This window comes from Sceloporus occidentalis, unplaced genomic scaffold, assembly GCF_023333645.1.
Source record: "Sceloporus occidentalis isolate IW3139 unplaced genomic scaffold, rSceOcc1.0.p SCAF_3, whole genome shotgun sequence".
In the NCBI taxonomy this organism is placed as follows: Eukaryota; Metazoa; Chordata; class Lepidosauria; order Squamata; family Phrynosomatidae; genus Sceloporus; species Sceloporus occidentalis.
In genome coordinates this window covers 237,757,066-237,867,513 of record NW_028316983.1, presented here as the reverse complement: position 1 = coordinate 237,867,513, position 110,448 = coordinate 237,757,066, and the positions used below count along the sequence as shown (strand labels likewise).

Below are 110,448 nucleotides of genomic sequence, written 5' to 3'. Positions count from 1 at the left end.
CAGTCCTAGACCTAAGTCCAATTTAATATCAGTGGAGTGAAAATGCCACAAGCTACATCTTTTTGTCCATGGCAGGGCATAACAGCTGTTTAATTAAAGGTGTAGTCTGTTGCATGACCTCTTGCATGAACTGGTCATGCAATCCCTTTGTACAAATGTTTGTGCAAAACAAAACAAAACAAAACAAAACCCAAAAACAAATGCAATCCAATCCAACCCATATTGGATGCTGCTCTTGCACTATCCAATTTCAAAAAGTGCAGCTGCTTGTGGAATATCAGACCTTACAACTGTTCTGATTTGGCAGGGATTGTCCCAATAAATCCCCTGCTGTCCCATGTTTTCAGCTGCTTTTAAAATGTCCTTGTTTTTTTGCTCCTCCTCCGACTTTCCCCTTTTGTCCTTTAATAGAGGGAAGGGGCAGAATCTTGGTTCTCCCTGCAAAGCAAACTGCTGTAGCCTCTCCTAATTTGTGAATTCTTCTTCATTATTAATTTGTGCTATCTTGACCACAGACTGATGTTGCTTGGTCGCATGAGTCCTGGTTTTCATCTGTGAAATGTTTGGAGGTATGATCATCTTATGCATATGCTCTTCAGTATTCTCAAAGATTAATGGACAGGGTTTATCATTATACAAGCTATACCACTATGTAAGCTATACTAAGCTATACTGGCTCTTCTGTGTGCTTGATATTTGTGTCTTTAATGAGTCAATGTTAACCTGACTGCACTGCAATGTCCTTGATCCCTTTGTAAAAGCAAGTACTTATACTGGCTGCCTTCTAGTCTCATGATATAGAGGACACTATTTTTCACATATGAATATATTTGAATGTATTTGGGTAGTTCGGGGTGAGAATCAGGCAGCACTCCAGATTTTTTTAGACTGCAGTTCCCACCAGTGCTATAACAAATGGAGAGAGGTATGCTGGGAGTTGCAGTTCAGTATCTGGAGAATCGCATAATTCCCATCCCTGGAGTAGAGTAGTGTCCGGGAATGCTGCCAACACACACTCACACAGCTGATAAGAGCCTGCTGGGCAAAAGGTAAATATGCCGAGCTGCCAAGAAGCAGTTCCTCCAGCAACAATGCCAAATGAAGTCCGAAGAGAGTAAGCCACAAGCCAGTCCAAAGTTCAGGATTACAGAGAGCAATACTACCAGTCCAGTCTCAAGTCAAGGATACCAGAGGGTTGGTCAGTGAGTCCGGTCCGAGGTCAAGGATTCAAAGGCAGTCAAAGGTCTAGGAGGCAAGGAGTCAGATCCAGCAGCGTTCGCTAATGAGAACAATAGACTCTGACAAAGAGAGCTCAGCGTCAGTCAGGTGTCTTAGATCTAGCTCGCTTATCATAGCTGCTGAGTGGCTAATGAACATTTCTCAGCAAGCTTCTTGGAACGCCAAAGGCACGCCCTCTGATCGCCTCTGGCTAAAGTTAAGAACCTCAATGCTCTGCTGCTCGATGTCTCCCAAGTCTGGAACTTCTACTGGGGCAAGGCTGGGCTGCTGTGCCCCAGGCTCCACTGGAGGAGATCCCACAGAGCTAGGGTCTGGCTGAGTCAAATCCACTGGGGCTGGGAGAGCAGAGCTGGGACCTGGCACAGCCTCAGGTTCCTCCTGTATGTGAGGAGCCAGGTCATCCTCCAAGTCCTACTTGTGGCTGGCCATGACTAGTAGATAGATACCATTTATAGCTATGGATCTGTTAAACTTCCTCCCTTTGCCTATGGTTAACTCACCTCTAGCTTCTAGCTACTCATGGATTTCATATGTCATAATTTTAATGATTTTAGCAATATGTCTCACCTCAGATGCTGGATATTCAACATTGCCCCACTCTGATTGGTACCAGGTCATTATAATTTAGATTAGCCAAAATGTTATATCTTTGTTGTAATCAGAATGGATATCTATTCAGTCTATTTCAGCGTAATTGAAATTACCCATTGTTACAACACTTTAATCTTTGGATACCTTCTTGATGCCATTCTTTATCTCAACATTCTCCCAATGCTGTGCCAGCAGTGCTGTTTTGTGGGTTCTCATTACAGGTCTGAACCCAGCACCTTAAAATGATAAGGCTGATTGACTTCACAGGGGTAAGGGAGAGAAAACCTTTTACTGTGACCAAAGCCTCCAAGGTCTCAAGAGTTCTGTTGGTCAGTCCTACCTCCTTCTTTGACCAATGTCATTAGGAGGGAATTTATTAAATGCATTGTCTGCTGAGCCTGAGATTTTCTTCAGTGCTTTCACTTGTATTCAAATGTTAAACCCTTAAAGGTATTTTTCTTTCTTTTTAAAAAATGCACATTAGTTATGCTGAGCATTCCCTAGACTAAAAGATGATGCCTGGCAGTGCTAACACATTTTTTTTAAAATGTTCTGATTCTGCCAGACTCCTTACAATTGTAGATTTGCTTTAACTGAGGTGTTTGCTATGGAAGAAGCCAATCTGCTAACTCAGAATATATCATTTGCCGAATGCTTACATATAATAACAAGGATGTAGTGTGTAACCATCCTTCAGATGTTTATTTTGGAAGGAGGGAGAAAGCGAACAAGCCAGCCAACCAACTAGCCTTCCTCATGCATTATACAGTATGTAAGCATTTCAGATCTCTCAAATTATCTTTATATTAGGACTATAGAGTACTTGAACTAGAGTAAGTTGATATTATGTTTTCCTGTGGTTGGTTTTTTTGAAACATTCTTCAGCATTAGAACATATGGGTGTTTTCTACCCCCCCCCCCCCAGATGACATATTAACTATCTATCCCAATAGATTGGAATAAATTCAGTTACCAGAAGTAAGCTTTTCCCCCCACCAGTAGCAAAACCCTCTCATAATTAAGAACTACAAAGCAATACACATTGACTAGCATGTGAAATATATAATTGTAGAATGGCATGATCATAATTTTAATTTCCCTTTTATTTTCTTGAATATAGAACATTACAGAAAACACATCCTTACACTGAATAAAAACATTCATTAGGTAAAGCCAAGAAAAGGTGGACATGAAAGTAATCAACTAACATCATTTTTATTCCGGATGACTCACTGATTTCAAGTCACAGAGATGATTGTACTTTTCAGTTTACTTTACAATAATTTTCTCTAAGAGTGAGAAAGCTATAGAAATGATTGTCAGTGAAAAGTAAAACTCCACATAAACTATCCAGGAGCCCTGTCTTCAAATGTGATGTGCAACTAATACAAGGATCTATATGGTGCAATGGTTTCTTAGGATTTTGTGCTTGTTAGTTTAGGCTGACAGAGGGATGCCAAGACATAAGCTGTCAGTATTAACCCTGTTGCAAATAGATATTTATATATGTGCAGAAGAATTCTAAATCCAAAAGTGTGCAAGCAAAGGAAGATGCCCCACTAAAACAAAATAGTTGTCCGAGAGTGCAGATTTCTAGACATACCAATATTAGTTGGCCTCATTTGGATGTGATTCTTTACAAACAATGCCCCAACTATTTCCTTTTGTGTAAAAAGCAAATAACATACGTATCCTGGGAAGTTCTCCTACTCATACCATAATAGTACAACTGTAAGATGTGCAAGAAAGTGCATGTGCAAATTTTACTTTTTCTGAGAGAGCTTGGCACAAAAAGAAATTACAAAACAACAGTAAAGTTGCAACATGTTGCAGAGAAGTAATCCAATAGCACCCACAAGTGTAGTGGCTTTTTAAATAAAGGAAACACCACACAGGTGTACAATATTTGGTGCCTGGCTCCATGGAACTCCCTGCTGAAATGGCAGCTTGGAAACAACTGTACATGAAGACTTTATGGACCATGGTCTGCATCCCAGCTTCTGGTAAATGTGTGTAGATAGGTTCTAGGTAAGATAGTCAGAACAAACCTTCTTACCTTATGAATCAGAGACATGCATCTTGTGGCCCTCAGGATGTGGCTGCACAGCAACTCTTATCAACCCAAACCAATATAATGAATGGTGAAGGATGATTGGAGGTGCAATCCAAAAACATCAGGAAGGCTATACAATGTCCAATCCATTATTAACTGAGAAGAGTGGGAAGAAATACTCTGAGATAATTAAAAGTGTGTGGATTCAGCACATGATCAGGAGAAAACAACAATACAATCATAAAATGTTGGAACAGAAGAGTTTGTCATTCATTACGTGAGGCAAATCCACTGAAGAGATAAGGTGCATGGCTGTGTGTCTTAACAATTAGCTTATGGGATCCAAAGTGGGGCCTTTCAGACAGTTTGTAGGCCAAACATAATGAATGTTCTGTCTTTAGACACAAATGATCCTTGTTTTCTCCAAATGATCCTCTAACTTTCAGGAATCACTTTGTATGTGTGTATGAGAAATCTGTGTGTGGTGAGTGGGGATGGGTGCTGCAGGAATGAGATTGTTAGGATTTGAGCTGGAAAAGTTTACATTTTAGACTACATTTTCCAGAATCCAACACTCATTAGGGCTACTGGCCATGTTGGCTGGGGGTGTCTAGAACTGTAGTCCAAAAGGTAACTATTCCAGGCTCTGTGGTTTAATAAATGAAAAGTAGCTTGCAATCTTCTGGGTGTTAGTCACTTCAAAAGGGATTAACGTTATTTCTTCATTTCAACATTTGCTCTACTGCTATTTCTAAAGAAATGCAAGGGGGTTAGGGTTACAGTTTGTCAGGTAGGATGAACCGTACAAAGATCAGCCTTGCTGGATACAACCCAGGATCCAAAGGCTTTATTTGAATCTTTCTAGGGTTCTTTAGGGCCCTCCATGCAACTCTTGCATTTCCCAAACTGCTGCCCCATGTCTCCTAACATTGGTAGATCTTGTGGACAGCCATCCAATGAAATACAAGGAGTTGCAGACAGAAGGAGGAAGCATTGGCACATCATTTAGGTCAATCTCTTTCAACCCGATGTCCTCTGGGTATGTTGAGAGTTACCCAACACATCAGGAGGGCTCAGGGTTAGGGAAGAGATGATTTAGATACATCACTGGCCTCTTTGAATCCTATCTGCAGGTTTCAAGTCTTGCAAGTCAGATCTTTGTGCTACAGTGGCTCCACTGTTTTCTCTACAGGATATTTGCACATTTTTATACAGCACTTGCAACAGAACATTAAGAGAGGATTATATTCTAAGTTTGTATAGGTAAAGTTTTTATACCAAATACTATGAAAATAACCTTAATTGTTAAATATAGTAAAACACATACAAACCACAGGTGGGCCATAGCATCTTAACACACACACATATTTTCTCATTAGCCATATAAGTTTGAGGAACACAACAATAAAAAGAGAGAGACTTCACAAAATGTAATCTTGGCTCTCCCAGTTTCACAGTTTAGTATGTATCAGTAATCGATTCTTTACAAATGCCTTTACTTCATCCTTGTCATATCAAATATATAACTATCCCATTAATAGTCCTGACGTTAACATTTAACAAAATACTCTGCTTTCTTTAAATCCAGTCTGTATGAAATTGTATCCCTTTAGACATGAAAAAATATTGCACATTTCAGAGCTCCCAAAAGGAAGCATCTTGCTTCTCAAGTGATGCAGCCCCAGATTGGAGGTGAGCACTCTAGAACTGCCAGCAATGGCAGGGAAAAGTGCTCCATGTGCGCAAGGAGCTGCACATGGCACAGCCAACAACAAGAGTCCCATGCATGCATGGGGCTCTACATCACAGTTTTTTTAAACCTTTGGCAGAAAATACAGCACATTTTGTTAAGCTTTCCCCATTAAACAAGATACTTTTAAATAGGTTTCTAAATCATTATAAGGAATAGTGCAATTGAAAGGTCTGTTTCTTGGGTGGTCCAAGATAATATACATAAAAATAGTTACATAATTATGGGCTACATCAGAGTCTAACTCCAACAGGTAGAAATGCACAGGGAAAATGGGTAGGGACACATGCATTTTGTTGGGCTAAATCCCAACCCAGGAGGTAAGTGAACATCTGTTTGCTTACAAAGTTGGCATTTTTTGTTTAGGAGAAAAGAATATAAGAAGTGGTGAGCTGAACCCATCCTTCTTTCTTCTCCTTCCCCAAAAAGATAATTGGCAATACTGAAAACTAGTGCTTAGAAAACAGGGGAAAAATATTTGGAGTTCACCCCCTAAGAATCCCACAGACAATATGGCCCTTGAAGCTAAGAACCATAGTACAAAATGGTAACTTCTCTAAGCTTTGATAACCTGCATGCAAACCCTCTACTCTCGATATGTATCAGCTCAGAGGGCTTTCTCTATTTCAGCCCCTCAGCTCTGGAACTCCCTCCCCAATGAGCTCCGTACTTCCACCTCCCTCGATGCTTTCAAGAAGAACTTGAAGACTTTTTTGTTCCGCCAGGCTTTCCCCCCGTGAGCCTTGTGGTCATTCTTTTCCCCGTGGCAATGTTTTTGTGTATTCCATTCTACACAGCCACTTGTATAGGGTGTTGTTAGTTTTTTTTTTTAACTGTTCTTAATTATTAACTTTGTATTATTTCATGCTAATGTTTCAATTGTCTTACTCTTTGATGTACACCGCTGTGATCGCTGGAATAGCGGTATAGAAATAAAATTTTATTATTATTATTATTATTATTACTCTTTGGGTTTTCAACCAGGACAAATGTGTATACATAGTCCCCTATCTGTGCATGTATTTCTCCCCAACTGCATTAGTCAACAGGTGTTTCCTGTTGTTTGTTCTAACCAAGTTAAGTTCTTCTTAACCAAGAAATCTTGAGAGCAGCACTTCTCTGAAAAGAGTAATATTTCAATCTCAAAGCTCTTGAGATAAAACCACTCTCTCATGATTTTTGGAAAGGGCCATGAGATTCAGTCCAGTTTCAAAATAAGTTATGATGCCTACTGTGTATCTGGCCATAGGTCTTTAACAGCACAGTCCTGTGCATGTCTACTTGGAGGTTATTCCCATTGGGTTTAATGGGGCATATCTACGTATGTGTGTGTAACTTTACAGTCTCGGTCACAAAGAGAGTCACACTTTACATGTGCTAAGAGAAGACCTAGTCCACAAAAGTATAAAGCTATGTGAACACAAAGAGGTTAACAGTTCTGTAAACCTATCAAAATGGAGAAAGGGGGAAAAAGCGTTTTGAAAAATATACATGTCAGACCTAACAAAACCTCATGTGTATATACATATAAAAAAGTGCAGTCGGAAATTTAAAATCCCAAAGTAGCAAAACAATAAAATACAACAAACAAAAAGAGAATAAGGTGCCCTCAAATTTTAATGAACCCCTACATTTGCAAGAATGAGGGGGTGCAGCCCCCCTGTGAAAGTGAAAAAACCCTAATATAGATAGGCCCAGTATTTTTTCCCCTGAAAGAACACTTTTCTAGGCATCTGTAAGTCCTCCAACCTGACTCTATGGTCAAGGTTCACCAGAAGTTGACCACAGAACTGAGCTGGAGGACCTATAGATGCCTAGAGAAAACATATTTTTTTTGTGGCAGGGGCAAACACAGTTCTCCTCAAACAATCAAATCCACAAATGCTTAACCTGCAAATGGGTTGAGGGATGGCTGTAGTGATTGTTTTTTCTTCTTTAAAAAGGCTTTGAAATGAACACAGAAGTGCAATTTGAAACAGAATGTAATGTACTCTATGCAGGTGTCATTAATTTAGCTGAACAGTTCTTAACCTTTGGCCTTCCAGATGTTTTGGACTTCATTTCTCAGCCAGTATGGCAAATGCTCAGGAACTCTGGGAACTGAAGTTCAAAACATCTGAAGGATCAAAGCCTGAGAACCATTGACTTAGGTAGGATAACTATCTGAGATGCCAAAAAACTCTCTTTTTTATGAACTGAGAGAATGCTCAATACACACAAAGATCTGGAAATTTTATCTCATAGACTGGAATCGACTGGTAATGAGCATGTCCAGCGGTGATCGACACTGTCCCAGAAGGGCTAGGAGGTGGTCTATAAGAGGCAACATAAAAAAGAGAGAGTATTATTTTTAAGGTTTACATACTCACATACATACTGGTGTTTTTAGTTATTTTGATTTTAAACACTTGTCTTGCAGCACTCATTTTCAGGCTATCTTCTGAAAGTTTAGAACAACAGAGCAGCATTTAGAAAAGTAACTTTTGGATTCCCTTGCAAAGCTTCAGAAGTTTCATGGTACTGTGCAGGAATACCTTGGTGGCTGAATCAATATTTAAAAAGCTATCAAGAAGATAAAAGACAAGAAAGCAACTGCCCTTATTAAGGTTTAGACTCGCTGACTCATGGGGCCCCTTTCGACTCTATAATTCTTTGATTCTTCCCTTAATGGAAATGATTCTGATAGTTCCTTTATGAGAAGGAATGGCTACTAAACCAATTTAACTACAATGGGAGTGTGCAAGATAGAGACATCCATGAAAGAAAAGTAATTAAGAATCACAGACATCTGTTATTAACAGCTTACAACACTCAAACCATATTTACTTGGAAGCCTATCCTAGGAAAGGAACCAAAATGGATTCAGCCTTTTAAAACTGCAGAAGAAAAACAAGTTAATTAGAAACCTGGAATCATCTGTTATGCATAGCACATTTTTGTAGCCTCAAATAAATGTATTCACACTGCCTTACCGAACGGTGCGCTCCAATATTTGTGTCAGCCTGTCATGAAGCAAGTTTGCCTAGAGAGAGTGTAGAGATTCAGTATTTTAGAGAGAAGCTGAATACCCACTGTACCTTTCCAAGAAACTGGACTAGAAAGCTGTCAGCATTGCTTGTTATTGGGATTTAACAGCATGAATAGCTCACCTGTAAGAATGGGGCACCATGCCCCATGAACCAGTTTTCCAGGATGGATTATGGCCAAGTGCGCCTCCTCAGAACAAGACCAATTATCTTTTCCTGGTTTTTAAATACCCTTTCTCCCTTGTTCTATGTACTGACGCTTTCCCAAACAAAGTAGAGAAATCACCACATACTGATATTTTCCCAGGCATTCTAAGATGGAAACATTCTTAATGATTCCTTCAGTGTGAGCAGACCTTGCTCAGCTTACCAGAGAAGTTGCAACTATTGAAACCCACATTATTATTATTACTATTACCACACATCTGCTTGATGAACCACCCAGTAACTACGTTATATATCTCTGAAGCATATAAACACTTGTAAAGAGTGAAAGTGAGAGTTAACTATACTCCTTGCCTGTTCTTCATGAAATTCAAAACCCCTATATATGTGGTGTCACTTCACATGATTTATAATTTATGTGTTGGGGAGGCAGAATTTATTTTCTGAAGACTACATCTTTGGGGAAAACAGCTGGATATCCTTTTTAGTTCTCAGACCAAAGCAAGTATCTTTGAGTCCAAAATACTAATGGCTAGCTAAGGCATTCAATTTTGTGGAAGGTCTTAGGAAATAAAATGCTTTATATGGATCAAAGCTTTGCACAGATTCTTTTTGGGAAGACCTCAGAAGCCCAGCACACGTCAATATGGTGCTCAGTAAAGAACATTAATTTGAAGTCCCTGAACTAAACCATTTAGAAAAGGCAGAAATGTATCCATTAAGAATGGAAATTTGTTTGTAAGTGGGGCCTTCTCTGCCCTTGGCTCCTGCTTTCTCCCCTTTTCCTTTACTTAAAGTCTCTCACCTCAATTGTATCCTACTTCAGGCAACTTCATACATTCCCTATAAGTCTTAGGCTACTGACACACTGCAGAATTAACGCACTTTGACAAAGCTTTAACTGTCATGGCTCCATCCTATGGAATAATGGGATTTGTACTTTATTGTGGCACCAGAGCTATCTGATGGCTCACAAAACTACAAATCCCAAAATTCCAGAGCACTGAGCCATTGCCGTTGAAGTGGTGTCAAACTGCATTAATTTTGCAGTTTAGATGCAAGCTTACCCAGCTACATATTACATTTGTGTCCATGTTAGTGAGATTTCCAAAAATGGTTTGAACCGTAAATGAAAATGTGGGCTAGAGACAGAAGCGTCTTTGCATTAAGGTTGAACCTCCGACTTTAATCAAGCTGAGGTCTAGTAAAAGTGCCTATGTATAGTTAAGTTGAGTGCTTTGAAAAACAAGATGGCTTCACATGAACAAGTAGGTTTCTGACCACTGCCTAAGTACTCACCTTAGTTTCACACTGTGCAGCAATTTCTTCAAAAGGAGCCTTCTGGAATTTTTCAATCACAAGACGCCTCTTTTCCTTCTCTTGTTCCTCAAGCCCATTGTTGTCTTTTGAAAAAATAAATAAAAATATTGAAGTCACTTTTGTCAAGCAGCTGACAGCTGATGAAGACACAGAGGTGTGACCCTAAACCCAAATAAAGAGTTGCAGAACAAAAAAGTCTAGGGGAAAAAAGGAGCAATGATCATAAAATAGCAATGGTTTTATTGGAAACAAACTAGAAGAGTTGGATAAAAAATGAAAGGGATAGGTAAAATATATTCAATCCTGCAAACAGACAAAAATGCTGTGGTCTGTGTGCAAAGCCCAAAGATAAAATCAAAAGCTTCTGAGCCTTATTCATCTGTGGGACATCCAGGTTACTGTCCATCTTGGACAACTAACTACTTACTTTCACTGGGTGTATCCACATATATTGATATATCTCCCATGCTGTAACAACAGCCTATTCCGACCACTGACGAAGACTCCTTGTCGAAACGTGTTTGGTCCTATTTTATCAATTTATCGCTTGTAATGGGCTTTCTATGTTATCCCTCGTATTTGTGTCCTTGGAGGTGTTAAAAACCTCAGTTGTATTTGTATTTTATATGTATGACATCTCCAATATTTGAGTTATTCATTGGGATTTATAGTTCTTTAGCCTAGTACATATTGGCTACACCGGTTCTTTTACTCATTTGCCTCAGAAGCTTTTGATTTTATCTTTGAGCTTTGCACACAGACCACAGCATTTTTGTCTGTTTGCAGGATTGAATATATTTTACCTATCCCTTTCATTTTTTATCCACCTCTTCTAGTTTGTTTCCAATAAAACTATTGCTATTTTATGATCATTGCTCCTTTTTTTCCCTAGACTTTTTTGTTCTGCAAGCATCTGACAGCATCAGTAGAACAATTAGTAGAACAAAAACAAAGCAAAGAGAAAAGTCAATAATTCATTAAAGTGGAAATGACCATGTTTAAATGCCATGAAAAGCAGTGGGGCATTTGCAATGTAGCTTATTGTGATGTGTGTACCCTCTTCTCCTAACAAGCCATGGTATAACCAATCACAATATATCACCGTCTAAAAATATAAGAATCACAATTAAAATGAGGCTGGTTAGATAGTTTCAGTTTATTCATGAAAACCAAATACAGGTTATAGTCATCAGTTAAAATGAGGCGCTTTACTCTATTTGGAAACTTAAAAGAGAGAATAAGAAATAATGAAAGAATGTCAACACTATAGCTTTAGTCGTCATTCCTTATGCCAAGAAAATCCCCAGAATGGTAGATCTGTAACATAAAGGACAGAGTGATAAATCTCCATGCCACCAAACTTTCCAAGGATTCTTTGGAGGAAAATACAACTGTTCAACTGGTGCTACAGATCTGGAGCCCGTTCAGACAACATAATCACAGTGTTGTCAATCCAGTTACAGTGGGCCCTTGTTATCCACTGGGTTTTGGTTACAGGACTCCCTGCCCCCTCCATGAATAACAAAATTCATGGATGCTTGAGGCTCATTAAATATAATGGCACAGCAAAATGGTGTCCCTTATATAAAATGGAAAATCAAGGTTTGCTATTTGGGATTTATACTTTTCTGGAATATTTTCAAGCCATGGATGCTTGAATCCATGGATAAAAATCCATGGATAAGGAGAGCTGACTGTACTCTCATTAACTGAATAATTAGTTAACTAGTTAATTAATCAATCTAATGGCTCCATCCTATGGAAACCTGGAGTGTATAATTTGGAGAGGCATTAGGTGCTCTGGCTGAAAATTATAAATACCCCTCCCTAAACTACGTATAAATCTCAGGAATCCTTAGGATGGAACCACAACAATTAAAATGGAATATAGTGCTATAACTGGGTGGTGTGAATGGCCCTGGTCATCACAGAATTCTTTTTTTGAATCCAAGCTATTCCAAGTTTACTTATAATTAATCCCTTTCTCCCAACTACTCAGCATAATTAGGTTACATTATGAGTATAACTTATAATGGGATAACTCCACTCATTTTGTGGTGTAGCTATAACTTTTTAGTTACTTTTATAGTTATGGTCTCACTAACTGATAGGAGATGAGTACAGACCACTCTTATCTGTGGTTTCACTTTCTATGGTTTCAGTTACCTGAGGTCAGTCACTGCCTCCAAAATATGTTTATTACAATATCCTTATTGTCAGGGTCCACCTGTGTAAGTCACTGCAGGATGGGATTTCTGGCTCCTGGAGTCCTTTTGCCAAAGTCTTTGCAGGACCAGGATCAGGCCCAAACTGCCAGACTCCTGGAAGGATCAGGACTAAGGCAACAGGCACAGCCAGCTCTACTAGTGCAGAGCAACTAGAGGTATAGCCATTTAAGGGTTGCATTGGCCTCTCCATCCTTGACACAGCAACATGGTCTTCTGTGTTGCCTGTATTTTGCTTTGTTAGTTTTGCTGTGTTTAGACCTGGTCTGCTTCTTGACTTTGCCTCTTGCCTTTGGTCCATTGAACTCTTGGAACTCTGCCTTGCTGTCCTTATACCTGGGCTATTTTCTGACTTACCATCTGCCTCTCGCCCATTGGACTCTCTAAAGTGTTGCATTCATAGCCCTGGCCCCAACAGTCTGCCATGGAATCCAGGCTACTCACACCTTGGACCCTGACACTTATCTATGGCATTGCTCTCCATGGTTTTAGTTACCTGTGGTCTGAGAATATTACTGGTATAGTGTTCAGTACTATCGTGATTTCAGACATCCACTGCCAGTCTTGGAACATAACACTGTGTCAATAAGTTGGGGATACTGTCAATAAGTTGGGGATACTGTATCCCAAAGTCTTATCTGTAGATTTTATTTTTCTAGGGAAGACAATATTACTGGAATATAGGCAAACAATCGATCTTACCTATGACCTGCTTCAGTGTTTCAAAGGTGATCTCTTCAGTACTATTTGTCTAAAAGACACAATGATGAAGAGCTTGATGCAAATACAGTTAAAAGCTAGCCTCAATTCATTCGAAGCAGCTCAAATAAATTTTCTTCCTTAAAATTACTGTTCAGATCACTTATTGTGAGATTTTACTATTGTGAAGGACAATGTCATAGATACCTTTACCATGCCAAGAGGTTGTAAGCATATGTGTTTTGAATGCTATGCAATTAGAACAAAGGATAAAAAAAACCACACAAAAACCCCAAACACAAAAAACCCTCCCAAATTTTCTCATCCTTATTAAGAAAAGAGGTTGACATCCACCACTATGAGATTTTTCATGTTTCTGGACTTTTGATGGGAATTTTGTTTGCAAACAATATAACTCTCCCCCCCCCCCACACCATATGATTTTTGCCATGAACCCAATTTTTATCTAAAATATGCAAAAATTGTCATAATCTCACCAAGCAAGGAGAAAATGTTTGAAAACTTTCCTCAAAAACAAAAACAAAATCAGCATGATTTATACCCCTACAGAGCACACTATTCCACTTTGAACCCCAAATCCAATTGCTATGAAGGATAAGAGAGGTGACCAGTCTGACAGGTGAGAGTGCTACACAGTTTCAGAGGTACAACCTGTGCAGGGTTCCCAGGTGTTTTGTGGGGAGCTTTGGAAAGAGATTTCCATAGAAATCAGGATTCCAAATAATTTTTGGAAAGGAAAATACACACTTCACCTCAAGCATTCATTATCTTTTCAAAGCTTTGCAAAGATAATGAATGCCTAAGGTGACGTGTATTTTCTTCCAACAAGTTTTGGAAGATGTGAACACCATTGCTTTTGTCAAGATCATTGAACTGACTGAAATGTCTTTTGGTTTTTAATCTGAACATTAACTTCCTTTCTAAGGGGTCCTGATGCTCTTTGGAAATTTAGGTTGAACTTTTGCTTTCTTGCTCATGTTAATTGCCATCAAGTTGACTCTGAATTATGGGGACCCTATAAATGAAAGATCTCCAAGTCACCCTGTTATCAACAGTCCCTTGATCGAGACTATCCACCTCTATATGACATCTTCCTCTTTTCCTACTGTTTTCCACCTTAACAAGCAATATTTCTAATGAGATATGTCTCCTCATGATATATTACAACAATCTCCTTATGATATGTTACAGCTTAGTGATCTTGGCTTCTTGGAAGATTTCGTGCTTCACTTACTCTTGGGCCCATATACTTTTCTTTTTGGGAGTCCAGAGTATCCGTAGAACTCCTCTCTAGCTGTTGTTTGTTGTCGTGTGCCCTAAAGTCATTTCCAACTCATGGCAAACCTAAGGTGACCCTATCATGGGTTTTTTTTGGCAAGTTTCCAGCATCACATATCAAATGAGTTTATTATTTTCCTATCCGATTTCTTTGCCATCCAACGTTCACAAACATACATAGAGATCAAAAAATAGGATGAAATGGACAATTCTGACTTTAGTATTCAATGATATGAACAGTCCACCATCCTAAAATATATTCAGTACTCCCTTATGACATCCATTGGTAAGGAAAACAGATAGTGATGGGAAGAAGGTTGTCCACCATTTTGACCTAATTAAAAATTGTAGGTCTGTAGGTCTGTTTTTTATATTGAAACCCCTATGAGGATACAAATATTAATTAAATGGTCAAAAATGGGGGGGGGGGGGCTACCTTCTTCCCACCACTATCACTTTTGTTTACCAACAGAAATCACAATGGAGTACTGAATGTCTTTTAGGATGATACACTGTTATTTCACATGAGCACCAATAAGGCAACTGACCATTGTGTAGAACAAGTGGTTGTGTGGACTATATTAAAAGTAAGACCCAGAAATATCAACAATGTGCAGTGTGGGGTTACATATACCGGGATTCTTGAATTGACACTTGTGGTAGGGAAGAAAAGCTTATTAAAAGTGGAACGATTGGAAACCATTACAAAACATAATGCAAACATGACACTCTTGCTTCCACTACTGAGAAATCTACATACCTTTTCTTCCTGATTACAGCCAGGCAGAATGTCTACCTGAATTGACAAAGTGTCCACAATACTCTTCCTCCTGGACAGTCTGTCTTCATCTGGACAAAAAGAGCAACAAGAACTCCATCACACACACTCACACTTCTTTTTTGAAGGAAGTCAAATAAAATTTTCATTACTTATCATTGTTTTCCTTTCCATTTTATTTTTAAATATTACTTCTCAGAAATAACTACTACACAACAACTATTAACTACCAGTGCACAAGGATTCTTTGGTACAGCCTTGATTTAATTCTTCCAAATGATTTAGAAGAGAAAATAGTCAAGTATTTAAGTATATCATTTTATCATTAAGTCATTAAGTGTATTCTTTATTCTTTATCATTTGTCGATACAATAAGCAGTGATGTTGAATAGAGACATGTTGTTAGACATCCCTGTCCCCCCACAACTTGCCAAAGATGACCTAATGAACTTATTAGATTTGAACCAGGATTACAGTTGTCAATGTGAATGGCAATTCCACTGGAAAAGGGCCAACACAGGCCCATCTAGCATACACCAAGTGCTCTGATAAGAGTAATACATTTACTTATGCAAAAGATTTACATCTTGCCGTTCAGCACCAAAGTTATGGGTTTGTAACTTAAAGTTACAGATCTGTAACTGCTCTGTGTTCAGCTGTGCTCCATGTTCATGATTGTGGCACTATTGTCATGGTTGCAAATCTACCTTAACAACCAGCAATGGAGGTTTGTTCTGTTGGCGATCGAGACCCAGAAAGATATTTCCAGCCCTTCCACCAGCAATCTATGGTGTGATGGGGAGTTGCAACAGAGGTCTTGCTTCTGATTGTTGTACCAGAAATCACCGATGAGAGGGATCTAAATACATAATTCTGCTGTGTTCCAATCACTAGTGGAACAGAGCTCCCCTGCTTGATGCAACTGCTGGCTGTAGTAGGTATACTGTGTAATGTAGGTACAAGAATAGTATCTTCATTCTGCCCATTGGCAAACCAGAATACTGGTGAGATACATTTCAACCCGTTAATTCCAGTTCAAAAACACTCACCAAGCTGTTACATCAATAGCTTCACAACTCACAACAATACAAAGATTAGGAAAAATTAAGAAGAAAAGAACACTAGCACTACCTGTCTAGCTATCTATGCACAAAATGCTTACCAGGATGCCTATGAATCCTAACCACAACAGGGAAATGCTATAAAGAGGAGAAGCAGCTATGGTTCAAATTTACCTTTTGATTTGCGCCTGCATTTATGAGGCTTTTTGCCAGATGGGAACAGAGCTAAATATCAAGAGATACACAAGAGTGGAAACAAAACATTTAGGGTGACATACTAATCAGGAAATCAGAAAGAAAGGATAGCATGAAAGTCATAAACATTTTGCCAGGATTAGGAGAACTGGATGACTGAAGAAGGGTATTTGATGTCGGTTTTTTTGCCACCTATTTGACTGCATTTGGAATGCATGATATTGTGTGGCAAAGCCAAGGGGTAGATGAGAAAAGGAGGGTTTCCCCCCTGCAAGATAGGACCCCTTCCCCCCCCCCCAAAAAAAAAAACCTAGAGTGGCTAGTAGCTGCAAAGAAAGCCTTTGTTAGATACAGGCGGCCTTTTGTATCTGTGCGGGTTCTGTTCCAGACCTATGTCCCCATGGATACCCAAAACCTCAGGACCTCAAATGTTGTTGGTCTTAATGGTGGCATGCCATTTATGTAGCCATAACAGCATAGCTACAAGCATGCACCACCATTAAGGTGAATGGGATGGAGTTATCTCTGGATGCTTAAATTCACGGATGGCAAGGTATTGGGGTGGGTGGACTGGACTGTACCAGAATTAAAAGCATTTGAGTGCTACTTCTAGGGTATAATCATCATTCATTTTGAACAGGGTTTCCAAAAACTCTACTTTCCCCCCTTCTCACCCTATACCAACAGCCATTGTTCTGGGCTTTGAGGGAGAGAGCGTCAGTCAGTCATAGCACCATCCTGCCTTGATTCCACTGACTGAGGAAAAGCCCACCCTCCTTCCGAAGTGCCACTGCTATGGCTTTTGAGGGACAGAACAGCAGCCAGCATTTGATGGACTTAACCTTGTCTCTGCACTGCCATCCCCTTTTCCTCGTGTTTCATGTCTTTTAGACTGTAAGCCTGAGGGAAGGGAATTGTCAAATTAAACTTTTGTAAACCACTGTGGGAGCTTTTTTGGCTGAAGGGTGGGATACAAATGCTTCATGCTCCATGGTTTCAGTTCAGGCGAATTACAGTCTGAAAATATTACTGGTACAAGTTGAGTCTCCCTTATCCAAAATGCTTGGGACTAGAAGTATTTTGGATTTTGAATTTTTTCAAATTTTGGAATATTTGCGTAGACATAATGAGATATCTTGGAGATGGGACCCAAGACTAAAAATGAAATTCATTTAAGTGTACACCTCATACACATAGCCTGAAGGTAATTTTATACAAAATATACTTTTTTAAAAAATAACTGTGCATGAAACAATATTTGTGAAAGCAATAGTGTCACTATCTCAGTAACCCATGTGGATAGTTTTTAAAACGTATGTGAGCAGATTCAATATGTATGGGGTCTCCACAAGCTCTGAAATTGGGTACTCCTCTGTGTTAGAATTCTCAGATGTTAATTATTTTTGTATGGTTCGCAATCCCAAAAATAATAATCAAATAATTTGACCAATTTTTAAACAAATGAACAAACAAACATGTGAGCCACCAGGTGCTTACCTGTCACGAGAGGTACATATGGGACTGAGAGTCGTTCCACACAGTAGCCACTGCCACCCAGTGATTCTGCCATTTGGTTGCTCAGGAAAAACAAGTTTGTTTCATCTTTCCCCAGGGACTTGGGTAGGCTTCAAAACACAATTCATCATTATTAATTTCTAATCATCATGTCTATAAGCATAATAAAATAATAGCACAAGAGGGAATACAAATTACTGTAAATGACTTAAAAGTAGGAACTGCTATTAAATTTTGTTCCTTCTATTCAACTGATTGCAAATCAGCATTGTTTTTATTTTTTTAAATACTTAAGATACCATGTTGTTATTCTCTTCCCATGAGAATAAATGCATTTTTGTTCTCAGTTTACTTGCAAAATGGGGTGGGGAATGCATGGCCTTCCAGGTGTTACTAGACTTCAACTTTTGACCATTTTCATCATTAGGTATTCCAGCCAAGGCTGATGGGAACTGTAATCCAGCAACATTTGAAGCGTTCTACATTCTCTTCCATTGCTTTAATGTTGACAGCTACTTAGTAACTTGAGAGCCATTGTGGTCTAGTGACTGGAGTGTTGGGCTGGGACTCAGGGAAACCAGGCTTCAAATCCATCCTGGGCCATGGATACCAACTGTCTGAGCTCGGGCAAGTCACATTCTCTCAGCCTCAGAGGAAAGCAATGGCAAAACCCCTCTGAACAAATCTTGCCAAGAAAGCCCTGTGATACTGGCTAAGGCTGATAAAAGATGCAGTACAGCAATATCTGAAGAGATCTACATTCCCTTCCCTTTACTGTTTGCAGCTACTTCTTATCTAACTGATGACTAATATACTAAGTCCAGCTAAGGTATAAATTGTGCAACCCTCCAGTTGTTGAACTGTAATTCCCAGTAATCCCTCTGCTGCCCGGGGTAGATGAGAGTTGCAGTTCAGTGTCTTGAAAGCCTGACATTACCAACATTACCAAACATAAAAAGCAGAAGCAGCTGCTCTTTACCTGGTTGAATGGTGGGGCCTTTCATACTACATAGTTACAGCACTAGTATTCTACTTTGTCATGGTGGCATTGTACGGAATTCTAGAGTTTACAGTCTGATAAGGCACTTTTACTATCTGGCTGATAAACCCAGCATTCAGGAGGATGGGACCATGGGAGAAAAAGTGGAACCATCACACTATAAATGTACAGTGCAAAAGAACCCCATTTGTCCAGAGGAGGCTGACCAAAATGCTGAAAGGTCTGGAAACTATTCCCTGTGAAGAGAAGCTTAGGGAGTTGGGTATGTTTAGCCTGGGGAAGAGAAGCTCAAGGCTATATGATAGCAGTGTTTAAATATTTGAAGGGGTGTCATACTGAGGATGAAGCAAGCTTGTTTTCTCTAGGACATGGATCAATGGATTCAAGCTACAGGAAAAGATATTCCACCTAAAAATTAGGAGGAACTTCCTGACAGTACGAGCTGTTCAACAGTGGAACAAACTCCCTCATAGAGTGGTGGAGTCTCCTTCTTTGGAGGTTTTTAAACAGAGGTTGGATAACCATCTGTGGGGTGTTTTTTTTTAATTGTGAGTTCCTGCATGATAGGAAGTTGGACTGGATGGCCATCATGGTCTCTTCCAACTCCATAATTCTATTATTCTATTGTTCCTCTAGTCTAGGACCTATCCTGTCCTCTGACTGGCAGGTGTCCATCAAGTTCTCAGCCAGAGACAGGTCTTGCCAGTCACTTGACTCTTTTAAATGGAGAAACCATTTAAATCTATATACTGGGAGTAAAGAGGATATAAATAAACAGAAGAAACAGAATAATAAACCAAAAATTTATATTTATTCATGTAAAAGATTTATCCCTCCTTTTATGATAAGCCCTTCTACCTGAATCTGAAACTGCCTTTCTTCTGTGGACCCTCCCACCATTGATCCATATGGCAGTATTATTTACAGTATTATTTTACATACTTGCATTTCTTCTCTCTGAAAATGGTTTCTGGTAAAAAATAGGGTGCTTCTACATTTCTGGTTTCAATGACCTATAAAACAAGACAAGGTGTGTTCAGAATACAGCAAAATTATCTCTTGCAATGATTTCTATTTTGTATTAGAATGAGTATTTCAGTGCAAGTACATAAATGTGGGACAATCATGAATAATCTTTCAGGGCGAAGAGCAGCTTTCCTTTTCATGTTCAGATGGAATGTCTATAGTGATTCACAGAAATAAGTCTGCAAGTATGTTTATTGTGGCAGATAACCTTCTTCACTTGCACACTCCTTCAAACCTGAGATTGCCCGAAAGATCCACCTACTTCCTCACTGTCTGGAGTCTCTATAGGTTCATTGTATCAAAGCATGCTATAGTGACATCCTGTATCTGCATTGCAGAATTAATACAGATTGACACCGCTTTAACTGCCACGGCTCAATGCTATGGAATTCTGGGACTTGTAGTTTTGTGAGCTACTTAGCCTTCTCTGTCAGAGAACTCTGGCGCCACAAAAAACTGCAAACCTCAGGAGCCATGGCAATTAAAGTAGTGTCAGCTATTTCTTAGTTTTACCAGTTCACTCTGTCAAATACCTACTGTCAAATTTTCCATCTCTTTCCAGGAATAATTCTACAGGTCAGTGTATATTGGTGGGCATGTGCTACTAGAACACTAGAAGGTGAGACCCACAGAATTTCATATGATGCCTGGGCTTAAAGTTATATTGTTCTTGAACCCAACAGTAACCAATTCCCCCCTCCAAAAAATAAAACAATTCTGAACAAAGTACAAAAAGTTAAAGGTAAATATCAAACTAAGTATTAGCCTAGGTAACTCTGCATTCTGAGGGTATATCCACACTGCAGAATTAAAGCAGTTTGACACCACTTTAACTGTCATGAGTGTATCCCACAGAATCATAGGATATATAGTTTGGTGAGACATTCAGCTTGGTCTGTTAGAAAGACAGCTAAGAGAGACAGCTGGCACCTAAGAAAGTAAAAGTCAGATAAAGGACTAAAGTTACTAATTTTTTTCTCTTTTGTTCCAAAAAAGCCATAGATATTTGATCCAAACTGAAGTCCCCATGTTCACTTTGAATTCTGATTTAAAGCAGAATCTATTGGTAATGAATAGATGAACATACACATAGCAGTTTTCTAGCCTTCTTAAACTTATCTTCCCCCAGTGATTCCAGTGAACAGGGCCCATCAAATTTGTACACAATTTTCATTTAGCTTAGACTAAGCTGTAGATCTCCTCTTGCACCAGCTAGGGATGGGAAAACCTGTCAGTTTTTCTTTCTTTCAAATATGAATATTGTGATGATTGAGAAATAAAATTCTCAACCATCCCTACCACTAATACAAGATAGATGTTTGATATTCCAAAGCAATACTGTACCTTGCTAACATGTTGGCAAAAAGCAGGAACAGCAATCATCTGGCTTAGAAAATTGAGGTAGGCAGCTACTACTGCCATGATGGTACAACGATGAAACATGGGCAAGCTGTCTTCATTAAGGATAGCAATGTCCTTCAATTAAACAAAAAGTTCAACCATCAGTTATGGTGTTTTCTATCTGTATGGAAACATTGAGGCCTGAATCCAATGTAATGATAGCATAGTGAAAATCAGTTATCACTATTTTGTGGATTTTATTGTGCAAGTGGTTATTCAAAAGAGCTGCAAAAGAGGTTGTGTAACCTTGCAACCATTGTGAAAGATTGCCTACATCCTTGATCTGACTCTGAAAATGCACAACCATTAATGAAAATAGAGGGTAAAGGACAGATGTTTCCATTCATATCCACAAAAAACATTAGATATTTAAATGGTAATGTCAACCAAATTATTGGGGGTGGGGGGCTGTGTTTGGGAAGTTGAACAGGACTTAACAACAACATGTCTAGCTCATAATGCATCTGCAACAGATTTTTCAGGACAAAATTCATTTACAAATGACGTTTCAGGACAAAACCAATTCAATATGCCAGAATCTCCTGAAAAGGTACATGTGGATCCACTGGGAAATCTCTGAGTCATTCGCAATACACACAAGGTTTCTTACTTCCAACTGTTTAACAAGAGCAATACCAATACCCCACCAACTATTGGAAGGAAGAAAACATGAGACAAACCACGAGTGGATTTTTATTCAACAGGACTACACACTCACTTCTGATAACACAAATAGATTTTCAGAAACAGAATGTGCTCAGACCTGATCTTTTTTCCCCTGAACTATATGTGTGGCTGCCCCAACTCCCTGTTTTGCACCTGATGGTGGATCTCATACCTCTGTATTCAGTTTTGCAGTATGGATACAATCCCTGAGGCCTGTGCATAAGCAATATACTCACAGTTTGGAGGCAATGCACTACAAAGCAACACATTGTATTTTATTCAGCACTAATTCCTTTTCAGAAATAGCAATCTCTTATGGCACATCCTGTCAGTAATGATTCTCACTGAATTCCTTCTCCCAGCAATGAAAATAAAGACCATACATGCAACCTATTTCCTCTGTTCCCCCTGCACATTTTTCTCTTTCTAAAATGTTTTCTCCCTTTCTCTTTATGTGAAACAAACAAAGGAAGTGCAAGTTATGTGGGGATCCACATGACTTATCCAATCAGTGACAGATAAGCCTGATCCTTTAAGCCTCCCCAAAGTAATTTTCCCAGAATTCTCCATGGAATTATAGTATTAGAATACATTCTAATACTGTAACTATGAAACAATCTCATGTAAGAGCACTCTAACACTAAAACCCTATAGAGCACCCTAGGGAAATTATACTATTGGTGCTTTCAGAGTGATTGTAGCTGATGTGATAAGCGACATGTGTCCCTGTGTGACTTACATTGTTTATTTAAGAAGAGAAAGAAAATATAAAACAAACAAAGAAAGCTGGTTTGGGAGAATAACTGAAGCAAGGGCAGACATGGAACACATAACTGAACATGTTAAAACATGCAACAGAATGCATTATTCCTATGCAGCCAGCAAAAATGTTAATATCTGGCTTGGTAAAGAATGCAATTCATTCCTTTCCCCCTGCTAATAAGCCAATTTCTGACAAGACCTCAACCCTAGATACATCAAGGTCCAACGAACACATCCAAAGTCCTACCTGCAATGCAATAGCAACTCTGATCAGGTCTATGACTACTTCTTCATTGGCTAATTCAATGGTGATGAGAGCCAGAGTGGTGTATAGTAGTTCAAAATTCTTTTGGATGTTGTCTTCCTCCTTACAACCCAAGTAGACATGTCTATACAGTTGCTGTCCATGCTACAGAGAAAAGGAAGAATAAAAAATATTATTATTTATTAAATGTGTATTGTCATGTATTAAATTTATTATTTATTACTTATTATTATTCCTTTTTATTTATTTAATTTCTTGCCATTTTGTAAATAATTTAAAAAATCACCCTGGAAATTTTACAAATGAATAAATAGAGGTTAATAAGGATAAAATATCAATGACAGATCTTGAAGAAGTCCAGAGGTATGAACCTACTTCTTCAGAGAGAGTCCAACCCCAAACAGAAGAACCACTGGACATCACAACATCATTCAGGAGAACCACACCTTAACATCAGTCCTGTCTTTTTTTCCATTGAAATTGTGGATCATTTTTAAAAACACACACACACACAAGGTAATTGGTTAAGGCTTTACACTGAAACAATTTATTTGGCTCAAGAAAGGAGACATTATGTCTGCTGACGTAAAAATAACAGGCTTTTACTAAATCTATATTGTATATACACATATCACTTTCTAGATAACTACAGAGTAATAATCTACCACAAATCAAATGTTACAGTTTTCATTACATCATGGCATTAAGAACACTGTGCTCTTTCTGTCTTTGCTTTCACACAGTCATCATCTGAAATGCAGAAGGCTTCTGTCTTAGAAGCAAAGAGGTATTAATACAGCATTATTACCTTTTTGATGAAATTCACATCTTGCCTTGAAATTTTGTCTCGTTTTATCTTTAGATCTGAAACATCAGGTATTATTCTAGGGAAAAATAAATTAGTCTGTCAGTTTTGTAAAATAGCATTAATAATTATGATTTATAAAACAAGATGCTTCTCAGGAGGTGGGAGTGGGAAGCCCACTGTTAAACATATTCAACCTATTTAGACATTTCTGAAGTAATTTCCATTTTAATTATAATGCATACCTAGTTTTAAAAAGGAAGCACAAATTACAATTCAGTACAAGCATACCATTACATTTGGACAAACCTGTTTTGCACAAAACAAAATATAATTACAATCTTAATTAAACCAAGAGCAACTTGGAAGAGATACTTAACATTCAGCACAATGCAGCTGGGGAACAAAATCATCCAGCAAGTTCAATTGTTGCAAGCTTGTATTTTGGTCTTCTCTAACAAAATGAAACATGGCAAAGTTGCAGATAACTGTCTCCAGTTTGTACCATGAATTGACCCCAGCCAAGAAACCATCTGTTAAACTAGAATTGTCTGCCATGCATAATTAGGTGTCAGTTTTCAGTAGGTAATGTAGAAGTGGAAGTGTTCTGAACTAGAGTTAAATACAGTCTCATGACAGCCTTCCCTTACTATCCACCTTCCCATACTATCTGGCCAACATATTGTTGTGATATATTACTGTTGTGATATATTGGGGTAGCTTGGTCTTTTAATGGGCAACTAAGATTAATTTGTTTTACAAAAGATCCACCCCAAGTCTTGAAAACTTTGAGAACTGGTTTGTTGCTGAGGGATTCACGCAGTGGCCTGAATTTTTGGGATCTCCTTTAGAGTGTGGCTATGGGCTCTCTGATGATGAACCCACATTAAGATCCCAAATCTTCTCCCATGCATCCAGTTTGGACCAAAACTAGAAATCTGCATCAGAAATCAGAAGCTCTCCACCTTTACAAACATGAGTTTCTAGTCCCATCTAGGCCAGGACTCTCCCCATCGACTGGCAGAAGCTTTCCAGGGTCTCCAGCTAGCAGTCTTTCCTAACCATCGCTACAGACTGCACCTGGAATATTTTTTTTAACATACACCCTTTATGAGGGTGGATAGGAGAGAAGCAAAGAAGCAGAGATGAAAAAAGAAAAGAAGATGCCCAAATCCACAACAGGATAAATTCTGACCCTGTTAAGGGTACTCCTATTTGGGAATCCTGTGCCTTACAAGTCTCGTGTTGTCTTCCTAGATTTTTTTTTTCTATCCACAGGTACCACCCAAATCCCAGAAAGTTCTTCAGGCCAGAAATAAGTGACATCTTCCTCCATACCCTATTATTTCTCCAAAAAGCACCTTAAATCATTGCTCTGTTGAGGCCTCCATAAGTCTCAGTTAAGAGCAATGAGATCTAGCGTCATTTTATTTTGCTTTGTTTCTCCAATAAGAGAAGAACTTTCTTCTGTCCACTTAAGATTTTATTTTGCTTTTCATATTTCCTTTAATTGGTGTAGCACCAAAGTGGGTGTCATAGGCCAGAAAATGGCAACCAGATATTTAGAGCTTGACTTTATCTTTTCTCAGGGCTTGATGTAAAAAAAAGGCATAGAAAGAGCAACAATAGGAGGTGCTTGGGCAGAGATTGTTCATGCTACCTATTCCAGCATTTGCCACAGGGATCCATATATTACATTGATATAATCTCTATACAGTGGACCCTTGTTATACGTTGGGGTTTGGCTCCAAACTCAAGTCCCATTAAATATAATGACATAGCAAAATGGTGTCCCTTATAAAAAATGGAAAATCAAGGCTTGATATTTGAAATTTATACTTTTTTTGAACATTTTCAAACCATGGATGCTTGAATCCATGTATAAGAAGGGCCGACTGTATTACACTGAATCAGAATTTCTTTAGGCCTCAGCAGAGGCCCCATCAAATGCAAAAGATTAACCTTATTCCTCTGAGTTTTGCTCTGTTGTCATGTCGATCGATAAGGTTATGCAGTATTTCAAGGACCAGTTGTCTTAGTTCAGAGTCATCCATGAGTGAAGGAGACAGCAAGGGATCAAGGAAAGGAGCAGGCAGAGCAGCAGAAATGGACTTGGAACTGTATCCCGTAGTCACCTGATTGGCAGAGAAAGTAAACAGTAACTACCATAGCAATACATGCTTCTACCAAATTTCACAACCAAAAGCTTGTTATACAACTGGACAAAAAAAATCAAATAGGATCTACATAGTTTTCTAAATTATTAGATTTTTATGATGGGGGGGGGGGCATGGATTTCTTTCTGGTCACTGCATTCTCTCAGTATTGATAAAAAAATACTTTGTGCAGAAAGCAATATTTTGTACAACCCTTTGGCCTGAATCTAGATCAAGAGAAGTAATAGTACCACTGTATTCTGCTTTGGTCAGGCCCCACCTAGAATATTGTGTTCAGTTCTGGGCGCCACAATTCAAAAAGGACATTGAGAAACTGGAGCGTGTCCAAAGGAGGGCGACAAAAATGGTGAAGGGACTGGAGACCATGCCCTATGAGGAACGACTTAGGGAGCTGGGGATGTTTAGCCTGGAGAAAAGAAGGTTAAGAGGTGATATGATAGCCCTGTTTAAATATTTGAAAGGATGTCATATTGAGGAGGGAGCAAGCTTGTTTTCTGCTGCTCCAGAGAACAGGACCCGGAACAATGGATGCAAGCTACAGGAAAAGAGATTCCACCTGAACATTAGGAGGAACTTCCTGACAGTAAGGGCTGTTCGGCAGTGGAATGCACTTCCTCGGAAGGTGATAGAGTCTCCTTCCTTGGAGGTCTTTAAACAGAGGCTGGATGGCCATCTGTCAGGGATGCTTTGATTTGGATTTCCTGCATGGCAGGGGGTTGGACTGGATGGCCCTAGTGGTCTCTTCCAACTCTAAGATTCTATGATTCTATGATTCTATGATTCTATGAATCCTATTGGCATTCCTAACCAGAGTAAACTCATTGAACCATCTTCTTATGGGAAACAGCACCAACCTTTTCTTGTACTTATCATTTGAAGAAATGGCTGTTCTGTCAACTACCATATACATTTTCTCTAACAAAAATCTCTGTTCTTTCTTTTACTAAATGTCTTACCATCAGTAATGATCTCAGCAGCATAATCTGAATTCTCCTGGTTCCCAAATCCCTAAAAGCAAGCAAATAAAAACAAAATCCTGCATTAATGTGGATCGATAACGTCCTCATTAAGTGATTCTACTGAAGAAAGGATTGATATTCACTATTTTTAAATAAAATAATCAGCATATTTACCCAACAGTACTAACTGGAATTCATTAGGAGGTTAAACTGGAATACAATTGATGCAAGATTGTATTTAAAACTTAAAAAGAAGATTAGCCACTTTCCCCTTAGAGAAAGGAGGTTCATGCACTTTTAATTAAACAAAGCAGAATGTCTCAAGCCTAAAATCCTGCTCTTGTGCTGGGAGTATTAACAATGAATTTCAGAGCATATTTTTGAGAATGAACCAGCTTGTCTTATGTTGCTAATTGACTGAATGAACCAGATTTCACTATCAGTTAAAAGTGCTGGTCGCACCACAGCTATAAAATTTTAGTAAAGTAAATGTTTGATGCATGATAGGAACAAAATAAAGGAAGGTAAATTTAGGATAATGGATGAAGAGAACTAGGTGAGCACCTGTGTTCAAATGCCTCAAGTGAAACCAGTAGAGACCATCTTGAGAGGATGGTATATTTTCTGGAGGATAGCCAAGGGGGCAAAATGACTTTCTTGTTGTTGAGGGCCTTCAAGTCATTTCCAATTTAGGACTACAGTAAGGCAAACCTATCATGGGTTTTTCTTGGTAAGATTTGTTCAGAAGAGGTTTGCTATTGCCTTCCCCTGAAGCTGAGAGCATGTGACTTGTCCAATGTCACCCTGTGGGCTTCATGGGAATCAAACCCTATTCTCCCAGAGTCATAGTCCAACACTCAAACCGCAATGCCATGATGGCTATTAAAAATGACCTTAGGAGTCTATATCATTCAAATCCCTGGTAGAGAAGATCAAAACCTCTCCAAGCTTACAATACTATCAAATTGGTGTGTGTGTGTGTGTATGTGTGTGTGTGTGTGCGCGCACGTGCACTTTCATTTTACATCCTTAGGACATAAGCAATCCCATAAACTATCAGCCTAACATTTTCTATATTTTTCCTTAGTGTCTCCCTGTCTAAACACTGATTAGCACAGCATGAAGATAAACAGCTCTGAATTATTCATCTGCTTTTCCAGAAGTGCGTACATCTGTGCTACTATTCTAGGAAAGATGGGGCATTTCTCTTAAATCAATAGAATCAAGCAAGCCCAGAATAGACAACCCTTGCAGCATTTGCCAGAATTTTCTTCTTAAAGAAAGCTGAAGCTCTTCCAGTCAACTGCTGAAGATTGCTAGGCTCCATTTCATATGTGGACAATTCTCTCGTGGATTGTTGCAGAGGAAAATTAATGAGATGAGTGATCAGAAGGCTTACCGTAAGAGCACTGTATTGGACGGGACCTGATGGGTCACCAAGTTCAACCATAAAAAGTAGAGAAATTTTGTTTTTAACCTGTCATGACAAGGATGCTCTTGTTCTTTAATTAAAATGTCCCTCAGGAGGAACTTTAAAAAAAAATTTGAACACCTGACTGCAAATAGCATCTAGGTTGCTGAGCTGTAAAATGTGGGTGATAGAAATAATGGGTCTTTTATTTTAGTTTTGCAAGTACTGTCAGCCCTTCGTATCCACAGTATCCACAGATTCAACCATTCATGGCTTGAATATGTGTGTGAGTATAAATTCCAAAAAGCTAATCTTGATTTAATCATTTTATATAAGAGACATCATTTTACTATGCCATGTATTTAATGAGACTTGAGCATCCATGGATTTTGGTATCCACAGGAGAATTTATTTTATTATTTATTTATTTACAGTATTTATACCCCGCCTTTCAGCCCTAAAGGCTCTCAGAGAACCGGAACCAAACCCCAGCAGATATCAAGAGCCCACTGTAAGTCTACAAAAGTCACTAGGCTATCAGCCTTTTTTGGGCTTGCGTCATTGGTATGACAAAGGTGTGCATAATTTGATTGGCAATTTAAAAAAACCAAAAACAATTGAAATTTTGGCTCCATTTTAAATGGTAATGTGAATGTCAACAGGGTTAAATTTCCATGGACAGCTTTGATCATGGCAAATATAGTGTGAACTCTGATTCGGTATCACATTGATCATGCGATCCAAGTCAATTCAGCTCAAAAAGTCTGAATGACCCCGCATGATCTCATCCTTTTTTCTTCCTATTTTATTAGAAACAAAATGAACACTGGTAATGTTATGTGGAACAAACTGAACTCACCCAAGCTGGCTGATGTCCAGATTATGAGAAGTTGCCCCTAAAACAGGTACCTTCCCCATAATGAACATCATAATTTCAGACCGATGGTAGTCTGGCAGGTTGCTTCCAAAGAATCCTAGACAGAACGGGAGACATGAGGAAAAGAAATAAATGAATAATTCTTCTTCACATCTCTTTCCCCCCAAACCCAAAACAAAATAGTTTAATAGATATGTATTTGGCCAACTTAAAAACAAAAACTATGCAAAATTTGCCCAGTAAAAAAAAAAAAATCTAACTATTAATACCATTACTTCAAAGATCAGCCTTGTTCTATTTTCATCTCTGAAGAAACATTTTCCATTTCCATTTATTGGTAAACTAGTCAGCCACCTCTAAAGATTTCAGTGATTTTCAATTAAATGACTATTTTTGTTGGTTGTTGTCGTGTGCCTTCAATTTGTTTCTGACTTATGGTGACCATGCACTTCCAATTGCATCTGAGGAAGTAGACTTAAGTCTACAAAAGCTCATGCTGCCAACTTCTTCCATACAGTTAGTCTCAAAGGTGCTACAAGATCTCTACATACTGATTCTACATACTGATTCTACAGAGTAACACGGCTATATTTTTTAATTCTACCAACACAGAAATAAGTTTGAGTTATATGCCGGCCATTTACACATCTGCTGTTTAGATTCAGCATATATCAGAAATAACCTATAGCATTTAAAATGGTGTCAAACTGCATTATCCCTACAGTGTAGATGCACCCTAACCATCCCAACAGAAGTGTAAAGGGACCTTAAAGGCTGTACATTTGATTATACAGAAAAGGATACATAATTAATGCTGTAAGCCACCCCGATTGCCTGAGTGCAGATGGGGCAAGATATAAATAAATTTATTATTATTATTATTATTATTATTATTATTATTATTATCATTATTACATCACTCACCAATTGTTTGAATAATAGCATTCTGGACAATTCTCTCATCATTTTCCTTGGTGCTTGCATTAAAGCTAGCACTGCTTACAGAGCTACGCCGGTCACTTAATTCAAAATCAACACTGAAACGTAGGTGCTTCAGCAAGGTGTTGAAGACTTCTAAGACAGTTGGACCTGTGAGGAGATCAAAAGAAGGACTTGAACATTTTGAGTTTTAAAGAAATAACGATCTAAGGCAGAGAAAAGAAATATAATCTCATGTGAACTGCCAACAGTCAGGGGACTACTAGAGATCCTGTGATTTCTAATTTAATTCTCTTGTGGCAATGTTGAAAGCTGAAGGAATAATACAGAAGGGTGAAATAGTGTCCAAGGGGCCCCATGGCAGTGGGTCAATGAATCTGCTCTGGGCTTTAGTCCAATATTTTGAAAAGCCATGCAATTGCTGAACCTATTTTGCCGTTTATTGCAATCCAAAAATATTTCTAATAGAAAGAAAAAGTGGTTATGTTGATTTTCAATAAGATTTGTGGTTGAGTCCCTTCAACTTCTTTCCAGCTTATGGTGCCCCTAATATGGTGTTTTCTGGGGCAGAGAGTGTGTGACTCACCCATGGTCACACAGAGGGTTTCCACTGCCAAACAGGGAACTGAACCCTGATCTCCTGAGCTGTAGTCCAACAGTCAAACCACTACCCCACACTGGCCTATTTTGGGTTGAAATTATCAGAGGAACATAGAAAAACTATTTAAAAAAAAACCATTGAGTCAGAGCATTTTGATAATGATTGGTAATGTCTTCTAAGGGTTTTGGAAAATCATAAAACTGGAATAGAACAAAGGGCCATCCAATCCAACTCCCTGCCAGTGCAGGAATCCACAGTTAAAGCAGATTTGGAAGGTGCTCATCCAATCATTTTAAGAAATACAACAAAGGAAGTTTACCACCTTTCAATGCAGCATATTCTACTGTTCAATAGCTCTTAATTTCAAGAAGTCCTTCCTAATGTTTAGTCGGAATCTCCTTTCTTGTACTCTGAATCCACTGGTTTGTGTTCCAAGGTCTGGAGCAGCAGAAAACAAGCTCACTCCATGAGAGTCCATCAGATATTTATAGATGGCTATCATATCACTTCTCATGTGTGATATGATGCACTGTGCGAATACACTGTGGAAATAGTGTAGTTTGACACCCCTTTAACTGGCATGTTGCCATCCTACAGACTCCTGGAATTTTCACTTTTATAAAGCAGCATCAAACTTTAGCAGAGAAGGCTAAAGAACTTGTAAAACTACAAATCCCAGGATTCCATAGGATGGACCAACAGTACTTACAGTGGTGTTCAAATGAATTATTTCGAAAGTGTAGATGCACCCTTAGTCTTCTCCAGAATAATATTTCAAAGCTCCATCAATATTCCCAAATATGGTCAGCACCTCGGATAATTATATTAAATTTCAAACCAAAGTCCAGAGTGGCTTCACCATCTCACTGACATAGAAGCTTCCAGGCACCACTGGTGTGTATGAAAATATAGGTGGGATCCATGCTAACAATGGCAAAAGAGCCTGAGTATCCTTTTCCAATATTAAATTGCTTTGCTATATTTGGATTATCACATTACTTTAAATACAGAAGGTAATTTCGAATAATTTCAAATTACAGGTAGGGAGATAGCCATTTAATAATGAAATTTGATTTTAAACAAAAAACGGAAGCACTGCAGATAAAACAGAAATGAAGATCCCTAGAACCCTGGAAAGAGAAGATAGAAGGATAGGTGAGAAGTGTGTAAGAAGGATATAAGGGTAGCAGGGATTAGAAAGCTTCTGAATGGGAAGTGATAGAAAAAAGTATTCAAGATGAGGAAGTGATAGAAGGTGATAGATGGTATGGAAACAGAGTGGATAGGAGATAATTTGTAGATGAATGGGGTTTAGATTACATATTGATAAATAATTGACATGAGTTATGTGATAATTATATGGACAATTGTAGTGACTGTATGGAAGTTTATATATTTGAACTGTGTTTTGAAAAAAGATTTTTTTAAAAAAAATAATTTTGTCTGGAGGGTAAAAAGAAAGCAAATTCTAAATTTCAGACAGTCAAATTGAGCATTACTTCCCTGCTTATTTGGGACATCATGTGGCATTATTTTCATCAATTCAGTGCACCAGCCCTATCACCAGCATGTCTGTACTTTGATGTGGAGATAGAACACATGAATCTTCCTTGGCTTGAACTGGAACAATATCTTTTAAAAAAAAATCACTACTCATCACCTCAGCTTCCAGGCACAATACAAGGTGTTGGTTATAACCTATAAAGCCCTAAATGGCTTGGGCCCAGGGTACTTGGAGGACCGCCTCTCCCCATATAGTCTGCCCCGCACACTCAGGTCGTCTGGGAAGAATTTGTTGAGGATCCCGATAACGAGATATGTATCAACCTCACAAAGGGCCTTTTCTATCTCAGCCCCTGGGATCTGGAACACCCTGAGGAACTCCACTCCGCCACCTCCCTGGATCTCTTTAAAAAGAGACTCAAGACCTTCCTGTTTCAGCAAGCCTTCCCCGATGCTCCTTGATGATATATGACTCCCCCCTATAAGTACAGCATTCTCGAGCACATTTAGCTGGCTTGGATTTGATGTATGGTTTTAATCTGTATTCTGAAATGTTTTTATTGAAGTTTTATTTATGTATTGCAATTTTTCTCCTGTATTTTGTATTTGATATTGCAATTTTTACCTGTATTTACCTGTACCTATGATCGACACGGAATAGCGGTTTATAAATAAAACTTCTTCTTCTTCTTCTTCTTCTTATTATTATTATTATTATTATCAATTCAGATTTATTCGTAATATCACCCATCTGTTATATGAAAACTATTTTCTCTATTTATGTACTCCTATCCCCCAACTATGGTGTATATTTATAGCAGGGAGAGAAAATTACAGTCCTCAAAGCCCATTTTTGTAGCCCTCAATTCTCCCAGACTCCTCAGATTATCTTCTTTCTGCCCAAAAGGAAGGAAAGAGCAAAAGGAAAAGAGATAGATAGATAGAGAGAGAGAGAGAGAGAGAGAGAATGAGAGAGAAAGAAAGAAAGAAAGAAAGAAAGAAAGAAAGAAAGGGAGGTGTTGCCTCTCTGGGAAGCCTCCAACAATGGAAGTTCACATTTTTAACAGGTTATAGAACCCCTTGAACTGTTTTAATATCAAAAATACTTAAGTTTTCTTTTCAAAGCTAGCAGAGGATTTCTGGCCACTTTTGGGTTTTCCCTCCATGAGATGACAGGAGGGTCTCAAGAGGCAGAAAATCAACCAAACCCACACCAGTTCTCCCCGTTCCTTAGACTCCACAGCACAGTGGGGAAAGTGATGTCCGGCAGGTGCATGCATCCCTTGAGGCTGTCTTTGTGGCCCCTAGTGCTCTCATTTATCTTCTTTAATGATGTGTATATTAAATATAAGAACAGAATCATTCATAAACTCCCCATGTGGCTCTCACCTCACGAGGCTATTTATAGGAAAGAAATGATTCGGCGAGAAAAATGGTTTAAATATGATGAGTTGTTAAAGAAAGAACAAGGTAAGTTAATATTAAAAACAAAGGCAGAACTAGAACAAATAGGTTTTGATATGGGATGGTATGCCTATAGAAGAATTTATGAGAGGACTATGAAAGATCTAAAGGTGTATGGAGAAGTAGAAGAAAAAACAAAAATAGAGAGACTATTAACGAAGGATCAGGATAAAACTAATTGGAAAATTATATAAGAAATTATTGGAATGGGAAATGGAGGGAGAAGTGGTAAAGGATACAATGATTAAATGGGCTAATTTTATTGGTTATAACATACAATTCGATCAATGGGAACATGTGTGGTCAAAAAGTCTGAAGTATAGTGCATCTCAAAATATAAAAGAAAATTGGTATAAAATGTTTTACCGATGGTATTTAACTCCAGAAAGATTAGCCAAAATTTATAAAAATAGAAGTAATAAATGTTGGAAATGAGGCAAAACAGAAGGTACATTTATACACTGCTGGTGGAACTGCAAAGCTATTAAAAAATTTTGGAAACAAATCAGAGATTTAATTGAGGAAATATTACAAATTAAGTTAGAATTAAAACCTGAAAGCTTTCTATTAGGAATATTTGATATTAAAAATGAAAGGAAATGTGGGAAACAATTATTTTATATGACAACAGTAGCAAGAATTTTAATTGCACAGAATTGGAAAACAAAAGCCATTCCGGAAATAGAACAATGGATGTCAAAACTTATGGAAATAATAGTATTGGATAAAATGACACAAACAATAAGAGATGAAAGAATGGGGAATATAACAAAAAGAGTCAAAGATGAATGGATATTGGTATTCGAGTATATGAGGAAGCAATATGAAGAAGCTTTATTGGATATTGATTGAACTAATAGAATATGAGAGGTTAATTTTGATCTGATTTCTGTTTTAAAGTAAAAGGTGATTACGTGTATGCTGAAGAAAGCATAGCATTCGTGATGGAGGAAATGAAGTATGTACGGTAAATAATGTATAGTTAATGATAGTTAAATAATGAATTAAGAGATACATAAAGAAGTAAGGATAATCAAGAGGAAGGAAGTCAAAGGGATGAATGTAGGTAAGAGTTAAGATTGTGTCTAAGGGGGGGTATGGATGTTAGAGTAAGGCAGGGGTAGGCAACCTTTTTGAGCCGGGGGCTGGGTTGCTGTCCCTCAGACAACTGGGGGGCCGAAGCCAAAAAATAAATAATTAAATGATTTTTTAAATAAAAAATTAAATATATAAATAAACCAGGACAAATGTAGGACAAAATTTTCAAATGGAAGGCACTTTAAAAAAAAAATGGAGGACACGTGAAAAAATTTGCAGATTTTTTAAAAAATGTTAATATAAATGCATGTTTCTGAGGCTTCTATAGACAATTGCCCCCCAAAGGCCCCGGCGGCAATCGGCGACAGGACCGGGCTGGGGCCAGTCCCAAGGCCTCGCCAGGCTGCATCCGGCCCGCGGGCCGCAGGTTGCCTACCCCTGGAGTAAGGGGTGTGTGAATAAATGTGTTGGGGGATGGGAATGGGTGTGTTTGGTGTTATGTTTTGTTTTGTTTCTTTTTCTGTGTATGTGCATGTATAAAAATTTTTTAAAAAATTAAAAAAAAATAAAATTTAAAAATTTAAAATGATGTGTATATTGCCCTCCAAGATGCCTGGAGGAAAGCAGTGAGTGTTTACACAGTAGGCAGTAGCTTGTGTGTATTAAGCAATACTTCACACATATGAAGAAATGAACAATAGTTCATAAAATAATGCTTGTTATTCTTTAAGGGGCTACAAAACTCTGTTGTTTCTGCTGTAACAGACCAAGATGGCTACCCCTCTGGATGATGCTAATAATTTTATTAATTTCTAGCCTGCCTTTTTTCTAGTAATGGAACTTAAAAAGGCTTTGGGATATTGTTTGCCATCTTTAGGACAACTCTCTGAATGAGAGGTCTCTAAGACAATCATCAACTGCTCTGCTCAAGTCTTGCAAACTTAGGGCTATGGCTTCCTTGCTTAAATTAATCTATCTGTAATGTGGTCTTCCTCTTTTTCTATTCCTTTCCACTTTACCAAGCATTTTTGGCTTTTCCAATGGACCACATCATCTCATGGTATGTCCAAAGTATGCCAGCCTCAGTATAGTCATCTTGGCTTCTATGGAGAGTTCAGACTTGATTTGTTCTAAAAACCAGTACAGATTAAAGAGATATCAATGTATGCTAGAGGTGTAAACCTTGGGGTGTATATGACAAATCATCTGATTTTCCCAGAAAAATCTGGAATGCATAGCAGTCACAATGCATAAGCTGATTTCAGTTCCTACATGGACATATGGGGATGTCAACAGTGGGACAGATGCCCTAAGTAGTCCAGGGCACACTTGCTCCATTCTGTGTGATAGATGATGCTGGGGGGAAAATGACACCCTGCCCTTCCCAGAAATTTTTAACCGGATGATACTCACCTATGGAACCCTTTGCAGCAATAGCAACCGCTTGCAAAAGGGCCTGAATGATACCTGCTCGGACTCTGGGGAAATCTCGTTTGCGAGCATCCAGATGTGCCAAAATTTCCTGTATCACGTGATGAGAATACTGTGCCTAGAAATAAAAATTCCTATTAGGTCCCATTATCAATTGCAAGCTACTATGAAGAAAGCACCTGATTCTTAATCACAAATTATGGCCTGATACAGACAGGCCAAAATAAAGCTGCTTCAAGTCACTTTGCAACTAAGGACTGGAGTGCAGCTTTGGTGCAGCTTCCAGACTCTTAGGACACATGCATCATTGAAACACCATACCTCCAAAGTGACCTGAAGCAGCTTTATTTTGGCCTGTCTGTATAGGGCCATTTCAGACATCCTTTTCTCTTTTCCTCTCTGACCTACCCCCCCTCAAAAGGTTGATGTTCAAAAAATATACTTCTGCTACACACAGTGATCCCTCTCCTTTGCATCCTGCCATTCTGTTCAGGGTTTCTGCAACATGCAGCAAGATCAATCTATTTCTTCGTATGCTTAATTAAATAGCAAGGACTGAACAGCTAGAAATGCTTGACATAAGTGTAGGCTATAGGCTTCAGAAGAATGGACCAGCATGATTTTACAAAAATGAGGAGGTTTCATGAGGAGCTGGCATGCAGACCATGAGCTCCCTAAGTGACATTAATATGTTAAAAGTGACTGGAGGATCACAGGGAAAGAGGCAATCCATCCTATATTCTGGACTCTGGGCACTGGGGGCTTTAAAGATTGAAAACCAAAACCTTTGTGCCAAGAGGCAGATTGGGAGACACTGTAAATCCTTCTGAGTAGGCGTAACATGCTTGCAGCATCCCACTCCATTTAAGAGAGAGACTGCTATATTTTTGCAGCAGCTGAAGTTTTTGATCACATATCAAGGGCAGGTCCACAGTGGCTCATATATATATTAATTTAAAATTCCAGTTGTATAGTTAGTTATGGAACTTCCCAACCTGGGCAGCCTGGTTGGTCCCCTCCTTGCTGTCTTTCCGCCAGCAGGTAAAAACCTTTTTATATAAGGAAGCTTTTGGTTTTTACTGTATGTGGCAAATGAAGCTTTTAATGAGAGGTATAGTTGTTTTTTGAAAATATCATTATGTTTTCAGTATCTTTTACTGCTGTTTGTAACTTGATTTTGATAACATGGCATCTCTCCGAAACAGCAGTTGCCCAAGACAATCTACTACCTGAAGTAGAGAATAAGTTATCTCCTCAACCAATGGGCTTGACTGGCAACTCAATCCTATATTTTCTAGAATGACGTTGTGAAACATTTTCTACCATTCCTGGAAAAAGAAGGATATTTTAGGGGGTGCAGGGCAGCCCTCTGATCCCACATATTTCAGTCTTCCATCTCAGCTTCACTGGTACCTGGAGCAACTTCCTCATTCTTCCTAACAATAGGGTTGCCCTTGGTTCCAGTATAGGAAAAACGGATGTAGTAACTGTGCCTTTGTCCAATCAGAAACAAATCTAATTACACCAGGAAAGAATTTCATTCAAACTTCCATCCTTAAACAATATTGATTGGCCATAGGCACATATGCATCAAATATACCTTTTTAAATGAAATGAAATGAAATGAAATTTTATTTATATACCGCCATTCCTATGATCACGGCGGTTTACAACAGGTAAAATACAATACAATACAATTTGCGAGCAGCATAAAAAACATATACTACAATACAGCAGTAATCCATCCTATACAATCAATAAAAAAGCAATCTAAAAGTACATTAAATAATATACAGCAACGAGAAAAAGACAGGACGTGTCCCAATCAATCCCTAATGAAAAAAAATAACTAAGCCCCTCTCTATCTCCCTCCCCCTAAAGAATCCCCAACAGCAGGACCAGGTGACAGTCCTTGACACTCCACCCTGATGGTATAAACGGCGGGCAGAGTCCCCTAGGCCGCCCCAGCCCGGGTGGAGGAGGGCAACGGCAGCGTCCTCTTCGGGGTAAGCCGGCGGGCCGGCTTTTTTAGGGGCCGCTCCCACCGGCCCCACCCCCTGGAGAAACGCCGCGGCGGCGACGGCAAAGTCCCTTGGGCCGCCCCTGCCCAGGTGGAGGAGGGCAACGGCAGCGTTGACTTTTGGGGGGATAGGGTGAGGCTGTTTTAAAAAGTTAGAAAGCAAAATCTACCTGTATAGAATACATGATGATTTTGAAAATGGAGACGGCAAATTCATTGGGATCCCATAGTCTGTGATGGTCTAAATGTCTAACAAAATAAAGTAGAAGATAATAAATTAAATTATACTTTAATTAACCCGCATTCAGCTTTTTTCAAATAAAGGGAACCTAATCTGGTAAGTTTTTCTTGATTAAGAAATTTTTTAGTAGTATGACAGTGAGACATACATTAGAACATGGAAAAGGTACTTTTTTGAGCAAATTTCAGACTGCCTCAGCCAGAATAGTTGCTGGGGATTCTAAAAGTAGTATAAAAGTATAACTTTTCAAAGCTATCTTATAACCCAATCCTATCTGACACAGTTCTGGCACAGCTATTGACATGACTGAGGATCAGCTCTAAGTATTGGTTCAAGCCAACACCTGACACACTTATACAAAACATTGCACATATTTAGGACCTCCTGCGATAATAAGACTGTCCCAAAAGATTTGTGAACCAGTCCCAAATAAGAGACTGTGTAGGGCCTAGTGTGTGTGTATGTGCCTTCAAGTCACCTTTAAACTTATGGCAACTCCATGAATTTCACAAGATTTTCTTAGGCAAGGAAGCCTAAGAGGTGGTTTTGCTAGTTCCTTTCTCTGAAGTATAGCCTATAGCATCTGGTTTTCCTTGTGGGTCTCCCATCCAAGTACTGACCAGAGCTGACCATGCATAGTCTCCAAGATCATACAGAATCTGGTCCCTTTAATGTTTTTAAGCCTGGTAGCATCTATTACTGTTTTCTTAAATTAACAAGCACACATTTATCCTTACGCAAAAACTGGTCGGACAGCGTGGTTCATGTTGCCATAGGTTGCTCGAGCCAACAACTCTCTGAAACAGTTCTCAGCCAGCACAGATGGATTCTCCTCTTTTTCTCGTATTGATGGTGATGAAGGGGGGCAGCCACGACTGAAACAAAGGTTTATTAATAGATTCATACACCATCACCATATATAAAGGTGGGTAAGGCATTGCTCTCAGTGCTCCACAAGTAACCACTGAAGCACCCAGAAATCCCAGAAGAGATTTTTTGAGTGAAATTTCAGCCAAAACATTCTTTAAAATTATCTAAACTGATACAAAACAGTGGCAATTTGGGACTCCTTGTTCTCCTTACTGCCTCTACAACCACGAGGAGATGACTGAGAAGATAGTTTTATTTATATCTAGCTCAGTAATAAGCCCCACTAAATGCAACTAAATTAACTCTCAGCTGAATGTGAAAAGCTTTCCAGCATGAAAATATTGTCCATTTGTAATGCGTAATGTGTACAGAGAGAGCAAATAATGTTCAAGTGACTTTATCTTCAAAATTAATGCAAATTAAAATGCCATTTTGGGTTTTTTATATTTTAAACAAATTGATTTTAAATTTCAATTTTGTAATGACAGAGATCAGAATATTTGGCACTCTTTCAGGGCTTGTGGCTTTCCAAACAAATAATAATTACAAGCCCCCAACGTTGAAAAGAAAGTTTAAAATACTATGCCTTTCCAATACCCAGAGAAGCTTTCAACACTCTGCTATTACCCAAAATTACAATATTTAATCTGTGAACCTTCAAAGTAAGGTCAATCATTTAGGAAGCATGTAGGCAGCCAGCCATTTAGAGGTTATATAATGGGGGATGCAGGTTAAAGCGCTTCTCCCTCATCAACAAGGGAAGGCAAGCCTAAGTATGTATAACTACATGATCTGACTCAGACTCGATACTGCAGGCAGAAGCAAAGTTTCATAACAAGGCTTTTTGTTTTAACAGGGCTGTGATCTTCAGCAGAAGATCATTGATTGAAGGGTTGCTTCACCCTCTCTGCCAAATATTTTCAGTGTCCACAATCTCAAGCTCCACTCCCTCAACTACATTTCCTCCCACAGAAGAAAATACAAAGGCATCTCTCTCTTTTCTATTGTGAGGATACAAATTAAAACCTAGAGGGTGCATTGGGAAGGACAGCCTTATAACCCAGTCTTCCCTCTCAAGCTAGAGAATGTCGATTTCACCAGAAGAGAAAGTACAGTTTGAAAATGTTACTTTTCAAAAGACTGCAACTTTTAAAATCTCCCAGCCAGGATGAGTGGTAGCTACGCTGAGTGCGGAACTCTTGGAGCTGTATCCCAAAAAAATAGTTCTTTTAATCTTTGGTACTGGGTTAGGATCATGGAGTTGGAAGAGACCATGAGGGCCATCCCGTCTAACTTCCTGCCATGCAGGAATACACCATCCAAGCACTCTTAGATGGCTATCCAGCTTCTGTTTAAAAACCTCCAAAGGAGGAGACTCTATCACACTCCAAGGCAGCATCTTCCACAGTTGAGCTGGTCTTACTGTCAGGAAATTCTTCCTAAAGTTTAAGTGGACTCTCTTTTCCTGTAGTTTGAAGCCAGTGTGTCTTGGTCACTGAAGCAGCAGAAAACAAGCTTGCTCCATTCTCAGTATGACATTCTTTCAAATATTTAAACATGGCTATCATGTCACCTTTTAAAACTTCTATTCCCCAGGCCAAATGTATCCAACTCTCTAAGCTTCATAAAACTACAAATAGCAGGATTCTGCACAATGTAACCATGGCAGTTAAAGTGGCGTCAAACTGCATGATTTATATAGTGCAGATGCACCCTCTGTGGCAGGGCATATGTTTTGCAAACCCAAAGTTCCAGGTTCAATACCTGACATCATCAGGTAAATGTGAAAAAGACTCCAGACGCAAATCCAAAGAATATCCAACACCAGTAATTTCCTACACTGGACATTTCAGTTATGTGCCACATTGTTAATACTTCTTGAGAATGAGGGTGCTTATTTATGACAAGTACATTTAATCACACCAGAGCAATACAACACTGTATAGCATCCTTCTCTTTTAAACTGGGAGTGTGTTCTTATCCATACACTACAGGGTTGCAGATACTGTTTTCTCCTACATGAGACCATCTGTCTGAACCATCTGCTTTCCACCCACTCCTCAAGCAGCCTCACTCAGCACTGCCTCCATATGCAAAGAGTCACAATATCCAAAAGGAAAATCAGATGAGAAACTTATTGCCTGCACTGTATGAGGACAACAGATCAACAATCTATAAATGCTGTTTTCAAGCTTTGCATCATATATGCATCCAAAGTGTAGACTGTGCACCACATTGGTATGCATTAGTCTTTTGAGTGGAATATTGTCACCCAAGGTAATGTTGCTGCATTATTCTTTAAAGAATCATTTGTTTTAAAAATGAATGTACCACTCTATTACAGAAATTTAAGAGGTTCATAGTGTGAATTATTACAGAATGATCAATCAATTGCTGGTTTACATGTGCATACAGACACTGTTATGCAGTATTTAGTATGCTGATTTGGGACTAAGTGAGAAACCACCTTTTCTTCCTTCTCTGCAAGGCAATGGCATATATTATGTTGATCTTGAGTTTTCACCTTTGCAAGGATTTTTCTCTCTTAAACTGAGTACATTGCTGGTTGTGACTAGGGTTGCCAGATCTCAGGGCCTGGCCCCAAGCCTCTAGTTTTTTCATGCAACACCTGGTCAAAAACAAGGGTACAAATTCTCCAGTATTTCTGGGCTCAGCAGTAAGCAGGAAGAAAAGTCTGTGTGCACCTCAGCTATTAGGACAGCAGCTTTCTACTGTTTGCAAGGCATATCAGTAATTTACAGTATATAATTGCTCTGGAAACTATGGCCTATGAGAAGCAGCTTAGGGAGTTGGGTATGTTTACCTTGGGGAAGTGAAGGTTAAGAGGTGATACGACAACCAAGTTAAATATTTGAAAGGATACCATAATGAAGATGAAGCAAGCTTGTTTTCTGCTGCTCCAGAGACTAGGACATGGAACAATGGATTCAAGCTACAGGAAAAGGGAGCCCATCTAAATATTAGGAAGAAATTTCTGATGGTTAGAGTGGTTCAGCAGTGGAATATGCTGCGTTGGAGAGTAGCCTCTCCATGGAATCTATACATTTATTTAGTTAGTTACCTCTTCCTCTCCTAGTCATTGTGATGTCAGGGCTCATCTTCCACTCTGCTCTCTGTCAACTACTAATTAGAAGCAAGTAGGTTAGAATAAATATTTCTTATCCCATCTCCTTGTGTAGATGAAAAGGTATAATCCCTTCATTCACCTTGATCAGGTTTAGGCCAGGAGAACTCAGAACCTGAGATCATCTTGAACCAGCAACCTAACTTGTAGCACCTATGGGAATTGTAATCCAATTTATTTGAAGGCTGGTACAGACAATAGAGAGCATCACTGGTAGCAAGGAAAAGCAATGGCAGCAGCTGAAATAAAACCGGTTTATGAATTTAAATCACAATTAAATCCTTAAATAAATTAAATCAACTCCATAATTACATCACTAAACAGTTCATGGGAGTGAGGGAAATGATTGCATGAGCTTGCATGTACGTACTTGTCAACATCTTCAGTTCTGTGCATATTAAACAGTAGGGAAGGAACTATTTTGTCCATGTGCTGCGGCTCCCATATGGTTGCTTGGAGTTCGTCATTAACGGTCTTGCGGACTACTCCCTGAATGCCCCTGATTCCCGCAATGCGGATCCTGTAGAAGATGAACAAAGCAAGCTTCATGAAAATGGCAGTGCCAGGATATTTTAGACATTGTGTATTCTGCTCAAATATTACTTACCTGAATGGTTATTCCCTGAATCCCGTAAGCATTATAGGTCTTCTGACAGTATTACTGAAAGGAACAAGTTTTCTAGGCACTTACTATACATTGTGAACATATCCTTCAACTATTCTGATTTGTCACTATGGCCCCATACAGACAGGCCAAAATAAAGCTGCTTTGGGTCACTTTGGAGGTATACTGTTTAAATGATGTGTGTGTCATAAGAGTCCAGAAGCCACGCCAACTCCATGATCCAGTCCTAAGGACTGGAGTGCAGCTTCCGGACTCTTAGGACGCATACATCATTTAAACAGCATACCTCCAAAGTGACCCAAAGCAGCTTTATTTTGGCCTGTCTGTATGGGGCCAGTCTTAATTAATCCTGTGTCATCCCACTTTTTCATCAGATTTTAAAATATCTCAGATTCTCTCTATTTCCCCTTTGTTTTCAGCTTACTCCAACTGCTGCACATTGCCATCAAAGTGCAAAAGTAATTTATATTCAGAGTGTTAGGGAGAGGAGGGGGAACTATCCCGCCCTTCCCAGTAGGCTCAGGAAAAAGCAAAGTGCTGCAGCCTTTGCTAGCTTGTCTGCTTGTCCTTGTTAATAACTTTTGCCATCTTGACCACCCTCTGATGGTGCCTGGCAATACATTTCTTGGTTTTCATCTCTAAAATGTTAGAGAATAAGTTGCAGAATGGGGCAGTACTACTCAGAGGGAGGTTTCTGGAGGAGAAGCACTGTTAATTTTCATTTGGGAGGTTTTGTGAGAAAAATCTCATGCAAACTAGTTCACTCAAGTACCAGACTTTTAGATCATCTACTTCTTTATTTGAAGGCAGTGCCCCATCTTCCAAAGTGCAATACGTGATGACTATGAGAGACCCTCTTTGGTTGCAACATGACACATCCACAGAGTTTGGAAAGTTACTTCTCACTGCTCATTATAATGCTTTAAAAAGTAATTAGTTCCATTAGAATGGTGGAAATGTAGCACACTGCAATGCTTCCTCAACTGCTCATTACTTTTTCATTGGCCTTCATTACTTAAAAAAAAATCCTTTAAAAAGTCTCATCAGCCAAAAAAAGAAAAAAGAAAAAAGAAAAGAAAAGAAAAAGAAAAAAAATACAGGAAAATGCATTACCCATAATGAGACTTTCTTGATGTTTATTGTTGTCATTTTGATGACAGATCAGTGGTTCTCAAACTTTGATCCTCCAGATGTTTTGGACTTCATCTCCCAGAATTCCTGACTGTTGACCACATTGGCTAGGACTTCTGGGAAGTGAAATCCAAAACATTTGGAGGGTAAGTTGTTATGGTCCCTGGCCTTTCAGATCCTAATGTATTCAGAGCTTTCTTGTTTATGAATCTATTATGTGTCACATTTTCTTTGGCTGTTAAACTATTTTTCCCTTATTCATTATGAATATAGAAATAGCAAGTACATTTCTATACCGCTTATCGGTGCACTTAAGCACTCCCTAAGTGGTTTACAAAGTGTAAGCTAATTGCCCCCAACAATCTGGGTACTCATTTTAGCCACCTCCTCGGAAGGATGCAAGCCTGAGTTGAGCTTGAGCCCTTTTGCTGGTATTGAACTCGCAACCTTAGAGTGGCTGCAGTACAGGCATTTAACTACTGTGCCACCAGGGCGCTTATCCTAAATGTATATCCTGCACAATGGCTAAATACTGATTTAAAAAAATCCTGGCCTGAAATAATTTGTATTGACAGTTGTGGGATATGCATCTAATAATCAATAAACTGAACAAATATTGGAATTTCCCTTCTCCTATATTCACCAGAATTTCTGGATGAAGTATATATAAACCCTCAGAGTTTTATTCTATATCCACACATTTATATGTACAGTACAATTAATACTTCTTTTCACCAGAGGGAGCTAAAGACTCAAGAATATGTTATTTGAATGCTAAAACACAAAATATTCCAGTTTTATTGTCAATCATTTCATAGCTCCTTGTTGTTGTTGTTGCTGTTGTGTGCCTTCAAATCATTTCTGACTTTTTAGCAATTTTTTTGTCCAATTCCATTTCCACAGTCTAACAATGCATTTTAAATAGCAACAACCTCAATATGCATCCCGTCCACCAAAAGAGTCTGGAATAACACTTTTTTAAAAAATCCAGAATAGTCTAATTCAGGCTTCACATGACATGTCAAAAGTGACTTCAAGATTTAGGTACATCAGCCACTTGTACACAAACACATGTGTATTTGTGACATTTTTAAGAGAGTTTGGGAATATGCAGGATTCTTGAGGGTGAAACAGTCATTATTAATTATAGTTCATTTGTGAATTTTCTCTGTGAAGGATGTCAGCACATTCAGCTATTATTAAAGCTGCCGGTATCACTAACAGTGCCTGCTTTCTGAAGCTACGTTCAAGATTCTGATTCCAGAGATTAAAAACACCGACATATGACCCGTAGCAGTTTATTTTGGGAAAAGAGATTGCCACGAATGGTTATGAGGAGGCACAGTGAGATGATTTGCTGAGAAAGAAATTGAAAAGGCGTAGGCTTCGACTGCTGAGGGAGGGAGCCAAGCACTTCAAGGCTAGAAGATTCTATGCCATAATCCAAAAAATCTCTAACACAAGACCAAGAAAGAGATGCTACTGAATGCAGCACAGTTACCCTAATTATTTTCTTTACGAATACGAATCTATATATTAAACTTTTAGTAGAACACTACTTTTTATCTGCTTGTTAATAAAAGATCCATCTCAGATAGAAAGGTCTATAGATATTTTAGGTTTTTATTTAATTTGAGGGAACAGGGCTGCAAGTAGAAGTGCCCACCATGTGATGTTAGCTTTCAAAAGCTCCGACATGATTGAATCTGGCCTGGAGCCTTTCTGGATTTGATCTGAGAAATTAATGTATTTATTTCGGTTTGAGTCACACAGAAGCCCAACGAGGAGAGTCTGAGAGATCCAGGGAGAGAGAAAATGCCTCTGTCGGGACATGCTTTCCACCTTCCCTAAAGAAAGTACAGAAATAAAATTCCCAAACTTGGGCAGATATACTGAATCAAACCCACAAGATTGCCTAACATGCCTCTAACTATTGACCAAAACTGCTTAGTTCTTTTTTTGCAAGGAAGAATTTACTCCATTATAAATTCAAAATACTCCATTGCCTATGTATGGCTTCTTTCTTTTTCTGGGCAATGAGGGCTTTGCGGTGTCTTTTAATAAGATAATATGATTGATGCAAAGTTCTCCAGTTATCCCTTATATACTTTCAATACATTATCCACAAGCATTATTTTTTGTCTCAACATAATCCTTATCAAATCAAGCTATCCTACCCTTATGGCTAAGATTTCCAGACATAATCTAATTTTTATTTAATGCTTTAAAACAGGGTGAGTGACCTATGGTAACAGAAGAAATTACCTTTTTCTATAAAGTCTAAGGTCTACAATGCATAAGTTGCAGAAAGAAATATCATAAATATCCTGAAGTAATAAAGATATAATCATAGAATCATAGAATCGTAGAGTTGGAAGAGACCACAAGGGCCATCCAGTCCAACCCCCTGCCTTGCAGGAAATCCAAATCAAAGCATCCCCGACAGATGGCCATCCAGCCTCTGTTTAAAGACCTCCAAGGAAGGAGACTCTATCACCCTCCGAGGGAGTGCATTCCACTGTTGAACAGCCCTTACTCTCAGGAAGTTCGTCCTAATGTTGAGGTGGAATCTCTTTTCCTGTAGCTTGCATCCATTGTTCTGGGTTCTGTTCTTTGGAGCAGCAGAAAATAAACTTACTCCCTCCTCAACATGACATCCCTTCAAATATTTAAACAGGGCTATCATATCACCTCTTAACCTTCTTTTCTCCAGGCTAAACATCCCCAGCTCCCTAAGTCGTTCCTCATAGGACATGGTTTCCAGACCCTTCACCATTTTAGTCGCCCTCCTTTGGACACGCTCCAGTTTCTCAATGTCTTTTCTGAATTGTGGCGCTCAGAACTGGACACAATATTCCAGGTGGGGCCTGACCAAAGCAGAATACAGTGGCACTATTACTTCTCTTGATCTAGACACTATACTTTTCAGAGTATGGACAATAACATTTCAGAGTATAGGAGGGGCTCTGTTTTGAACACTTTCATATAAACAATGCAACAACCAATGCTCTTCTTGTAGAAATTACATTATGAAAGAGACAGATTTTTACTCATTTCATTTCTATAGTGCTGTTATTTCCCCCCCCCCCCCCTCAATTGGTAGGGTTTTTATCTCAGGCTGAATCCACACCTGCAAAATAATTTGTCCTTAACTCAAATCTCATTCTCTCTGAACACACAATGTTCTGCCAGTTTCAAAGTGAAATAATTTATTTTAGATGTCTGAGGGCTTTAATGCATTTAAACACACACACAAACACACACACACACAATTTTTACTTCACAGTTTCTAGGAAAAACCAGCTTTCCAAAATGTATGCCTTGTACCTAAATGGGAACTGGGCTGCAATTGGAGGTAGTGGTAGGAACGTGGCACAGGTGGGTGGTTACCTAGGTCCAGCAAGTGTGATGTCACAATTTTTTTATGTTCAGTGTTATGTATGGGTGGGAGGTAGACAAAGTTTATGGTGGGAAGGGTCCCAAATGTGTTTACCTTGGCATCCATGTCAATAACAGTGTTGATATTTTTTTTAAAAAAAAAAATCAATGTACAGTAGTCCCTCCACATTCGCTGGGATTAGGGGTGAAGGAGCCCCATGAATGTGGGAAAACCATAAATATTTTTTTAAAAAAAACACTATTCTTTTTATTTATCTCTCTAGGAATCTCCAGGTCCTCCAGTGCAACTCCATGGTCAACATCTGCCAGAGGCTGGTCATAGAATCATGCTGGAGAACCTACAAATACCTAGAGAAGTGTTTTCTCTAGGTTCTCCAGCACAACTCTATGGTCACCTTCTAGCAGAGTTGTGCTGGAGGACCTAGAGATTCCTAGAGAGAACTTATTAATCAAAACCACAAATAATCAACTCCACAAACGTCAAAGTCATAAATGTGGAGGGCCAACTATATGTCTGTCTGTAGATATCTCCATATTCAAATATCCAAAAGGATGCTTCCATTTCAGAAGTCCTGCGAGTCTTTGGCTATTACATTCAAGTGAATCAGTAATTGTTGTAAAGGCTTATAGCTCATTTCCCATTATGTGGATCTGAAACCTAACGGCTTTTCCAAAGGCTGTCATGAGTGCAGTTGGTCATAAGTAGAAGCTCCAAGTCAAAGAAATTCATAAAGACATTCAAAATATACCCTCATACTTGCTTGTATAAGAAGGCTACAATGTATATGGTACAAAGGTACACATGTAAGCCTTTCCTGCGTTACACATTCCATACATGTATTTGAAATGAACTCTGTAACCATTTTTGACATAAATCCAATCTCAACACACTGACACATATGCAGCACATCCTGACATGAATAGTACATTCATACAGAATCTTACTCTGGGTTGAGGACTCGAGTTATTTGAAACAAACAGAGAAAAATATAGAGTTGGGCCATAGAGAAGAGTTTGAAAGAAACCTACGTATCTGACAACTTACTCAGTTTGTATTTCAGGATCCTCATGGTAAGAATGACACATGGCACTAAATCGAGAAACAAAGAAGTCATAGCGCCTGTAGTACGAAGGTGTATCTTCTTCAATGTTTGCAAATTTAACGAACTAGGGATATTGAGAAAGAGGAAACATGAGGTTGGCGTATCTTCTGCTATAACTAATGTACATTTGACGGCAACATATCAACAATAACAACACTTCAAGAAGATAGCATTACATTATCTAGCTTCTGGGCTTAAAATGTTGTTCTCTTGTCCATCTACAGTAATAGTCAGTGTAGACTTCATTGGGCTTATACAACAAAGACCACAATTTGGCACCAACATCACCACCCAGAACCACTCAGTCACAGTGGACAAATTGGACTTAGTTCATTCCTTGCAACATTTCATGGATGAAAACCAGGACGTGTGTAGCCAAGCAACATCAGAGTATTGTCAAGATGAGGAAAAACACACAAGCTAGGACATGCTGCAGCAGTTTGCCTTTCCCTGAGCTGCTGTAAAAGGAAAGATTCTGCTCTCCTCTCCCCCTGTTACATGTGCAAACTATGTTTGCACTTTGAACCCAATGTGCATTTGGACAAAGAGAGGAAATGGGAGGAGAGAGAAACTGGGATATTTTAACAGCACTGAAAAAGTGGAGTGACAGAAAATTAATCAGGACTCTTCCTGCCAAATCCAGACAGTTGGGGGTTATGCTAACCATGCTGTCTTTACTTAATCTACCACATAAGGTTGCTGGGCAGAGAAGAAGGGAAAGACTTCCTGTAGAAGTGTCCTGTAGGAGGACAGAATTTGAAATGAATATCCCCATGCTTCAATGCAGAACCCCAGAGTGTTGTGGCATTTGAATGACTAAATTCTCTCAGAAAAAATACACAGTTAAAGTCATGTTAAAAGACGTAAAAGAAAATGCTGCATAGTTTTTTAATGATACCAGAATGTCATTCGCCAACACAACATAAAAAAAGAATAAAAAGGCTGTGCATGTTATAAAGAAATATCATCAAGCTTAAATGCCATCAAAAGGCTGAGTAAAATAGAAAGGATTTTCAACCAGGCTAGAAAACAAGTGACAAAAAATGTTTGGGGAACATAATGTGGATGACAGCTTGGTAAATATAATCCTGATAGCTTGGTAAACATAAATTCAGAAGGCTCTACGAAACCTTCTTAGTGAATTATGGAGATGTCTAACAGGACACCAGCAAGAGTGATCTGATGTGCATTGTGTTCTACTGGTGCACATTGGCACTCCCTAGCTGGTGTCCTGATGCACAATGGGACCATCAGTTGTATTTTGGTTCTATTGTGCACTGGTCCCAATGCACATCAGTCCTTTTGCTACATAGCTAAGTATATTCAAATGTAGACAAGGTATCACACAGATTGTGATAAAGGATTCTGGCCATAGTCAACACTATTAAAATTAAAAGAGTACTTTATTTTCCTACTTCTCAAAAAGTAAATAAACTACAGTGAACCTTTGGCAACCCCTGGGATTTGGTCTGAGAACCTTCCCCCTGTGGATCCAAAATTAGTGAATGCTCAAGTCCCATTATATGCATGATGTAGTAAAATGTTGTCCCTTATATAAAATAACAAAATCAGGGTTTACTTTTGGGATTGCTTAAAAATATTTTCAAGACATGGATGGTCCAATCTGTGGATGCAGAATCCATGGATTATAGTGGATCGACTGTAATTACATTGTGATTCCCAAAGTCTGAATGTTACAAACCACTGGCCTGCAGCACAAACCATACTTTCTTCCTGTTCACTTCATTGTCATTTCAACACACTCAACAGGCTTAAGGTAGAAATAACAGGCAGACCTTCAGCCGTCTTCCTCCAAAATTCAGTGAGATCATAACCCCCTATAGCTATATAAACTTACTTTTAGAAGTCAATTACACTGCAGATAGACAGAATCTACCATGAACTTACAATGGTAACATAACATAACATACGGTAATTATATCTTTATCATTAAAAGAAATAAGTACAAGTTATTAGCTGTCTGTTATTACTTAGTTTCAAAACAAGTTCTTATATGAACTAAAATAATCACCAAAGGACTGCATGCTAAAATAGTTTATTTTCCAAAGAGCAATTCAAAACAAACAGCATACCTATCTTTTGGGAAGCTGTGGCTATTATTTGACAATTCAGTCTTTGCCAGCTTAGATTAGTTCTTAAGTCAATGATGTTTACTCACTGAGTTGGTTCCAAGAACTTGCAGCTTTGGTTCCCCTGACTCCAGCAGCTTAGCCACCATGTGAAGGAAACTTTCGACAAATGGTTTAATGCTCTGGGAATGGCAAGCCATCAGAAGTTGGTCCAGGGCCTCCATGGCAATAAAAACATACCTAAGAGAACAAACAGAGCATAAGTAACACACAGTATTATTTGATGAGCTTATATGGTCAGGCAGTGTTGAGAAAGACTAATGAAGTTGCTGAATTTTGTAAATAAATAATTCAGAATATAGATTTGACAGGCTTGCATTTTGAACCTGGTACCAACCTCTTATTCTACATCATTTCAGTAGGAAGGGCACTCTTTTGTCTCCTTTTCTAGGGTTTGAAACACTGGCAAAGTAATGTAGCTCCTAGGACTCTATCCCAGGTTCTGAATATGGCTAAGACTGTGCTGTCATGCACACCATGAGTGCATCTATTCTACACTGCAGAAATAATGCAGTCTGACACCACTTTAACTGCCATGGTTCTGTCCTGCAGAATCCTGGGATTTCTGGTTTGGTGAGGCACCAGCAGTCTTTTGCAGAGAAGGAAAGATCTTGTAAAACTACAAATCCTAGGATTCCATAGGATGAAGCTACAACACTTAAAGTGATGTCAAACTGCATTATTTCTACAGTGCAGATGCACCCATAGTTTAAAAGAACTAAGTGAGACTTGCTTTTACTTAAAAATATGTAGAAAGATCAGGCATTCAGCCCCTACCCATTTTATAACTATATGCACAGATGATACACAAGGTACAATACCCACACAGATTTTGCTTATAAGAGGAAGTAGGAGGAGATGGCTACTTACAGTAGCTCCAATCCAACTAGGAGGAATCACATTTAAATCCAATGGGTTACAATGGCTGAGATACTGTACAGCACCATCTAGTGTAACAGTTCTGCAGAACTACACTATAGTTGTCCAGTCAACACTTCCCCAACTGCAAGGGGAGCTCAACTGCAGTTGAGCTACACTACAGCTGCCCGATGGCCATTCTGTGACTGGTGAAGCATGGGGTGAGGGTGGATTGGAGAAACATCTGGCTATATCCCCATAGCTACACTTAGAATTCAGTTAGATCAGCCAGGGTCCCCTGGGATGTCAGCAGATGATGTAATCATACCACAACTGGTGATGAGGACATAGCCAGACACTTCTCTGATCCCTTCCCATCCTCCACTAGCCATGGAATGGTCATGTGAATGGGGTTGCAGCATCTCCACAGTGATTCCAGAAGGCTTTGGTAGTTGTGACGTTTAGAAGAGAATACTAACTTCAACCATAACCCTTTTTGACTTTTGTTAATTCTTTAGAACTCCCTCTGTTGCCACTGTCTCAACATTTGAACTTATGGAATGCTTTTGTTTTCTGATTTGACCCATTTGCTCCCGAATATATATTGCATTCATGAATTTTTAACTTCTCATTGGATTATGATTTCAATAAATTTTAATTTTTTAAAAATTAAATTAAAAAATTAAAAAACATTGAGGTGTAAGCCAACCATAAATTACAAGATCTGGAACCCTCCGTTGTGATGCCAGGAGGCTGTTCGTACACACATCCTGCAGTGCAGCACAGCGCAGCTACCGCTGCAGCAAATTACTTACTTTGAAGTCACAATGAAGTGCCCAGCCCAAAACTGGGTGCTTCCTTCATGTTTGATCAGTTGATTGTAATAAATCTACTGGGTGCTTCCTTTTAGCCTTAGAAGAGGCAACTTGCTGCAGCTGCAGCTGTGCCAAGCAGAACAGGGGGACATGTATGTGAACAGCACCCCACATCACAATGGGGGGCCTCAGGTAATGGTGGGAGACTGATGCAGCTCTGGAGCCAGAATACTATTCTGGCCCATGCAGACCTAGTTTAGGATTAAAACACAATTGTTTGAGTTTCACATGTTTCCAAATTTTACAAATGAAGTTCTTGGCTCAAATGATTATGCAAGAAATACATATAAATATTGAAAACATATTTTAGGATAAAATAAATAAATTTAGCATACCAGTTTTGAGGGGAAAAATAATTTAGAATCCTAAATTTTATTAGAAAAAAAGTTTAAGCATGGGTCACTACTAAGTTAGAAAGATGCTTTGTACTGTTTTGGAGCATCGCCAGTATTTGCAGCTAAATATGTATTTTAATGCAAATACATATCAGTGTTCCACTTAACAAACCCTCGAAGTATTTGCCCTGTGATGTATAGATTCACAGAGTAAAAAACAAGATTGAAAAAAGGGGGCATGGCAAAAAACAAAACAAAAACCAACTCTTACCCATAACGATGTCTGACAACGTCTCGGCTCAGTCGGTCTGCTAAGTAAGCACCAATGCGATCTAGCTTCTCAGGTGCAGAAACTGCATAAAAAGTCAGCTTCTCCATATCAGCTTTGACGAGGCCATCCTAACCATAAAATAATTATAAATCACTATTTCCCTGCTAATTGACATAGAATAACCATTATTATGATTTATACTTCTATTACTTGTAATTGCTGTGTGCCTTCAAGTTGTTTCTGATGTATGGCAACTCTAAGGCGGGTTACAAACCGCCAAAAAATACGTATGGAATACGTATTAGGATTAGGAAGGGGCGGTGCTTCCGCACCCCCCCTAACCCTAGTATGTATTCCACACGTACAACATGGCGGCGCCCCTTCCACATGGGGGCCGCCATGTTTACGTATCGGACGCTGTGCGTCCGCACGTGTTGCGGCGTCTATGACGTCGCGAGTCTGCCCCTGGCGCCTCGCAACGTCATAGAGGCGCCGCTTAAAGAAGCTCCATTTTGGAGCTTCTTTTTCGGTCCATGCGGGAGCCGCACGGTGTGGCTGCTGCGGCTCCCGCACGGAGCAAACGGCGGCGGCGACAGACCGCCTCAAAGCGGCGGTTTATAACCCACCTAAGTCACAAGCCTATCATGGGGTTTTCTTGGCAAGATTTGTTCAGAGGGGGTTTGATTTTGCCTTTACCTTCCCCTGAGGCTGAGAGAATGTGACTTGTCTAAGGCCACCCAGTGGGTTTCATGTCAAGTGGGGAATGCTACCCTGGTCTCCAGAGTCGTAGTCCAGCACTCAGATCATTATGCCACGCTGGCTCTCTTCAGAGTCTTAGCAAACTAGAAGCCCTAAGATTTCATAAGATGGAACCATGGCAGTTAAAGTGCAATAGTAGCACTATAATTCTGCATTGTAAATGGGACCCAGGTGTTCTCAGAATGGTGGTAATAATGTAGACAAGGGCTTGACAACTGTGGAGGACTGGGGCTATTTTCCATCCCAGTGCCTTTCCCCCCTCAAGTGTGATTGTATGTTTGCTTCCAACACAACCAGAAATGACATCATATCACCATCAGTTCTGTTTTCTGTCATCACCGATGCTTCACTCAGCAGCTGTAGCTCTCATCTCTGGAAAGGCAGGGGAAAGTACAAATTAATCTGGCCAAGTGGAGCATCCGCTGGCGATGGAGCCTTCTGAAACAGCTTGGACTTTCCCTCCCTTCTCAGCTAAGAGGGCAGCCAAGTGAAGCACAAGTAGGCAGTGGCAGCCAAATCTGCTTAGACTTCCCCCTCCTTTTTTTAAAAAAGGAAAAACTCAGTGGATACTATACATGTAACTAAACTCCTGTCCTCCCATCCCTCATTTGCTATATATATGCAAATACAGTCATCCCTGTTTATCCATGGATTCAAGCATCCACAGCTTGAAAATATTCAGAAAACATATAAATTCCAAAACAGCAAATCTTGATGTTAACATTTTGCAGAAGGGACACAATTTTACTATGCCATTGTATTTAATGGGACTTGAGAATCCATGGATTTTGGTATCCATGGAGGGTCCTGGAACCAAACCTCAGTGGATACCAAGATCTCACAGTAGTAGTAGTAGCTGCAGCAGTTGTAGTAATATCCCATTGTATTTAATGGGATTTCAGCATCCATGGATGTTGGTATCCACGGTGGGGTACTGGAATCAAATCCCAGCAGATACCAAAAGCCCACTATACAGATATTCCAAAATCCAAAATCTGAAACACCTCTGGTCCCAAGCATTTTTGATAAGGGATGTTCAACCTATAAGTAAGTTAGAGTCTCTTTTGGATTCAAACAAAGTCTCTTTCGGGTGTGTGGGTATGTGGACAAACAGTGCGGTTTTCTCTGAAATTCCACAATTTATTACAATATCTAAAAAGTACTCTGACATGAAACAACTGTATGGGCAGCACACCATATTCCTCTGCACGTCTTGCTTTTCTAATGTTTCCTGATCACTAGAATAAGAATTATCTCTGCCCAGCTGTATACCATGCTCCTTTTGAAACATGGATACAAATAAAAATAAAAACGCAATGCTAAGGGGCAACATATGTTGTCCTGAACTCATGGAAGCAGAGTGAGCTGTAAGTACATTCTAAATGACAGCTGTTTGTTTCTGTTTTGTTTTTAAGGCGAGCATGATATACACATATTTAACATGCACATTTCACAGGGTCTTTCAAAATCTTTCATAGAGACTTAAAACAATGAAGTCAAAAAAGTATTCTTTCAAAACAAACAAACAAAAAATCTGAAATCCCCACAGGGCAACATTAAAGCATGCAAAGCCAGTGTATGGAAATTATTGCTGCTAAAAATCTACTTCAGGCATCTAAAAATTCCAAAACAGTCATTAAGAAGACAAGAACAGAAATTAATAAGAATTACAACATCCCACTGGGAAACACTGAAATACACTTAAGGGTTGTTGATCTATTAGCCATTGAAGTGAACACTACAAAGTCAAAAAGATAATAATTAATAGTGCTGGGAAACTCTGGTTAATTTGTGCCCTATTTGGAGGTGATGCAGATGTGGGCTCCAGCAATTTTTAGGCAGATGTGACAGTTGATTTTGTTCTGCAGAAGCCAATGGGTTGGAATCAGTACCAAGTCACACTTTTGTGTCACTGAAGTCAAGGGGACACATTTATTTAACTTGATAGAATCACAGAACCATAGAGTTGGAAGGGGCCTCATAGACCATTATTCTATACCCCCTGTTCAGTGTATGATCTCCAGTTAGAACATCCTTAGCAGGTAGGTGTCCCAGCCATTTTCTGAAGATGTCAAGAAAAGGGGACCCATCCGTTCAACCCATGCAAAACATGGATGCAGTGTTTTGCCTAGAATGATGCTTGAAGGGAGCAGGGAAAAGGCTTTCTTTCTCCTCTCTGTGACAGTCCTTGAGGTACAACTAGTCCCATTGACTTAAATGGGACCAAAGCATGATCAATTTAGTCTTTATCCAATCTACTGGGGCTACCCAGTGTTCAATCAAAGTAAAAGAAGGATGGATGGGCATGATCTACTGAGTCCATGAGGAGATAATTAAGGTAAAATTGTCAATAATGCTGATGAATATTTCCAGAAATTGTTCCTTGTATCACTATTGAATAGCCAGAAGGTCTGGTGAGGCTTTTTAGAGCTAATCAGAAGCAGTGGTAGAACATGGGAAATTGGTGAGAAGTTACTCTAAATGGGTGAGATCCAGTGTGGTGTAGTGGTTTGAGTGTTGGATTGTGACTCTGAAGACCAGGGTTTGACTCCCAGATTGGCCATGAAACCGTCATATGCTTTCAGCTTCAGGGGGAGGCAATGGCAAATCATGAACAAATCATGCTAAGAAAACCCCATGAAAAGTTCACCTTAGGGCTGCCACAAGTCAAAAATGTCTTGAAGGCCACAACAACAACAACAACAACAACAAACTCTAAATGGGCTAGGAATCATTTACTTGCTTTTATTCACTGAACTTCTATCCTGCCTGTCTCCAGGGAGTCCCAGAGCTCTTACAGTAATTTAAAACACGATTAAGATATAATTTTATTTTATAACAGTTAAAAATGTTAAAAGCATTGTTAAAACAGTCTAAACACATATAAATTACTGATGATCACTGCATTTGGCCTTTAGTATGCATGGATTCTGTATCCAGTTCACATTACTTACTTTGGGGTCCTCAGGAAAGATGTTATCCACCAGACGTTTGTAGCGAGGACGTAAAGCAGCACAACAGCAGCAGACACCTGTTTTAAAGACATACCGTGAAAAGAAATACAAGAGCCAGAACCAGATATGATCAAGCATGGACTAAAATAGTAGGAAATGCATTAAAATAAACATGAATTCTTAATTAACACATTAAACAGAGTGTTATTCATTCAATACATGCAATTTATAATAAAGGAGATTCCAACTAAACATTAGGAAGAAATGCTTGACATCTCAGAAGATTTTAATGCAGGGCATAGGTGGCTGTTTTAGCACTGGTTACCTTCATTTGTAGGGCGTTACTTTCAAGAGATTTAGTATTGTTGTCTTTTTTTCTTGGTCCTTCTCCTATAACTTTAAAACCAGCTTAACCCACAAAAATGAAGTGGTTCAAATTTTCCCTGGTGCAAAGAGAAAGAAACAGGAAAAACTCTATTTCCTGCATTTTATTTCTCTGGAATGTGTGTCTTTTCTAACCAGAATCCACTTGGGACAAAATCAACAAGCACCTTCAACAGCCTAGCGTGAAATCCACCTGCAAATAGATTTAACTTTCTAACCTAAGCCATTTCTAGGAGATCAGAGCTATCTCAAATTGGTTCCTTGTAAGGGTGTCACTTGCCAGGTTATATCTTGTAGATCAGATTCCTGCTCCCTTGCTACTGCTTGAAAATAGATCTATTCCTTTTTGTATTTCAGTCTGCTTGCCAAAAATCTGAAATTTTGCACAAAGGAAAACTCAGAACCAGCAACCTCCAGCAATTATGCAAATTAAGCAAGATTTGCATCATCTGCTTCTCATTTCTTATCATCTGCTTATCATTCATCATCTGTGTTGCATAATATAGTCTAATGTTTCTAATTGAAGGATAGAATTGTAAGGACACTGAAGCACCATCCCTGACTATTGGGAATTTTGTGCTCCCTCCTCTCATCTTTCCCCTGCTGAGTTCAGTGCAAACTACTTTTGCATTTTCAGTTCAGTTTGCAGCAACTGACGTAAGCAGTGAACAAAGGGGGGAAGTGGGAGGAAGAGAGAGAAACGGGGATCTTTTAAAGCAATTGAAAAGGTGGGACAATAGTGGATTAATTTGGGATTTTCCCTGTCAGACTAGAACAGTTTAGATGGTGTGCAAAAGAGGTGTCTAGCTAGGTCAGCTGCAACCCATCATAAAGATGAGGGACTGGTCTGAGGGCCTTTGGTTTTTAGAGATGGTCTTTCTGGTATGCATGCATATTGTAAGATGTAAACTCAGTAGATTCTACACCAAATAGAGTACTCTGTAGAATTCCCCCTTCTCATTTGCCTGGAGATTCCTGAAGCTCTGTAGGGAGCAACAGAGCGTATGCATGATATTTGGAAGGTCTCAGATCAGTCCCTAGCAGTTCCAGTTAAAAAGATTTCAAATATGAGATGATGAGAAATCATACCTCCTTCCTGAGAGTATTGCTGTCAGCCCTAGGAAAGCTATATTGGCATAGATCGGTGGTACTCAAACCTTTTACCCTTGGGATCCCCCCTCCCCCAGCCTTTACATCTACATGCATATGTCACACCTCCCTCCTCGACATAGGATATGATTAAAATTATTTTGTTTATTTAGTGTGGATGTTTTCCATGCATATTCATATTTTAACATTTTATAAGTAAAGGACATTGTTCAAGTAAATTCAGCATGTAACACAATGTATGTGTAAATTGTACTTCTAAAAAAGGAGAACGAGGAAGAGGAAGGATGAGGGTGTCCCAATCTTGCCCCCCTCCCGAAAGCAACCCTTCCCCCCTCGGGAGGATCTTACTCCACCGATTAAGAACCACTGAGATAGATGGTAAATAACCTAGCATAAATGGGCCTTTTTGATATCTATATTTATTTGTTGTTGTAGGTCTTGTATACCTTCAAGTTGTTTGGGATTATGAATACCTTAATATTAACCTATCACAGAGTTTCTCTTGGCAATATTTGTTTACTGAGGGGTTTGTCATTCCTTTCCTCTGAGGCTTACAAGAGTATCTCCAGGCATATATTGAAATTAGTCTAGAATTGAATAAGCTCTGAAAGAGTCAATACCACCCTCACCACCTAATGGTAGCAGTTCTTCAGGGCTCTTCTCTATTGCAACTCACTGAAAAACCTCTGTTCCATGGCCACTGGCAATATAACTGGCAACCAGGTACTTACATATGTACATGCCATCCTCTTAAAAGATTTTCTTGCAGAAAACGGAACAGAAATAGCAGAGGCAAAATGCAATACGATGCATCAAATGAGTATTTCAGATCTAAAGGGCACCTCATACTGGATAATTCACTGAAATTCTTTTCTTACCACAAGTTTCTGCTTCTTTCATTTTGCAGCCAGCAATGGATTAAACGGGTAATAAAAAGGCTGCATAGTGCAAGAGAAAACTATCAACACTGGCAGCTAATGAAACGATGACTTCTCATAAGCTACACATAATGGTTCTAATTAAGACAGCCAGAGCTCTAAGCTAGGTTATGTCAAGATTAAAGGCCCACATAGCAAAATGCACTACTGGGATACCATAATGTCCATCAGCTAGGAAAAGCTCAGCATGCAGCACAATTGTACCATAAAAATCATGTATCATCGATGATGACAACTAAAGCTCTCATTGTTCTTTCTTTCATAAACCTTTAAAAATGCACAGAAGCAGGATCTTTTTTCAACTTCCTAATTTTTCTATGTTTTAAAAAAATCATTTTAAAATCATTTTTATAAGTGATCATATCATTTCTCTTTGACCAAATGAAAATGCAGTCAGTGGGGACTTATTCTGTGCATCAGCCATATGTGCTTGATTTGCATTGAAAAAAAGCACAGAAGTGCACAGAATCTTTGAAGCCTATTTGTAATGCAGGACTTACTCTGCACAAAATTTGCACATGGTTCTTTTGTCCAGAAAACAGCATTTTCTCTGCAGGAAACACCTTTTTTCTTTACAGAAAATATTTCTTCATGGAAATATTATTTTCTTTTCAGAAAACATTTCTGCATAGAAATATTATTTTCTTCTCAGAAAATCTGTTTTCTGTGCAAAACAACCATATGTAAAGGTTGTACAGAATACGTAAGTCCTGAATAGCAAATAGGCTTTGAAGGCTTTCTTACAGAGGGGAGGTAACTGCTAAAATTACGCACTGCTTCCTTCAAGAATTAACTTAATATATATCCACACTGCAGACATAAAGTAGTTTGATACCACTTTAACTGCTGTAACTTTATCCTACTAACTCCTAGGATTTGTAGTTTGGTGAGGCACCTAAGCCCTCTGACAGACCAGGCTGGATATCTCACTGAACTAGAAATCCCAGTATTCCACAGGATGGAGCCACAACAGTTAAAGTGGTCTCAAACTGCTTTATTTCTGCAGTGCAGATACAACCTTAGTGAAGAATGACATCCTTATGAGCCAAATGATCCCCATTACTGGCCTAAAGGCTTGTGTGGTCTCCTTGTCTTTCCTAGACTTTCTCAGTATAAAAACCAATAATAGGGAAGCCTCACGGGCCTCTTCCTGACGTGTGGATGACTAGTATTTGCAATGTTGGCCAAGTGTTCAAACAATCAATTGTAAAGGAGAAAGGCCAACAACTTTATCAAACAATGAATCGTAAAGATATCTTGGCCAACAACTCACAGAAGCCCCACACAGCATGGCCAGTGCTAAAGCATTGTGAGAGCTCTTCTCCAAAGCACGTAAAGAGCCAAAAGTTTTTTCTCCCTTGCTTTAGATTGTTCTGTTTGTACTTGAGGCTGGAAATGTCAGGTGCAAAATATTCCTTCCTGAAAAAATTGAAGCTTCTGATCATGATTTCTTTGGGGTCTGTTGCTTCTGGTTGCCGAAGCACATTAGTTTAAAGAAGTGCTCAAGATGAAAGTTTAGCAATCTTCTGAAATGTCAGCTTTCTAAAGATTGTTATATTTAGAATATATCTTATATTTTTATATAAATGGCAGTGCCATATTGTTGAACTGAGCATTCTCAGAACTGGCGCTTTCAAAGGTAAGGCATATGTTCACAACTCTGCCTTTTATGTTTTATGCCTTTGCGTTTTAATTGGAAATTTTTTAAAGATGGAAAAGAGCAGATCGGGCTGAGGTAATGTACTCTGAATGGCAAACTACATCGTACAGAAGAAAAAGCATTTTGAAGATCATGTATTTATTGTTTTCAGTTGCATTATAGTGGTACCTCCACATTCGCTGGGGTTAGGGCCAAAGGACCCTATGAATGTGGAAATGTAGCCAAGGGTCCGTTTAGGGGAATTTTATTATTATTGTTATTAGCTCGAATATTGCAAGAGGGGGGCTGGCTACAAGAGCCCACTGAGATCGTCTCCCGATATGTATACGGAGTAGACCAGGGGATCCCACCAAATAGAGCTGAGACAGACTTTTAGAATTAATAACCAATTTATTTATAAGGGGAAAAGCACATACGATTCACTAGCATACACACACACATACAAGGCTCAGGAAAAGCATAGGTTAGCATGGAATAGGATTTTAGGCATCACTGGGGTGATACGTACCAGAATGTAGACTCCCTCCAGGAATCCAAATGGAATATGATGAGGATGGCATGAGGCTCAGCCATGGAATGACTGGCCAGGAATCAGGGGCCAGGAGCCAGGTCAGGGTTCAAGGGGACAGAGCTTTCCCCCTGAAGTCCAGACTGGCCCAGTGAACAAGCAAATCTGGGAGTATTTATAGGCAAAATCTTGCTTCTGGCAAAGGTGCTTGATGGTGAGAACAAAGGTTTTGAATTACTTGCTTTTCACCTGGATGTCCCTGTCTGATTGTCTTAGTGGTCTTAAGCTGCTCGGACAACAGACCTGGGGAGGGGGCAAGAGCCTCAGGCAAGGCAAACATTTGCTCTTCCTGGTCATATGATAATCCTCTTATGCGACTCTCTAGATATGATGATGTGGGTGCCCCTCAGGGGTGTATGTACATGTCCTCATGCCTTGCTGGCAATGGTGGACAGGCTATTAGAGTTCATCTAGGGGTCATTAAGGGTTATCATTTATACCAAAATATATATGGAGCAGCATGGGTAACAGAAATACCGCAAATTTTAAAAAGCACATTATTCTTTAGGGAACACCTCTTTAGGAATCTCCAGGTCCTCCAATGCAACTCTATGGTCAACATCTACCAGTAGTTGATCATAGAATCATGCTGGAGGACCTACGAACGCCTAGAGAATTGTTTTCTCTAGGAACTTCTAGGTTGTCCAGCACAACTATAAGGGAAATGCTGTCCTCTAGAGGCTGTTGTACAGCAATTCCCATCCATCTTAGCCAACAGAGTCAATGGGGATGATGAGATTTGTAATGCAACATTTGAACACCCAAGTGTCATCCTTTCCTTTTGTAGACCTTTGATATTTTTGTGTGCATTCAAGTCATTATCAAATTATGGTGACCCTAAGGTGAGCCTGTCATGGGTTTTTCTTGGCAATATCTGTTCAGAGGGGATTATTTTTGCCTTCGTCTGAGACTCAGAGAGTGTGACCTGTCCATGGTCACCCAGTGGGATTGAATGGATGAACAGGGATTCAAACCTTGGTCTCCAGGAGTCAAAGCTCAAACCACTACATAATGCTGGCTCTCACATTCACTAATTATTAACCAAGAATATAAGGCCCAAGAGTCAGGAGTTAATCTTTTTTTGGTAAGTAATACTCTGAACAAAAAAACAATAATGAGTGGATTAATTGCATTTCATTTAAAATTAATTGAGATGGGTTAATTAATTAAATTGAATATAATAATTACATCTACATAAACGTGAATGGGAACAAAAAAAAATAGTTCCTGAGAAAAATGAAAACATAATTTGGGTTCCCAGCATGGCATAATGGTTTGAAGTGCTGGACCAGAACTCTGGGAGACCAGAGTTCAAATTTCTGCTCAGTCATGAAAACTCACTGGGTGACCTTGGGTAAGGCCCAGGAATGCATTTACTTCCTTAACTGAGGTATAAATAGATTTTAGACTAGGGCGATCCAGGTTCAAATCCTGACTCAGCCACTGCCTTTGAACCAATCAGCAGTGTAAAAGCCTGATCTGCTTCACAGTTGTGAAGGATGAATCAGGGGAAGAACCATGTATGTGACCTTGATTTCCTTAGGAGGGCCAGACAACAAATGTACTCAACCTTTGGATTTTGGATGATAACTGTACTTTGCTATATGGCCAACACGACTACCCTGGATATGATTTCTCGACCCCAAATGGTGTTATTTTGAGAGGACTATGCTTTACCAAAGATCCCTAACCTCATACCCAATTGTGCAGCAATTATGAACATGAAACTCTTTTTTAACAGACATTCCGGCTCATCCCTAGAAGTTAATGGAGCAAGAGCCCAGGTCACATTTACTAGTCTATACTCACATTGGCACAATATCTCTCAGTAGTCATTTCCTCTTGGACTCTCAGGATGCTCAGTAAGAAGCAAATTGTGTCTGGAACAGCATGCTTGCCCCTGTGTTGATGCTGGTCAGAGGCTAAAAACTGAAAGCTCCCAAAATGTTCATGCTTACTTGCACGTTTCTCTCTCTCTCTCCCTCGTTCTCAATCTCTTCCTCTCTCTGTGCCACACACAATGAGTATTCACAGTGAGTGAAATGGTATTTCAGAAGTGAATCATAATGGAAGATATTGTACTACCAAAAGGAAGAACAAAGACTAGTATGGGGAAAAAAACCAAAAAGACCCTATACTAGATGAGATAGCTTTTAATATCAATACTTTATCTTATATTAGCTTCAGTTTCTAGACTATAGCTATTTTATGTGTTTAGCAAATTTATAATACACCTTTCAGGACAAGACAGTTTTCCATTGTAATTTACAATAATTTGATTTTAAAAAAAAATCACCCCAAAAAACAAAAAGTCACCCCCACCCCAAATGTCGCAAAAAGGCAATTAAAAAGCTAGCTGAAGTCCCAGTAAATTAAAAATAGCTAGTTATAAAAGAGTGGCCACTGATGATCAGGATACATAGCAAATAATTATATATATATATATATATATATATATATATATATATTCATTGAACCTGCAAGGATTTGAAAGTTTAAAGACAGAAACCGACAGCTGAAGCCATACAACTTTCACTAGTAGGAGAATTTCAGGAACATGGGGCCACCATTAAAAAGGCCTTGTCTGTGGTACCTAGCAATCTGATGAACCTCAATGGTGGGCCAGAAAACAAGGCAGTTGAAGCTGATCCTATGGCCCAGACAGGTTCAACTGAGCACAGATAGTCCTTCAAAAGCTAAGTCCCAAAACTTTAGTGTGTTCTGATGGTGATTCTTCATACCTTGGTTTGATATCTGCTGCCTCATCCATCTATACATTTCTTCTACAGCAGCTTTATTTTTATTTTTTTAAACTTATCGTCTCTAGATATTTCAGTCTCGCCCACACTTCATAAAGCATCCCAAGAGACCTCTATGTTCTCATGCTCTTCCTCCTTATTGGCAAATTTACTTACAAGTCATGGCAAAAAACAAACAAACAGCTTCATTTATATACTGCTTCATACTGAACTAACAATTTCTAAGCAGTTTACAACTGTAAGCTAATTGCCCCCAACAATCTGGGTATTCATTTTAGTGACCTCAGAAGGATGCAAGTCTGAGTCAAGCTTGAGCATTTTTGCTGGTACTGAACCTTATGGTTTTGAATGAGTGGCTGCAGTACAAGCATTTAACCACTGTGCCACTAGGGCGCCTAGCATTTTATTGCTCAATGGGTACCACCTAAAAATTATATATAAATCCATTTTAAGTCCTTGTTCAGGGCAGAACCCTGGGTTACTAAGCCAGAGTCCACTTGGCCTGGCATTTGTCATTAAATAAATTCTTAAATTTAATCTCATTCCATTCATGAACTTTAAAGTGTTTTTGTTATTTCTCTTCAGTAGCTAATGAGACACCTCTGGAAAGTCACCAAATAGAAGATGAGAAGAATGGCATTCTCCTTCTTCTAATGTTCCTCAGCAACTGGTAATTTGGAGGCATACAGTTTGAGTGTTGGACTATGACTCTGAGAGACCAGGGTTCAAATCCCCCCTTGAGCATGAAAACCCACAGGGTGACCTTGAGCAAATCACAATCTCTCAGCCTCAGAGGATGGCAATGGCAAACCCCCTCTGAAGAAAGCTGCCACATATTCACTGTAAGTAACAGCCATTAACCAGTAACCACTGTACTATCACCACCACCAAAACCCAAAAGAGCGGGACCACATGTGCAATCATATTTCAGTTCAAAGCTTTTCTTTGTTGCTGCTGTTGTCATGTACCTTCAAGTCATTTCTGACTTATGGCGACCCTAAGGCAACTCTATCACAGGGTCTTGGCAAGATTTCTTCAGATGCAGTTTGCCTTTGCCAACCTCTGAGGCTGAGAGTGTGTGACTTGGTCACAGTCTCCCAGTGGATTTCCATGGCCAAGCAGGGATTTGAACCCTGGTGTCCCAGAGTCCTAGTCCAACACTCAAACTCCTGCACCATATTGTCTCTTCTAACCAGTAACTAAGCTTTACAAAAGGCATTCCAGTCTTTTGCAATGTCAAGTCTATTAAATTTTCTTTGATTAAACTGTAAGTTTTCATGCTGCCTTTCATGCATCGAAAAAGGCATAGGAAAATGACTTAAACTCAGACAATTAATCAGTTCATTGGTAAGAAGCTGATATTCAACCAAGTAAGAAATCTTTCATTCACTGAAAGCCCACTCCCCAAACCCACTAAGTATTTACATACATCATGCTTATCTTTACCATTCTACACAACAGACATATTGAATTAAAGCCCCGAACACTCACCTTTCCGAACCATGACTTTGAAACCAACTGCAAATATTATGCATGAAGTTTAATTGAGAACTGGTATGAAACCTGGGTGCAAAGCTTTATCTGCAAGAGAGGAAAAGAAAGAGAAGAACTTCACTGAACAGTTAAATAAAGTGCATTTGATACAGCAAAATTTGTATACTAAGGATAGCTGAAGTAGAGGACAAGACTATACACCTACCCATGCTAAGTAAAGAATTTTACATCAACACTGGGGAAGGAACAGCACTTTCCTCCATATTTATGGGCAGAACAAGCAGTCGCCTGCCTCACCAAGCAGGCTGCTTTGCCGCCGGGAGTCGCACAGCAAGGTTCCCAGGCTCACCCCAGCATGCCTTGCTGGGACGAGCTGCACTGCTATTGGATGGCTGGTATGGGGAGGAGAGGTCCTCCACCTCAGTGGGCTGCTCTGGGAGGCAGGAGGACCCCTCTGTAGTGTGCCCTGGTCCTCCAGGGCAGCCCATTGGCTGGGCTACCTGGGAGGGGCACCACGCCTGCTATGCATGCTGGGTCCTGGCCTATATAGGGCCATGTGCTCTGGCCCCAGTGCCATTTGCTGCTCGGCTCTCCCACCCTCCCTCCCTCGGGTTGGTGGTTTTAGTCACAACTTCAGGGGCAGCAGCATAGGACATGGATCTGGTTGGTGTGGTTACCAGGGCTACGGAGCACTGGTATGGGAGCCATTAGGTACCTGGGGAAGATGAGGGCATTCGTTGTGGCCATTTCAGGGTCCACAACGCAGTAGTGCCTCCTGGTGACTAGGGGCTTAGAGAACATGTGAGCGGCTGGTGGCATGGCTGCGAAATGGCGTTCCTTAGCCCCTAGGTCAGTGATGGCGAACCTATGGCACGTGTGCCAGGGGTGGCACTCAGAGCCCTCTTTGTGGGCACATGTGCTGTCACCCCAGCACAGAGTTTGCCAGAGTTATTAGAAAGCCAGAGGGACATGGCACTTTGCAATAAATAAGTGGGTTTTGGGTTGCAGTTTGGGCACTCGGCCTAAAAGGTTCACCATCACTGCCCTAGGTCATCCCATTGCCTGGCAGTTACCAGGCATGCGGCTTATCAAACAACCGGGGGGTTATTCGATAGTACAGATCCTGACTTCATGCTTTGGGCCAACCCTACCAATTTCGTTGCTTGCTGAATAAAGTTGTGGCCTTTCCTCCAGCTTTGGCTCATGTGTTTATTTGCGGCGGCCTCCTAGGCAAAGCCAAGTCAGAGTGATTCAAGGCAGAGTTTCACCCAGCACACAACTCTGTCCTCCAACTCCTCATTCTCTCACCTTGCACTAACCAGGCATCTTCTGCGTAAGGCAGCCATCTCAAACTGTCTACTATTAGGATCAGTCCTGAAGTCTGATATCCATTTCCTGTGACTGCAAGTTTAGCTCCAAATGTAAGACACATGCAACTCAAACTAGGTATCATGAAAGTATTACATGAAGACTTCACCAGTTGTACAGGGCTTAACATTTAAAGCAGCAAAAGAGATGTGCCCCTCCAGATGTCATTGGACTCCAACTCCCATCCACCCCAGCCATCATGGCCCATGGTTGGAAATTATGGGAGCTGCAGTTAAACAGCATCTGGTGGGTCACAAGTTCACCATCCTTACTTTAATGCCCCTCCTGGCTGGGGACTCAGGAATCAGAAGTAGTTGGATAGTTTTACAGTGGGCCATTGGTATCTGCTGGGGTTTGATTCCAGGACCTCCTGTGAATACCAAAATCTGTGAATGCTCAAGTCCCATTAAATACAGTGACATAGTAAAATGGTGTCCCTTATATAAAATGGCAAAATCAAGGTTTGCTTTCTGGAATTTATATTTGTTTTTTGAACATTTTCAAGCTGCGGATGGTTGAAACCATTGATTAAAAAAAAATTCATGGATATGGGCCAACTGTAGTTACCTATATATATAAATGGGCCAACTGTAGTTACCTATATATATATAAAGGTAACTGTAGTTTACCTTTATATATTGACATTCCTCCAGTGAGCTCATGGCAATGTGCATGGTTCTCTTCTACCACACCTGATCCTCATAGCAACCATATGAAGCAGCTCAGGCAGAGATAGACATTGTGTGAGTAGCAGTATAAAGGTTTCCCTTTGAATGCAGCAGGGAAGAACTATTGAGCTCCCTATCTTGTCTTCCCACTTACTGTTACATCCAGCTGAGCTCTTCATTTGGTTAGGAAAACAATCAGAATATGTGCTTGCTTGGTTTATATACAGAATTAACATTTCTCTGACTAAAAGCTTTTTCAAAAATGTTCAAAGTGGCAAGATGGGTTCTTTCCTCTATAAGCATTATCATTAGCAATCAGCTGCTAATGGTAGGTTGCATGGAGGAAAGAGAAAAGAAAGAGGCCAGCAAGGTTATTCTAAGCTCTTAAATCCAATTATACATAGGTTAAGAAGGTATCGGTTTGACTTTCAGATCTAAAGCTCAATGAGAAAGCCAGACAGTTGAAAAGAACAACCTTTCCAGCATGTGTAAACACATGCAGAATATCTGAACTAAAATAGCATTGATTTGGCAGAGATGTTGCCTTTGAAATTAGCATGACATTTCCTAGTTGTACAGATCCTTTTGGTGTTGCTTATCACACATTCTTTGGACAAACAGGGACCATGGACCAGTGAAGACTGGGGGAGTTTGGCTTGAAGAACTTATATTCTTCGTGTTTACACAAAAGTCCAGTGATGAGAAACAATCCATGAAAGAGCAGACATAACACCTGGCTCCATTCTTCATGAAAGCTGCCAGAAAGCCCATATTTCCTCAATGATCTTCAGGAGAGAGCTTTCTTTCCATCCCACTACTCTCCCAAGCTTGGCAGGTGAGGACAAGAGAAAGAGTCTTCTAGGCGTTGGAACTCCTTTCGAAGGAATTCTGTCCCTCTCTGCTGTTTTTCCCTGGCAGAGAAAGACCTTCCTGTTTAAACTGTCTTAACTTACAGGGGAGAACATTATAAAGTAAGGTGGTACTGTCTTTAGTATGTGATATGTATTTTAAATGTTTAATTGTTAATGTCTTAAAAGCAGTATATTAATTGGATGTACAGTATAGTCTAAAGTTTTTTTAAGTTTTGTACTCCATATTGTTTTAGCTGTTATGTTTTAAATTATATTGTACGCTATTCTAGTAGTAGTAGTAGTAGTAATAGTAGTAGTAATAAATTTTATTTATCACCCGCTTCTTCCCAACATTCGAGGCAGTGTACAATGTAGATTAAAATGGCTTCATAGTGCACTGAACATATTAATACAAGTGTCCTTGCTTCTGCACATATAAAAAGAACCTTAGCCTGGAGTTTTGAACCCAAGGGTTTGTTAAATTTTAACTTTTGACAAGCAGATTTGTTGCTTTCACACATCAATATAATAACAATAATATTGTTATCAACAATAACTGACCAACGTAAAGATCTGAAAGGGCCAGCCCCTTGAAAATATAGGACAAGGGTTTGCAGTTTTGCAGCTTTCTGGATCCCATTGCATTCCATCCCACTCCCACAACTTTATAAGCCTAAGGTCCTAATACCACTCAATATAGCATGCAAAAGCTCATGCTGAACTAAAAACCAGTTACTTTTAAAGGTTTCATCTTTGACTCCTCTTTGTCATTTATCCCTCAGATCCAGACTACAGCCAAAGTCTGTAGATTTTTTCCCTATAATATCGCCAAAATCCATCCATATCTCTCAGCTTCTACCGCAAAAACACTGGTCCATGCCCTAGTGGTCTCACGACTAGACTACTGTAACCTCCTCTTGGCAGGGCTTCCCCTCTCTCATCTCCACCCATTAATTTCTGTTCAGCATTCAGCTGCACGCATTATTTCACTCGCTCACCGTTATGATCATGTCTCCCCTCTGTTGTCCTCCCTTCACTGGCTCCCTTTTCCTTTCCGCATCAGGTACAAACTTTTGCTACTCACCTTTAAAGCCCTGCATGGGCTGGCCCCTCTTTATTTAACTGATCTTCTCTCTCCCTATATCCCTACTCACACTCTGGTAGCCAAAGTCTCCTCTCTCAACCCAAGATCTTCTCTGCCCCATCCCGGATCCGTCCCTTCTCTCTTGCTGCCCCTCATTCCTGGAACCTTCTTCCTCTGCATGCACGGCTCATCACTTCCCTAACCAGCTTTAAGGCTGAGCTGAAAACCATATTGTTTAGGGAAGCGTTCTCAGGGAATTTGTGATTGTCATCTGGCTGTCTGATAATATTTGATGTGATGTGATTTGTTTTTATATTGGATGTTTTTAATTTGTTTTTTCTTTTCTATATGGTAATTTTATCTATTCCTCTTTTTAATTGTTACTATCTTAGAGTGTACGCCTTGGGCAGGCTTTTAGTTTACCGACTTTGTACAGCACTGTGTATAATTACAGCGCGTTAGAAATAAAGTTTAATAATAATAATAATAATAATAAATAATAATAAAAGGTATTTCCACATTCCTTTTTTTTTAATCTCCCTCCCTTCCTTCTTTTTATACAAATCAAATAGTTCTGCAAGAACTCTCCAAGTTTCTGAACCTCAGTGACTGCCTGTGAATAGGCTTTTACTAGATTAAAATTCCCTGCTGCAGGAAGGTGGCTCAACTGGAGAAGCAGGATTTTGAAAAGAATATCTTTCTCTTCCATTTCTTTTCTTTTCTTTTCTTTTCTTTTTTTTTGGGGGGGGGGGATAAAAAAGTAAAAAAAATGCAATAAATGAGATTATCATCCTATACAGACTATCACTTTGCTATTTTATGCTGTATGCATAAAATGATACAATTATGTAATTTTGTTTGGCACAAAAGTATCATGTTTGGAAGTACTGTACAGTTCACTCGGGCAATATATATATATATATATATATATATATATATAATCTCCTATTGAATTGTTTTTGTTGCAAATAGAGCTGCAAGGTCTTGAGCTGTAAGAAACCTCTTTAGTTTTGCCACTTAGCAGACAAACAAATAAATAAATGAGAAATCATCAACATTAGTGAAACAAGGGAAAAAGTGTCTCCTATCCATAGTGTCAAGTAGACATAAAGCATTCATTCTCAGATAAAGAACTGAAGAAAAGGATGCGAAGGCCAGGAGTATAAAACTCTACCCATTACATAGTTTATATATATATATATATATATATATATATATATATATAGTAACTTTGGAGGAGTAAACATATGAACAAATTGTCTTAAATATTGTATTCGTCATCTTAAAAGAAAATTTTCCAAAATCTGGTACTCATCATTGGCAAGGCAGGCTAGGGCTGATAGAGACTGGAATCCATGCCATCTAGACAGCCACAGTTTCTCCAGTCCAGCTGTAGACATATTTTCCTGAACAGGATATTCCAATGCCAAAATTATTAAGAATCTATATGCTATTCTCAATGTAGTAGCTAGGTCCTACCCTAAAAGCTATATCAGTCACTTCTCAAATGTCTATAAAAACAATATGCAAGGCTTAGGTCAGTGGGTTGTTTTATTGTGTCTTTTGGAGAGGGGTACAACCTGATGCAAATTCTCTAAGGATCACCTGATTCAGAAAAAGTATATAAAATCTACAAAGTAAATTTAAAAATCTGTGTATCTAATTTCCACTGCACCCACTGTCCATAATGTTTGTGGCAGACAAAATGAGAAAATGACTCAGAAGACTGCAGTGGCCTGTAGACGGGTCATGCGACTTCGCAATTCTAGAGCTCCAGAAAAATGTGCAAAGCACCAATGTTCCCACAGGGTTTTGCAGCCTCAACGCACACTCTCTGTGTGAAGGTTTGCCCTACAGGTGAGCCTCAGTGATGCCAACACATTCATGTGGAGCTCATGGGGAAGCAGACTTAATGGTCTTTTCAGGAATAGATCTTGAAATCTACACCTGCCAGCATTCTTCATGGGCTAGAATGCCAGTTTAGTTTTCAGAAAAAATAACACTGACTCGGCTATCAAAGAAATCTTGCATGATGAGAAAGTAGATCAAGATTCTGTCCATATGAGGCATAAATCCCATGTTCCCCTCGGTCTCATGTGATCCTGTTGGAGATGCTGTTTGGTTTGCACACCAAAAGCCCCAGGCTGGGATCAACCAGTCTGGACACTGATCCAGTGGTCCAAGCAAGATCCTGACCCAAAAGGGCCTTAGCATAGGCCCATGGTATCCTGCCCATCTGCTCAGGCCCCAAGTTTACAAGAGCTTATGTTATGTCTTCCACTCAGGCTACTGCCACACTGCAGAATTAATGCAGTTTGACACTGCTTTAACTGTCACAGCTGCATTCTATGGAATCCTGGGATGTGTAATTTGTTGTGGCACTAGAGCTCTCTCAGAGAGAAGGCTAAATAGATCACAAAGCTTTCAACTCTGATAATTCCATAGCACTGAGCCATGTTAAACTGGTGTCAAATTGCATTTATTTTGCATTATATATGCAGCCTGTTAGTCTTCAAGATGCCTTTGCATACTGATATTCCAGACTAACACAGCTATGTTTCTGAGTGATAAAGAACAGTAGTGATCACCTTTGGTCCTCCAACTGTTCTGAATTTCAACTGCCAAAATCCTTGACCACTGGTTGTGCTGGCTGGGGTTTATGGAAGCTGAAGTCCAAAATATCCGGAGGGCCAAAGGTTGAGAACATCTGATGCATTGCAGGGAGCAGGGGAACAACTGAGACATGTTGTTGTCCTGTATGAAAGGAGAGTGTAGTCCCAGAGACTCTGTAATGCTTTCATGTGACTTGACAGTGCTGGGAAAGATTGGTAGCACTGGATAAGCTGCCTTTCTGGGAAGGTTATCTGGCATTATGGATGATCTAACCAAAGAATGCTTAGTAGGTTTCCGATCAACTCCAGAGTTCCCATTACTGATTGTCAAATCATTATTAAGCCAAGTTTCTGACTTCTTACAGAAAGAGCCTTTGTACTAAATTTATCTCAGAGATGACAGAGCTTTTACCAGTACAATGGCTAATTGCCTGAAATAACAGCATACAGGAAGAGTAGCCTCTAAGAGAACGGCTCGGATTAAATAAAGATCAAGGGTATGTGGGAAGAAAAATTGTTACTTCTATTGTTTCAAAGAAGTTCTTTAAATTTCCCCAAACTCAGAATTGAGCTCTCAGGGGAAGGACTATCTCTCAGCCCTACCATTTTCAGAGGCACACTTGGTCAGTTCAGGAACATCACCCTAACAGAAGCAGGATTGGTTCCTTCCAATTGACTTTCCATCAGAAGGCACGACCTTTTTTCTCCAGATAGGCATCTGGCAACTGGCTGGTTGCTGAAGAGGAAGAAGCTTTTCATTTTGATTTAATTTAGTTACAGTGGACCCTTGGTATCTGCTGTGGTTTGATTCAACATCCCACAGAAACCAAAATCTGTAGACACGCAAGTCTCATTATATGCAATGGTGTAGCAAAATGCTGTCCCTTATATAAAATGAAAAAACCAAGGATTACTTTGGATCATGACAACGATGACGACAACAACAATGATGATGATGATTTTGGAATATATTTCAGACCATGGATGGTTGAACTGGTGGATGGAGAGGTCGTGGATATGGAGGGCCAACTGTAATTTTAATTTAACTGTGATTTAACGTCAGCTTTAGATATTGGCTTGTTTTTCCATTTTACAGTGAGTTGGCATGATTCTAATTTTGGAGTGAAATATGGGATATAAATCTAATGAGTAAATCAACTACTTATTTGCAAATCTATCCAAAAACGCAGTACTGTAGCAACATTCCTCCGAAATAATTAATGATTGTTGGGGAAGAAAAATATTTTATGGAGTAGTGATCCCAGATATCAATGTAATAAACCCAAACCACTATACATCTATGTCTTCTTTTCCAAGGACAAGAGTCAGTGAATAGCACTGACGGGTCCCATCATCAAAGGTTTCCTGGAGATGCAGTAACTACAATGAAAATATTTTATTTGTGAACTGATTTGATTAACCAGCTTTATTTATTGAACAATATGAAACATTCACATGAACTCATTACTATTCTCTTGTCAACTCAGTCTTTACATTTGAGGAAGGACAAACTAGAATATGTCCAGAAGAAGGCAACCAAAACGGTAAAGAGCATGGAAGCCAAGCCCTATGAGGAAAGTTTGAGGGAGTTTGGGTATGTTTAATCATAGAGAAGTGAAGAATGAAGAATATTTAAACCATCTTTAAATATCTGAGGAATTACCATGTGGAAGATGGAACAAGTTTCTTTCTGGCTCACTCCTTCAATTGCTCCAATCCACTGGACATGAACCAATGGATTCAAATTACACAAAAGTAAATTTTGACTAAACATTTAGAAGAAACTCTGAAGTAAGAGATGTTTGATGGTGGACTAGACTGTCTCAGAAAATGGTGATCTCTCATTTGTCATGGATTTTTCCTTCCTGCACTGAGTGAGAAGGTCTAGCTCCAACAGGCCTGCATGGAAGAAGACAAACCCTCCCTTCATCCACCATCTTGAGGGGGAGAGAGGCAGGCTAGCTCCAACAGGCCTGCCTGGAAGAAGACAAGCCCACTCTTCATCCACCATATTTAGGGAGAGAGAGGCAGGCTAGCTCCAAGAAGCCAAGTCCTCCCTCCAGTCCATCTGCCTTGGTCCAGGCCTCGGAGGTAGAGAAGAACTGCTGGCCCTCATCCCCTTCCCCACCACCACTCCCTTCTCCTTTTGTGTCGTGTCTTTTTAGATTGTAAGCCTGAGGGCAGGGAACTGTCTAATTAAAAAGATTGTATGTACAGCGCTGTGTAAATTTACAGCACTTTAATTAATTAATTAATTTGTTTTTGTTAATTAATTTGTTTTATTTATATACCGTTATTCCAAAGATCATAGCGGTGAACAGCAAGTAAGCTAATTAGCAAGTAAGCTAATTTGCCCCCAACAGTCTGGGTACTCATTTTAGCGACCTCGGAAGGATGCAAGTCTGAGTCGAGCTTGGGCCCTTTTGCTGGTCTTGAACTCGCAACCTTGTGGTTTTGAGTGAATGGCTGCAGTACAGGCATTTAGCCACTGCACCACCAGGGCTCCATTATTAAATAAAGGTTAATAATAATAATAATAATAATAACAGATGATTTTTGAGATACCTCCCAGCATTACTATGGATGTGGCATTGTTACAGTACCAGAGCTTGGAAATTTATTTTTTTATTATTATTACAAACCCCACCCAACATTGTCAGGAAAAAGCCACATGGGATATATAGTCACAAGAAATATAATATGTATATGAATGTATTTGAAAGTAACATGACACAGCAAAAGTTATTGAATTGTCACACAGGTGTTGTAAGTAATGTAATTAGAAGGTCCTGAAAGCCAAGGACATATGAGGCAATGACAAAGTGAAAAGGTGCAAATTGATATCACCTGAGAGTCATTGAGTGGACAGTAATGTATGATGCAATGTGAGGTCTAGATTGAGCCAAGTATGGTATGTCAATCATAATGTATGTACACGCCCAGGAGGTGGCAACTGTATAATGAATACAGAGACAAATGTCTATATAAACAATAATGTATGGCAATACGTTTAGTGGGTATTGAGGAGTATAGTAGTGTGGGTATTGAGGAGTATAGTAGTGTGGGTATTGAGGAGTATAGTAGTGTGGGTATTGAGGAGTATAGTAGTGTGAGTTTTGTGAGTAGTGAATTGTTTTGTGCATAGTGTATATAGTAGAATAAAAGTAGATCTTTTTAAGAAGACTACTGTGTTGACTGGTGTCTTGAGAGCTGAACAAGAACCAGCAGACTCCAGAGAAGATTGGAAGACATCTTCAGCCAATTCTCAGAGCTACTGGTCAAACTGGTTGTTCTTCTGCTGACCAAGGGGGTGAGAGTGAAAGCCAGGAGAAGAGCTGCAACTCCCATCATCCCTAACAAGGGTTATGGGCCCAGAGCCAGTTACTGGAACACCCAGCATCCACAGAAGCTGAACTTTCCTGGAAGAGAAAGAAAGTTTTGTGGACGACCGATCAGAGCAAGCTGTGTACGCTGCACTGGTAAGCTCGTGAGTGAAGTGTTTTGTGTTTTGGAAAAGCCCGAGACGAGGCAGCTGTGCAAACTCAGGAAGGACTTTGCCAAATTGAGTCACTGCACAAGATAAGATGGAAGTGTTGAAGTTTAGCAAGTTAAACTCCCACAATTACTCCACCTGGAAAGTTTATGCACAGTCACTACTGATTAAAGAAGGTTTATGGGCCACAGTCGAGACGGGGCTAGCAGCCGATGCAAATGCAGCCGCCAAAGAAAGAGATAGCAAGGCAAAAGCATGCTTGTATTTGATGCTCGAAGAGGACATGATAAACGATGTGAGAGATAAGGGCTCCGCAAAAGAAGTTTGGGAGACTCTTGAAAGGCTACATACTCCAACTACAGCTTTTGCCAAAATGCTTTGGTCTAAAAGAATCTATAGACAAAAGATGACTAAGGGACAGTGTGTGATTGAACATTTAAAGAAAATGCAAAACCTGTTTGTGGAGGCAGAATTAAGAGGTGTCCAAATAAACAAAGAACAGCAATGTTACATCCTAATAGAGTCTTTAGACAGTTCATGGGACTCCATCACTAACAGTCTTCAGAATCTGCCTGAGGCTGAACTAAGCAGAGACTTAATAGTAGCAAGAATTTTGGAGGAAAATCAGAGAAGATTGTCTGAAAAAGAAGACTCACAGAAATCAGCACCTAGACTGCACCAGGCTCCTGAGTTAAGAGAACACCAAGCAGCAGCTCCCGTTAGAGAAAAACGACGTTGTTACCACTGTGGAAAGGCAGGACATTTGCAAAGAAACTGTCAACAATTGGCTGCTGACCAGTACAGACAGAGAGATAACAGACCGCAGACGCGGAACTTTCAGCAACAGAGACAGAACAAGCCGACATTTTTCAGGGGCAGTTACAACAAGAAGGAACGTGCAACAATGATAAAAGAGAAACATAGAAAAGATTCTAAATGGTTAATAGATTCTGGTGCAACTAGTAATATGTGTAATGACATTGAGTTGATTGAAAATAGGAAATCTGCCAATATTAATGCAGTAATTCTAGCTAATGGCAATGAAGTAAGTTCAGTAAAAGAAATGGGATCTGTTTACATTCCGGGGTTAAAACAAGAATTTAATAATGTGCTACATGTGAGAGAGTTGGAAAACAATTTATTATCAGTCAGTAGATTAACAGACCAGGACTACACTGTAATTTTTGAAAAGAATTTTTGCAAGATAAAGTTAAATGGTGAGCTTTGCGGAATAGGGCTAAAGAAAGATAAGCTTTATTTCCTAGAGGAAAATGTTGATCATTACAAAGTAGAGAATGTAAACAATGTTGATAATGTTCCGTTACACAAGGATTGTATACATGAGTTACATAGAAAATTTGGTCATGCAAGCTTTAAATGCTTAAAGAACCTAATCAGTATGTGCCCTGATCTGAGAGTGGCAGACTGTAAAAATCATTTGGATTGTACCATTTGTAGTCAAGTGAAAATTAAGTCATATCCTGTAGCAAAAAAGACAAAAAGAATTGCACGAAGACCTTTTGAATTTGTACATGCTGACGTTGCCCACGCAAACTGTTTATCTATAGGAGGATGCAAGTATTATTTGGTAATTGTGGACAGATACACTAGATTTACATTTGTCAGAATACTGAAAAATAAGTCAGACGCTGGGCAAAGCTTAAAATCTTGGATAAGAATGGTTGAAAGAAAATTTGATTTCAGAGTAGACACAATTATAACTGATAAAGGCGGGGAATTTTTATCTAATGAATTGTTTTATTGGTTTCAAAAGGTTGGCATAACACACCACACAACAAATCCTGCATGTCCTAGTGAGGATGGGCTTGCAGAGAGAAAGATTCAAGAAATCAAAAAGTTAACTGCTTGTATGATGGCTGATGCGGGTGTAAGTGATAATTTTTGGGGTGAAGCTGTTTTGACAGCTGTACACATAACCAATAGACTCTATCATTCAGTAATAGATGATATTCCTTATAGAGTTCTATATGGTAGAATTCCTAATTTTAAATACCTAAGAATCTTTGGTCAATATGCATATGTGTACACACCTGCATGCTTTAGAAACAAAGGTGAACCCAAGAGTAGAAGAATGATGTTTTTGGGGTATTCTGGAAACAGTTACAAATTCTATTTAGGAGGAAAAGAAGTGAGACATTCGAGATCTGCCAATTTTGAAAGATATGCTGGTTGGGAAAAACTCCATGCAAATAAGGAAGTGTTTGTGAAGTTAGGCAACTCAAGTGAGGCAGAGACTCAGACCCAAAGCCAAGCATCTCCAGGAAATGGAGGGGTTATAGTAAAACCAGAAGAACCATCCACGAGTAGCAGTGATAGCTCCTCAGATAGTGAAATGTCCAGACCAAAAACCACACGCATGACAGAGGACAAGAGATTCAGTAAGAAAGCCACAACTTCCAGTGTAGACAGAGATGAGGAAGAGAGAGGCAGAACAACAGAGTTAGTACCTAGACGTAGTCAAAGAACTAGAAAATCTCCTGACAGATTTGTGGTGACCAATGCAAAAGCTTGTTTGGTTTTTGAAGAACCAGAAAGTTTTGCTGAAATAGAAAATTTTCCTAAAGAGGAACAGGAGAAGTGGTGTGAAGCAATGGAGTGTGAATTTGATTGCTTAGAAAGGAAAGATGTTTTTGAAATAGTAGGAAGACCCAAGGATAAAAAAGTCATTGGTTGCAAGTGGGTTTATAAAAGGAAAGACATGCCTGATGGTAGTGTGAAATATAAGGCAAGGTTGGTAGCAAAAGGCTTTTCACAGGAACAGTTTGAAAATTATGACAAAACTTTTTCTCCAACCGCAAAAGCAGAGAGTTTAAGAATGGTATTAGCAGTTGCAGGAAAGAGAGATCTGATTGTAGAGCATTTTGATTTTGAGACGGCTTATTTAAATGCCAATTTAGAAGAAGAAATTTTCATGGAGCAACCTCAAGGTTTTGAAGTAGGTGGTAGTCAGAATGTATACAGGTTGAAGAAAGCATTGTACGGTCTCAAGCAAAGTGCAAGAGCTTGGAATATATGCATCAATGATGAATTGGAGAAGTTAGGTTACAAGAGAAGTGTTGCTGATGCTTGTGTATACACAAAAGGAGATGTAATTTTGTTGATCTATGTGGATGATTTGTGCGTTGCAGCCAAATCAAAGAAAGAAATTGAGTTGGTGAAAAATGAATTGTCAAAGAAATTTGTGTTGAAAGATTTAGGTATGTTGAAGTCTTACTTAGGGATAAATGTAGAATGGACTGAAGAAGGGCATTGTTTGCTGAGTCAAAGCAAGAAAATTGAAAGGTTAATTGAGAAATGTGGTTTACAGAGTGCAAAGGTTGTGAAAACTCCGATGACTACAAGTTTTGTGTCAGAGGAAGTTACAAGAGCTTTTGAGGATAAAAGATTGTTTAGAAGTGTTGTTGGATCTTTACAGTTTATTTCTAGCCATACCAGACCAGACATCTCGTACGCGGTTCATGTTTTGGCAAGAAGAGTAAACGACCCGAGAATTGAGGATTGGACAGCAGTGAAACATTTGATTAGGTATCTGAAAGGAACCATAGACAAGAGGTTGATAATTAGAAAAAGCAATGCTGATTTGGATTGTTATGTAGATAGTTCATTTGCTTCGGAATCAGGGGACAAAAAGTCAGTGACTGGAATGATTATAAGATACAGCGAAAGTCCCATTGTGTGGAGAAGTAGAAAACAGACAAACGTAGCATTGAGCACTAGTGAGGCTGAGTTCGCAGCTTTGAATGAAGTCACAAATGAGGTACAGTGGATAGAACAATTATTGATTGATTTGAATGAAAGCTTTAAAATTCCTGTAGAAAGTCATGAAGATTCGCAGTCCTGTATAGCAATGGCAGAAACAGAAAGTCTGAAAAACAGAACAAAGTACGTAGGTGTAAGATACCAGAACGTAAGAGAAATGGTCCAGAAAGGAGAAATAGAGTTAAAGTACATAGAGACACAACACAACATAGCAGACATTTTTACAAAGGCTTTGACAGTTGAAAAACACGAGAGATTGTCTCAGTTGATTGGAATGACAATATAATTCACATACAATATTCTATTTCGGAGGGGATTGTCAGGAAAAAGCCACATGGGATATATAGTCACAAGAAATATAATATGTATATGAATGTATTTGAAAGTAACATGACACAGCAAAAGTTATTGAATTGTCACACAGGTGTTGTAAGTAATGTAATTAGAAGGTCCTGAAAGCCAAGGACATATGAGGCAGTGACAAAGTGAAAAGGTGCAAATTGATATCACCTGAGAGTCATTGAGTGGACAGTAATGTATGATGCAATGTGAGGTCTAGATTGAGCCAAGTATGGTATGTCAATCATAATGTATGTACACGCCCAGGAGGTGGCAACTGTATAATGAATACAGAGACAAATGTCTATATAAACAATAATGTATGGCAATACGTTTAGTGGGTATTGAGGAGTATAGTAGTGTGGGTATTGAGGAGTATAGTAGTGTGGGTATTGAGGAGTATAGTAGTGTGGGTATTGAGGAGTATAGTAGTGTGAGTTTTGTGAGTAGTGAATTGTTTTGTGCATAGTGTATATAGTAGAATAAAAGTAGATCTTTTTAAGAAGACTACTGTGTTGACTGGTGTCTTGAGAGCTGAACAAGAACCAGCAGACTCCAGAGAAGATTGGAAGACATCTTCAGCCAATTCTCAGAGCTACTGGTCAAACTGGTTGTTCTTCTGCTGACCAAGGGGGTGAGAGTGAAAGCCAGGAGAAGAGCTGCAACTCCCATCATCCCTAACAAGGGTTATGGGCCCAGAGCCAGTTACTGGAACACCCAGCATCCACAGAAGCTGAACTTTCCTGGAAGAGAAAGAAAGTTTTGTGGACGACCGATCAGAGCAAGCTGTGTACGCTGCACTGGTAAGCTCGTGAGTGAAGTGTTTTGTGTTTTGGAAAAGCCCGAGACGAGGCAGCTGTGCAAACTCAGGAAGGACTTTGCCAAATTGAGTCACTGCACAAGATAAGATGGAAGTGTTGAAGTTTAGCAAGTTAAACTCCCACAATTACTCCACCTGGAAAGTTTATGCACAGTCACTACTGATTAAAGAAGGTTTATGGGCCACAGTCGAGACGGGGCTAGCAGCCGATGCAAATGCAGCCGCCAAAGAAAGAGATAGCAAGGCAAAAGCATGCTTGTATTTGATGCTCGAAGAGGACATGATAAACGATGTGAGAGATAAGGGCTCCGCAAAAGAAGTTTGGGAGACTCTTGAAAGGCTACATACTCCAACTACAGCTTTTGCCAAAATGCTTTGGTCTAAAAGAATCTATAGACAAAAGATGACTAAGGGACAGTGTGTGATTGAACATTTAAAGAAAATGCAAAACCTGTTTGTGGAGGCAGAATTAAGAGGTGTCCAAATAAACAAAGAACAGCAATGTTACATCCTAATAGAGTCTTTAGACAGTTCATGGGACTCCATCACTAACAGTCTTCAGAATCTGCCTGAGGCTGAACTAAGCAGAGACTTAATAGTAGCAAGAATTTTGGAGGAAAATCAGAGAAGATTGTCTGAAAAAGAAGACTCACAGAAATCAGCACCTAGACTGCACCAGGCTCCTGAGTTAAGAGAACACCAAGCAGCAGCTCCCGTTAGAGAAAAACGACGTTGTTACCACTGTGGAAAGGCAGGACATTTGCAAAGAAACTGTCAACAATTGGCTGCTGACCAGTACAGACAGAGAGATAACAGACCGCAGACGCGGAACTTTCAGCAACAGAGACAGAACAAGCCGACATTTTTCAGGGGCAGTTACAACAAGAAGGAACGTGCAACAATGATAAAAGAGAAACATAGAAAAGATTCTAAATGGTTAATAGATTCTGGTGCAACTAGTAATATGTGTAATGACATTGAGTTGATTGAAAATAGGAAATCTGCCAATATTAATGCAGTAATTCTAGCTAATGGCAATGAAGTAAGTTCAGTAAAAGAAATGGGATCTGTTTACATTCCGGGGTTAAAACAAGAATTTAATAATGTGCTACATGTGAGAGAGTTGGAAAACAATTTATTATCAGTCAGTAGATTAACAGACCAGGACTACACTGTAATTTTTGAAAAGAATTTTTGCAAGATAAAGTTAAATGGTGAGCTTTGCGGAATAGGGCTAAAGAAAGATAAGCTTTATTTCCTAGAGGAAAATGTTGATCATTACAAAGTAGAGAATGTAAACAATGTTGATAATGTTCCGTTACACAAGGATTGTATACATGAGTTACATAGAAAATTTGGTCATGCAAGCTTTAAATGCTTAAAGAACCTAATCAGTATGTGCCCTGATCTGAGAGTGGCAGACTGTAAAAATCATTTGGATTGTACCATTTGTAGTCAAGTGAAAATTAAGTCATATCCTGTAGCAAAAAAGACAAAAAGAATTGCACGAAGACCTTTTGAATTTGTACATGCTGACGTTGCCCACGCAAACTGTTTATCTATAGGAGGATGCAAGTATTATTTGGTAATTGTGGACAGATACACTAGATTTACATTTGTCAGAATACTGAAAAATAAGTCAGACGCTGGGCAAAGCTTAAAATCTTGGATAAGAATGGTTGAAAGAAAATTTGATTTCAGAGTAGACACAATTATAACTGATAAAGGCGGGGAATTTTTATCTAATGAATTGTTTTATTGGTTTCAAAAGGTTGGCATAACACACCACACAACAAATCCTGCATGTCCTAGTGAGGATGGGCTTGCAGAGAGAAAGATTCAAGAAATCAAAAAGTTAACTGCTTGTATGATGGCTGATGCGGGTGTAAGTGATAATTTTTGGGGTGAAGCTGTTTTGACAGCTGTACACATAACCAATAGACTCTATCATTCAGTAATAGATGATATTCCTTATAGAGTTCTATATGGTAGAATTCCTAATTTTAAATACCTAAGAATCTTTGGTCAATATGCATATGTGTACACACCTGCATGCTTTAGAAACAAAGGTGAACCCAAGAGTAGAAGAATGATGTTTTTGGGGTATTCTGGAAACAGTTACAAATTCTATTTAGGAGGAAAAGAAGTGAGACATTCGAGATCTGCCAATTTTGAAAGATATGCTGGTTGGGAAAAACTCCATGCAAATAAGGAAGTGTTTGTGAAGTTAGGCAACTCAAGTGAGGCAGAGACTCAGACCCAAAGCCAAGCATCTCCAGGAAATGGAGGGGTTATAGTAAAACCAGAAGAACCATCCACGAGTAGCAGTGATAGCTCCTCAGATAGTGAAATGTCCAGACCAAAAACCACACGCATGACAGAGGACAAGAGATTCAGTAAGAAAGCCACAACTTCCAGTGTAGACAGAGATGAGGAAGAGAGAGGCAGAACAACAGAGTTAGTACCTAGACGTAGTCAAAGAACTAGAAAATCTCCTGACAGATTTGTGGTGACCAATGCAAAAGCTTGTTTGGTTTTTGAAGAACCAGAAAGTTTTGCTGAAATAGAAAATTTTCCTAAAGAGGAACAGGAGAAGTGGTGTGAAGCAATGGAGTGTGAATTTGATTGCTTAGAAAGGAAAGATGTTTTTGAAATAGTAGGAAGACCCAAGGATAAAAAAGTCATTGGTTGCAAGTGGGTTTATAAAAGGAAAGACATGCCTGATGGTAGTGTGAAATATAAGGCAAGGTTGGTAGCAAAAGGCTTTTCACAGGAACAGTTTGAAAATTATGACAAAACTTTTTCTCCAACCGCAAAAGCAGAGAGTTTAAGAATGGTATTAGCAGTTGCAGGAAAGAGAGATCTGATTGTAGAGCATTTTGATTTTGAGACGGCTTATTTAAATGCCAATTTAGAAGAAGAAATTTTCATGGAGCAACCTCAAGGTTTTGAAGTAGGTGGTAGTCAGAATGTATACAGGTTGAAGAAAGCATTGTACGGTCTCAAGCAAAGTGCAAGAGCTTGGAATATATGCATCAATGATGAATTGGAGAAGTTAGGTTACAAGAGAAGTGTTGCTGATGCTTGTGTATACACAAAAGGAGATGTAATTTTGTTGATCTATGTGGATGATTTGTGCGTTGCAGCCAAATCAAAGAAAGAAATTGAGTTGGTGAAAAATGAATTGTCAAAGAAATTTGTGTTGAAAGATTTAGGTATGTTGAAGTCTTACTTAGGGATAAATGTAGAATGGACTGAAGAAGGGCATTGTTTGCTGAGTCAAAGCAAGAAAATTGAAAGGTTAATTGAGAAATGTGGTTTACAGAGTGCAAAGGTTGTGAAAACTCCGATGACTACAAGTTTTGTGTCAGAGGAAGTTACAAGAGCTTTTGAGGATAAAAGATTGTTTAGAAGTGTTGTTGGATCTTTACAGTTTATTTCTAGCCATACCAGACCAGACATCTCGTACGCGGTTCATGTTTTGGCAAGAAGAGTAAACGACCCGAGAATTGAGGATTGGACAGCAGTGAAACATTTGATTAGGTATCTGAAAGGAACCATAGACAAGAGGTTGATAATTAGAAAAAGCAATGCTGATTTGGATTGTTATGTAGATAGTTCATTTGCTTCGGAATCAGGGGACAAAAAGTCAGTGACTGGAATGATTATAAGATACAGCGAAAGTCCCATTGTGTGGAGAAGTAGAAAACAGACAAACGTAGCATTGAGCACTAGTGAGGCTGAGTTCGCAGCTTTGAATGAAGTCACAAATGAGGTACAGTGGATAGAACAATTATTGATTGATTTGAATGAAAGCTTTAAAATTCCTGTAGAAAGTCATGAAGATTCGCAGTCCTGTATAGCAATGGCAGAAACAGAAAGTCTGAAAAACAGAACAAAGTACGTAGGTGTAAGATACCAGAACGTAAGAGAAATGGTCCAGAAAGGAGAAATAGAGTTAAAGTACATAGAGACACAACACAACATAGCAGACATTTTTACAAAGGCTTTGACAGTTGAAAAACACGAGAGATTGTCTCAGTTGATTGGAATGACAATATAATTCACATACAATATTCTATTTCGGAGGGGATTGTCAGGAAAAAGCCACATGGGATATATAGTCACAAGAAATATAATATGTATATGAATGTATTTGAAAGTAACATGACACAGCAAAAGTTATTGAATTGTCACACAGGTGTTGTAAGTAATGTAATTAGAAGGTCCTGAAAGCCAAGGACATATGAGGCAATGACAAAGTGAAAAGGTGCAAATTGATATCACCTGAGAGTCATTGAGTGGACAGTAATGTATGATGCAATGTGAGGTCTAGATTGAGCCAAGTATGGTATGTCAATCATAATGTATGTACACGCCCAGGAGGTGGCAACTGTATAATGAATACAGAGACAAATGTCTATATAAACAATAATGTATGGCAATACGTTTAGTGGGTATTGAGGAGTATAGTAGTGTGGGTATTGAGGAGTATAGTAGTGTGGGTATTGAGGAGTATAGTAGTGTGGGTATTGAGGAGTATAGTAGTGTGAGTTTTGTGAGTAGTGAATTGTTTTGTGCATAGTGTATATAGTAGAATAAAAGTAGATCTTTTTAAGAAGACTACTGTGTTGACTGGTGTCTTGAGAGCTGAACAAGAACCAGCAGACTCCAGAGAAGATTGGAAGACATCTTCAGCCAATTCTCAGAGCTACTGGTCAAACTGGTTGTTCTTCTGCTGACCAAGGGGGTGAGAGTGAAAGCCAGGAGAAGAGCTGCAACTCCCATCATCCCTAACAAACATAGCCAGAAATTATATTCTAGGAATTGAGGCTGCTGTCTGCACTGGCCAGGATCTTGACCCAAGAGCTGTCCTGATATCCCTCTGTTACTTGGGTCCTTCTTTCTTACACTGGGTATCCTATTGTGCCGCTAGGCACATCCACAGCCTCTGCTACCATGCTGAGTTGCTCACTTCTGAGGTCAGAACAAGGCATCCAGCTGGGCATCTCATTCTGGCCTCAGAGTGAGTGACCCATGGCAGCAGTAGCCACACTGGGTGGCACAGTGGGACATGCATGCGAACAGGCATCCAGCATCAGAATGAAGGACTCCAGATCTTCTGGGAAGATCCAAAGCAACTGGGGAGTTATTTAAAATCCATGTTAATGGTGTTACACCTTGGGGTCAGTGCTAAATGGCCCAGACATCATCTGGTCAGTTTGCATCAGACTCAAGGTTTGGGCCATGCATCTTCCAGACACCATGCGGAGACGACGGTAGGGAGGACAATTTAACTGGCCCATGCAGCACACGATTTAAAATCACTTCCTTTGAGAAACGGGATTCTGATCTGAGACCCAGAAAGATATATTACAGACTGCCCTTCCCCTAGACACTGGACTCACAACCCCATTGCCAACGATTACCCATATGAAACAAGATTTCATAAACAGGATTATTGAGAATATGGAATAGTGCAGAATAGCAAAAACAGTGAAGCTCTTCCTGTTCCCTTTATAGAATATTCTACATACAGACATACATACCCAAGCAAGTCAGAAATCCAGTAAACGAAAAATTATGACAGGGTAAAAAGCATGAGACTGTATTTAAACAAAAAATGAGACAAGCCTCAAAACACGTTCTCTGTGTCTAATATGCATGTAATATTAATAGTGAGTGTTATGACACTGTTGCCATGGCAACCACCACAGGTTTGATTTGAGAATTTCATCACACAATCATAGCCGAAGGGATCTTTTTCACAAAGGGGACTTTGTTTGCAAACAAACGTTCAATTGTCACCCAGTAGGACCAGGTAGTGGACATTACCAAGTTTTATTTTTTTTAAAAGTACATTGCTAATTTTTGTGCTCGCTGTCTAACATCTGTTTACCTTCAACATGAATTTTCTTTATTACTTCCATTTTTTAAACAAAATAGTTAAGACTCCTTCAAAGATTCAGAGAGCAGATGGGACTCTAAACACTCCTACCCTCCCTAACCACAATACAGAAAAAATAAAAGTTAGTTATGTTTACACTAGAAATTTTGTTACAGGTTTAAGGACCAATTCCAAATTAAAGATCCCAATGTTATGAACTAAAGCTGTAGTTTGTGCATATGTAATTTTGGGCTGTCAAGTTATTTTGGACAGAACCCAGAGAAGTTACTTTTTTAGACCACAACTCTCAGAATCTCTCAGCCAGCGTGGTCAGTGATAATACTGACTGGATATTCTGGGGGCCACGGTCTACAAATGACGATCCTGAGTTCTCATTTTGGACAACAATTCCCATAATGTTTTATCACTGGACATGTTAGAGGGAGCTGATTGAAATTGTAGGTCAAAATCTCTAGAGGACCAAAGCTTCCTCATTCAAGGATATATAAACTAGTTAATGCTTCTCAAACTTTAGTCCTCCAGGTGTTTTGCATATCCATCAGAAACAGAGGTTGGATGGGCATAGTTCAGAACTGCTTCAGTTGCACATGGTAGAGGGATGGGCTGGATCAGCAATTTCCAAACTTTGGTCCTTCACATGTTTTGGGTTTCAGCTCCTAGAGTTCCTGACTGTTGGGCAAGCTAATAGTCTGGGGCTTCTGTGAGTTAAAGTCCAAAACATCTGGAAGACAAAAGTTTGGGAATCACTGGGCTAGAGGGTCCTTGTGCCCTGTCCAATTCTTACGACTGTATAAACTCCCAAAAGCCCCAGTAAGCATGGCTGGTGGTCAGGAATTCAGGGAGCTGAAGTCCTAAACACTTGCAAGCATTAAAGACTTAGTAGTATTAATCTTATTCATATGTACACCAATGCCCATTCACTTTCCCTGTCCTGATGCTTACAAAGAGAAAGAAAGAGGACACTTTCTTCTCCTAGCTATTCTTGCCAGTTGCACATTTGGAGAAGGCAAGTAAGAAGCCAAAGTCTGGCAAAAAGCTCTACAAATTAGAAACAAGTTTTGTGCCAGCATTTAGGCCTCAGTATGGTCCACTCTTGACATAAGCCCTCATCCTACAGTCAGCCCTCCAGATACAGATTCTTTGTCCATAGATTCAACCACCCATGGCTTGAAAATATTCTTTAAAAAGGTGACTAAAATGGTGAGGGATCTAGAAGCCATGCCCTATGAAGTGAGACTTAGGGAGAGGGTATGTTTAGCTTGGAGAAGAGAAGGTTAAGAGGTGATATGAAAGCCTTGTTTAAATATTTGAAGGAGTATTATATGGAAGATGGAGCAAGCTTGTTTTGTGCTGCTCCAGAGACTAGGACTCAGAACAATAGCTACAAACTACAAGAAAAGACATTCCATCTCAACATTAGGAAGAACTTGCTGACAATAAGAGGTGTTCAACAGTGGAACACACTCCCTTGGAGTGTGATGAAGTCTCCTTCTTTGGAGGTTTGTAAACAGAGGCTGGATGGCCATCTGTCGGGAATGCTTTGATTGTGAGTTCCTGCATGGCAGGGGGGTTGGACTGGATGGCCCTTGTGGTCTCTTCCAACTCTATGATTCTACGATTTAACTACATGATTGTATTTAATGGAATTTCAGCATCCATGGATTTGATATCCACGGAGAGTCCTGGAACCAAACCGCCGCAGATACCAAGTGCTCCCTGTATTTCCTATCTTTTTTCGCCCTCCCCTACCTACTTCCTTCCCATCTTGTTCCTTCCAGAAGACAACTCTGTTCATGGGACATTGCATAACCTCCACTATTGTACAGGTGAAAACCAGAGCACAGGGACATAGCCAGGATTTTGGGGAGGTGAGGGTCCAGACTAAGTGCACACCATTCATTGTATCTAATGGAAGAGGGATCCGCTCTCCCCCTTGTCTATGTCCCTGCAGGGCATCTATGGCCAAACAACCCCAGAGCGTGGTGACGATGGCAAAAATTATTAAGGAGGATAAACTCACAAGCTAGAAGAGGGAGCAACAGTTTGCTGTTGCCTGAGCCTCCTGGGAAGGGCAAGATTGCATTCCTCTTCTCTCCTCTCCTCTCCTCCCTGCTCAGTTAACTGAATACAAACTATTTTTGGACTTTGAATTCAGTTTACAGCAACTGAAGTAAGCAGAAGACAAAGGGGGGGAAGGGAAAATGGAGAAAGAAACCGAGACACTTTAAAGCAGCTTGAAAAAATGAGATGTGAGAGGATTAATCGGGATTGTCCCTGTCAAAACGGGACAGTTGAAGAGTATGACACTGTTGTAGCTTCAGGCTATTCTCATTTGTCATGCATCTGAATTTGATAATAAAAAGCTACTAATGGTGGACAACATCAAAACAAAAGGAAATGCAAGCAGCAGTTTGTGAATATGCAGTATGCAATTTTCCAGTTACATAAAAATGTCATAAGGTTTTGGTGGGAGAAAAACAAATAATTTCCCTCCCTTTCCACATGTATTATTGGACTCGCAGAAGACTGCATTCAACAGCTGTCACCCACCAGCTTTTTCTTCCCACACTAAATTCAAATATTTTATTACTGAGGCCTTTTTTTAAAAAAAAAGAACACACAACCTCAGAGACCTATGAAAACACTTTAATTGCTTCAAAATAAGGACAGCCTAGGAACACAGTAGCTGTGGAAGAGGCATGAAAATACGAGACAAACATGGTTTCAAGTCCCAAACTCTTTCAAAAAGAACAGAGCCAAAATCTGTTGAAACAAGGAGCAATTGGGATTAAATGCATGCATAAAATTCTGCAGTCTGGCAATTCTAAATTGGTGCCCAAAATCATTAAATTCTCCTATAACTTATGCAAATCAAGCCGATTCCCATGCTGATTTCTTTTATTTCTGCATAGCAAGTCATGGGGAACTAGAAGCTTTCAGCCTGTCAAAAAGCTGAAATTTTCATACAATTCTACTGTACCCCCTTCCCTTCCTTTTGGTAGAAAGCACAGCAGACACAGCTCTCAAGGGCTGCTGCCACACTGCGGCATTGATGCAGTTTGACACCACTTTAACTGTGATGGCTTAATGCTATGGAATTCTGGGATTTATAGTTTGTTGTGTCACCAGAGCTTTCTGATAGGGAAAGCTAAATATCTCACAGAACTACAAATTTCAGAATTCCATAGCATAAAGCCATGAAAGTTAAAGTGGGGTCAAAGTGCATTATTTCTGCAGTGTAGAGGTAGCCAAGGCCAAATATCCCAAATAGGGCAGAGAGGCAGGGTTAAGGAGCAATCTGGAAAAGAGAATGTGAGACAGTCCATGGCTGTGACTGCCGCATTCCTGTGACTGAATACACATGCAATAATGACTGCTCCCCAACCTGTATGTATGCATTTCCTTTCATTAATGTGATATGCAATCGCGGCAGAAATGGGGGCTTGTGCAATAGTCCTGAGACAATGAAATTTTTCACTGTAGTTACATTGATAATGTAGCACCTCAGATGACTGTTTAATTTTTATTGCTTAAATAAAACTGCTTACCTACTGTCTGCCTCAAGCAAATCCCCCCCATCCTTTAGGATTTCAAACCCCATAAGACCAAATGCTTACACAAATACGTGCACATTTCATCAAGTGTGAACAGTCTGTATGCGTGCCTAATTAAATAGCTGCTTCTGCCACAGACCAGGAACCAGCAGTTCTCTTCTGTCTATTTTATAAGGAATTTTGACTATTTATTCATGCATGTGCCCTTCCTAATTGACAAGAACCTGTCTATTTTGTGCTAGGATATTTATATCTATGTAGAAAATGTCAAGTGCAAAGCCACCCACAGCATTCTAGTGAACAGTGAGAGTTTGCTTCACTTGGGCAAAATCATTAAAGGCACATTGGCATATGGACCTCATATTCACAGACAGTAAGCAGTGCATTTCAAATGTTTTCATACTCATCTTTATGGCAACAGTTTCTCTAGTGAGAGCTGAAACTATGCCCATCTTACAGTGATGGGGGGAAAAACACAGATTTGCTTTGTAGGAATCACAGAATCATAGAGTTGGAAGGGGCTGCAAGGGCCATCTATCCAGCCCCCTGCTATGCTACAATACATACTTACAGCACTTCTGAAAACACCCATCCAAGTTCTGCTTAAAGACCTTCAAAGGAGAGTCCATAATACTCCAGGGCAGTCTATTCCACTGTCAAACAGTTCCTATGGTAAAGAGTTGTTTAGGCAGAATTGGAATCTATTGGTTTATGTTCTTGTCTCTGAAGCCACAGAAAACAAGCTAGCTCTGTGTTGACATCCCTTTAGATATTTAAAGATAATTATGCCACCTCTAAGTTTTGACTTCTCCAAGCTATACATATTCAAGTGTCTAAGTCATTCCTCACCAGGTTTGGTTTCCAGACTTTGCTCATTTTGGTCATCCTTCTCTCAGCACATCCAAGTTCATCAATATTGTTCTTGAACTCTGGTGCCCAGACATGGTATTCCAGATGAGGTCTGACCAAAGCAGAACAGAGTAGCACTACTACTTCCCTTGATCTGGAGAGTAACAAACTTATTGGCGTCTAGCCCAGAATTACATTGACATTTTGGGCTGCCACACCACACTGTTGACTCATACGTAGCTTGTGGTCCACTATAAGACCTCTAGAGCCTTCTGCAATGCCTTTAAGACAGATGTTACCCGTTTGTGCATTTCATTTTTTCCTCCTCTGATGAAAAAATATAATGGGAAGGGCTCAGGGTTAATATGTGCTTTCATGCATCTTGGAGGAGGCTCAAGATTAATGCACTGGCTTTTATTCCAACACTAGACATGGGATGTAAACACACAGGGATGGATTCTATTGCGTAGCTCCATCCCAAGGCAGTACTCATCCCATACCTGATCCAGGCTTCTCCTGGACCTTTTAAAGAACAGTATTTTCCCATTCTTTAAAAGGTCCAAGATGAGTACTGCCTGGAGACAGGGCTATGCAATAGAATCCATCCCTGTGCATTTACATCCTATGCCTAGCAGGGAATAAAAAACAGTATGCTAAACTCCGATGTCCTATCAATCATTTTCCTCCATCTCTGCCAATGACATTCAATATAGTAGAGCAGGAGGTGGACAAGATGGAAGAGAGACACATGACAGTATCATACCAAAAGGCATTTTGTTTAGCACTGGTATACTGCCATATTATGGTTGCCATTCCAGGTCATGGGCAGGGGGCAGATTGTATCCAGAGGCTACAGCAGTCTTAAGTCCAGTCTGCTATGCTGCACACATATGAGGAACTGCTTGTGCAGTTCCTAATGATAATTTGAGTGTGACTGATGAGAATGTCAATGTGATATATCCAGAGTGGGGCTGCAGTTATCAGTCTTTGATCTTCCATGAGTTTTGGACCTACTTCAGCTCCTAGAATCTATCATCATTAGCCATGTTCACAGAGGTTTCTGGAGGCTGAAGAACTAAAGAGATCGATCAAAGGCTGAGAACCATGGTAGGGTCTAGATCAGATGAGAACCTTTGCCTCTCCAAATGTTTTAGAGTGCAACTTACTGAAGCCCAAGTCAGCCCTGCCAATGGGAAGAGGATTACAAGAATCATAAACCAACACCTCTGGAGTGCAGAAGTCTCTTCACCCATGGTTGAGATGCAGAAGACCTCAGGTTCAACCACTCACACTGATAAGGAACAGGATGGGAAAAATCTCTAAATAAACCCTTGGAGAACCGCTGCAAAAGGACGCAATACCAAACAAAGCTGAACGGCCTGACTCACAACTTTAGACATTCAGCACAGAAACTGTCTTCTTATTTCTGTGCAAGCATCTTGCAATCAGTGTACTGGCTAGCAATTTCTGAACATTTTACATAGAAACTGGCATACTGGCTAAGAGATTTAGAATTGCACTCCCTACAGAGCTATGCTGAATGCTAAACATTTAATATTTAAAATTCCACTGGATTTTGTTTAAATGCATAGATCATCTAATGAGTTGCTATTTTTCACACCTTGGCTCAGTCATTAATCAGAGTGGAGACTACATCAAGAAATCAGTCTAGGAGACTAGGACTTGGAATGGCAGCTAAGAAGGAACTAGACTAGATCCTGGACTGTAAAGATATATTATTAAAGTTAGGATGCTCCATGCCATCGTACTGTATTTTCCATTACTAGGCATGGATGTGAAAGCTGGATAGTAAAGAAAGCAGATTGGAAGAGAATCAACTCAATTGAGATGTGGTGCTGAAAAAGAGTGCTGCAGATACCACTGACAGCTAGAAGCACAAAAAAACAGCTCTTCAAGCAAATCAGGCCTAAACTTTCCCTAGAAGCTAATTTTACTAAACTGAGGCTGTCATACTTTGGCCTCATCATGAGAAGGCAGGACTCACTAGAAAAGATGATAATGCTTGAAAAGTTAGAAGGCAGTAGGAAAAGAGGAAGACAGCATTCCAGATGGATAGGCTGTATTAAAAATAAAAACAACCACCATACATATATTTTATCAATATATCTAAAATACACATACGCAAACAACAACAAAATTACAAGAACTAATTATTTATTATTATTATTATTATTATTATTATTATTATTATTATTTGTATCCCGCCTCTCCCTGTATTGGATCGAGGCGGGTAACAACAAACAAAAATATCTGTCCCAGATTCAGGGTTTGTTGTTGTTGTGGGCCTTCAAGTCATTTCTGACTTATGGCAGCCCTAAGGTGACCCTGGGGTTCTCTTGGCAAGTTTCTTCAGGGAGGCTTTGACACTGCCATTCTCTGAAGCTGAAAGAGTGTGACTTGCCCAAGGTCACTCAGGGGGTTTCCATGGCCAAGCTGGGATTCAAACCCTGGTCTCCAGAATCCTAGTCCAACACTTAAATCACTACACCATATGATTCAGGGTTTTGTACCTTATTGTGGTTTGTATTACCATTTATGGACTTTATTGCACTGCCTTTACTCCTGTACTAGGTGTGGGACAGAAACTTCAATAGGCGGATCTCACTGCACACCTCCGTGCCCTTGCAGTAGGCATCCTATATCCAGGCAGGGCTTCTCCTGTACCTTGTAAAGAACAGGAAAATCCTGTTCTTTACCAGGTATGAGAAAAGTCTGGCTCAGGTACAGGATGCCTACTGCCCGGGCATGGAGGTATGTGATAAGATAGACCTATTTGAGAATGGGGAAATGCCATTCTTTACAAAGTACAGGAGAAGTCTGGCCCATATACAGGATCCCTATTGCCTGGGTACAGGAGGTGTGAGATAAGATCCGTGTATTTAAGTGTATGCACTACACCTAGAGTGGGAGTAAAGGCAATGTGATAAAGCCCTTAGTGTCCAGGATAGTTTCCGGCTTGAACAATGAGATTTTTCCTTCCTTCCTTGGTAATGCCAGTGCAGATAGCTCACAGCTGCTTGCTTTTAAGATCAGAGGAGACACCCAAATCACATTCTGGGTATCTCATTTCCTTCAGAGCAATGGGTGTGCCAGCAGATCCAGAGCCACCAAGGGAGGAGAAGAGGAAAACCTTACCTTTCCTGCTAGGAGATGGCCTGGAAATTAATGGTTTGAAAGGCTGTAGTGGCAACTGGGGCAGAGTGCATGGCAGTGGGGGAGGAGGCAGCAATGGTAGCCAGAGCATTGGCAACGCCACACCAAAAACTTCACAGAGATACTCAGGCAGTAGAGACAATCTACCCAATGTTCCTGAAGGGGAAAAGGTAAGCGGCAAGGCTCTGGAGTGGATGCGACAATAGAAGGGGCAGAATTTTGTTCTGACTTTTTCCTCTAGTGTAGATTTCCCTGCCTTGTAAACCCTTATAAGAAGGGTCTAGATCAGTGGTTCCCAACTTTGATTCTCCAGAAGTTTTGCACTCAAGCTCCCAGAATTCCTGATTGTTAAAGGGCAAAACACCCGGAGGACCAAAGTTTGGGAACCATTGGTCTAGATGAATATTTCTTTATAAATGCATGAGGGACTACTCCCCTCTTCACTCTAGTTTTGTGTCAGTCTATTTGCAGAACGAGATGTGGCTCCCTATTGGAATATCGTAAAGTTTCTCTCCAGTGCTAATAATTATGTTCCATGAGACCTGGCTTATTACCAGAACAGAGGCTACATTGTCAAGGGTGTTCTGATTGTGTCTTCCAGCATGGCAGGGGTTTGGACTGGATTGCCCTTGGGATCTCTTCCAGGTTTATGGTCCAAAATACACTGCTGAAATACTTGAGTATTTCTTGGGAATTGTAGTTTATTGTGGCACCTGAGATCTTTCTCACAAAACTACAGTTCCCAGAATTCCCTAGCATTACCTCAGGGCAGTTAAAGCAGTCTCAAACTGGATTATTTCTGCAGTGTGTTTTGGACCCAATGAATCTAAGGATTTATAAAAGGGTGGAGAAATTCTAGATCTTCCATCCTGAGGAAATCAACAAGGCCACCATCATCATCTTCCAGCATCAACATAATCCAGGACCAACTCCCACATCCTAAAATGATGTATTTTTTCCCTTCTAGTTTCCTCAACAGGCCATGAATTATTATTTGGGATTGGAAGAGATGTACTGCATTCAAATCTCTCCCTTCTTCGACAAAACTTATTACGTGGTCCTTTCCCCCTAATTCCCCTTTCACAACAATCCTATGAGGTAGGATAGGCTGACATAAAAGGGCCCAGGATCACCAAGCAAGCTTTGTGGCTAAGAGGAAATTTGAACCTAAGTCTCTGCAGGCCATCTCAGACAGTCCATCCTAGAGCTCTTCAAGCTCCACATGCTTCATACAACAACTTCATGCATTCCAGGCCATAAGCCACATGGGCTGAGACTGGTGGGAGTTGAAGTCCAAAGCATTAGGAGGACACCAGGCTGGGGAAGGCTGCTCAAACCACTAACCAAACAGTTATCTTCTACCATTTTGCTTCTCTGTTCCTATTCCAGATAACCTATAAATGAGAGGAAGCATTGTAAATCCCCTCAAAGAAGAGTGCTGAAATTTCACCACTGTCCCAGGAAGGATGTTGTTCCAAAACTGAGTCAAACCCAATTTGCCCATGTCTCATGGTCAACATTTTTTTAAATTGTGTAACTGGTTTTACATTGTCTGGTTTCAAGTGATAAATGAGTAAACATGAGTGCAGGTCTTTAAAACTATTGCAGTTTATTATTTTAAATTGATTTATTGTACCATGCCCAGAAATTCTCAGATATAGGGTGGAATATAAATACTGTAATGTTCAAAAATAGGAATCACATGTTGCTGTGTCCTGAAAAAGATGTGGTAGATTGCTTTTCCAGCTCCTCAGATTGGGTAGATATGTATAGTCAGCCCTCCATATCCATGGATTCTTTGTCCATGGATTCAATCATACACGCCTTGAAAATATTTTTCAAATATATACTGTAAATCCAAAAAAGCAAACCTAGATTTTGCTATTTTATATAAGGGATACCATTTTACTATGCCATAATATTCAATGAGAGTTGAGCATCCATCGATTTTCATATCCACAGGGGGTCCTGGAACCAAATCCCAGTGGATACCAAGGGCCCATTGTATGTCCATTTTTGTCAAGAAAAAAAAAACCTTACCTTTTAATGTGTGGTCAAAATAGTTCCTCTCACCCTTAGGAAGAGGGAAGGTGTTCCTCCCTCCCTTCCAATCTTGGATGCAGATGATCCCTCCCCCACCTCTAAAATAGAGAACATTCAAAAACCCTCAGCCAAAGACAAGGAGAGTCCCGTGCAAAATTAAACTTGCAGTGCATGTGTCTGAACACGTGTGTCCATCCAAAAATATCTTCACACATTTGCCTACCATTATCTCTTCTCATTCGGAGATAAGACAATTATGGATCACAAGTGATTTGAAGAAGGGAGGGAGGTAGATACAAAAACAAGAGTTATTTGCGATTCTGCATGTCATTTTGTGGGCTCCCCCCCCCCCCAGTTCAAATGTAGAAGCAGAGAGGACAAGGTTCTGTTCTTACATAACCGGCTCCGCTCTGCATCCCCTCCCTCCAACTTCAACCCCAGGGTTGAAAATGCCTTCCTAGCACTGAAGCATGGGAGGCTACAGAAGCAGAGAACTGCTTGATGCAGAGAGACAAACAGATTAGCAGCTCTAAGGTGATCAGGAAGGATTTCCTACCTTCTGCCAGCTATGGCTTTCAGAAAGGCCAAGGTTACTGGGGTGCAGCAACTGTGGGGTGCAAAATGAGGACATGGCCTTCTTCAATAAGAATCCTGCTACTCATGAAATTCTCCCTCCATCCTCAAATGTGTAGTATTGCAGTAACTTCTGCTGACTGTTAAGTAATACAGCTTGGGCATCCAAAGAAATGAGGGAGGCAAAGTGACCCTGAGAATGTGAACACAGCAAATCTATTCAAACTTCTGTTTTTTAGCATGAGTATCCAAATAATCTCACTCAGGCAGTCCAGTTTTATCCTTCAGAATATTTTTTTAATTGGAACCACATCTATGTGCATGTCTGCAAGTTCTGTTGTTCACACATGTCAGCGCTCGAATAAAGATGGAGCTGATGATGCAAATGTATTCATAACACATTCAAGGCATGCAGAGTTTTATGCCAGGTCTATTCGCGTTGGTTATTCACACAGTCAGCAATGCAAATATTTTAAGAAATGTTGGGGGGAAACCCAAGATCAGTTATCCTGAGTTAAGTGGAGGTTTTTTTGGCAGACTCTCCCCCCCCCCCTCAAAAAAAAAATCTCGGGTGAATTCGAAATGCATGTGAACAACAAGTATTCAACCCACATTCTACTGGGATTATTTTCACTGTCTGAATAACCCCTAAGAGACCTTGGTGTGAATGACAGTCAGTGTTTCATCCTTTGTCACGCCAAGAATTTGTGAACTGAAGGGAAAGTTCACAGGGGAGACAGAATTCATATTGGAGGTCAATGCCCTCATTCTGCCCCCCCCCCCCTCCATGTAGCTACATAAAGGCTGATCTTTATGAAGGGGATGAATTTCCTTTAATACGCGCGCACACACACACTAGTTGCTTGGGTTTAAGTGGTGGTACTCATGGCACGTTTTTTTTTTAAAAGGGGAATACTCTCTTTATATGCTCAGAGAAGAAACTCCTCCTCTCCGGACAGCTCAGCGATGCAGAGAAATTCACCCCTCCCCTCTCCAAAAAATAATCACCCAGAACCCAGGTATATCATGTGAATATAGTGCAGTCAACGTCAGGTTTTAAGCGGGGGGGGGGGGGGGATTGCAGAGCTGATTTGTGATCAATACACTCTCCTCCTTCTGTGAAAGAGGCAATGCACTGTAATGGCTAGGTAGACACTTGAGTTGAAATCACAGAACCACCGAATCTTAGATTTAGAAAGGAGCACAAGGGTAATCTAATCCAACCCCTGGTCATGCAGGAAGTTTCCAAGGTGAATCCACACTGTAGAAATAGTGCAGCTTGATGCCACTTTTAACTGCCATGGCTCCATCCTACAGAAGCCTGGTATTGGAGTTTTGAAAGGACCCCAAACAGAGAGCCAATGTGGTATAGTGGTTAGAGCATTGAACTACAACTCTGGTTTAAATCCCTGTTTGAGCATAAAAACTCACTGGGTGACCTTGGCAAGTCACACACTCTCAGTCTCAAGGGAAGGCAAGGGCACAACCTCCTCTGACCAAACCTTGACAAGAAAACCCTATGACTTGTTGTTGCTGTGTTCTTTCAAGTCGCTTCCGACATATGGAGATCCTCAGGTGAAGCAATCATGGGGTTTTCTTGGCAACAAGAAGCTTTCTTGTTGCCTTCCTCTGAGGCTGAGAGAGCGTGACTTGCCTAAGGTGACCCAATGAGTTTCCATGGCTGAGTGAGGATTCGAACCCTGGCCTCCAGAGTCCTAGAAGTTTATAACACGGAGAAAATTGGTAGTTTAAAATTGATTAACCTGTCAAAATCATGCAATCAAATTAAAATGTGATTAACATTTTCACACACAAGAGCCATTTACCCCGGGAATAACCAGGGAGTAACCAGTCAATAAATAGCAAAAAAATCATTCACAGGAAAATCTCGTGAATGATTTCTTGTTGTTTAATGACTGCTTATTCATGTGATAATGGCACATTAATCTCTTTTCACAGCAACGTTGTGTGAAAACCATTAGCACAATCGAGCCAATGTCATGAGTTATTCCCGGGATAATTGCGCTTTGAATGAGACACTGTGCAAAAATGTTCATCGCAAGTGCACTCACTGTTTATGCTTCCGATTGTCCCCGTGTGATAAACTCCCTCGTCCACCACTCAAACCACTATACCACACTGCCTCTTCTAACCAGGAACTAAAGATTTACAAGAGGCATGTCCAACCTTTGCAAATCTGGCTCTCTAGGGTCCCCCTGTTGTTGTTGTTAGCTGCCCTTGCATCAGTTCCAACTCAGGGTGACCCTGTGGATGAGACATCTCCTAGAATTCCTATTCTCTGCTGCGTTGCCCAGATCCTGCAAGCCCTTACCCATAAACCCCTTGATTTAATCTATCCATCTGGTTCATGGTCTTCCTCTCTTTTTGTCAACCTCCACCTTTCCTAGCACTATTGTTTTTTTCTATTGATCTCATTATGTGACCAAGTCTATTGATCTCATTATGTGATCAAGTCTATACTTGATCATCTTAGTTTACAAGGAGAGCCCTGGTCTGATCTGTTCAAGGACCCATTTGTTTGTCTTTTTGGCTCTCCATGGTATCCTAAGTTCTCCTCTCCAGCACCACATTTCAAATGAGTTGATTTTCTGTCTGCTTCCTTCACTATCCAGCTCTCATATCCATACATGGTAATTGGGAATACAATGGCCTCATGATTCTGACTTTAGTGTTCAGTTGTATGTCTTTGCTCTTCAATATCTTTCCCAGTCCCTTCATAGCTGCCCTTCCCATTCCCATGAGTTAATCACACGGGGTCTGATTTTGACATTAAAAAGAGATTAAAGCACAGTTAAAGCATCCTGCAAATGAAGCGGAAATTGTGAGTAATTGCATGCATGATTATCACACGTAATTGTGCAAATGAAGCAATATCGGAAATGCATTCTCACTGAAATCCTGAAGGTAAAAAGATGTGCATTAATGCTTCTTTGGGATCACTTTAATGGTGGGTTTTGTGCAACATTGTGTGAAATCGTTATACATAGTTACATGATTTTTCTAGGATATTCACGGGATAAACTCCCTAGTCTTCTTCTTCTTTTCTTGACTGTAGTCTCCATTCTGGTCAATGTTTGATCCTAGATGTGGGAATTCTTTAACTGTTTCCATTTCCTCATTGTTTATATTGAATTTGCATTTCTTCTGTGGTCATTATTTTTGTTCTCTTTATGTTAAGCATCAGACCTGCCTTTGCACTTTCATCTTTGACCTTCCCTATGAACTGCAGAGATCACGAAAGACTATGGAATGTCCTTAAAGACATGGGAGTGCCAACACATTTGACAGTCCTAATGAGGAATCTTTACTCAGGACAGGAGGCCACTGTCAGAACAGAAAATGAGAAACAGAATGGTTCCCAATTGGAAAAGGGGTCAGACAAGGCTGCATCCTCCCACCCTATCTGTTCAACTTGTATGCAAAACATATTATACGAAAAACAGGACTGGAAACAGAAGGAGGAGGAGTGAAAATAGGAAGAAGGAATATCAACAATCTAAGATACGCAGATGACACCATACCTCTAAATGAAAACATCACAGACTTGTAATAACTACTAAGGAAGATCAAGGAGGAAAGTGCAAAGCCAGGCTTATTGTTGAACATAAAGAAAACAAAAATAATGACCATAGAAAATGAACACAGTTTCGACATAGACAATGAGAAAATAGAAATAGTAAAAGAATTTTCATACCTAGGATTAAATATTGATAAGAGTGGGGACTGCATTCAAGAAATCATAAGAAGACTAAGAATGGGGAGGACATCTATGAGAGAACTAGATAATATCCTAAAATGTAAAGACATACAACTGAACATGAAAGTTAGAATCATAGATGCCATTGTATTCCCTATGACCATGTATGGATGTGAGAGCTGGACGGTTAAGAAAGTGGAAAGGAAGAGAATTCATTCATTTGAGATGTTATGCTGGAGAAGAGTGCTGAGGTTACCAAGGACAGCCAAGAAGTCAAACAAATGGGTCCTAGATCTGATCAAAACAGAAATCTCCTGGAAGCCAAGAAGAAAAGACTGAGGCTGTCGCACTTTGGCCACATCATGAGGAGGCATGACTCACTAGAAAAAACAATCATGCTAGGCAAGATGGAGGAAAGTGGAAAGAGAGGAAGGCCACATAATAGATGGATGGGCTCTATTAAGAAGGTCACGGGTTTCAATTTGCAGAGCAGTAGAGCATCGGGAGTCTTGGAGATGTCTCATCTCCAGGGTTGCTGTGGGTTGAGATCGACTTGAGGGTGGATAACAACAACAACAAATGAACTGTTCCAATTCCTAAGGGTCCCTTTAGGGTTGTCGTAAGTCAGAAACAAACCGAAGGCACACAACACCAGCACCAACAACAGTAACAACAACAACAACAGAGAGGACCCTAATAACCACTCTTTGGCAGAGAAGGCAAAAGACCTGGCAAAAAAGGACAAAGCCCAAGATTTTCTGCGGCACTCCAAAGAGGTGTCAGTTTTGCCTTCTCTCTCCAATGCAGATGCATGGCCATTTCCCAGCAGAGCACTGCCTCTAGCTGATGCAAGGCAAATAATGACATGATAGAAAAGAGGAAGATGAAGGGCAAGGGCTCCCTCTATTCTCTGCAATGGGAGCCTCCAGCACTGCGCCTCCCTTGCAAGCCCTGCATCCCGCATCCCTCCCTCCTCCATCCTAAGCCTGGACCACTCTGCGCAAGAGGCTCACCTGCTCCGCATCCCTCCATTAGGCACCTGGACCTCCATCATCATCGCTGCCATGTTCCTCCTGCCTTGCCAGAGCGCTCTGCATTATGGGAGATGTAGTTTTTCCCCTCCCCTCCTCCCTGTTGAAGGTGATTTATTGCTGCAGCGCAGAACCGCAGCCCCTGCATCTTTATTTCAGTTTCCACTTTTTTATTTTGCAAGGAAAGCAGTGGGAGGAAGACCAGCGTGTGTGTGTTTGTGTGATCCCCCCCCCCGGCAATGCCTTTTGCAGACTACTCCACTGGGCCCGGCGTCCTCCTTTTCCTCCTTTTCAGCCAGGAGGGATTAAAAAAATGTCCTCCATGTTGAGCAGGATTTAGGTCTGCAAAATAACCTGCAAAAATAATCCAGTTGGAGACCACTTGTGTTGCCCTGGCTCAGTGCTAGGGACTCCTGGGAATTGTAGTTTATTGGGGCCCCAGAGCTCCCTGATAGAGAAGGCTCGATGTCTCACCAAACTACAGTTCCCAGAATTCCCTAGCATTGAGCCAGGGCAGTTAAAGCGGCCTCAAATTGGATTATTTCTGAAGGTGTGTTTTGGACCTAAAGAAACATGCCTTTCTATTTCTAGGGTCCAAAACACACTGCAGAAATGATCCAGCTGGAGACCGCTTTAACTCCCCTGGCTCCTGGGATTTGCAGTTTGCTCTGGCATCCGAGCTCTCTGACAGGGAAGGCTAAATGTCTCACAAAACTACAGTTCCCAGGATTCCCTGGATTATTTTGGCAGTCTGTTTTGGATCTATGCATGCTTTTGAGCTTTTTTGTGTGTGGATGTCCTCCATTTTCCTGGATATCCTACATTTTACGGTGCCTTACCTTGTCCTCCATTGTGGGGGTGACGCCTGGCCACTTTAGAAACAATGAGGTTTGAGGCCACTTTTAAAGTGCTGGGGCTCCCTCCTTTGGAATCCTAGGATCTTCAGTTTTGCAAGGGCTGCTCCCGCACTGCAGAAATAATCCAGTTTGACACTGCTTTAACTGTCCTGGCTTAATGCTAGGGAATTCTGGGAACTGTAGTTTCGTGACGCATTTAGCCTTCTCTATCAGAAAGCTGTTAAAGTGAATTCGAACCACCCTTCTTTGTGCAGCGCAGGTGAGACCCCACTGAGTTCCTATGGCTGAGCAGGGATCAAACCCTGGTCTCCAAGCATCCTAGTCCAGCTCTCAATTAGCTCTCAGATGCTTTCATCTCCCACCCAAAAAATCCTGAAAAGAATCACCTGAGTCTGTCCTGATACTAGAATTAGGAGGAGAAAACAGGATCCAAGTCTGATGGTCAGTTCCTCAGACCTATAGGTTTTTTGTGGGTTTTTTGGGCTATGTGGCCATGCTCTAGAAGAGTTTATTCCTGATGCTTCTTGAAGATGCCAGCGAAACATCAGGAATAAACTCTTCTAGAACATGGCCACTTAATGCTATTTTAAATTCAGACACCATATTTAGCTGTCAAGTCTCTTCTGGCTGGTCATTCCACAATCTAGGGGTGGCTAAAGAAAACATCCTAAAGACCAGCTTCTTCTAGCAGGTTTATTAAGATGATTTTGTTTAATTTATGAATTTTAAATGACGAATTTAAAATATGGATCATTTTAATACATCTACATTTTATTTGTCCGTTTAAACTGACATGTGTTTTAACTGATGTGTGTTTTATCTGATGTCATGTATTTGCTAATTATTGTTCTTCCCTACCTTGATCCATGAGTGGAAGTGGATAAGAAACTGATAATAATATTAATAATAATAATAATAAAGAACATTTGCAAAATAAGGGCATCCCCCCATAAGAATTCTGCCTCCCAAGTGAAATAGTCTTTCACCTCCCCCCCCCCCCCCCAAATTCCTGGCACTTTTGCAATACAGTTGAGGCATCCTAAGAATGGGGGCAGGTGGAGTAACCAAGGGAATCTGAACCCAGCATATAGATTTTGCTTGTTATTTACATTGATTATTGTCTCACTTTCTCCACTAGACATTTGGGGATTGTAGGAAAATTCCAGGTGTAGTAGTTTGATCAGTGGACTATGACTCTGGAGACCAGAGTTTGAATCCCAGCTCTCCCATAAGAACCCACTGGGTGACCCTGGGCAAGTTACTTTCTCAGCCTCAAACCTCATCATCTGAAGAAACTTGCCAAGATAACCCTATGAAAATTTATCTTAAGGTTGCCATAAGTCAAAGTAGAAAAGGAGAGATAAGCTCTGGTGTTGTTGAACAAACACTGATAAGCCGTGCTGATACAAAAAGGCTTTATTTATCTTGCTTGAGGTATTTCGGGGGACAGTTTTTCAAGAGCTGGTTCTTCTGTTCCTTTCTTTTTGTGGATAGAGTTTCTGTGTTGAGTGGCTTTGTTGAGTGGAGACAGAAGCAACTTGAAGGCACACAAGAACAAGGAAAATTCTGTGAGGAAGTCAATATTCTTATTTTGCAATGTCTGCATTTTGCATCCTCCATAGCTACACGCTTGACCTTTCAGAAGAATATACACATGTTTTTAAAAATATATGTGCAGAAATATTTTAGAAGGAATTTAAAAAGTGTCCCAGCCTGGTATGGAAATGAAGTGGGAGAAAATGGTGGTGGGATTTTGAAAAAGACAATAAAAAGGAGACTGACATACTTTCAGTATTCTTGGCTATATTACAGAGCTAAGGCCATGCTTTCTCCACCAGTTTTTTCCTTCTACCCTCCCCACCATTATAGGGAATGGAGACACTGACCCTATTTCTTTTCCCCACAGTCCTTTTTCTTTGCTTCCTTAACATTTTCACTATCTCTGGGCATCAACACTTTTGAGGTTTAAGTACTGTAATGTTCATCCTCCCTTTTTAATAGCTCCTCTGGGGAAGATCATTACAGAAATAAGCGAGCATCCGCAAACTGCTTTTTCCAGGGCTTCCATTCCTTCTAATTCTTGGTAGTTGTTATCTTTTGCCTGCCCCCCTGTGACCAACCCATATACTGTAAGAATGCAAAAGAACATCAGTCAGCTTAACTTTGAAAATCTGTTTAAAAAGTTTTGGAACATGAGATGGTTTTACTTCAGAAATCCATCACTGAGAGCCAAGAAAAGCTTAGATGGATTATTGGCTTTTTATGAATTGTTTTCCAGAGGAGAAAGATGATGGTGGAGAAAGGGAAGGAGAAAGGAAAGGAGGAGGAGAAGAGTTGCGGAGGAATATGCAGAGAAATATATGGATAAACAAATTATTTATATGATATTTATGAATGAATTTATTATGGTATACAGCCAGCACAAAGTAATAAAATGTTTAGAAAAATTACCTTACATCCAATTAGAAACATTTATATTCCAACATATCATATAAACATTATATTCAAGCATATCATATAAATAAATATATTTATTTCAAGAATTCCTATAATCCCCACACATAAAAGATAAAAAACATTCTGGTTCATAAAAAAGAAAAGAATAGAAAACAACCATCAAATATATGTGCATAGGTTTCACTTTAATGATGTCATCAAGGAAACAGTATCAGATCCTAACCATCAGCCTCTTGATAAGCCTGCAATTTTCCTCTCCCAGCCACTCACCTGTCCTCCTTAGCTACAGCTCTGGGGATGGCTGACCAAGGAAGGGACAGTTCTACTCCTCATTTGTCATTTTTGTTATGCCCTATGGTTGTTGGCTGGACATAAAGAGTTCTGGGACTGAGTTTTCCCTTCAGCATTTCTAAGTGGAAGTAGCACTGGAAAAAACATATTTTGGTGATAGAATCATAGAAGAGTGGGATGAGACCCAAAGGACCACCCAGTCCAACCTCCTGCCATGCAGGAACTCACAATCAAAGCATTCCTGACAATGGCCATCCAGCCTCTGTTTAAAAACCTCCAAAGAAGGAGACTCTGTCATTCTATGAGGGAGTTTGTTCCACTGCTGAACAGCTCATACTGTCAGGAAGTTCCTCCTAATGTTAAGGTGGAATCTCTTTTCCTGTAGCTTGTATCCATTGTTCCATGTACTAGTATCTGCAACAGCTGAAAACAAACTTGCTCCATCCTCAATGTGACACCCCTGCAAATACTTAATCAGGGCTGTCATATCACTTCTTAAGCTTCTCTTCTCCAGGCTAAATATACCCAGCACCCTAAGTCTCTCCTCATAGGCATGGTTTCCAGACCCTTCACCATTTTGACCACCCTCATCTGGACACGCTCCAGCTTCTCAACATCCCTTCTGATTGTGGTGCCCAGAACTAGTGAGGCCTGGTCCCTTCATTTGTTTTGTTTAACATCCTGCCAAAAGGTACCCAAAATGCACAAACATTGTCATATTAGAACAAACTCAGCCCAAGTTCTGGCATTCACAGGTGTAACAATATTGGTGGAGCTAAGTGTGACAATGCCACCCACCACAAACCTATCTTTTCAGCCAGGTAGCACTCCAACTGAAGGATTTCTGAGGCACTGCAGATTGAGGTGATGGAAAATCTTTCCACATTGTGGGGTGCATTGAGAATCAGCAGCTGGAAAGATCCCTAGGGTTCTGCTTTAAATGGATCCCATGACTGGGAGAGCACTGCTGAAATAATTTTCCATTGCCCCAATCTTCAGTGCCTTAGAAACCCTTTGATATGGTGCTGTTTGGCTGAAATGCTACATTTTGAGAGTATATATTCAATTGTTAACCATTGTAATTGTGAAATCTACAAATTATGGGATCATAACTTTGGTTTACACTCTCATAACTACTGATGCCAACCTCCGTATCCAAAAAAATATGAATGAATGAATCTGGAGACTTTGTTTTCATTTGTACAAAACACAAAACAGCCACTGATTTTGGCTCTTGCAGTAGGTGGGAGCAGGACTTGATTTATGGTCTAATTTACTTCAGTAATCTGGACTGTTACATACTGTGCTAATTGCCAGCTCAGAAGAATGCATTGTTTAAATTGGATTTTTTTTATTATAAAGAGAATAGTCTGTAGGCTATTAAAGAACTGCAGCAGTTAATTTGATTTTAAAATTCTGGGTTTGTTATGCAGTAAATTAATAAACATGAAGCAGTTCTATTAACAGAGGTTGGACTGATGTTAAAAACTTACGTTTCATCACCCATGAATAATTCATTCTGAAGGAAAAAAGGTATACACATACACAGTAGCCTGTTGCAGCAGCAGAGATTACCTTTCCAGATCAGGTAAGGTTCCACAGGACATGTCTTCAAAATGGGGGAGAAAGGAAGATTGGGAAACAACAAACCAGTCAGCCTGATCTCCATAGTAGGAAAGATGATACACTCTATTATAAAGTTGTCTGGTTTTAAGCAACTGGATATGAATTTAGCAAGTAGTGTTAGCATCGATTTATCAGGAAGAAGTCTTGTCAGCTTATTTTAAAAACAAAACAAAGGTTTGACACAACTTTAAATGCCACAGTATCATCCTATGGAATCCTGGGTTTTGTAGTTTTACAAGATCTTTAGCCTTCTCTGCCAAACAGTGCTGGTGGCTCACAAAACTACAAATCTCAGGATTCTATAGATGGAGCCATGGCAGTTAAAGTGGTGTCAAACTGCATAATTTCCACAGTGTAGATGCATCCCTACACTGATGGCAATGTTTGCAGTATGGGGTGTATTCTACACAAAATTCGCACATGGTTGTTTTGCACAGGAAATCATATTTTATGTACAGAAAACAGCATTTTCTGCAAAATAAAGAGTAATATTTTCAGAAGAAATCATTTTCTGCACAAAAAATGTTTCCTGTGCAGAAAATGCTGAAATTGAGGATTTATTCTGTGTGCAATCCCCATATGTTTGTTTTGTGCAGAAATTAGCTTTTTCTGAGGAGGAAAAAAAATCTGTGCCAGAAATATTATTTTATGAACAGAAAGTATTTTTCCTACACAGAAAAATGCTGTTTTCCTTGCAATGAAAATGTACAAGTTTTGCACATAATAAATCCTAAATTTCAAATAGGTTTTGAAAACTTACTTTCTTGTAGCAGGAAGAAAATTACTCAAGTTAGTCACTGCTTCCTTCAAGAAAAAATAACTGAAAAATTGCATCCCTACTTTAGACATCATTTATCTTGATTTCAACAAAGCATCTGGCAAAGTCTGACATGATCATTTGCATAGATGGTTAAATTCCCGTAAATGATAATACTATCAGTTGGGTTCATCAATGATTTACAAAATGAAAAAAAGAAAGAATTTGTGTCTGATTGTATATGAAATGAACCTGGAAGGGATTACTAATACATCAGAAAGCAAAGATAAAATGCAAAATGACTCTGATGAAAATGGAAAAACTAGGCCAAGGTTAAGAAAAATGATATTCACGAGAGATAAATGCAAAGTCCAGCATTTCAGCCAAAGAAAAGAAGAGATCAAATGCACAGATGGTGTATTTGCTTGCTGTTGGGGAATAGTACATAGAAAAAAGGTTCACAAGTAACCTGCTATGACTGAATATGAGTTAATAGTGATTCAGCTGCTATATATAAAATATACATATTAGCACTTCAGATACCTAAAGAGCTGCAGCCCAGGAGGCAAAGACTTCCCTGCTGCCATGGATGGAATGAATACAAGTAATGGGCTTAGGTTTTAGGAGAATGGAGTTTATTTGAATGTTGATTCAACAGTGTGATGAAGCAGGCAAGAAAATAATGGACTGTATCAACAGGAGCACTGTGTCCAGGTAGACAGTAGTAATAGTGCCAATCTATTCTGCTTTGCCCAGACCTCAGTTGAAATACTGTGTCCAGTTCTGGGCAGCAGAGTTCAAGAACAATATTGGCAGGATACAGACTGCCCCTTTGAGGCGGCCTGCACCCACCCCTTTTCCCACCAGATCGGGGCCTGGGCATCCGCAGCGGCAGCCCCAGAGGCCCCAATCCACTGCTTCTCCAGGCCTCTGGGAAGCGGCAAAATGCTGCTTCACCCCCGGTCTGGAAAGGGCTTCATGCATGACATCATGCATGATGGGGCTTCATGTCCCAAGGACACCCCGACAGCTGCAGGGAAAGAGAGAAAGGGGCCGCTCGGCCCCTTTCTCTTCCGTATTGCTGGCGGGCCATGTAAAGACTGTGCCAGCGATACGCGCGGCAAAAAGGAGCTCCTTCTGGTGCCACTGAAAGGGCACCACAAGCGCCCTGCAGCGGCACGAGCACATCATGCCCACACTATGCTGTTTGGCTGCAGTGTGGCCGTGATGTCATAATGTATAAAGGGCGCCATCATTATCATGCTGCAGGTACGTGCTAGGGTTACGGGACGTCTGTAAAGGATGCCCTGAGGCAACCCTAGCACGTATCCAGGCCGGCACAAAGCACCAGTCTGGAAAGCACCAATGACAAGCTTGAGTGTGTTGAGAGAAAGGTGACCAAAATGATCAAAGGTCTGGAAACCAAGCCTTATGTGGAACAAAGTAGAGATCTGAGCATGCTTAGCCTAGAATCATAGAATCATAGAGTTAGAAGAGACCTCAAGGGCCATCCAGTCCAACCGCCTGCCATGCAATCAAAGCAGCTCCAACAGATGGCCATCCATCCTCCGTTTAATAACTTCTAAAGGACAGTCCACCACACTCAAGGGAGTGTGTTCTGCTGTTGAATAGCTTTTACTGTCAGGAAGTTCCTCCTAATGTTGAGGTGGAATCTCTTTTCCTGTAGCTTACACCCAGTGCTTCGAGTCCTATTCTCTAGAGCTGCAGAAAACAAACTTGCTCCTGTATGACATCCTTTTAAATATTTAAACATGGCCATCGTGTCACCGCTTAACCTTCTCTTCTCCAGGCTAGACATGCCCATCTCCCTCAATGCTCCTCATAGGGCTTGGTTTCCAGACCTTGCATCATTTTTATCACTCTTCCCTGGACATGATCCAGTTTGTCAACATCCTTCCTGAATTGTGGTGCCCAAAACTGGATGCAGTATTCCAGGTGAGGTCTGACCAAAGTAGAATAGTGATGCTATTAACTCACTTGATATTGACACTATACTCCTATTAATGCAGTCTAGAATTGTATTGGCTTTCTTAGCTGCTACACCACATATAGAAGACTTGATAAGTGACATGATAGGCATCTTTAAGAATCTAAAATGATGTCATGCAGAAGATGGAGCAAACGTGAACCAATGAATTCCAGTTTGGAAAAGAAATTCCACCTAAACATTAGGAAAAATGTTTTTCTGTAGGATTCACCAGTGGAATGGACTGCCTCTGCATGTAGTGAGTTCTCCATCTTTGGAGGTCTTTAAACAGAGGTTAGATGGGCATCTTTCAGTAGTGCTTTAGCTGTGTATTTCTGCACAGCAGAGGGTTGGACAGTTGTTGTGGTCCCATCTACCTGTAACATTCTATTGCATCTATGATTATGAAGATTTTCCTAATGGCAAGAGCAGAATGATAATGGAAACACTTGTCTTGGGTGGGTGAGTGCTTTTCACTGTGGGTTGTCAAGTAAATATCACAGGAGAGTTTCAAGGATAGCTGGGGTGCCTTATTTCTTGCAGCTACTCCATCTTTGGATTACTTGCATGAAGCAGATGGTTGGATTAGGTGGCCAATAAGAACTCCTCAATTATTTTTACTTTCTGTATCTGTTGATGATATTCCATTGATCCTTGGAAAAATATTATTTAAAAAGCACATCACATTCTCTTGATTCATCTGCACAAAAGTTATCAG

The 110,448-nt window shown here is 39.8% G+C and overlaps 1 protein-coding gene across 4 annotated transcripts; it reads right to left on the bottom strand.

The window, feature by feature from the left end:
- Positions 1–6,601: 6,601 nt before the first annotated feature.
- EFR3A (EFR3 homolog A) lies at positions 6,602–101,810 on the bottom strand. 4 transcript variants are annotated; one of them, XM_089517974.1, is made up of 25 exons: positions 101,738–101,810; positions 65,888–65,977; positions 56,978–57,054; positions 53,265–53,392; positions 50,955–51,105; positions 48,718–48,839; positions 42,888–43,037; positions 39,240–39,377; positions 38,432–38,510; positions 36,224–36,359; positions 30,190–30,354; positions 29,248–29,362; positions 26,975–27,026; positions 25,804–25,976; positions 23,845–23,920; positions 23,019–23,180; positions 21,287–21,418; positions 19,859–19,929; positions 17,899–18,026; positions 16,381–16,431; positions 15,128–15,216; positions 13,072–13,120; positions 10,124–10,227; positions 8,606–8,655; positions 6,602–7,946 (listed from the first exon to the last, which is right to left on the bottom strand). In XM_089517974.1, exons 2-25 carry the CDS (start codon positions 65,898–65,900, stop codon positions 7,841–7,843), a joined length of 2,517 nt encoding a protein of 838 aa, XP_089374100.1. In that variant the 5' UTR covers positions 65,901–65,977; positions 101,738–101,810; the 3' UTR covers positions 6,602–7,840. The 4 variants fall into 4 exon arrangements, with proteins under 4 accessions (XP_089374100.1, XP_089374101.1, XP_089374102.1 ...); XM_089517975.1 differs by lacking the exon at positions 101,738–101,810 and adding an exon at positions 96,990–97,078; XM_089517976.1 differs by lacking the exon at positions 101,738–101,810 and adding an exon at positions 69,776–69,798.
- Positions 101,811–110,448: the final 8,638 nt, after the last annotated feature.

Coding starts and splice junctions, on each gene's coding strand:
- EFR3A (XM_089517974.1), bottom strand. Junction 16,432..17,898: donor ATATGTACCTCTCGTGACAG/GTAAGCACCTGG, acceptor CTTGATATTTAG/CTCTGTTCCCATCTGGCAAA. Junction 13,121..15,127: donor GCTGTAATCAGGAAGAAAAG/GTATGTAGATTT, acceptor TGTGTCTTTTAG/ACAAATAGTACTGAAGAGAT.